General features: G+C 43.2%; 2 protein-coding genes and 1 long non-coding RNA gene across 4 annotated transcripts; 1 reads left to right on the forward strand and 2 right to left on the reverse strand.

The window, feature by feature from the left end:
- Positions 1-13,524: 13,524 nt before the first annotated feature.
- LOC110503325 (sortilin-related receptor) lies at positions 13,525-87,649 on the reverse strand. Of its 2 annotated transcripts, none has more exons than XM_036961905.2 (48): positions 87,180-87,649; positions 73,307-73,423; positions 71,716-71,850; positions 68,481-68,642; positions 67,944-68,011; positions 66,804-66,984; positions 51,493-51,594; positions 50,937-51,106; positions 49,517-49,709; positions 48,260-48,377; positions 43,003-43,076; positions 42,437-42,525; positions 41,762-41,940; positions 41,317-41,503; positions 40,486-40,614; positions 39,120-39,205; positions 37,673-37,845; positions 37,321-37,452; positions 33,339-33,430; positions 32,841-33,087; positions 32,162-32,300; positions 31,750-31,923; positions 30,837-30,950; positions 30,384-30,506; positions 30,044-30,163; positions 29,775-29,900; positions 29,445-29,555; positions 29,078-29,209; positions 28,654-28,785; positions 28,397-28,531; positions 27,126-27,278; positions 26,650-26,820; positions 26,186-26,314; positions 25,664-25,790; positions 24,659-24,828; positions 23,808-23,920; positions 23,402-23,503; positions 23,203-23,269; positions 21,143-21,225; positions 20,961-21,051; positions 20,617-20,807; positions 19,982-20,101; positions 19,576-19,740; positions 18,376-18,550; positions 17,902-18,008; positions 17,573-17,765; positions 17,039-17,251; positions 13,525-16,364 (listed from the first exon to the last, which is right to left on the reverse strand). In XM_036961905.2, the coding sequence occupies exons 1-48, from the start codon at positions 87,561-87,563 to the stop codon at positions 16,297-16,299; spliced, it is 6,762 nt and encodes a 2,253-aa protein (XP_036817800.2). In that variant the 5' UTR covers positions 87,564-87,649; the 3' UTR covers positions 13,525-16,296. The 2 variants fall into 2 exon arrangements, with proteins under 2 accessions (XP_036817800.2, XP_036817799.2); XM_036961904.2 differs by having other exon boundaries at positions 26,650-26,823.
- Positions 87,650-92,856: 5,207 nt separating this feature from the next.
- LOC110503764 (uncharacterized) lies at positions 92,857-93,774 on the forward strand. Its single transcript, XR_016491325.1, has 3 exons — positions 92,857-92,983; positions 93,353-93,450; positions 93,663-93,774. It is a non-coding gene; the product is annotated as an uncharacterized LOC110503764 (long non-coding RNA).
- A 384-nt stretch (positions 93,775-94,158) lies between these two features.
- Positions 94,159-102,046, reverse strand: LOC110503763 (carotenoid-cleaving dioxygenase, mitochondrial). The gene is made up of 13 exons (XM_036961925.2): positions 101,928-102,046; positions 101,471-101,672; positions 101,138-101,349; positions 100,904-101,019; positions 99,251-99,353; positions 98,933-99,070; positions 98,532-98,692; positions 98,196-98,363; positions 96,424-96,561; positions 95,864-96,046; positions 95,613-95,723; positions 95,389-95,513; positions 94,159-94,447 (listed from the first exon to the last, which is right to left on the reverse strand). Exons 1-13 carry the CDS (start codon positions 101,947-101,949, stop codon positions 94,363-94,365), a joined length of 1,764 nt encoding a protein of 587 aa, XP_036817820.2. The 5' UTR covers positions 101,950-102,046; the 3' UTR covers positions 94,159-94,362.
- Between the last annotated feature and the right edge of the window lie 12,213 nt (positions 102,047-114,259).

Below are 114,259 nucleotides of genomic sequence, written 5' to 3' on the forward strand. Positions count from 1 at the left end.
CATTAGGGAGACGGCAGCTTGTCTCCAGTCCCCCCTCCTCCCTCCCAACTGCTGCCCCATCAGAGTACAGCAATAACACACACACAACGTTGACATATATCGTTCATGGTTGCACTGACCTATCGTGTTGTTTTCAGATTTCTCACTGTCTGTAGCCTATAAGGGACATCCTGGCACATCAATATAAAAAAACGGACAACCCATTTCCTACTTGCCACTTCCTGCTGTTCCGAAACTTCGGAGTGAGCGACAAATGGACTCCGGAGGTTGTGTCATTTCGATGATCTCCTTATCAGAATGGCTACTGCTGAAGAGGATCAGGGGCAGCAGAACCTCTATCTGATCATGGCTGTGTCCAAAATGGCTCCCTATTCCTAATATAGTGCGCTACTTTTAACCAGAGCCCTATTAAAAAGGGAATAGGATGCCATTTGGGGCATAGTCCTTGACGGGTATAAAGCCTCCAACTCCTGCAGCTGGGAAAGTCTAGGAGAGCAATGGGGGCTTACGCCTGCCTGCAGGGGGTTCAGAGAGGGTGTAGGTGTGTGTACAGTATGTATGTGTACTGCTGAGGAATGCACATCTTTCAGACCACCTGACCCACTAGTCTCTGGGGTCTGTATAATTTAACCCAGGCTCAGAATAGAGCTGTCGCAAATACACTAGGTCCAGTTGCTTAACTTATTTTTAGACGCTTGCATTTTCTATTATCAGAGTACTCGGACAGGGTCAACAAAAATGGGTTGTTTATTTTCCTGGTCTAGAATGTAAAGAACTGTCATTCTTCTTTGGGTTGGCTATCAATAATGTGTTGATGTCAGCATTGGTCAGACGGACCTATACAGTTCAGGTTATACTCGATACACATGATTAGATTGATTTCAATCCTCTAAAAAAATTAATCTGGGCAGAAAATGTACATGGAGGTTGACATTCCTCCTCACATGCTACTGCCACCTATCTCATTCAGTTGCTGTAGTCTATAATGTGATATTTTTGTACACATGACATGATGGACGGGATTCCATTCAATCAGAGAATCTTTCAGTCCTGAAGGTATTTACTTTACACTTTGAATTCAACTTTTTATTAGGATCTACATTTGCTGACACAATAATGTCAGCTACTCTTCCTGGGGTCCAACACAGAACTATAAATACATTACAAACAATACATTTACATTAAGACATTACAAACATTTAACAAGTAGACAGAATAGTAATTGTTTTTGAAAACAAAGCTCTTTTTCAAAACCAGCAAGCCAAAAACACTTGGAGACACAACCCAGGGCAGTAAAACGTATGTGTGAACGAACGGGTAAGAATTCAGAGGTATTCAAAAAGAGGCACGCAAACATTTCCTAATATGAATGTGGGATTCTCTGTGTTAGGATTTCATGATCGTTCAATGGTCTTCCATTGATCTTGTGTAAAATGTTTTGCTGCGCCTCTCTTCCCTGTCAAGTAGTCACAAGTAGCCATCTGAATGCACATACTGTACTTCCAGCCAATGCCATGCCAATGTGGGAGGTTTGCTCCGCTCAACAGGCAGCCACAGACTATCCATTCAAATGTCACTGCAATAGCCAACAGATGGTTTCCATCTATATCACAAAGTGACCACACATGTCAGTTCTCTCTCTCTCTCTCTCTCTCTCTCTCTCTCTCTCTCACGTACAAATGCGCACGCGCACACTAACACACACTCCTGGCTTGACATGGGACTGGGGGCCCCAGTTTTCCTCCTTTTCACCAGTAATGACATGTGAAAGAAGCTGGCACGGCCTAATGTGGCACCGTGTCCAGACCAGAGAGACATTTTCTCCCAGGATGCCCGTTGCCCCAGCCACATCCCCAGACGCTGTTTGGTAATGGCCTCAGTGATTGAATGGTAGCGGAGGGCTGGGAAGGGGGGGGGGGGGGGGGTCGGGAGAGAACATTTTGTGTTTTTATTAACTTGGGAAGTTGGCAGATTGGGGCAGAGTGTCAGAAATGAACCTGATGAGGACGGAGGAGTCATCAAGGTGATGGGGTGAAGGTTTAAACGGTCAACCGTTTCCCTATTACAGTGCACTATTTTTTATTTAATAGACAACCTATCCCCTACAAAGTGTGTTGGTCAAAATTTGTGCACTTTATTGGCAATAGGTCATTTCAAACGCATCCTATTATGAGGGGGCCAATTACGTGTATTTTTGGTTCACACTCAAGTCATCTTTCATCTTTGGCCGTTTCAATGCCTCTCTGCAATCTTGCTAGTCCCAACTTCCCATCTTAGATGGAGAGAGCCTTACCCTACATGGTAGCATTAGCTTTAGGTATTGTGGATGAGACTGACTAAAAAAGGGCTTGAATGGCAGCTGCTCTGCTGTGTTCACCCCAGAGAGCAAGGGAGGGAGAGAGACGTGGACTCACTGCAGCCATCCCACACTGCAGAGCACGATGCCCATCAATCACCCTACTGTCCCACACAGCCTCCCATTGTTGGGGTTCCTGAGAATCAAGAAACACGTTGGCAACCTCTGTTTGTTTTTTGTTCTCAGAAGGGCCCTGCAATAACCATCCCTTTGTCCGAGTCGTATTGATGGAATCTGGAGAATAAGCAGATTTGCAACGGATATTAATGTGCCAGAACAATAAGTGATCAGCGGTGCAACACAGGTCAAACAACAAGCGTGGCTTTTATGTTGCCAGGATACTGTGTGCTTGGGGGTTATTCACTCACAGGAGGAAATGATCATATCTACACTGGGCCTGTCTGTAGTCACCCAGGTCCAGGCGCCGCCCTTGACAGATGGACGGACAGACAATCACTCTTGAAGACCAGAGAACCCTCACAACGACTGAAGGAACAAGAGTTCACAGGAAAAGAACATCAAATGCACATGCAAGCAAAGCATCGACTCGGTAGGTTGTGCCTGTGCCGTTAACGTCTTCATTTCAAACTCGTACCCTCCTCAGAGATGCCTATGGGGCTTACTATAACCCTCTCGCCACATGGAAGGGATTGTATTGGTTTAAGCCACAGGGAGTCTCTGTAGCTACAGAACACCTCCAGCCTTGTTCAATGCTGGGGAGATGTCTAACATTGGAGACCAAAAAATAAGAACTCACAAGGCTCACATTTTAGGCTATGCAAAATTTTAAAAAGCACCAAGGACATTAAGGAAGAGACATTTACATTTACAATGAGCAATATGCGTAAAATGATTTATACGTACATGCATATATATGGTTTGTGCTTAGTAGGCCACCGTACGTAAGGGAGTCTGTGATTTTGGCAAACAAGTATGTACTTAGACACAGTGTTAAAGAGGTGAAAATGATTCAGTAGAGTGCCAACAGCCTTCTTCAAATATTTACAAATCATTTTAAAAATCTGTATTAATGTGTTAAAACATGGCCAGGGCAGGGCAAGTGGCCAAAACTGTGGAAGTGGGAGGAAGCTGAATTAAACTTAAACCGGCATCTAGGAAAAGGACTAAATGCAGCTCATGAATTTGTTTGATGGGGGGACAGCAGGAATATCAGGACACTGGGATTGCTCAAGAATTTTCTCACAAGAGGTCATGTTTGAGCCAGAGGGTTTAAAAGTCAAATTGGTCTTTCTCACACTTCACAGTTGTCATTAAGTTGCCATTACGTTTGTGTGTGCGCACATCCATGTGTGTGTGTGTGTGTGTGTGTTTGTGCGTGCGTGTTTGTGCGTGCGTGTTTGTGCGTGCGTATGTTGAGCTGAGGGTTGACTCCTGAGCTTGATGCTGAAACAGCAGAAGGGCTAGGAGGGGGTAAGCCTTCTCAACCTTGTCCACTCTGTGAGGAGATAGGCAGCTAGCCCCAGTCCTGATGGAGACTCACTGAAACCTTGCTAAACATAGCAACCTGACCAGGCCCGCTATTATTAGGAAGTATGCACTGAAAAGGGTCAGCAGTCGCCATGGAGAGAATATGATAGTGGCCACTGTCCGGAGTGGTAGCACACCTCGAATCAGTCTGAAATGGTATTCTATGCCCTATAAAGTGCACTGTTTTAGACCAGGACCCATAGGGCTCTGGTTAGAAGTCATGCATTATAGGTATATAGGGGATATGGTGCCATTTGGGAGTTGGAGGAAGAGTCTAAGACAGAAATGGATTTGTCATTATTGCAGCGATATAAATAAGATGTTCTGTCTCTTGATTTATCTCACAATATGACTGCACTGCAGACTATGGTTTCATCTACCCGTCTCTTTCTTTGACTTGGAAGATTTGACTTAATTTCTCTATTCTAATTCAAGTCCTCTCCTTTGTATCAATGATAAAGGCTTTTAAAGAAATTACAGAAAATGAATTGTACATGAGATTTTAGTTTCACTCAAGTCAAAGAAAAGACTGGTAAAATGATGCATCTTGTGACACTCACACCAAGTAAGGACCTGTGTACTCTAGTCTACTGTTATTTATACTGTGGCCAGAGGCAGCTTCACAATTTGTGGACGGCTACGGTATGTTTGATGACATAAAACCGTCAACGATAACAAGAATGAAAGACAGATGGAGTGAAAGGAGAAAGAAAGAAAACATTTCTTCTGGGTGTCAGTTAGCTAGCAGCACAGCACAGCTAGGGAGTCTTGTTGCTAGGAGAGGAACAGCACCAATCTCTCCAATTGGCTAGAAAGACCTGCATGATCCTCCAATAAAACCCCACACAGCACCAGGACAGTGCTAGCCATCGTGACAATTAATATGGTAGCCGAGTTCGGGGCTGAAGTGGATTGAAAGGTATATTTATTGGAAAGGTCAAGATTGGACTGATTTTGTGTGTGTGTGTGTGTGTGTGTGTGTGATGGTAGTAAATGGGAGTTATTAGAAATGTTGAGAATGCAAGGTGCTATTTTCCTGATTTGTATTCTCTGAAACCATAGTCATCACACATGCTACACACTAAAGAGTGGTTCCACACTAAAGAGGGGTTCCACACTAAAGAGTGGTTCCACACTAAGGAGTGGCTACACACTAAATAATGGTTCCACACTAAGGAGTGGCTCCACACTAAAGAATGGCTCCACACTAAGGAGTGGTTCCACACTAAGGAGTGGTTCCACACTAAGGAGTGGTTCCACACTAAGGAGTGGTTCCACAATAAGGAGTGGTACCACACTAAGGAGTGGTTCCACACTAAGGAGTGGTTCCACAATAAGGAGTGGTACCACACTAAGGAGTGGTTCCACACTAAGGAGTGGTTCCACACTAAGGAGTGGTTCCACAATAAGGAGTGGTACCACACTAAGGAGTGGTTCCACACTAAGGAGTGGTTCCACAATAAGGAGTGGTACCACACTAAGGAGTGGTTCCACACTAAGGAGTGGTTCCACAATAAGGAGTGGTACCACACTAAGGAGTGGTTCCACACTAAGGAGTGGTTCCACACTAAGGAGTGGTACCACACTAAGGAGTGGTTCCACACTAAGGAGTGGTTCCACAATAAGGAGTGGTACCACACTAAGGAGTGGTTCCACACTAAGGAGTGTTTAACTCCCAATATTTGGATAATTAGAACCAGTATTGCATGACAATAAAAGTCCCAGCTGTGTCCCATCGGTTTCTCTGACGAGGTCAACCTACACGTCTCCCAAAGCAGAGGGAAGTGATGGGAAGTGATTGAAAGTTTGAACTTGGCTTTCGGCACCCTATCCTGCTAGACATTCCCAGCAGTCATTTGCTTTTAATACTAATGTAAATGTTCACCCAACACTTTACCCAGTGGGCAGAACTGGTTGTTCACCCAACACTTTACCCAGTGGGCAGAACTGGTTGTTCACCCAACACTTTACCCAGTGGGCAGAACTGGTTGTTCACCCAACACTTTACCCAGTGGGCAGAACTGGTTGTTCACCCAACACTTTACCCAGTGGGTAGAACTGGTTGTTCACCCAACACTTTACCCAGTGGGCAGAACTGGTTGTTCACCCAACACTTTACCCAGTGGGCAGAACTGGTTGTTCACCCAACACTTTACCCAGTGGGCAGAACTGGTTGTTCACCCAACACTTTACCCAGTGGGCAGAACTGGTTGTTCACCCAACACTTTACCCAGTGGGCAGAACTGGTTGTTCACCCAACACTTTACCCAGTGGGCAGAACTGGTTGTTCACCCAACACTTTACCCAGTGGGCAGAACTGGTTGTTCACCCAACACTTTACCCAGTGGGTAGAACTGGTTGTTCACCCAACACTTTACCCAGTGGGCAGAACTGGTTGTTCACCCAACACTTTACCCAGTGGGCAGAACTGGTTGTTCACCCAACACTTTACCCAGTGGGCAGAACTGGTTGTTCACCCAACACTTTACCCAGTGGGCAGAACTGGTTGTTCACCCAACACTTTACCCAGTGGGCAGAACTGGTTTTTCACCCAACACTATACCCAGTGGGCAGAACTGGTTGTTCACCCAACACTTTACCCAGTGGGCAGAACTGGTTGCAATGACGTAAGGCGGATGTTTTTTGTTGTTGTGTGATATCATGGTACTGACGTTTACAAAGAAATGACATCTTTCAATTGTAGTCCTTTAGCTCGTATCCAGAGCGACTTACAAATAAACATCATTATGACTTCCTGTGCCAAATGTTGCCCACTTGGTAGGGTACACAGACAATCGATTTCTTAGCTAAAAACTTATTGCAAGTTGAGCATCATTCACCTTCAGAGAAATGTCACCTTCTTACTGAGCCAGGTTAGTCAATAATCATGTTTCCATCCAACCCTTTTTATGCAAGTAAAAAGTAGGCTGCCTGTCGGATAAAAAAAACTCAGGCCAGGCCTGTTGGAAAAAGCAATTGTCGGTAAACTTTCCTAAATGTTGACAAAACCAAAATACGTTTGAAAGGGTGGATCCTTATTTTGTCTGGGAAATAGATAATGCCACAAATGGCAGTGAATTTTTGTTTTGCACATCTTTTGATAGAATAGCCATCATGTCGCAGTAAATGTGCAGTCACATGATGCTATGTTGTGTGGTCCTATGACAAAGTGCTTTTCTTTACACTGCGTAATCATGCACAGCTTTTTATTTACACTACGTAATCATGCACAGCTTTTTATTTACACTACGTAATCATGCACAGCTTTGTATTTACACTACGTAATCATGCACAGCTTTGTATTTACACTACGTAATCATGCACAGCTTTTTATTTACACTACGTAATCATGCACAGCTTTTTATTTACACTACGTAATCATGCACAGCTTTGTATTTACACTGCGTAATCATGCACAGCTTTTTATTTACACTACGTAATCATGCACAGCTTTTTATTTACACTACGTAATCATGCACAGCTTTGTATTTACACTACGTAATCATGCACAGCTTTGTATTTACACTACGTAATCATGCACAGCTTTTTATTTACACTACGTAATCATGCACAGCTTTGTATTTACACTGCGTAATCATGCACAGCTTTGTATTTACACTACGTAATCATGCACAGCTTTTTATTTACACTACGTAATCATGCACAGCTTTGTATTTACACTACGTAATCATGCACAGCTTTGTATTTACACTACGTAATCATGCACAGCTTTTTATTTACACTACGTAATCATGCACAGCTTTGTATTTACACTACGTTACACTAGCCAATTTGATGGAAACACACCGCTGCCTGAAAATGTGCATCTCTTTTTGTGTGAATATTAAAATATCCACCTGAAAATCTTTCGACAAATGGATGGAAACCTAAAGTAGCTATTGAGACAGACGTTTTCATATAAAAAAAACAATACCAAGGCACCCTTATGATGCAAGTTAAAATGTCATTATCTTGACATGTCCACAAGGATAACTCTTTCAACCTGGACATCCAAAGATTTCTCGGAGGGAAAGTGCCTTTTGAGTTCCCCCTAACAGTGGTCACAATAGACCACAATGGCTGTGGCTTGCTGTCCACAACGGCCTGCCTTCTCTATCGCAAGCCTGTCCTTGACCTTGACCAGCCATCAGTTTCCAGCCTAATGACCTTTCAGCTCCCAACCAATCAGTGGGTCAGGTACCTCTTGACCCCTGGGAAGTGGTAAAGGTGGACTCTCTTCCTCTGGTCAAGTGGCTGTAGAAACTACACACCACACACGTGCACCCACACTGTTCACTGCCCGTCGCTGACCTTCAACCTCCTACTGAGTTGTACTGAGGAGCCTCCATGGTCCTCTGATTGGATTGGCCATGATAGAGCCCACTGTGTGACGTGTCTAACGGTCTGATAATGGTAGGAACACTCAAGGAGAGTGCCCTTCCTTCCTTATGAAGGAAGGGCATGGTATCATATAGATTGCGGTGTCATATAGATGATGACTCAGTGTGTGTGGTCATGGGGATGTATAGCCGCGCAGCGTATAAACATGTTATCATCGACATACATGAGAGGCTCACTCGTCCCGCCAATTGGATTGTCGGCGTAATGCTATCATAACGCGCTTAGCATAGCTTCCTCCATTTGCTGGAGGTTTCCCTCCCTTTTTCCTCGACTGATCTTTCACAGCTAAACTAACACAGTCAAACTGAGAAAACGCCAGCAGTAACTCTGATGTTGTCATGTTTCCATCTTATGAATTTAACTCAGATGTCTTCTTGTTAGCCTAGATTTGTAGTTTTACATTCAGTAACTACCAGTGGCAGTTTTGTTTTAATATTTAGGTCGATAATGGTATTGATGTGTATGATATTGACATCTTAACATAAAGACTGCAAATTTGACTTTGATTATGGTAATTTTGTCTCATGTGCAATTATGCCATGAATGTTATTGTCTCACAGTTTTGTGTTATGTTCAATGTATAAAATATATCCACACTACTTTGTTTTTCACCCCCTTTTTCTCCCCAATTTCGGGATTACGATCTCGTCTCATTGCTGCAACTCCTCGGGAGAGGCGAAGGTTGAGTCAAGCGTCCTCCGAAACATGACCCCTCAAACCACGCTTCTTAACAACTGCTCGCTTAACCCGGAAGCCAGCTGCAACAATGTGTTGGAAGGAAACACTGTTCAACTGACGACCGAGGTCAGCCTGCAGGCACCCGGCCCGCCACAAGGAGTCACTAGAGTGCGATGAGCCAAGTAGACCCCCCCGGCCAAACTCTCCCCTAACCTGGACGACGCTGGGCCAATTGTGCGCTGCCCTATGGGACTTCTGGTCACAGCCGGTAATGACACAGCCTGGGATCAAACCCCTGCAATGCAGTGCCTTAGACCGCTGCACCACTCGGGAGGCCCCTATTTTGTATAATTCAAATGAAGTGAAAAACGTTGGTAACGTCTAAGTTCTGTACAATACAGGCTAATATAGCTTGTATTATACATTTTTAAAAAACAAATTATTACTAAGCAGGAGATCTCCCTTCTCTCTCTCGAGGTAGCCTAGTGGTTAGAGTGACAGGTAGCCTAGTGGTTAGAGAGGCAGGTAGCCTAGTGGTTAGAGCGGCAGGTAGCCTAGTGGTTAGAGCGGCAGGTAGCCTAGTGGTTAGAGAGGCAGGTAGCCTAGTGGTTAGAGCGGCAGGTAGCCTAGTGGTTAGAGAGGCAGGTAGCCTAGTGGTTAGAGAGGCAGGTAGCCTAGTGGTTAGAGAGGCAGGTAGCCTAGTGGTTAGAGAGGCAGGTAGCCTAGTGGTTAGAGAGGCAGGTAGCCTAGTGGTTAGAGCGGCAGGTAGCCTAGTGGTTAGAGAGGCAGGTAGCCTAGTGGTTAGAGAGGCAGGTAGCCTAGCGGTTAGAGAGGCAGGTAGCCTAGTGGTTAGAGTGGCAGGTAGCCTAGTGGTTAGAGAGGCAGGTAGCCTAGTGGTTAGAGAGGCAGGTAGCCTAGTGGTTAGAGAGGCAGGTAGCCTAGTGGTTAGAGAGGCAGGTAGCCTAGCGGTTAGAGAGGCAGGTAGCCTAGCGGTTAGAGAGGCAGGTAGCCTAGCGGTTAGAGAGGCAGGTAGCCTAGTGGTTAGAGAGGCAGGTAGCCTAGCGGTTAGAGAGGCAGGTAGCCTAGCGGTTAGAGAGGCAGGTAGCCTAGTGGTTAGAGAGGCAGGTAGCCTAGTGGTTAGAGAGGCAGGTAGCCTAGTGGTTAGAGCGTTGGACTAGTAACTGAAAGGTCGCAGGATCGAATTCCTGGGCTGACAAGGTAAAAATCTGTTGTTCTGCTCCTGAACAAGGCAGTTAACCCACTGTTCCTAGGCCGTCATCAAAAATAAGAATTTGTTCTTAACTGACTTGCCTAGTTAAATAAAAGGTAAAAATATATCTTAAGTCCCAGCATCCAGGACACAATCATGTTCTCTTTGATTTTGAGGTCATTCACCTCTCTATACAAGAGGGTTCGACAAAGTAGTTGACTAATGATGTTTATCAGTTTGATTGGGTCTTGGAACACTGTAATGTGGCAGTAATAAATGTCTTGTTGAGGAGGCAACACAGATGGTGTTATATCAAGCATGCCCTCTGCTGGAGGAGATTCCAGGCTGAGAAATAAACACTTGTTCAAGTTTCCTCCTCCCAAATCTCTGGCCAGTGAGAATCCTTAGCAATCTGAGGCCCACTAGAGGGGTACTGTAGGCTACAGGACTATGTAACAGGGTTGTTTGAGTACTTACCAAAAGCAATGTAGGAGTCTGAGAACCATGGTGTCGGAAAATTACTATATATGGGGCTGACAATTGTTAAATCGGAAGACGTTCATCCGAAACTGTGACATGCACACATTTGTGAACTGGGTAACCTATTGGTTTAAAAATACCTTGGGATGTGTGTGTGTTCTGCACTGTCCAGTCTGTGCTGTGTACGGTGAACGCTGCCTGGCCATGACAATACGGGCTGTTTATCCAGACTACCCCTCTCACCCCCCTCCTCCCCAGCATCTGCTCATCGTCCTCCCAAGGCCCGGGCCTTTTCCTGGCTGCAGTACACACTGGAGCCCACTGTTGCGTCTGCTGGGGCTGATAAGAGGCACCGACCTCAATGCTGCTCCCTCCGATGCACTGACAGGTCACCAACAGAACAACTGGCTGTTGTATAGGGGGGAGTGGGAGGGAGAGACAAATCTGTGACTGACATGAAATTACACCAGTTGAAGGGAGGGTCAGGGCCTGGCCGCTTATGTTTGGGGTCATTTCTTAAGCACTGTTTAGCAAATCATTGTTGTCTACAAAGGTCGATAGTGATACCATGATGTGGAATATTCCATTCAAAATCTAGAACTGATGGTCTCAAATCTTGAACAATGTACTTTTCTCAGTGCACTGGCATCCGTTACTCACATAAACAGTGATTGTGATTTGGAAAGAGATGAATAACTTTGACTTGAAAAGAGAAACAGGGAGGAATTAACTTCTTCAACAAGCAGGTCTTTCTCCGACAGCTCTGAAACCGAACACGTGAGACCTCTAGTGGTAGCCTTGAGAACAACGAAGCAATTCCACAAAAGAAGAAGAGCTTGTCTGGATCCCAAATGGAGCCCTACACTCTAAAAAGGCAAACAAAAAAAGCCAAAGACAAGAGCATCCCTGGTATGACGGCACAGTTACTGTGAACAGTTGAGCCGAGGAAGGAGCTTTTCTGACTGCAGGTCTGTGTTTTCTGAACAACAGTGGGGGCTAAATGCATCACAGCGTCAGATAAATCCTGACACTCTGTGGTGTCAGTGCTCTCTGTCTGAGCTGACCTCAGAATCTGATGGACAGATGAGAATGGAGAGGTGAGGAGAGAGGAGTACCGCAACTCAATTTAGAACGTTGTAAGAGTGGAGTGCTTTCTTTTTGGAGCAGAGAAAGAAAGAAAGAAAGGAGAGCAGTCTGTTACAGTACTTCGTCATTGAGCTTTTAAAAGAATCTGTAGCCTACACAACAAATATACTTGGATTCATCCGAGCACAGCATGTCTGGGTCCGCTGTCTGTGGTTGACCAGGACGAGTCAGATCTGAAAATAAATACAGCCAGACGAGTTTAGTCAGAGAAATAACAGAGAGGAGACAGTTGAGAAGGAGCAAATATTTCTAATAGCGGTTCCCGACAGGGTATTTTTGCTGAGGGAGACTGCCCAGTTGGTTACTCTTTGGGCAATATATGATAATGTCCCTTTCAGGATTTAATTCCCTGTACTATAACAGTGTTGTTTGAAGTCATGTTTGAAGTTCAAGATTATTAACTATGTTTGGGAGCGTTTCTTTCGGCAATGTCAGAGGGTTCTTTTCAGGTGGAACACAACAATGAGCTGGCGCAAAGGAATGAGAGATTAAAGAAGAGGTCATACAGAACTTTTGCCCCTGGGGATGCTCTTGAGAAAAAAGGGCTAAGTGGACAAATATATCAAGAAGTGCACCTTGTTATGATAAACATATTGTGTGTGATAATGTGCTGTATATGAACCATACAGCAAACATTCAAGTCAACATTTAGCAAACAATTAGGGAACGGGGATACCTAGTCAGTTGTACAACTGAATGCATTCAACCAAAATGTGTCTTCCGCATTTAACTCAACCCCTTGTAATCAGAGAGCAATTCAACTTCCATATTCAACTTCCAACGTTCGTCTTTAAGTATTATAGTATTTATTTGATGAAGTTTGAACTGCTGTTGATATACTGAAAGCATGACATACAGTATAGAAGTGTGAAGAGCGTCTTGCTAATGACCTTGTTAAACTTAGCGCTGTTCATGATTTTACTATTTAAGTACACAATTATCCCCCCCCCCAAAAAAATAAAATAAATATGTACACTTGATTAAGGTAGCACTTCAAAACTTTGATTAAAAACACAAAAGATATTACTCTCTTTTGCGGTTGTGTTGTTCTGTTTTCTCATTTCATGGATGTCTATTCCATTGATTACTGTACTGTGTACCTTCAAAGCACCTAGCCTGACAGTCTCAGAAGCACACCTGCCTCTTTACTTAATCATAGAGCTGTCTGGGGAATTGTGCAGCCTGCATTAAAGCTGGAATGACCTCACTGTTTGTTTCTAGCCCTCTGTCTCTTTCTCAGAAGTTCCCCTGAGAGCATGGACAATGCCCTTCACTCAACAGTCATAAAAGCCTTATGAGCGTCAGTGGAGCTGTGGTCGTTCTGCGTGACTGGAGGAACGAGAGAGAATGAAAAGACCAGGAGATGAGACGCGAGTCAAAAACCACAGTGAGAGTGGCCTGATTAAGGACTGACCCCAGTTCATCTCCAGGACGTCCGTACTCTAGAACCTCTACACACACACACATACTCTACATGCACTCCTTCCTGTTTCACGCTGCCAAATACTGAAGGACTTACTCATAGCATTGTGGTTAACCAAGGCTGAGTTCGTCGTTGCTTTGTTAAGGGTCTTTGAGGAGACTCGATAGGGGATTTGTTTATTTCTATCAAAAGCATTTGGAAGTTGGAAGGACATTGACTAAAGACAGTAAATTAAACAAAAAATAATTAAATCATTTTAGAAAGCAGAGATCTTCAGTGTTGTTTTTGTCTATCCATCCATCCATCCATCCTCTGTGAAAAAAGAGAAAAATGAGGCTTCGGCACATTTCCAGTGAGTTTATTTCAGTAGAAGTGGTTTTTAAAACACTTCACACTGTACCTCAAACATCTCATTTCCTTGAGACCCCCATAAGCAAGCAAGATCAACATATTCAAATATGGCGGTGTCCAATATCATTATATTCTGTGCAAAAACATTTTTAAGCATACTATTTTACAGAAGAAAAAATTAAAAATCTACATTTTGGAAGGGTTGGGGGTTGAAACGGTCACACAATCAAGATGTATATTTTGTACAATTGTCAAAACTTGGGACTACATGAGATAAAATCCATCAGGTGGCTGTAGATATGTGCCTTGTTTAAAACAGCCAAAGCAGGCAGGAGTAGTGACCTGTATAGAACAACAACAAACAACTTCTACTGCTCTCTCTTCAGTACAGATCATTCTCTTTAGCAATTGTGTAAGGGTACTGAGTGTGTGTGTGTGTGTGTGCACTCGTGTCGTCATAAATACAGTACATACATACATACAAACTCAATGTGTTCTAATAAGGCATATGTGGCAAATCAAAGTCCACAGAAAATAAACAGTCCCATCAGTAACTTGACAGCACTATTTAAGGCCTGGAAAACAGAAAAGGGGGAGATAAAATCACAAGTACCTTAAGGAAAGAATGTCAAAACAATGTATTGAAAGCAGCCCTGCAGTGGCCGGGGGCCGGAGAGTGCGATGGGGGAGGGGGGGGCTGCTGTGACGTCACCCCCACAGTGGGATGGGGACGTGGTCCTGGAGTCTGGGGGTGCGATGCCTGCCCTGAACCAGTCTACAGTCAGACACTATCAAAACTCATTATCAGGTCTCTCTTCCAAGAGTATAGGGGTGAACCCTTCAAAGTAGAGTTCTTGGCTATACAAAGTGAGAGGACTGCGAGTGTATCCATTTCACATGAGAGGTGGGAGGGAGAGGGGGGGGGGGAGGACCACATTGCCTCGTAGCCATAAAATCACAGATATAAAATACATTCATGAACAAAACCCCAAAACAGGTCAATGAATAAAAGCATACCTCACATCAATTGAAATGGCTCTTTAGCATAGAGGAAAAAACACGTTTCAGTTCATGACTACACAATAGGTTGAGATGGGGAAGAGTAAAAACAAAAACATTTCTTGGCGCATCAAACTGACATGAAGCGTTTTGCTAAACAGGGAAAGAGAGCCGGACACACAGTCCACTTCACTGTGACCTAAACATCATATTGTTATCCCAGCAAGCAAAAGTGGTTTCAATGACATCGTTATGATGTCTACTATTAAATTATGATCAGGTTGTAGATTAGACGTGTCCTTTTTTTTAAAACAAAAAAAACAAACAGCAACCACAAAATGCAATAATCTGGTTATCTGACCAGATGACAACCAAAATATGACATCTTTCCCCATGACATCTTGCGCTCGTCATGAAAAATATATCTTGCTGTAACAGAGACCAGTTCCTTGTCATCTGGTTTTATATTTTCAACCAGAAAACCAGCTTACAACAACATTACGTCATGCTCCAAATGCTGTCTCTAGGGTTACGATAGTACCTCAGTAAGGGTTCTGGCGAAAGACTCAGATGATGGTACCACGCCAGTGTCAGACCAGACAAAGACCCAGTTCCCTGAGAACATCAGAGACAAAGGTTCCAAACACTACAAACTAACGGCAGCAGATTGGGCGTAATAATATTTGAATAACAAGAATATTTACATTGTGGTGGTCCTGAAAAAAACCCAACTAAAATCAAACTAGTTTTCCTATTGATGCAGCATTGGGGGTAGAGAAACACAACAGAATGATCGAGCTGACTTTTTGGAGTTAATAAATGTGAACAACTCCTCTTGTGTTATTGTTACTGCTGAGTAGACTACAGCAACTGTGCTGGTGGTAGGAGGTACATGGATCTATATGACACTGTATGACACTGTCTGGTGCCATCGATTTCATCTAATCGCTACTCATTGGTTGGTTACGCGGACGCCGAAATGCTGTGTTCAGGGCAACGGACAGTTTCAAATCAAATATCAACAGATTAAAGTGATCTCATTCGAACAGACAGCAACATATTCAGATCGATTTCAGTATGGACACTAAACAACGTACCATGGGCAAATAGTATACTCTTTAAAGTGACATAAATCCTGAATAAATACCATAAAGACTGTTCATTTATGCTGTGTCAAGAGCTTGTTTTCCTCACTCCCTTCAAGAAGCTTTTATTGGTAACTTTTGAACAATATTTTTTTTACATACAGTATATTGATTATATTTTCTTTCCTTAGGTGTGTTTTTTTCTGCATTGGATATTCCAGTTGCTAGGTACTTATTTTGGTTTCAAGCAACAAACTGCTCTTTATGGAGTTAGTTTGTAGTTGGGTCTATTCTCCCAGAGCGACTAACACACGACTCGACTCGCCTGACAGACTCCTAATCCTTCACAGTTAGCATCAGTTCCCGACCAATAGTCCTTTGACCGATATATATATATTATGTATAAAAAAATAAGTTATTGCGCATCCCAAAAAAGTGCATCGTTTTTTTCTTTTAAAAAATATCTCTCGTTGCGTTTCACTTTTTCTTCCTTTGATCCGGAATCGTATTAAGACTGTTTTCTCGGAGGGTGTTGGTTGACGAAAGTGTTGGCGCACCTTCTTTCTTGACCTCTGACCTTTTGTCGTACCACGTGGGCACGGGCGCGTAGGTGACGGGTTGGGACAGGCAGGGCAGAGTGTATAGTAGAGGGATAGAGGATGAGGAGGGGTGGTTCCTGCTACGCAATCACCATGGGAACGTCGTCTGAGAAGCCGCTGATCATGGGGGTGTCTTCGTCATCGTCACCTTTAATGAGGACGGGTAAACAAGAGAACAATGACATGATAGTTGCATTCAGAACGGCTCATGCTAAAATGTGGTTTATGATCCTGGTCATACCCATGAGAAATGAGTGGGGCCAGGAGTTTCTCCGGACAATGGGACCTGACAAGGACAAACTACGGTCTTTAATTGGGGGCCAGAGTTTTCCTGGTCAGGTCACACCATCAGGAGAAACTCCGGGCCCTACAAGTGATTTTCATTCGATTTTTTTACCTTTATTTAACTAGGCAAGTCAGTTAAGAACAAATTCTTATTTTCAATGACAGCCTAGGAACAGTGGATTAACTGCCTGTTCAGGGGCATAATGACAGATTTGTACCTTGTCAGCTCGGGGATTTGAACTTGCAACCTTTCGGTTACTAGTCCAACACTCTAACCACTAGGCTACCCTGCCGCCCCAAAAAACCATGCCAATCAGATGGACGCAGAGCGGGATACCCGATGGGTGTTAGTTCACAAATAAAGACAACGTGGTTCAAGTCCAACACAGTGTAGACTGATAACATTAAGGCTCCTTAGCAGCCATCACACGCAGGCAAAGTCAACGGTAACACCAAGAGTCAACACAAAACAAGGGAGCGACGCAATTACGGACGTATGTGGCTACTTCGATATAGAACTTAACCAAGGAGTCTTACCCAGCTCGTCCCCCGAGGAGAAGATGGCCGAGCCCAGGCGGGAGTTGTAGTGGCTGTTGGAGAAGGCGGTGAAGTTGTTCTGCAGGCGGCGGTGCCTCAGGTACAGGACCACCAGGACCCCACACAGCCCCAGCAGCAGCAGGAACAGCACCGGCACCACCACTACCGCCATGTCCCCTGACTGACCCGAGCTCCGCACCGCATCACTGGGACCTGCAGGGAGGTGGGGGGAGGAGTTACACCTGGTGAGTGACATTCACTGACTGACGTGGTTGACATTGCATATACAGCACATGAAGGAGCCATTATGAGAGATTCTTTATATACTTTTATCTCACAAAGTTGATTGATGAAGTAAGATGAACATGGAAAACAATCATCATATCCATCATATCAGTATCCTACCTCGTATACCTCTGTTGTATGAATGTCACCACACATTGTTACTGAAACCGACGTTGAGGATTTATGGATGTTGGTAGTAAATCTGTCCCGTAACTTCCCATCCTCCCCAGTGTACCCTCCCCGCCTCACCTTGTCCCAGCTGGTCGTAGAGCAGCAGGGCGGGCTCGCCACACAGCTGTCCGTTGAACAGGCAGCGGGCCTGGACGGAGAAGGTGTAGTTGTGGCCCGCCAGCAGGCTGCTGATCCGGAAGAAGGTCTCTGTGGTGTTACCCAGGAGCACGGTGGAGTTGGACAGGCTGTCGTACACGTGCACCTCGTAGCCCTGCGGAGAGACACCGAGCACAGATGTGCAGACAGACACAGACAGACATAGACAGTGATGGTGAATATCAGAGGAACTAAAATACAATGGGGTAGATCTGTCGTCACAGGGAGAGACAGCTGTGTGTGTCCCTCACCCTGCTCTCATTGAAGCTCCTCTCCTTCACGGCCAAACTCTTCCAGAAGAGGAACACATGGTCTTTCTCCGTCAGGATCTTCAGAGCCTCTGGAGCAGGCAGGGGCACTATGTCCACACAGAGTAGAAGGAAAACGTTTTAACAACATCAATTCATACAACTATGTTCATGTAAGAACACTAGGTTTTGAATGTGGTCTCCCCAGAGCTGTTGGTGCTCTAGCTTGAACTCCTTTAATATTCAAGAAACCTTGACTATCCCCCAGCCACTATATAACACACTGTGGGCGCGTTCCAGGTCGTCTATCTATATTGCAGTTGGGCTGCACATGCCAGAAGATCGCTACATTACATTAACATGACCCCTGAGATGTTTTAACTCTTTCCCGGGGGATTGTGGGAAAAAGAAAAAGCTGATCGTCGGCTGCAATAAAGATGACCTGGAACGCGCCCGTCTCAAGGACATAAGCCGTACTTGTGTTGAGCGTGTAGCTGGCCTCCTTGCTCATGTTGCGCAGGCGGACGGAGACGCTGTAGTGTCCGCCGGGCTCCAGGCCCTTGAGGCAGTACTCCACCGTGTTGTTCTGGGTGGTCAGCTTGTAGCTGCTCTCGGTCTTACGCACCACGTCCTTCAGGTGCACCGCGTATGTCTGCACGGGACGGACACATCCAAATCAAACTTTATTGAAGGTGCATTTAACAATCTCAACAGAGTTTACAGTAATATAATACAACACAAGAACAATGAATGACAGGCGTGTTGGCATCCAAAATGGCACCCGACTGACCAGAGCCCTGGTCAAAAGTAGTGAGGGACAACTGTTCATGGTACTACACTGAACAAAAATATAAACACAACATGTGTTGGTTCCATGCTTCATGAGCTGAAATAAAAGGTAGACATTTTCCATACGCTCAAAAAGCTTATTTCAAATTTGTGCACAAATTTGTTTCCATCCCTGTTAGTGTGCATTTCTCCTTTGCCAAGATAATCCATCCACCTGACAGGTGTGGTATATTAAGAAGCTGATTAAACAGCACGATCATTACACAGGTGCACCTTGTGCTGGGGACAATAAAAGGCCACTCTGAAATGTGCACTTTTGTCACACAACACAATGCCACTGATGACACAAGTTGAGGGAGTGTGCAATTGGTATGCTGACGTCAGGAATGTCCAACAGAACTGTTGCCAGTTTCTCTACCATAAGCCGCCTCCAACGTTGTTTTGGAGAATTTGGCAGTACGTCCAACAGGCCTCACATCCGCAGAACACATTTATGGTATCGTGTGGGCGAGCAGTTTGCTGATGTCAACGTTGTGAAAAGAATGCCCCATGGCGGCAGTGGGGTTATGGTATGGGTAGGCATAAGCAAACGGACAACGAACACAACTGCATTTTATCGATGGCAATTTGAATGCACAACAATTCCGTGACCAGATCCTGAGGCCCAATGTGAGGGCCATTTTTTAAGGTATCTGTGACCAACAGATGCATATCTGTACTCCCAGTCATGTTTCAAACAATGTATCCTTACACTGAAAGTGTAACTAGGAGAGACTGCAATCCAGACTTTGGGTCTGTTTTGAAGTTTAAGCTTCAACTTACTTAAAAAAAAAGTTACCCATCACATTAACTGTATCTGAAAGAGCTGACACTTGAGGTTGGCCGTACCAGAGGGGCGCTGGGGGAGTCGTAGGGAGGCTGCCACTTCAACGTAGCCTGGGTTTTCTCAACTCGCACCTTGTGCAGGTTACGAGGAGGAAGCCGCTCGTTGGGAATCATCTTAACCACCGCATACTCCGAGGGAGGGCCCAGGTAGGGAGAGATGGCCCGCACCTGTCACACACACGTGAACAAGCACACACACATTGAGATATTGTTCTTCAGAAACCAAAATGTACACATTGGTTAACTGTGAGCGGATTTTCTGCAGTCGATCATTTTACAGTTCAGTCCAATTGGGACCAAAATGGAATCAGTGGCGACAACGAAAAATCGTGTTGCACGTCTAATAAATTTGTCGGATTCTGTATCTGAGAGAGGAATCAGGGTGAAGAGGAATAGGGGGTGAACTCACGAGGAACAGGTACTGCTCATCACTGTCCACAGTGACGGTCCGGCTACTAGCGCTGGTGTTCACACTGTGAGGGCTGCGGTACAGGTCCAAGAAGGAGGTGGCAAAGAAGATGCCATACACCTGTACAGACAGACAACAACCACGCAGTACATCACTGGCTGCACAGGGAGCCAGAATACTCCAGCAGGGTGCTTCACAGTAGCGGTGGATGAGGAGAGTTCCCCCCTTACTATGGATAGAGCTTTGAGCATCTAGAAAACACATCCAATCAGTTATGACTCATTTATGTAATTCCTTATTATATTTTGTTTGTGGGGACTCGCTTTATTGCTCTTGCGTAATGGAAGCAATGAAACAGTGCAAACCCCGCCCATCGGGCACTCGAGACAGGCTTAATCAAATGCTTTAAGCATTTGAAATGATACTACAGATACTACTTAAACCCAGGGTCATGTTCATTAGGCACCAAATAGAAGAAAACAGACTTGGGTAGGGACTACCCGAACTTGTCCAAGAAGAAGCGCTCATTTTCGTTTTCGGGTCAAAAAAACGTTGTATGATGTTTTCCGTTGCGTGACCAAATGAACATGTCCCATGTCTGTAATACAGTAGCTGTCATGCTGTACCCGTGTTACCTGTGCTGGGGATCCGGTTACAGTCCAGCTGCAGTCCACAGAGCTCTGGTTGAGGGCCCGGGCCTTGAGGAGGGGAGGCTCCGGCTGAGTGCCTGTGGTCTGCTGGCGGGATAGGGCTGTGGGGCTGTCTCCTACACTGGTCTGGGCCCACACAGCCACCTCGTAGATGGTACCCGTGGTCAGGTTGGCAGCTGCAAGTGTACAGGTAGATACAGACAGAGTTGGATTAGGATATTGAAAACACTTAAGTGTGTGTTTGTGATGCATAACACAAAGTTATGTTTGAAAAACACTTGTTTTGTTGTCTGAAAATGTGTGGACACTAGTGGCAGACAGGGGCCTACCTTTCAGTACGCTGCCTCGCACAGTGTAGTTCCTGCTCTCCTTCACGTGAGCATCAAACACCCAGGACAGCACCACCACATACTGCCTCACCTGCACACACCCACGGAACAACGGTAGAATTATAGGGCAAGTTAGAATACATAGACAAGCACTAAGTCACTCAGAGACGCCACCAACTGACCTCATATTGGGAGTTAAAGCTGAAAGACAGGCTCATGGAGTCTTCTGTGATGCTGTCGGTGATAACTGAGGGAGGTGGTAGAGCTGAGAGAGAGGGAGAGACACAATAAGCATCAGCTCCAATACATTAGGCACAGCACACAGTGGTGGCCAGCAGAGGGCGATAAAACACTGTACATCTCCACAACGCAACCAGTGGAGGAAGAGCACTGAAGGATGACAGCTCGAGACCCATATAAGTAATGTGCCATCCTCCGGTGACCCAAACTAAAAGGAAATACAGTGCCTTGCGAAAGTATTCGGCCCCCTTGAACTTTGCGACCTTTTGCCACATTTCAGGCTTCAAACATAAAGATATAAAACTGTGTTTTTTTGTGAAGAATCAACAACAAGTGGGACACAATCATGAAGTGGAACGACATTTCTTGGATATTTCAAACTTTTTTAACAAATCAAAAACTGAAAAATTGGGCGTGCAAAATTATTCAGCCCCCTTAAGTTAATACTTTGTAGCGCCACCTTTTGCTGCGATTACAGCTGTAAGTCGCTTGGGGTATGTCTCTATCAGTTTTGCACATCGAGAGACTGAAATTTTTTCCCATTCCTCCTTGCAAAACAGCTCGAGCTCAGTGAGGTTGGATGGAGAGCATTTGTGAACAGCAGTTTTCAGTTCTTTCCACAGATTCTCGATTGGATTCAGGTCTGGACTTTGACTTGGCCATTCTAACACCTGGATATGTTAATTTTTGAACCATTCCATTGTAGATTTTGCTTTATGTTTTGGATCATTGTCTTGTTGGAAGACAAATCTCCGTCCCAGTCTCAGGTCTTTTGCAGACTCCATCAGGTTTTCTTCCAGAATGATCCTGTATTTGGCTCCATCCATATTCCCATCAATTTTAACCATCTTCCCTGTCCCTGCTGAAGAAAAGCAGGCCCAAACCATGATGCTGCCACCACCATGTTTGACAGTGGGGATGGTGTGTTCATGGTGATGAGCTGTGTTGCTTTTACGCCAAACATAACGTTTTGCATTGTTGCCAAAAAGTTCCATTTTGGTTTCATCTGACCAGAGCACCTTCTTCCACATGTTTGGTGTGTCTCCCAGGTGGCTTGTGGCAAACTTTAAACAACACTTTTTATGGATATCTTAAGAAATGGCTTTCTTCTTGCCACTCTTCCATAAAGGCCAGATTTGTGCAATATACGACTGATTGTTGTCCTATGGACAGAGTCTCCCACCTCAGTTGTAGATCTCTGCAGTTCATCCAGAGTGATCATGGGCCTCTTGGCTGCATCTCTGATCAGTCTTCTCCTTGTATGAGCTGAAAGTTTAGAGGGACGGCCAGGTCTTGGTAGATTTGCAGTGGTCTGATACTCCTTCCATTTCAATATTATCGCTTGCACAGTGCTCCTTGGGATGTTTAAAGCTTGGGAAATCTTTTTGTATCCAAATCCGGCTTTAAACTTCTTCACAACAGTATCTCGGACCTGCCTGGTGTGTTCCTTGTTCTTCATGATGCTCTCTGCACTTTTAACGGACCTCTGAGACTATCACAGTGCAGGTGCATTTATACGGAGACTTGATTACACACAGGTGGATTGTATTTATCATTATTAGTCATTTAGGTCAACATTGGATCATTCAGAGATCCTCACTGAACTTCTGGAGAGAGTTTGCTGCACTGAAAGTAAAGGGGCTGAATAATTTTGCACGCCCAATTTTTCAGTTTTTGATTTGTTAAAAAAGTTTGAAATATCCAATAAATGTCGTTCCACTTCATGATTGTGTCCCACTTGTTGTTGATTCTTCACAAAAAAATACAGTTTTATATCTTTATGTTTGAAGCCTGAAATGTGGCAAAAGGTCGCAAAGTTCAAGGGGGCCGAATACTTTCGCAAGGCACTGTAGCGTGTGATTACAGATACATTCTTCTAACTTGCGACCCACCTCTCACATACTTTAACAAACCCTGGATTAGTGAATTGGTCAAATTTATCAAACTATCACATTGCCAAATTATATATTGTCAGGGCAATGATCATGAGAGATTGTCATACCTTTCTTGGGCATGATGGATTTAACCTCAGTCCAGTTCCCCATACCTCGACCCGTCACTGCTGCCACCTGAAAACACACAGGTTTACAACTCATCAGACAGGCTCACAACTCAACAATTCTAAGAGCTCATGTTACCTTGCTCTAATGCTAAGGACCCAAATGTCATTATGAAGCTGCTCTGAAAGACAGGTCTCTTACTCTAAACTTGTACAGAGTGCTGGGCTGTAGGTTTTTGACCTCCACACTGTTGCCGGTGCTTCGCTGAGAGAACCACTCCACACCTTTTTCACTGTACTCCACCTGTCTCACACACACACACACACACACACACACACACACACACACACACACACACACACGCACACACACAGTCAGAGAAACAAAACAGGAAAGACAGGGTTGAAACTCTTTTCATGTTCAAAGTCTTTCATATTTTTCTGGTGAACATTTACTTTGATATCCAGCACCCGCTCAAAGCCAACGGTTGTGCGTATGTTTCTATCTCTTCTTATAGCCCTACTGCTCAGGACATGACACTAACGGAGAGGCGGTTAATAGGTTTACCAGAGGAAACGACATTGAGTATCTGGGCAGGCTAACTCACAATGTACTCCCGGATCAGGCCGTGGGCTTTGTCCGGAGCGCTCCACGAGGCCTCCACCGTGCCGTCCTCTCCGTGGTCACACGACAGCTGCAGGTTTCTGGGGGGGTCGGGCACTGCAACAAACATTACATAACAGTACTGTCGATCCACCATAATATTCCATTCGAAAACACTGTTAGCGGGCAGGCCACAAACTTCAAAAGTAACATAACAGTGATATAAACACTAAAGAGGTATTTCCAAGACCCTTTCAATGGAGATTCTCCACTGAGCATCAGTCCAGGGGCTTAATCTGGGTCCAGAAAAACCTTCCTGTATTCCTTCTGTTACTCATTTTGCCTGTCAGTTAGCCGCGCACTTTACAAGTAGTGCATTCAACTAGGGTGAGCATTCAACTGCTGTGAATAAACACAGTAAAATGATCGTGTGTCTTGCTCCCTCTCCCTTTCACTCCCCCTCATCGCTCCCCTTCCCCTCTACCCTCTCCATTTTAAGAACAGTGATCAGCAATAGCCAATGAGAGCTCGCCACGAGCAATGTCGTTCAACTCAAAAATGGATTGAGCAGGTATTTCAACTCTGTACGGCAAGTCTGACTAGCCACAGCTAACGTTAACAATCGAATCACATCATTGTTTTCGCGAGACAGCGTGGTGTCGAGATCATCGCGGGCAAGTGAAGAATCTTGTAGTGTGCGACCCCCCCCCCCCCCCGTTGGGGGTCACATCGTTCAGCGAGCGCACCACTACGTCGGAAAGACAAACCCCTACAGGAGAGACGGTGGTTTAACGAGAGGCTCAGCGATCTTAGGATTTGGAAAGTCGTGTAGTCTACACACGAGACAGTACTCACATCCCTCGGGCGTTCTCAGGGTCAACACATCGTTGGTCTTGTGCTGCTTGCTGAGACACTGGGTCAGAACCTTCACCTGGTACGTGGTGTCTGGCTTCAGCACCGACAGGGTGTAGCTGCTCTTGTTGCTGTGTGTGTCCATAGAGGTCCACTGTTGGGTGCCCACCAGCCTAGCACACAGAGACAGACATACATACACAGTCAGACACACACAGTCAGACCCATACAGTCAGACACATACACGCAAACACGACATAAGCGGTTGCTTAGAGGCCCCGGCTGCTAGGGGCCCCCAAGCCCTAAAAACTCAAACTTTTTATTTTTGGGGGTCTCAACTTACTATTGAGAGTAAGAATATTAGAATACACCAGGTGTAATTTGAATTGGTTGTGCGTCATTCGACAGTTTCTCTCATTATGTCACAGACAGTCACTCAATTAGCCATGTCAGCTGACAATTTTCAGATTGGTAGTTAGCTAGCTAGCTAGCTATCTAAACTTGTAGTAATCATGGCTGAATATTGAGCGGGCACGCAGGACATGTGACCAGGGCCCTGACATCCAGGGGGCCCCCCATTTATTTTGTTAGTCATCCTCACGCAGACATCATATTAATATGGCATAACTCATGGGGAAATGTGAATAATACTACAGGAATTTAGCTTTAAAACTACATCTCCAACCCATGGAAAAATGAGTAGAATTGCAATGTGTTATAAAAATGTTATACAATTTTTACAATTACAGAAAACTTGCTTTAAAACTGCAAAATGTTTCTATGCCCCATGGCAAAATGTGTAGAATTGCAGGAAATTAACTAAAAATTATTCTCTACGCTGTCAAGAGAGGAGCCACTAAAAATGTTTGCAGCAAGGTTGGGGGGGGACCAAAACTTGCTTAGGGCCCCCAAAAGGCTAGAGCTGGCCCTGGAGACTCACTCACTCACTCACTCACTCACTCACTCACTCACGACACTAACACAGACAGACAGAACACACAGACTGACCTGAAGTAGATGAGGAAGTAGCAAGAGGTCAGGGGCAGGTTCTTAGGTCTGGACCAGGTGAGGGTGATGGCGCCAGAGAAGTCTGCCGTCCACCGCAGGTTCTGGATCTTGTAGACCAGAGAGTCGGCTACACAGGTCAGAAACCCACCCCCAGTACAAACGTTAGAGAGGAGAGATACTACGCCATCACCCTCACCTGGATGACTGAAGACTCTGCTTATGTACATTGATTGGGGCTGTGACATGAGTTTCTTTGAAAGTAGACTCAGCAATGTGACATTGTAATACACAGCAGGGCCACTTCCTGAATACAGAAATAAACAACAACAATAACATTAGAATTGGCCAGGACTGCCTCTATTAGCTCGGTGTGGGTCTGTTTCAGGCAGTCTTTCTTGGGCAGATTTTAATTCTGTTGTTGTTGACGTCTGTAAAGCAGGAAGTTGCCCGCAACGTGTGATGGTTGTACATTCCCTAGTCTCCATTTTAAGTGCGGAAGAAGCCTGACTACTGAAGACTCACTGGTGCAGTTGTCCTCGTCGCTGTGGTCGGAGCAGTCCATGAAGCCGTCACATTTCTCACCGTCCAGCACGCAGGCCTCCCCGTCAGCGCAGCGCGTGCCGTTCGCACACGTCAGAGGCCCTCGCGTGGCTACCAGACAGAGAGAGCGAGAGAAAGAAGACAGGGGGAGGAAGGGAAAGAGAGAAAAGGAGAAGAGAAGTGTGAGAACCACATCCCCTTTCAAGGTTTACTTGGCACGCAGACTGAGACGTCAACACTCCAGTGTCTTAGTCATTTTTTTTTTGTGGTACTGACTCAAGATGGAACTGTGTTTTGTGCATTTTATGAATGAACACCGTTACTGGGTTGGCTATGTGTATCAGACGCACCTTTTTGGCCAGTTTGAAAGTTTCCACTCAAGTCTGTACTGACTGGCTGGATGAATGGGGAGCATAGGTCCTTCACACTCTGTGTGTAACACTTACGACAGTGGGCTTCGTCCGAACCGTCCAGGCAGTGTTGGTGGCCGTCGCAGCGCTGCCAGTCAGAGATGCAGGTGGGGGGCTTCCGGCAGAGGAACTGGCCCCTGCTGCAGTGGCCAGGGGGCAGGGGAGGGGCTTGGGTGAGCCACGGAGCCTGTGTCGCCGTGCCATTGGCTGCTGCCATGGAAACAGAACATAACCACACGTCTGAAACAGTCTCACAGAAGAGAGCGTCTGAGCGAGCAAAAAAAGCCCTCCTCTGTCTTACCGTACCCTGCCTAATGTTGAGATTCCACCATCAGTATTTTCCAATCGCGGCAGATGAATGAAAGGAGACAAGTAGCTCCAAAGTGTTTTCTGGCCAAGTCACATGGTCAGGAATAACCACCTGGCCCTACCTACATACAGCTATATAACTAGTCCTGAGCTGTGTAGCCAAGGTGACAAGCCCTTTGGTGTAGATGGAGACGGTGGTTCACCTGTGGGACAGCCCAGCTCATCACTGCCATCGGGACAGTCAGCGTAGCCGTCACACACCCAGGAGTTGACTATACAGGCTCCCGAGCCACAGTGGAAGCGGTTAGGGGCGCAGGACGACGGGCCTGGGGCAGGGGTGTGGGGCGTGACTCCTCCTAAGAAAACAGAGAGGAAGAGGTGTAGATACATATAGCACTTCAAATGGTTTGGTAAGAGAGATCTGGCAGGAGTGACAGAGTAAGAGAGAGAGAAAATGAGAGAGAGAGTCAGAGAGAGAGAGTCAGAGAGAAAGAGCGAGAGAGTCAGAGAGAGCAAGAGAGGCAGAGGCAGAGAGAGTCAGAGCGAGAGGCAGCGAGAGGCAGAGCGAGAGAGGCAGCGAGAGAGAGAGCGAGAGAGACAGCGAGAGAGAGAGCGAGAGAGACAGCGAGAGAGACAGCGAGAGAGGCAAAGAGAGCGAGAAAGGCAGAGAGGCAGAGAAGGAGAGTCAGAGCGAGAGAGGCAGCGAAAGGCAGAGCGAGAGAGGCAGCGAGAGAGAGAGCGAGAGAGACAGCGAGAGAGAGAGAGAGAGCGAGAGAGGCAGCGAGAGAGGCAGCGAGAGAGGCAGAGAAAAAGACAGCGAGCGAGACGGACACAAAGCGAGCGAGGCGGACACAGAGCGAGACAGACGGACACAGAGCGAGCAAAACAGACGGACACAGAGCGAGCGAGACAGACGGACACAGAGCGAGGGAGACAGACGGACACAGAGCGAGGGAGACAGACGGACACAGAGCGAGCGAGCGAGACAGACGGACACAGAGCGAGCGAGCGAGACAGACGGACACAGAGCGAGCGAGCGAGACAGACGGACACAGAGCGAGCGAGCGAGACAGACGGACACAGAGCGAGCGAGCGAGACAGACGGACACAGAGCGAGCGAGCGAGACAGACGGACACAGAGCGAGCGAGCGAGACAGACGGACACAGAGCGAGCGAGCGAGACAGACGGACACAGAGCGAGCGAGCGAGACAGACGTACACAGAGCGAGCGAGACAGACGGACACAGAGCGAGCGAGACAGACGGACACAGAGCGAGCGAGACATACGGACACAGAGCGAGCGAGACATATGGACACAGAACGAGGGAGACAGACGGACACAGAGCGAGCGAGACATACGGACACAGAACGAGGGAGACAGACGGACACAGAGCGAGCGAGACATACGGACACAGAACGAGGGAGACAGACGGACACAGAGCGAGCGAGATGGACACAGAGAGAGAGGGTGTACCAGAGCACTGAGCCTCGTCAGACCAGTCTCCACAGTCATTCTCTCCGTCACACTTCCACCAGGAGGGCACACAGCGCCCGTTACGACACTCGTATTGGAAGTCCCGCGTGCAGCCTGGCCCCTCAGTGGGGGAGCCTGAAACATACACACACTCAGGAATAATCTAATTTCTAGATACAAACACTTCCTTTATAAAGCGCTGCAGTGAACACAACTGATGCATGTGACACGCAAACACACACAATGTGTGTACTCACCACAGTTGGCCTCGTCAGAGTAGTCCCCGCAGTCGTTCATGCCGTCACACTTCCACCCCAGGCTCACACACAACCCGTTGGCACACTGGAAGTTGTAGGGGTCACACGTCTTCTCAAACTCCGGGTGAGTGGCTAGAGGGAGAGATGTTTCAATGCCTTTCTAGGACCGGCAGATTCATTTAGTTTTTCCTGACCCGGCCAAAACATGTTCCTGGTTCACGGAGAAAACGGAGTGAAACCAAATAAGGAATGCTTGTTTCTTTTCCGTTGCACGTTTTTAAATGTTTCCCTCTGGATTTTTCCTTTTGAACATGACCCAGGTTCGGTCACATGCACAGGAAAATATATATGTATTTAGTGACTGTAGATATCAGCAACGTTGTAGTGTTTTCTGTGACGGTGGGGTTAGAGGAGAAGGACTCACAGCAGCCGGCGTAGGCCACGTCCTCATCGGATCCGTCCTCGCAGTGTTTGGTGCCGTCACACACCAGAGACTGGAACAGGCACTGGGCTCGGTTCTGACACACAAAATCCATGTAGCGCGTACACAGGGGATCTGCAAGGAGGACACACACACACACACAGAGTACTACTATATTACAATGGGATATACGTCTCAACAAACGTTTCATTTTAACTCTTTTCTACGACAATAACCCTCAAATGTTTCCGTTTTTCAAAAGACCAAAGTGCATCTGGGGTAGCAGGCGAAAAACAACACTGACGATACACATACACAATGTCTGCAGCGTAGAAATAGATTCTAGTTCGACTTTCAGTTGGTCACTCACCACAGTGTTGCTCGTCGGCGCCCCCTGGGCAGTCCTGTACTCCGTTGCAGTGGGCGCTGGCAGGCAGACAGGTGCCGTTGGAACACAGGAAGCCATTACAGCGATCCCCCACTGTCAACAACAACACAGCATGTGTTAGTGCCAAACCCTCCTATCAAAGGCTGGGCATAGAAATCTGGGTAACACTTTGCTTGAACTGTCCTTCATAAATGCTACCGGACACTGTCATAGTATTGTCATAACAATGACATAACATCATGGGTGTTGTGGTCAAGCAGAGAGAGGGCTGTGTCTGTGCGTGTGTGAGTTTGTGTGTGTGTGTCCCCTCACCGCAGTGTGCTTGCTCCTCATCAGAGCTGTCCTGACAGTCGTCATCACCGTCACACACCCAGCGCTTAGGGATACAGTGGCCCGTAAGACACTGGAAACTACTGGCCTCACAGGTGTGGTGACCCACTGAGACCGGGAGGGAGGGAGGGAGGGAGGGAGGGAGGGAGGGAGGGAGGGAGGGAGGGAGGGAGAGTAAGAGAGAGAGAGTAAGAGAGAGACTTGTGCAACGTTCCACAGTGGATTCTTTTTGAACATGTTCCTGATCTCACCTGTACAGTTGGCTTCGTCTGACCAGTCCCTGCAGTCATTGTCTCCATCACATCGCCAGGCCTCGCGGATACACACGCCCCGCGCACACGAGAACTCCCCTGATCCACACTGGTGACTCTCTGGGACACACACACACACACACACACACACACACGGTCAGTAATCAGAGGAAGCATCACATAGGCTATATACGATCTCAAAAGTCATACAGGCTAGAGCACACGTTGTCAGGAAAAAAAAACATGCTTGGAAGTGCATGCACACGCACACACACACACACACACACACACGACTGAATGGATGGATACAAAAAACACACACACACTCTCGTCCTCGTACCACAGTGTTCCTCGTCACTGTTGTCCCCACAGTCGTCCTCGTGGTCACACTTGAAGGCCAGCGGGATGCAGGAGCCGGACGCCACACAGCGATACTGGATGGACGGGTCACAGGAGGTGGTGGCTGGAGGGGGACGGACAGGGGGCAGAGGGACAGACAGAATGACAGGGTGTTGACATTGAGGCCAGAAGGACAGAGAGAGAACAGCAGCAGAGTGTATTGTGACAGTGACAGCAACAAACTCTAGTCCGGCTCTATTGAACATTATCTGTTGGATCCATTTGATTCACTATGTACACAAACAAGAACTCAGCACACAATCATTTTTTACCACAATAATAATAAACAAAATAATCTGAGTGAGTTGTCCATTGTCTAGCTGTGTGTCTGAAATGGTCTGACCCAAAGTAGTGCACTATATGGGAAATAGGGTGCCATTTTGGCTTCACTCACGGCACTCCTGCTCGTCGCTCATGTCGCCGCAGTCGTTGTCGCTGTCGCACTTCCAGATGCTGCTGATACACTTGCCGTTGGCGCAGCGGTACTGGTTGGGCAGGCACGTGTGTTCTGGGGGAGTTTAATTTCATTCCATTTTGGATTGCAAATAAAACGCACATCATCAAGAAGTGTATCTGAATCCTGAAGGACAGCAACTGAAAGTGTCAATGAAAACACTTCTTTCCAAAGTGGTCCTTGCAGAACAACCACCAGTCACACAGCCAGTCAGGAAGAGAGGGGGAGGAGGGCAGTGGTTCTCTACATTCACTGAGGCAGGGATCTTCAATCCCGAATCCTGGCGATGGTCCCACCCGCAGGCTCTGCAGGCTTTTGGTCCAGCCCAGTACTAAAACGCCTGATTACAACTCATCGCTTGGCGATGAGTTGAATTAGGTGGCACAGGTGTTAGTGCTAGGTGGGAACAAAAGCCTGCACCTTTGTGGATCTGTAGTAGTGTGATAGGGTCGCCTGAAGGACTGTCGAGAACCTCAATACTTTATCATGCATTTGTCATTTTACCCCTCTATACATGCACATATATAGCCTCGTTATTGTTATTTTAATTGGGTTACTATTTTTTCTTTAGTTTAGCTACAACATTTTTCTTACCTACTTTTTTCAAACTGCATTGTAGGTTAATCGTATGGCATGAATTAGTTAAGTGCTCATAAAGAACCATTTCACAGTAAGGTCTACTACACCTACAAAATGTGAGATTTGATCAGTAGTATTTTGTGCCCACAGAGGCCATTGTGTGTGTGTGTGTGTGTGTGTGTGTGTGTGTGTGTGTGTGTGTGTGTGTGCGCGCTTGTTTGTCTGTCAGAGAGCCGATGCGCACGTATGTTAGTGTGTGTGTGCCAGGCCTCACCTGTCTTGACGCAGGTGTTGTTGTGGAGCTGGTAGCCGGTGGGACACTGGCACTGGAGCTGTCCGTCGGGTCGGGTGGTGGTGGGCGTGCCGTCGGGGCAGACACAGGTGTGGCGGTGCCCGGGCTGGGGCAGACACAGTAGGCTGCAGGGTTGGTCTGCACAGGCATTATGGCCTGGAAGAGTGGAGACACACACGGGTTTGTCATGAGCAGACAGTTACACTTAGATCCAATCATGCCACTCATCTAACTCTGCTGAAGTAGTGTGGCTGTCCAAACAAAGCTTCCAGTATTGTCCCTTCCAGAGCAGCATTCTGATAATATCTATTTAATGCTGACAATTGAAGTTCTTGGAAGGTGTACTTACAATGGGCATTGATTTTTAAATATGATTTCGCTGCTTGTCTCTCACCTCTAGTCTTGCCTTTGTAGAAGATTTTGAGGTCCATGACCCCGGTTAGTCTACCCACTATGAGTTCATTGTCCTGGGAGCCTGCTTTGGGAGCCTTGAAGATGCCCCTCCTTGACCAGTCATCCCAGTACAGGTCATTCTGAAAACACACACAGGCCAATGAGGATTTGCCCAGTAACTGTGAGATTATGAAAACAAACCTGGATATATTTTACAGTGGGACTGTACTACAGTGTGTGCCAGACTTATCCCCAGTGTTACACACTCAACACTGGGGATATGACATCATCATACCCAGTTTGCCAACGTTTTGCTTCCAGCCATCAATAACATTCTTATTTGCCAAGACTGCCTCTATTGGCTAATTCCAATGTGGACATGCCTCAAGGGAGGGGGCACATTTGGAAAAAGTCAATAGGGACAGTTCTGGGCAGATTTTAAATCTGTTGTTGTTGACATCTGCAAGAAGGAAGTTGACAGGCTGTGTACGACGATGTCCTACTGAGTCTACATCAAAAGACGTTAAGACAAATTAACTAAGCTTGTAAAGGCATTTATAAGTGATATTCTTCAAGAATCAACGGGTTTACATTCATTTAAATAATCAAAAACGGCTATGAATATCACAGTGGGCCTGAATAGTCCAGTCCATAAGCACACATCAACTGTTCTAAAGTACCTTGAAAACAGCAATGGCATAGGGGTGAGGCAGGCCCTCCATGACCACGCTGCGCTGACCGCCGGCGAAGTCGGCCCGCTCGATGCGGTCGCCGTAGGCCTCGGTCCAGTACAGCCAGTTGTCGTCAGCCGTGATGCCGTTGGGCCAACGGACGCCCTCGGACACGATGCGAGACACGTTGGAGCCGTCCATGTAGCCACGGTACACGCCGGCTGCACGGTCGCCCCAATCTGTCCAGAACATCAGGCTGGTAGGAGACGCATCACAGATTAAGGAAGTATATCAGACAGATATTAGCATTGATGTTATTTACGGTAAAGGGGCAATCTGCAGTTCAAACAAAAACAAAGCGATACAGTCCAAGATGTATGTAGCGATCACAGATTGCCCCTTTACCAGTCGGTCACGAGGGAGACATTTTTTGTGTAAAAAAAGCTTTCTAAATGTATTTGATTGAAAAATGTATGGTAGTTATTCAAGGTTATTAGACTGTGTTACCTCTCTCCTGGCATGAGGACCAGAGCTCTGGGATGCTCCAGCACTGAGGAGTTGAGTAGAGTGTGACGTAGGTCCCCATCAGGGTTAGACACCTACACAACAACACATGGAGTGGGTCACCATCAGGGTTAGACACCTACACAACAACACATGGAGTGGGTCACCATCAGGGTTAAACACCTACACAACACATACACAAGGAGTGGGTCACCATCAGGTTTAGACACCTACACAACACAAGGAGTGGGTCACCATCAGGGTTAGACACCTAAACAACACAACACAAGGAGTGGGTCACCATGAGAGTTAGACACCTACACAACACATACACAAGGAGTAGGTCACCATCAGGTTTAGACACCTACACAACCCATACACAAGGAGTGGGTCACCATCAGGGTTAGACACCTACACAACACATACACAAGGAGTGGGTCACCATCTGGTTTAGACACCTACACAACCCATACACAAGGAGTGGGTCACCATCAGGGTTAGACACCTACACAACACAACACATGGAGGGGGTCACCATCAGGGTTAAACACCTACACAACACATACACATGGAGGGGGTCACCATCAGGGTTAAACACATACACAACACAACACATGGAGGGGGTCACCATCAGGGTTAAACACCTACACAACACATACACAAGGAGTGGGTCACCATCAGGGTTAGACACCTACACAACACAACACAACACATGGAGGGGGTCACCATCAGGGTTAAACACCTACACAACACAACACATGGAGGGGGTCACCATCAGGGTTAAACACCTACACAACAACACATGGAGTGGGTCAACATCAGGGTTAAACACCTACACAACACAACACATGGAGTGGGTCAACATCAGGGTTAAACACCTACACAACACAACACATGGAGTGGGTCAACATCAGGGTTAAACACCTACACAACACAACACATGGAGGGGGTCAACATCAGGGTTAAACACCTACACAACACAACACATGGAGGGGGTCACCATCAGGGTTAAACACCTACACAACACAACACATGGAGGGGGTCACCATCAGGGTTAAACACCTACACAACACAACACATGGAGGGGGTCAACATCATCACACACTGTATTGCCTGACACTATTTATCAGGTGAGGAAATAAATCTAAATCAAAAATATTAAATATTTAAGCAATAAGGCCCGAGGGGGTGTGGTATTTGACCAATATATCCAGGCTGTACCCCATCCGGCCGTGATTGGGAGTCCCATAGGGTGGCGCACAATTGGCCCAGCGTCGTCCGGGTTTGGCCATCATTGTAAATAAAAACAATTTCTTAACTGACTTGCCTAGTTAAAAAAAAGGTTAAATAAATAAATACACTGCTCAAAAAAATAAAGGGAACACTAAAATAACATCCTAGATCTGAATGAATGAAATATTCTTATTAAATACTTTTTCTTTACATAGTTGAATGTGTTGACAACAAAATCACACAAAAATTATCAATGGAAATCTAATTTATCAACCCATGGAGGTCTGGATTTGGAGTCACACTCAAAATTAAAGTGGAAAACCACACTACAGGCTGATCCAACTTTGATTTAATGTCCTTAAAACAAGTCAAAATGAGGCTCAGTAGTGTGTGTGGCCTCCACGTGCCTGTATGACCTCCCTACAACGCCTGGGCATGCTCCTGATGAGGTGACGGATGGTCTCCTGAGGGATCTCCTCCCAGACCTGGACTAAAGCATCCGCCAACTCCTGGACAGTCTGTGGTGCAACGTGGCATTGGTGGATGGAGCGAGACATGATGTCCCAGATGTGCTCAATTGGATTCAGGTCTGGGGAACGGACGGGCCAGTCCATAGCATCAATGCCTTCCTCTTGCAGGAACTGCTGACACTCCAGCCACATGAGGTCTAGCATTGTCTGGCATTAGGAGGTACACAGGGCCAACCGCACCAGCATATGGTCTCACAAGGGGTCTGAGGATCTCATCTCGGTACCTAATGGCAGTCAGGCTACCTCTGGTGAGCACATGGAGGGCTGTGCGGCCCCCCAAAGAAATGCCACCCCACACCATGACTGACCCACCGCCAAACCGTCATGCTGGAGGATGTTGCAGGCAGCAGAACGTTCTCCACGGCGTCTCCAGACTCTGTCACGTCTGTCACGTGCTCAGTGTGAACCTGCTTTCATCTGTGAAGAGCACAGGGCGCCAGTGGCGAATTTGCCAATCTTGGTGTTCTCTGGCAAATGCCAAACGTCCTGCACGGTGTTGGGCTGTAAGCACAACCCCCACCTGTGGACGTCGGGCCCTCAATACCACCCTCATGGAGTCTGTTTCTGACCGTTTGAGCAGACACATGCACATTTGTGGCCTGCTGGAGGTCATTTTGCAGGGCTCTGGCAGTGCTCCTCCTGCTCCTCCTTGCACAAAGGCGGACGTAGCGGTCCTGCTGCTGGGTTGTTGCCCTCCTACGGCCTCCTCCACGTCTCCTGATGTACTGGCCTGTCTCCTGGTAGCGCCTCCATGCTCTGGACACTACGCTGACAGACACAGCAAACCTTCTTGCCACAGCTCGCATTGATGTGCCATCCTGGATGAGCTGCACTACCTGAGCCACTTGTGTGGGTTGTAGACTCCGTCTCATGCTACCACTAGAGTGAAAGCACCGCCAGCATTCAAAAGTGACCAAAACATCAGGCAGGAAGCATAGGAACTGAGAAGTGGTCTATGGTCACCACCTGCAGAACCACTCCTTTATTGGGGGTGTCTTGCTAATTGCCTTTAATTTCCACCTGTTGTCTATTCCATTTGCACAACAGCATGTGAAATTTCTTGTCAATCAGTGCTGCTTCCTAAGTGGACAGTTTGATTTCACAGAAGTGTGATTGACTTGGAGTTACATTGTGTTGTTTAAGTGTTCCTTTATTTTTTTGAGCAGTGTATAATAATATACACACACACACCACGGCTGAAGGCTGTTCTTAAGCACAACGCAACACGGAGTGCCTGGACACAGCCCGTAGCCATGGTATATTGGCCATATACCACAAACTCCTGAGGTGCCTTATTGCTGTTATTATAAACTGGTTAACAACATAATGAAATGTTTTGTCATACTCATGGTATTCGGTCTGATACACCACAGTGTTTAGCCAATCAGCATTCAGGGCTCGAACCACCCAGTTTAAATATATATATATATAATCTAAATAAATATATATACATATATATGTATAAACACATTTATAAATAAATAAACTAATAAAAACACACACTGAACAAAAATATAATCGCAACATGTGAAGTGTTGGTCCCATTTTTCATGAGCTGAAATAAAAGATACCAGAAATGTTCCATACGCACAAAAAGCTCATTTCTCTAAAATGTTGTGCGCATTTTTTTATACATCCCTGTTAGTGACACATTTCTCCTTTGCCAACATAATCCATCCACCTGACAGGTATGGCATATCAAGAAGCTGATTAAACAGCATGATCATTACACAGGTGCACCTTGTGCTGGGGACAATAAAAGGCCACTCTAAAATGTGCAGTTTTGTCACACAATGCCACAGATGTCTCAAGAATTTGGCAGCAGAGAATTTGGCAGTACTTCCAACCGGCCTGACAACCGCAGACCACGTGTGACTACGCCAGCCCAGGACCTCCACACCCGGCTTCTTCAGCTGCAGGATCCTCTGAGACCAGCCACCCAGACAGCTGATGATACTGAGGAGTATTTCTGTCTGTAATAAAGCACTTTTGTGGGGAACAACTCCTTCTGATTTGCTGGCCCTGGCTCTCCAGTTGCCCCCCAGCCCTGCCCAGTCATGTGAAATCCATAGATTAGGGCCTAATGAACGTATTCAACTGACTGATTTCCTTATATGAACTGTAAACTTAGTAAAATCACTGAAAATGTGATTGCATGTTGTGTTTATATTTTTGCCCAGTATATATAAAATATTGGACAAATCCCTGTTCCTCATGTTTACCTCAATCCTCTGCGCTCCGGCGTCCACCCAGTAGAGAAGCCTGCTGATGGGGTCAAAGGTGAGGGCCTCCACATTCTGCAGGTCCTTCCTAACGATCACTTCCTGTCCCGTACTGCCATTTAGACAAAGCCTCTGGAGGGGGAGAACAGGGAGGGATGTGGTCACTGAAGTGTGTGTATATGGTTTTCACTAATCACAATTCACTATGTACTTTTGGTCACTGAAGTGTGTGTGGGATAGATTCTGTGTCCGAAATAGCATTTAATTCCCTATATAGTACACAAGTAATGTACTATATAGGGAATAGGGTAAGTCATGGTTACAGCTGAGTGCCTTCTGTGAAGGCACTGACCTGTATGGTGTCCAGCGAGATGTCGGCCCAGTAGAGGCAGTTCCTTTCGTAGTCAAAGTCCAGGGCCACGGCCTCGCGGAGACCAGAGAGGGGCAGGACCTGGTCGGTCCCTGTGGCCAGGTCATAGCGATGGATGGAGTTCCTCACAGCGTACAGGATGAACTCATTGCTCTCTGGAGAAGAACAGGAGAAAAAAAAGAACACTTAAAACAATTCATTCTAATCTTCATCCATGTGAAGAGTAACAACTGGTAACAAAATAGCAACAAATAGCCTTTTATTCTGTAACTCGACTAACCGGTGCCCCCGCACGTTGACTCTGTACCGGTACCCCCTGTATATAGCCTCCACATTGACTCTGTACCGGTACCCCCTGTATATAGCCTCCACATTGACTCTGTACCGGTACCCCCTGTATATAGCCTCCACATTGACTCTGTACCGGTACCCCCTGTATATAGCCTCCACATTGACTCTGTACCGGTACCCCCTGTATATAGCCTCCACATTGACTCTGTACCGGTACCCCCTGTATATAGCCGCCACATTGACTCTGTACCGGTACCCGCTGTATATATCCTCCACATGGACTCTGAACCGGTACCCCCTGTATATAGCCTCCACATTGACTCTGTACAGGTACCCCTCTCCTTACCTATGATGAAAATTACAGGCCTCTCTCATCTTTTTAAGTGGGAGAACTTGCACAATTGGTGGCTGACTAAATACTTTTTTGCCCCACTGTATCTATATAGTCTTAATTCATCATTCCTAATTAGATTTGTGTGTACTGGGTATATGTTGAGAAATTGTTAGATATTACTTGTTAGATATTACTGCACTGTTGGAGCTAGAAACACAAGCATTTCGCCACACCCGCAATCACATCTGCTAAACGTGTGTATGTGACCAATAAAATTAGATTTGGATAATTGAGCTATTTGATTTTGAATTTTAGGCCCTTTAGGTAATATTAAAATACTTCATTTGGCCTTTACTACTATAGCCCATAGAAACACAATGAATAACACGTTCATAAATGGCAAAAAAGGAATAAGGTTCTCCCCTTTCCATTGTGGCCTTTCAAAGGGAAAATAATTGTGAACCCAGTATCAAGCGTCTCAGAGTGTCTCTTATTCATTCATTCAGGTATCTCTTATTCATTAATTCAAGTGTCTCTTATTCATTCATTCAGGTATCTCTTATTCATTAATTCAAGTGTCTCTTATTCATTCATTCAGGTGTCTCTTATTCATTGTGATCTAAAAGACTAAACTTATCTTAAATCAGCATACTCCCAGGTGCTTGATACCTACTGTCCATCGTCTGATTGTATGTGGGTAAGTAAGCTGTGCACTAATGATGGCTTCTTTATTGGCCCATCCACCATGATGGCTAGTGGTCCAGCTCGAATGACGGTTACTTAATTGAGAGAGGGGAGGCTTACCTCCTACAGGACAGGGCAGCATCTCTCCATCCAGTCTGGCTTCTACATCCCCTCCACTACAGCTGTCCCCAGACACCTTCCTGTACCTGAGAGAGCGAGAGAGAGAGAGAGACACACACAAACAAACTGCTTAACAATATGGTCAGACAAACACCCACCACCCATAAAGTGTATCTTGTGCGTAGTTGTGTACGAGGAGTACAAACATTTACATGTTCCCCATTTTATACACACCGAGTATACTTAACATTAAGAAAACTTGCCCTTTCCATGACATAGACTAACCAGGTGAAAGCTATGATCCCTTGTTGATGTCACTTGTTCAATCCACTTCAAAATCAGTGTAGATGAAAGGGAGGAGACAGGTTAAAGAAGGATTTTTAATTATTGAGACAATTGAGACATGGATTGTGTACGTGTGCCATTCAGAGGGTCAATGGGCAAGACATAAGATTTAAGTGCCTTTGAATGGGGTATGGTAGTAGGTGCCAGGCACACCGGTTTGTGTCAAGAACTGCAACGCTACTGGGTTTTTCACACTCAACAGTTTCCCGTGTGTATCAAGAATGGTCCACTACCCAAAGGACATCCAGCCAACTTGATACAACTGTGGGAAGCATTGGAGTCAACATGGGCCAGCATCCCTATGGAACACTTTCGACACCTTGTAGAGTCCAGGCCCCGACGAATTGATGCTGTTCTGAAGGCAAAAGGAGGTGCAACTCAATATTAGGAAGGTGTTCTTAATGTTTTGTACACTCAGTGTATGTCAAGATTTTGCTGGGACATTTCTCTCCTTATGACACTAGGTGGGGCTGTTCTCCATGATAAACGAGGGCTATGTAATGGAATGACGTCACTCCTTCCTCTTCCCCACAGCACTAAAAAAGAACAAAGAGAGTTCTACCCTGACAACAAAAGACGCCAATTACATAGAGTGCATATCATATTCATCAATAACCATGCTGATATCGAACTCTCATCTCTTTGTGGCAGTAAAAAACATAGAAGACTGAGGTGAAGACTGGTACGCTAGGTAACGCCATTTGTTTTTGCAAGACATGTCACTGCCAGTCTGCCACCAAGGACAAGTGTATCTCAACATTTGTTTGTACGTCCCAAACGGCACCCTATTCCCTTTATAGTGCACTACTTTTTTTTTTATTACCAAGGCCCATTTGGGACACACTATGAATTCAGTCCAAACCCCTTCAGCTCAGCTAGGTCATATAATCCTGACCCATCCCACATTGCAAGGCCGTAACAGTCACCTTAACAAAAGGGTAAAGCCTATAATTATGAGAAGGGTAAAGCTTGGTTTCTGATGAAGTGACAATATGTTAATACCAAAGGGATATTGACTTACCCCGTACTGCGACGGTAGGTAGTGCCAACGGGGCAGGGCACGGGAGGGGCGTAGAGGTTCCCCGAGAACTCGGGGTCGGGCAGGCACACCTGGAGGGACAGGTCCTCGCTCAGCTTGAAGCCATAGTCACTGAGAGAGAGAGAGAGAGAGAGAGAGAGAGAGAGAGAGAGAGAGAGAGAGAGGAGGGTGAGAGAAAGAGAGAGAGAGAGAGAGAGGAGGGTGAGAGAGACAGAGAGAAACAGAGGGAGAGGAGGGTGAGAGAGAGAGAGAGAGAGGAGAGTGAGAGAGAGAGAGAGGGAGAGAAAGACACACAGAGACAGAGAGCGAGAGAGAGACAGAGAAGGAGAGAGACAGACACAGAAAGGGAGACAGAAACAGAGAAAGATAGACAGAAACAGAAAGAGACACAGAAAGAGAGAAACAGAAAGAGAGACACAGAAACAGAGAGACAGAAACAGAAAGAGAGAAACAGAAAGAGAGAAACAGAGAGACAGAAACAGAAAGAGAGAAACAGAAAGAGAGAAACAGAGAGACCCATTGTTCGCCGACCTAACTATGAAACTATGAACAGATAGAGATGAGTGGAAAAAGACCGTGGCCCAATTCCAATCAACCCCTAGCTCCTACCCTGGAAGGATAACATAGCTGTAAAGTAAGGGAGAAACATTCCACCTAGTCCTAGCTTAACAGAAGGAAACATGGAGCTGTTACCTTTCTAGACAGCAGCTATCCAATCCTTTCAGATCTATATAAGGTGTCTCGGGGTAGATAGAGTATAGGGGTAGAGGCAAAGGGTGGATTTGGGCTTGGCAATGATGCCTCTGGTCTCACCACTCGTAGTCCTGGCGTGTGCAGGAGCAGTTGGATACGGTGACGGGCCGGTCAAAGTCTTCCCCGTTGAAGCAGGTGGCGTGGGGCGTGCGTCGCTTGTACACCATCTCTCTACCCAGAAGGCAGTCGTTGCCGTGCTCGTCTGATGGGGACCAGCGCTTGTAGTCTCCCTCGGCACACGGCACGCCTGAAGAGACACACAAATACTTGATTTGGGATTTGGTGATATTTTATTACCGTAGCATGGGGACAGAAGAGTACATATGCCTGGACAGTGGACACACGCGGACGCACAAACACACACCTCAGTGAGACTGGGTCAGTGGGCGTATGTTTCTCATTTGCGTTGTGAAAATGGAAGACAAACAGACGCAAAAGCACCAGGCTGAGCATACTTCAATCATGACTTCTGCCCAGCGTAGTAATATTATGAGAGTCGCCTCACCGAGCACGTCGCTGGCGTTGACCTGCAGGATGAGCCAGCTGTGTCTCTGGTCGGCGTAGGAGCCGAAGATGGTAAAGATGGTGCTCTTCTCCCCCGGCTCTGTCAGCAGCTGGTAGACATACACCTCCCTGTCAGAGAAACGGAAGTCTGTCCACGTCTCCCCCTCATTGGTACTGAACCTGAGACACAGAGAGACAGTAGGTAGGTAGCCTTGTCCGAGCCAGAATGGCCCGTAGGGAAAATCTCCTAATTCACCATCTGAACAGGATGCTAGTCTATAGATGGGCCGGCAGACAGTACGAAGATCAGAATTAGCATGGTTACAATATGTATACCCTTTTTACACTACTGAGCCAAGCCAAGCTGTAGTGCATTAGCCTGGTTACGTATCCCATGACCTGTAGTAGCTGGAACCATGCTGGAAAGGACAATGTGAAAATAACATTTCAGAGCCAGCACAGTACTGCTTGGGTTGGCAGTGACACAGTGGGTTGAGACGGGTATAATTCACTGAACCTTAAGTTAAGGTAAGCAGACTGAAAGTCAACATCCTAGGGCAGAGTTGCAGTGGGAAGTAGAGGGGTGCAATGAGGAGGGGGTGATACACAGCACACTGTTCTGTTCTAGCAGTGGAGATACAACAGCCCTAAATAAGGCCCCTGCTGTGAGACTCACTTGAGGTGTGTGCTGGAGCCCCCCTGGGCGATGGCCATGAGGACGCCACCGTGGTCACCCCACGTGTAGAAGTGAGGACCGGCCAGCGCCTTGAGAAGGGGAAATGTGAAGAACACCCATTAAAGCCACACTCCATAAGATTGCTGGTCAATTGATATAGTTACCATAATAAGACGAATACAACTGTATTTTTACAAATAATATGACACCATGGTCAGATTAAAAGAATGTAAAACATTTTTTTAAAGTCATTCTGCTCTTGTGGAATGTCACATCGTAGACATCAAGAGCAGGTGAAAATGTTGTGGGTGCTTTTCCGTTGTTTCTGTTTTTGAGGGTTCCCCGTGTGGCTTTGTGGTTGCTTAATAATATGCTGTCAAAGAAAGTGTCCTCCGCTGGCCATTCAGCACTATGGCGAGGCGCTGCACAGAAACCCTTTGGCATATGAAGGGGTGGCATCGGCAGGAAAGAATAACCAACGTCATGATTTACAGCATGCTCATCATGTGCATAGTTACGTTTATGGAGCACACACAAAAACAAGGCGCGCACAGACAGACACTGACCTCTCTCCATCTGGCCCCAGCACTGCTGGACACATACACATTGGGCTTGTTGGCCAGGTTCTTACCCACAGAGCCTGCAGGGGAGACAGACACAGACACAGGATGATCAGTGGAATGGCTGTGAGAGAGGAGGTGATGAATTAAACATTACACACAGAGAGTGATTCAGTAGAATCACTACTGCAGCTTCAGGTGGTCTCCAGTGCCTGCAGTATCCCGGGTCTTGTCCCAAACAGCACCCTATTCCCTACATAGTGGACTACTTTCGACCAAAGCCCCGGTCAAAAGTAGTGCACTACATGCATAGGGAATAGGGTGCGATTTGGGACGCATCCGAGCACAGCCCAGAGCACACAAAGTGACTTGAGACGCAGGCCATGGAGAAAGGGGCTAGTGTAGCATGGCCCTATAGCTGGGTGGCTCTATATAGGGACAGATTCTATCCAGGGTTGTTAAACGGATACTTGAGATCAAGTGATAGACCGATGTTCCCAAAAAGTTCCTATTCTCTCGTGTGCTTTATTGTCAACATTAGATTGCAGTGTCAATACTCTGTCTTTACCATGTGCTGAACATAAAGGCATGAATAATATCAAAATCAGTCTGCAGTCATTCTAGGGGGAAGGCCCTAACGAGTGTAATGAGTCTAATGTCTAACATCATATATCTATTTATCCTAGGTGGATGTAGACTACCATGTTGCACCTAACGGTGTGCGCGTACTGGTACCTGTTGTACAATATGGATCACAGCAGGTATCAAAGCTCTGACTCCAACTCCTTATTGTTTTATGTAGTTGTGTACGGCTCTCTCTCTACGTGACACTCATCCTGAGAGCTGTTTAATGAAGCCACTGTATGTGAATGATGTTCTCCTCCCCTGCGCCACCACTAATGACTGTCGCTCTTGGAGGCCATATTAACGGTGCTTTACAAATTAAGAAATTGTATACAGGTACCAGTCACAAAACAAAACGCTTCGGTGGAAACGCTCCTCCTGATAGGTGGTGTGGGGATGCTGGTCGTGTGTGGCTGGCTGGGTCCACACAAGGAGGGAGACGGTCTGTGTGTGCGTTTGCTTGTACCCGCTGTGTGATGCAGAAGTAATTAGTGCATCTGTGTGTGAGCGATAACATGGACGAGAGGGGCATAGTGTTTCCGCAGCCCTCCCTCCCTGCTCCTCTCTGCACTTCTCCCCGTGGCCATTATCTACTAATAATTTAATTAAGGGTTCTAGCAGCTCGCAGGGTGTAGAGGCTTCTTCCTCCTTCCAGACACAGCTACAAAGGAAATCAATGTACTCGGCCAAGCAGGCAGAAGCGCGACGAGGTAGAGACAGAGAGACAATTTTAGTGGATGAAACACAATGGATGTGTCCAACTGCTCCTCGTGTAACTCCAGTCAAAGTCTATTGCTCTGACCTGAGTACACGCAGTTATACATGCACACACACACACACACACACGTTCGCACAAACCATGAACACACGCACTCAGAAAAAAAGCACTCAAAAATGAGCACTCAGAAAAACGTGTGCGTGCGCGCGCACGCACAACCACACACCACTCACACACACACACACAGTGAATAAGAATTTGCTTTCAACTGAATTGCCTGAATAAATAAAGGTTAACCTCTAAGTAAGGTTAAAATATTTTTTTTTTTAAATGAACACAGACGCAGACAAACAAGCAGGAAGGAGAGACTAGGCAGCTTCTCTATGCACATAGTCTCATTTCCTGTGTGATTGACTGATGGAGGAAGTGGTCCTCTCTATCAGATCAGACAACAGCGGAAGTTGCACCACCATAAGGGAAGTCACGTATTCACCATAGAAATGGTAATTAAGTGGCCTGGCGTGTATAGCGGTAATGCCGTAGCAGTATGGGCTCCTTTTAACGCAACCTTCCTCCTTCTTTCCTCACTGTCCTCGTCTCTCTCCATCTTTAAAGATATATAGTACCAGTCAAAGGTTTGGACACACCTACTCATTTAAGGGTTTTTCTTCATTTGTACTATTTTCTACATTGTAGAATAATAGTGAAGACTTCAACTCTATGAAATAACACATAAAAAAAACAAAAAAGTGTTAAAATATCAAAATATATTTTAGATTTTAGATTCTTCAAAGTAGCCACCCTTTGCCTTGATGACAGCTATTTTACACTCTTGGCATTCTCTCAACCAGCTTCACCTGGAATGCTTTTCCAACAGTCATGAATGAGTTCACACATATGCTGAGCACTTGTTGGCTGCTTTTCATTCACTCTGCGGTCCAACTCATCACAAACGGGTTGTGGAGGCCAGGTCATCTGATGCAGCACTACGTTACTCTCCTTGGTCAAATAGCCCTTACACAGCCTGGAGGAGTGTTTTGGGTCATTGTTCTCTTGATAAACAAATGATAGTCCCACTAAGCGCAAACCAGATAGGATGGAGTATTGCTGCAGAATGCTGTGGTAGCCATGCTGGTTAAGTGTGCCTTGAATTCTCTTGATAAACAAATGATAGTCCCACTAAGCGCAAACCAGATGGGATGGCGTATTGCTGCAGAATGCTGTGGAAGCCATGCTGGTTAAGTGTGCCTTGAATTCTAAATAAATCATAGACAGCGTCACCAGAAAAGCACCCCCACACCATCACACCTCCTCCTCCATGCTTCAAGGTGGGAACCACACATGCAGAGATCATCCGTTCACCTACTCTGCGTCTCACAAAGACATGGCGGTTGGAACCAAAAATGTCAAATTTGGACAGATTTCCACCAGTCTAATGTCCATTGCTCGTGTTTCTTGGCTCAAGCAAGTCTCTTCTTATTACTGGTGCCTTTTAGTAGTGGTTACTTTGCAGCAATTTGACCGTGAAGGCCTGATTCACGCAGTCTCCTATGAACAGTTGATGTTGAGATGTGTCTGTTACTTGAACTCTGTGAAACATTTATTTGGGTTGCAATTTCTGAGGCTGGTAACTCTAATGAACGTATCCTCTGCAGCAGAGGTAACTCTGGGTCTTCTTTTCCTCATGAGAGCCAGTTTCATCATTGCGCTTGATGGTTTTGCGACTGAAGAAACTTTCAAAGTTCTTGAAATGTTCTGGATTGACTGACCTTCATGTCTTAAAGTAATGATGGACTGTTGTTTCTCTTTGTTTATTTGAGCTGTTCTTGCCATAATATGCACTTGGACTTTTACCAAATAGGGCTATCTTCTGTATACCACCCCTACCTTGTCACAACACAACTGATTGGCTCAAACGCATTAAGAAGGTAAACAATTCCACAAATTAACTTTTAACAAGGCACACCTGTTGATTGAAATGCATTCCAGGTGACTACCTCATGAAGCTGGTTGAGAGAATACCAAGTGTGTGCAAAGATGTCATCAAGGCAAAGGGTGGCTACTTTGAAGAATCTCAAATACAAAATACAGTGCCTTGCGAAAGTATTCGGCCCCCTTGAACTTTGCGACCTTTTGCCACTTTTCAGGCTTCAAACATAAAGATATAAAACTGTATTTTTTTGTGAAGAATCAACAACAAGTGGGACACAATCATGAAGTGGAACAACATTTATTGGATATTTCAAACTTTTTTAACAAATCAAAAACTGAAAAATTGGGTGTGCAAAATTATTCAGCCCCTTTACTTTCAGTGCAGCAAACTCTCTCCAGAAGTTCAGTGAGGATCTCTGAATGATCCAATGTTGACCTAAATGACTAATGATGATAAATACAATCCACCTGTGTGTAATCAAGTCTCCGTATAAATGCACCTGCACTGTGATAGTCTCAGAGGTCCGTTAAAAGCGCAGAGAGCATCATGAAGAACAAGGAACACACCAGGCAGGTCCGAGATACTGTTGTGAAGAAGTTTAAAGCTGGATTTGGATAAAAAAAGATTTCCCAAGCTTTAAACATCCCAAGGAGCACTGTGCAAGCGATAATATTGAGATGGAAGGAGTATCAGACCACTGCAAATCTACCAAGACCTGGCCGTCCCTCTAAACTTTCAGCTCATACAAGGAGAAGACTGATCAGAGATGCAGCCAAGAGGCCCATGATCACTCTGGATGAACTGCAGAGATCTACAGCTGAGGTGGGAGACTCTGTCCATAGGACAACAATCAGTCGTATATTGCACAAATCTGGCCTTTATGGAAGAGTGGCAAGAAAGCCATTTCTTAAAGATATCCATAAAAAGTGTTGTTTAAAGTTTGCCACAAGCCACCTGGGAGACACACCAAACATGTGGAAGAAGGTGCTCTGGTCAGATGAAACCAAAATTGAACTTTTTGGCAACAATGCAAAACGTTATGTTTGGCGTAAAAGCAACACAGCTGAACACACCATCCCCACTGTCAAACATGGTGGTGGCAGCATCATGGTTTGGGCCTGCTTTTCTTCAGCAGGGACAGGGAAGATGGTTAAAATTGATGGGAAGATGGATGGAGCCAAATACAGGACCATTCTGGAAGAAAACCTGATGGAGTCTGCAAAAGACCTGAGACTGGGACGGAGATTTGTCTTCCAACAAGACAATGATCCAAAACATAAAGCAAAATCTACAATGGAATGGTTCAAAAATAAACATATCCAGGTGTTAGAATGGCCAAGTCAAAGTCCAGACCTGAATCCAATCGAGAATCTGTGGAAAGAACTGAAAACTGCTGTTCACAAATGCTCTCCATCCAACCTCACTGAGCTCCAGCTGTTTTGCAAGGAGGAATGGGAAAAAATGTCAGTCTCTCGATGTGTAAAACTGATAGAGACATACCCCAAGCGACTTACAGCTGTAATTGCAGCAAAAGGTGGCGCTACAAATTATTAACTTAAGGGGGCTGAATAATTTTGCACGCTCAATTTTTCCGTTTTTGATTTGTTAAAAAAGTTTGAAATATCCAATAAATGTCATTTCACTTCATGATTGTGTCCCACTTGTTGTTGATTCTTCACAAAAAAATACAGTTTTATATCTTTATGTTTGAAGCCTGAAATGTGGCAAAAGGTCGCAAAGTTCAAGGGGGCCGAATACTTTCGCAAGGCACTGTATATAACACTTTTTTGGTTACTACATGATTCCATATGTGTTATTTCATAGTTGTTTTGATGTCTTCACTATTATTTTACAATGTAGAAAATAGTCAAATTAAAAATAAATAAAAACTTGAATGAGTAGGTGTGTCCAAACGTTTGACTGGTACTGTACGTATTTTAAAATAAATAGTCATTGTAGTGGTATGATGCTAGTCTAAGCCTCCCCACCTGTGGCCATGATGAGCCCTGGTGCTGACTCCTTGGACAGTATGGGCATCCTGCGCAGTTGAATGTTGAGAAGCTGGCTCCAGCGCTGGGCCAGGTGGAGGGAGCAGCCCTTGGAGAGCTACAGAGAGGGAGGGACAGGATGGGGGGGATAGAGAGGTACCGAGAGGGTGTCGAAGAGGGATGGAGGGGAGGGAGGGAGGGATAGAGAGGAGAGAGATATAGAAAGAAAAAATGGAGGGATAGATAGGAAAGGTGAAGGGAGATCGAGTAGGGGGGAAGGGAGGGATGGAGAGGCGTTGTGGAGGGAGAGGGGAGAGATGGAGAGAGAAGTGTTAGGTCAATGGAGACAACAATCTGGCAAAACCAAAAATAAATAAATACAAATATAAACTATTTTCTCAGAAGTGAAGCTACATTTACATCATAGTAAATTTAGCTGACACTCTTATCCAAAGCGGGTTATAGTAGTGAGTGCATACATTTTAGTACAAGGGACACAACCACTTTCTAAAACCAGACAGAACACACCTGTTTGCATGCAAACTTACTTCCCCTTTAGAATGCAAACACACCTTGTGGCCTCACGGCTGTTGTTCCTAACCACTAATGTAGGTTCATATTAACCCACCCCCAATTCCTACCTCAAAGGACTCATAGACTCAACACTTTGACAGTGTTACACACAACGAGGCAACTTCCTGCTCACAGACATCAACAAGAAAATAATTACATTCTGCCAAGACTGTCACTTTAATGTCTCTTCCCAATTTTTGCCCTCCCTTCAGGCATGCCTACATTAACAAGAGCCAACAGTGGGAGACTTGGGCAGATCTTAATTAGGGCTGGGATGATAATAGTATCGCGACACACGCTAGTATCGTGGAAAGGAAACAAAACCCGAAGCGGATATAACTTATTTAGGAAAACAGCCCTAATGTTGGAAACAAACATTACGTTGTCATCCAGACTCACATTTATTTATTTTCCAAGCTATAGCACACAATATTTTACATGCAGCAGGTTATTAAAGGAAAAAAGAGAATGGTCTGCTTCGTGTAATCCTGTTGTTGTCGACCCGATGTGTATGATGTCACATTGCTGAAGCTGCCAGCAATGGTCTGTCAGGCAGCTATAACCTAGAGTCTGTGTTTCAGTATCCTGTATCAGTGGTTAGGGGAAACCCACCAGGGAGTAGGTGAACGCTTTCTCTAACCACTGATACAGGGTCAGGTGTTACTGTAACAGCTAGCTAGCTACCTGGCAGTCCAGTGTTCCTCCCAGGCTGTCGGCGGAGGGGGCCTGCAGCAGTTCCCAGGTGCCCCCCTTGTCGAAGGTGATCACGGAGCGCATGTTGTCCTTGCTGAGTGAGCCGTTGATGAGCGTGGCCACGAAGACGCCACGCAGACCCTCCACACGGTGCAGGTCAGCAAAGGGCTCATTGGTAAAGTACCTGGGATGAAACACACACAGTGGCACACACACACACACACACACAGGCGTAGGTACACAAACACAGACAGATGCACATATACACACAGACATGATTAGCATCAACAACAATACAGGATCACGTTCAGTGTATCTTGTGGCTATGTTGGTTAAAGGAAACACGTGTTCTGCTCCTGTCGTGAGGTCGCCTCACTATCAAGAAGCAATCAAGCTGCTCTCACAACACAACAACTCCAGGTAGCTGGTCCTAGTCATTTGACTAATTATAGGCGCTGGACGCATTACGCTACACTGCAGCGCCGTGACGCCATGGACTCAGCAAACATCCAACATCCTGGTCCCTGGGATTTAAACATGTGAACACATGCAAAGGCCCTGCTGTTGTTGACCAACTCTGAGGAGAAAACGCGCACACACACACACACTGACTCATCGTCGTCACTAGGAATGCACCCCAGGAGGTCCCCCAGTGCTGCAATGATCAGACGTAGAACAGCCTCCTCTCTCCAAAATAAATAAAGTTGGGTGGGTGCGTTTGATCAAGGTGGGTCTAATTGATCCAAGGGTGTGTGTACTTGATCAAGGTGAGTTCTGTTACTTTGTTCCTAGCAAGACACTACAGATCTCATAGTGTTTCCTACTAATTAGGCTGCCTTAACTGTGAGTCACATCAGAATATTGCAGACTTCAAATAGTACTTGTTTTCTTTGAAAGGCATTGGGTGATTGATTGAGCCTGCCTGGAGTGTCAGACGGGAAGGGCTTGCACTTTTGGGACTTTTCTTTTGATTCTGTTGTGTCAGGTAAGCTCAATCAAGGGCAGCTTAAGTATTTGAAAGATACCAATACTAATTGAACCCAGATCTCAGATCCATTGTTGCTTAGTAGAATACTGCAGTGTTTCCAAATCTGTTCCTGGGGGGGGATACACCAAAGGTGGCGCACATTTTGGTCCTACCCCAGCACTAACAAGCCACTAATCACAGTGATAAGCAGATTAGCTGAATATAATGGGTTAGTGCTGGGATGGAACAAAAATGTGCAACCTGCGATTAGTTAATAGATCAAATCAGGTGGGTTAGTGCTGGGCCGGCCTGAAACAAAAATGAGCAACCCGAGATTGGTTGATTAGGTCATATAGAGGAAACAGGTGTGTAAGTGCTGGCCTGGAGCAGAGTTGTGCAACCCCCCAGTAGAGAATTGAGAAGCACTAGGAATATTGTACCTACCTGATGAGGGTGTTGCTGCCTGAACCCTCTGGGGTGTAGTATAGCACATTCTCCAGGGACAGGGAGAAGGACAGGCCCTGCGTGTCTGAGATGTACAGGTGGGTGACGTTGTTGAGGTGGTTGACGCAAACAAACACCTGGTCCTCCGAGGCGTCAGCGATGTAGTACTCCTGCAGGAGAAGAAAAGAGACGTTGAGCAGTTTTCCATATTTGTGAAGGGCATGGTGTGATTCTCTCACAACTAAAAGCTGATGATTGTAATTAAACTTTTATTACACAAAAACAGGTTCATTTTTAAGATAAATAATGTAATGGAATTAAAATCTTTCTACTGTGAGTGGAGTGTAACGCCTTACAGCATTGTTCTTGTGATTTCTGGCTCATGTTGAGCTGTCAACTACATACTAGCTACATAGTATAGTTATAGCATTTCCTTACAAACACATTTTCCCAATTTCATCAACGATACAGTGACAGGTTTGTTCTCTAGACTAGGAATCAACTAGGAGCCACAGAGAGGATGTTCTGGTGTGGCGAAGCAGGCCTGGAGACTCACTGTGATTGGGTGGCGGGTCATGAACTGTGCGGCTTTCATTGGCTGGCGGTTGTAGGACACCCACAGCTGGACGGAGGATGGTTCATGGCTCCCCAACAAAGTCTGGAACCAACAGATGTACAATTAATAAATCAATCAATAAGAAACACAAAGAGCCATGGAGACAGCTTAATGACCACCTCTTAATTATGACCAATGTGACAAAATTATTATAGAATCTGCTATTATTAAAAGGACCCCCCAGAGAAAGTTGACAAAACTACATCAACGTAATTTCCTGTCCTATAGACAGGAAAGGCACGTTTAGGTTCCACCTTCGAAGATTTACTACTTATTCATATTCACAAATTGGGTGTGGGATTTTCCACGTGGCGTTTATAAACATCAGCAAATAGGGCACTGGCAGCTGGCAGTGTAGCTAGCTAGCATGCTAACCTTATCTAGCTGGCTAATGTTCTGTCATTTATTTTTTACTAGGCCTATACTAATTTCAAAATGTTAGCCAGTAATGGCTGGTTCTGGATGTGTCATGAGCATTGATTTAGGGAAAACCATCTCAAAGATGGAAACCACTGGCCTATCTTTGACTTCACCATCTATTGTGATCTCCAAAGTTTTCGCATCTTCCAAAAAATGATGACCGCGAATCCACCATCGAAAGGCTTATAAAGAACAAGATGAAGCTCCGGTAATATGGATAAGTATTGAAAGATTGCTGATATGCGTTTTTCTACATTTTAATGGACAACCTTTGGTAGTAAGTAGGCTGCTGGCAGGCTTTGGCTGCGGTACATGGTTCTCACAGGGGAAGTGAAATGATAGGCTACAATGGCTTTGCTCATGATCATCCAAGCAGCAAATGACATGTTACTATAATTTCCTTGAACTTTTTTCACGAGTGCCGTTTCCTTATCTGGATAGACAGTTGTGGTGTCTAGGTAATGTTAGACCAACCAAAGCAGTGGGGTGTGTAGTGAGGCAAAACGTTAGTGGTCAAAATAATCCATCTTGGGGCGACGGGGGATTGCAAAATAATATCACATCAAGCAACTATAACATTTATATACAGTACCAGTCAAAAGTTTGGACACACCTACTCAAAGGTTTTACTTTATTTTTTACTATTTTCTACATTGTAGAATAATCGTAGAGACATCAAACTATGAAATAACACATATGGAATCATGTAGCAACCAAAAAAGTGTTAAACAAATCAAAATTATATTTTATATTTGAGATCCTTCAAAGTAGCCACCCTTTGCCTTGATGACAGCTTTGCACACTCTTGGCATTCTCTCAACCAGCTTCATGAAAAATGCTTTTCCAACAAGAAGGAGTTCACACATATGCTGAGCACTTGTTGGCTGCTTTTCATTCACTCTGCGGTCCAACTCATCACAAACTGGTTGTGGAGGCCAGGTCATCTGATGCAGCACTACATTACTCTCCTTGGTCAAATAGCCCTTACACAGCCTGGAGGAGTGTTTTGGGTCATTGTTCTCTTGATAAACAAATGATAGTCCCACTAAGCGCAAACCAGATGGGATGGAGTATTGCTGCAGAATGCTGTGGTAGCCATGCTGGTTAAGTGTGCCTTGAATTATCTTGATAAACAAATGATAGTCCCACTAAGCGCAAACCAGATGGGATGGCATATTGCTGCAGCATGCTGTGGTAGCCATGCTGGTTAAGTGTGCCTTGAATTCTAAATAAATCACAGACAGTGTCACCAGCAAAGCACCCCCACACCATCACACCTCCTCTTCCATGATTCAAGGTGGGAACCACACATTCAGAGATCAACCGTTCACCTACTCTGCGTCTCACAAAGACATGGCAGTTGGAAGCAAAAATCTCGAATTTGGATTCATCAGACCAAAGGAGAGATTTCCACCGGTCTAATGTCCATTGCTCGTGTTTCTTGGCCCAAGTAGTCTCTTCTTCTTATTGGAGTCCTTTAGTAGTGGTTTCTTTGCAGCAATTTGACCATGAAGGCCTAACTCACGTAGTGTCCTCCGAACAGTTGATGTTGAGATGTGTCTGTTACTTGAACTCTGTGAAGCATTTATTTGGGCTGCAATCTGAGGTGCAGTTAACTCTAATGAACTTATCCTCTGCAGCGAAGGTAACTCTGGGTCTTCCTTTCCTGTGACGGTCCTCATGAGAGCCAGTTTCATCATTGCCCTTGATGGATTTTGCGACTGCACTTGAAGAAACTTTCAAAGTTCTTGAAATTGATATACCACCCCTACCTTGTCACAACACAACTGATTGGCTCAAACACATTAAGAATTTAAATACATTCCAGGTGACAACCTCATGAAGCAGGTTGAGAGAATGCCAAGAGTGTGCAAAGATGTAATCAAGTCAAAGGGTGGCTAATATAAAATATATTTTTATTTGGTTAACACTTTTTTGGTTACTACATGATTCCATATGTGTTATTTCATATTTTGATGTTTTCACTATTATTCTACAACGTAGAAAATAGTAAAAAGAAAAGAAAAAACCTTGAATGAGTAGGTATATACATGAGTGCTGAGTATACATTTTTAATACAGACTAGCTCCAAAATAAGGTGGAAAAACAAATTTGCACCGCGTTTTAATTTCCTCCATTGCTCAGGCGGCCAAGTGAACACAAGGTTATTTGGCTCATCTCAGTCACGAAGAGGAGCAACTTTGCAGCTATTTCTGAACAATAAACAACACTGCTGGTGGGTGGTAACATTCAAATAAACCCCAGCCCTGAAACTAATGGTAGGCTGAAAATAATTTGTATGTCATATCATAGGAAAAGATACCGCACTCACAAGGATTTGCACAAAGTGGAAACTATGACTTACTGACTTAAATAATTGTGAAAAATCATGGGTAAGCTCTGGCCATGGTCTTATAGGGCATTTAAAGACTCAAGTGATGAATCTATCTGTACTGTTGGGCGGATTGTAAGCTCAGTGGGCCAATGAGAACAATCAAAGGCCAAATCTCATTGTTATGTCAGCGAGACCACTTTGTTCAAGAGAGGGGAAAGGGGCTGTACTCTAATGAATTACAAGCAGGAAGACCAAAGCGCCGAGTCTCGCCGCCCTCCGGATCCCCAGAGAGACCTGAGACGCTATTTGCATCCCAAATGGCACCCTATTCCCTACAAAATGCACTACTTTAGACCAGAGACTAATGGAGCCTGGTCAAAAGTAGTGCACTGTATAGGGTGCCATTTGAGACACAGCCAGTGATGTGTCTCCTCTTACGTGTCAGTCTGGCAACACCGACACCATGTGATCTGCCTCCCAGGGATTGGCTAAGCTAGGCTCACATCAGCAGGATGGGACCACTAACAGCCTGTCTGGCCTTCCACCCTCCATTAACAACTAACAGAAATATTATCTTCATTAAAAGCTGCAGGTAATAAATGTCAAGCGAGTACACTTTATTAGGGAGGCCAAATACACAGTTTAATATGATTATATTTGTAGTTATTGAGGCACGCACGCACACGCAATACACACACACACACCGATTAATACAAGTATCTTTACCGAGCTGGGACAAAACAATGTTATAAAATATCACTACAAAGGTCAGTGTTAACATCATAGAGCAGCCAACAGTTTGTGGAAAAGAGATGTGTCACACAGACATGGAAATCCCACGATGATGCTAACAATGAAGAGGACAGATGGCTTCAGTAATGCACTGAAATAATACTTCAGTCTGACGGGCCACACAGACAAACACACACACACGCAAAACACAGCTACACTAGTGGTGCACAGTTGGAAAGCAGGCAGCAAATAAGAGCCACTGAACATCACAGAATTATTCACCGCATAGGACAGCAATCAGGTTCATGACATCATCTTGGATTAGCAGAGAGCGCCCTCAAGGCAGCCAAGATGATCAATAAAAACAAAACATGCGCGCGCTCACTGAGAGCTTTCCCAGTTCCCCCACTGATGACTGATGGATCTAGGCAAGCATTCATGTCATGTAGTCTGTCTTTTATCTGATGACCCAGCAGGCGCAACAAAGTGACTCCCTGTTCCCTGAGACACAATGTGCCTGCCTGCGTGTGAGTCTGTCTGTCTGCCTGCCTGCAAGTCTGTCCGCAAGTCTGGGTCCCCACAGTGCTTTTCAACCTATTGATTTATCTACTGTTGCTGTTAACGTTCCGTCCCCGCGACAGAGTCTGCCGTGTTCTGAAAGCCAAGCAGCCACAACAACACAATGTGGGCATGGAGAATACCAAGGGGAGAGAAACCTAGTCACGGGAAAAGACTACTGCTTCAATGCTTCAATGACAGCAGGCCAGGGGGGTCATTTCAACCACAGTAGCTTGACTGGCTTCCATGACAGAAGAGAGGTCTGACGATCTGTGGAAAATGGATTCTATCCACCAGGGATTCATATCAAACCTTGCTTTAGCAAATGTACGGTGTCTTAATAATAATTTCATGATAGTTGGATGGATGGTTAAGTCATTATGAAGCGTCATTATGTTAATATAAATACCAGGAACAGATACTGAGCACCATGCATTCTTATTGAATTGATTCACCTGTACATATTCATAGCAAGAATATACCTTCAGCAGTCTAACTTCTGCTCAGAACAGAAGCACTGTGCTTCCAATGCAAATTATGATATTTGGATAACCCCCCTGCCTTTTCACATTCTATATCTAAATCAATAAACTAGAAGAATAGTAGTGGGGGGGGGCACATGAAACCCTGTCCTCTCCAGTCCTCCTGCAGAGCCGAGCCTATGGGAGCTGTCGTTGTGGTTTGTTTATCCAGCCAGAAGGTAACTGTTAATCTGAGGGACATAGAGCCATTACCCAGACCTCCCATTGCTTTTAAGTGGCATGTTTATCTCCGCCCTCCTTCTCTCACACTGGACATGTCGCATTGTTTTTTACAGCGAAGTGCCCTGTTGTTTGTGTGTGTGTGTGTGTGTGTGTGTGTGTGTGTGTGTGTGTGTGTGTGTGTGTGTGTGTGTGTGTGTGTGTGTGTGTGTGTGTGTGTGTGTGTGTGTGTGAGATGAGTCACACATTGCAGTGGGAGCTGGGGAAATGTGGGGTTTGGCATCACACGTTAAGGAAGAAAGTAAAAGGCCACTACAACGTTAAGGGCCATTGCGACCAATATGCCTGCCCAAAGGAATAAAGCTAGGTCTTGTTCTCTGGGTGTCACAACACTTAAATCTATTTTCCAGGGGAAACAAAAAAGTCCAAACAGCAGCATTGCAATCTCCTGTTCAATGTGGTTGTTGGTCTGCTCTATGCCGTTATGGCTACATTAAACACATTGGAGGTATTGACGCATCAGGGAAAGCACAGGCAACCATTCGAAAAGGAAGTCCTTGATCTTGTTACACTCCCCCTCCTCTCGTCGCCACTGAGACACCTTGCAAATAACAAGGAAATGTGTTAAAAACAAAACCTAAGAAACCTCTTATTGACGTCCATTTATATTAATTAAGCCAGTTATCTTCCGGAGGACTATGGAAAGGAGTAGAGGTCTTAAGGTCTGATTATCAATCATTACTCAGGGATCTATATTGTCAGGCCTGGGATAAAAACTCTGCGTTTCTGGGGCTTTTAATTGGCCTAAGAAGCTTGGTGCTGCCAAAAGCTCGTGATATTCATTACGGTAATCCTATTAGCTCTAGCCGAAGATATTAGTAGGGGCTGGGTAGTGGGTATGACTAGAGACGGATGAGAGTGAGTGAAAGTGACGAGTTAGCGTTGACACGGTGTTGCTAATGCTCTGCGACTGGGCTGCGTCACTGAGCATTTCACATGCTCACTGCTCAACCGTATTTGGGAGGGGGGGGGGGCTGTGCTGTAGGTTGGGTCAGGCTGTGGGGTCACAGACTGTAGTAGTTTTATTTAATTAACTGAGTGCTTAAGCTAATGATGCAAAGATATGACATCAGAGGCTCTTAGATAGGAACTAACATAGCTTTATATTTATTAATTTAACCACATTCACTGAGTGTACAAAACATAAGGAACACTTGCTCTTTCCATGTCATAGACTGACCAGGTGAATCCAGGTGAAAGCTATGATCCCTAATTGATGTCACTTGTTAAACCCACTTCAATGAAGGGGAGGAGACAGGTTAAAGAAGGATTTTTAAGCCTTGAGACAATTGAGACATGGATTGTGTATGTGTGCCATTCTGAGGGTGAATGGGCAAGACAAAATATTTAAGTGCCTTTGAATCGGGTATGGTAGAAGGTGCCAGGCGCACCGGTTTGAGTGTGTCAAGAACTGCAACTCTGCTGGGTTTTTCATGCTCAACAGTTTCCTGTGTGTATCAAGAATGGTCCACCACCCAAAGGACATCCAGCCAACTTGACACAACTCTGGGAAGCATTGGAGTCAAAATGGGCCAGCATCCCTGTGAAATGCTTTTGACACCTTGTAGAGTCCATACCCCAATGAATTGAGGTTGTTCTGAGGGCAAAAGGGAGTGCAACTCAATATTAGGAAGGTGTTCCTAATGTTTTCTACACTCAGTGTAGTTTTCCATATTGTTTTTTAATTTGCCTATTTTGGATTCATGTGAATGATGTTGGTGATTAACATAATCTACATTCCAACCATTCGTTTGTGTTTAGCCTTTTGTATTTAGTCTCATTACCATCTATAAAAACAATCCAAATCTACAATGGAAGTGGGAATATCACTTTCTACGAGTGGAAGTGTGAAATGATATAGCTTGGGATACAATTCTAGCCAGAAAAAAAACACACACCATACTATCCTTTGGCTATGGAACAAATCAGCCCATTGGGAATAGCAACAGTACTTGAGACTGCAGCACACGGCAGCACTGGGCAACAGAACCCTGATGAGGGTGTGCATGAGTGGTTAGTGACACCAAGCAACCAAACCACAACATCACATAGATCGGTCATGTCTGACAAGTTGCACTCTCTAGCCCCGACCAACAGGAGTGCTGCTGGCCAACATGTTGGTTGGGTATGCAGACGAGACACAACATAAGCCATTTCGCTGTTCTGACAATCTGAGCGACCCACCTTAGCATACACATTCGCATACATTCGCCTCTATGGAGACCGTCATAGTAGCGCATTCTGTCACATGCAAATGTGTTGTTAAAGTCTGCTAGCCTTACCCAAAGAGAGTTTCGACCAGAGGTGTGGACTCGAGTCACATGACTTGGACTCGAGTAAGACTCGAGTCACAAATATGATGACTTGCAACTCGACTTTTGACTTTAACACCAATGACTCGTTACTTGACTTGGACTTGAGCCTTTTGACTCGAACTGATTTGATACCCTCCCCAAGCCTCCCCAACCCTCCCCAAGCCCAAATATTACAAATGATGCTATGAAAAAAAAGTGTGCAGCATTAACTCTTCATTTAACGGATTACAGTTTGAATTGGACAGCAGCCAATCAAATTGTGTGTGGCAGTGTAGAGTAACGTCGGCAGGTGAATTCAGACGGAGCCCTTGGAAAGATGATACACAAAACGATTTATTTTCGGATATAAAGACGATGCTATATCAACAAAAAACGGATTGCAACTTGCAAAATATGCGGCAAGAAAATGACAGACGGAGGCGCAACCATTTCCAACTTTGTTCAACATTTGAAGCTGCACAAAGAACGGTAAGTCGTGGCTGATAGAGCCGACAGCTATCCATCACACGAGGCTGTGTGTTTATGAGTGTGTGTAACTTGTTTGTTTCATGGTTGTTGTTTTTTGCCTGGCTTGTGATGTCTGGAGCCTGTATTGTTATGTGTGCTCCTCACTGCTTGTGATGTCTGGAGCCTGTATTGTTATGTGCGCTCCTCACTGCTTGTGATGTCTGGAGCCTGTATTGTTATGTGCGCTCCTCACTGCTTGTGATGTCTGGAGCCTGTATTGTTGTGTGCTCCTCACTGCTTGTGATGTCTGGAGTCTGTATTGTTATGTGTGCTCCTCACTGCTTGTGATGTCTGGAGCCTGTATTGTTATGTGCGCTCCTCACTGCTTGTGATGTCTGGAGCCTGTATTGTTATGTGCGCTCCTCACTGCTTGTGATGTCTGGAGTCTGTATTGTTATGTGCGCTCCTCACTGCTTGTGATGTCTGGAGCCTGCATTGTTATGTGTGCTCCTCACTGCTTGCCTAGATTAGATTTGCAGATTGACTCGCCACCACGCTGTTTGGAGCTGGAATAGATCAAATGAGCACATTTGTGGCAGAGTGCCTCCTAGAATGGTTGTGTACTCTTCCTAACCTGCTGATTACAGTGAGTGCTTGAACCTCTGGTTGGGTTTATGCTTCACACATCCCACCATCCCTGTCTCTGCTGTCCTCCGCAGTTTTGAGCTTTCTCCATTGATAATGAATGAAGAATGGCAGCTTATTTCATCTGAGGCATCGCATTCAGATACAGTCTTACAGATAGAAATGCAATACATAGATCTGTACTGCAATACATAGATCTGTACTCGATTGTCTATTCTACACTAAATGTATTTCTATGTGAATTGCCATGTTGGATGGCCAGCAGATTCTCTGCTGCTTAACTCATCTACAGGAGAGCAACCACCCCACACGACCCAGCCTACCACTCCTCTCCCGCTGTCACAGAGGGGGGGGGGGGTCTTTCTCATGGCTACCCATGTATTTCCATGGTAATATAAAATGTATTTTCAAAGTAATAAATATATAGATATTTTTAAAAGCATTCATGATTTGCGTAAATGTAATATACTAACTATTACTCTTGTTAAAAACATGAAATGGTATTACATTTGGTGAAGAGCATGTTATGACTTGTTTAGGACTTGAGACTTGTCTCACTTGCCTGTCTTGACTTGGAACTTGACTCGGGACTTGAGTGCTAAGACTTGAGACTTGTCTCACTTGCCTGTCTTGACTTGGAACTTGACTCGGGACTTGAGTGCTAAGACTTGAGACTTACGTGTGACTTGTAAAACAATGACTTGGTCCCACCTCTGATAGGGACGACATTATGAAGTATGCTTGTAGCTGTGAATGTTGAGTCAATTGATTTGTAAGAGACTGATATGAATAAAGATATGGTAGTTACAACGTACAAACATTCACAATACACAATGTGCATATTTATAGGGGTTTAAGAATGCATATTTCTTCAAGGTTGCACAAGCTAAGCAGCAGCGCAGAACCTCAGCTCTCCATTCAGTTTCTTTACAGAAACACCACTTCCTCATAGTGAAAATGCCCCAAACAACAATCATCTGCAATTGTACTTTCAGTCTCTCTCTTTCCCCTTTCCGCTACATGTTTGTGTGTGTGTGTGTGTGTGTGTGTGTGTGTGGTAATGCCAGGATTCAGATACGTGTGTTTGGCCATGGCTGTTTAACAACACAGCGTTGACTGCAGTGAGTCTGCGTGGTTATTCAGGGCTAGGACTGAGTTTGCACAGACAGAAATCATTACCCGTAATTGGCTCAGAATAGACATGTGTGCTATCAAATGCAAACTAATATTTCAGCCTAGTTTTGATGGGATCGGTATGTATCAGACCACATTAACCCCAGTGTTCCACAGTACATGACATGGCCCGTCTCTCCAGTCCACATTGTGTACACAACAAAAGATATTCCTCTTTTCATGGAGGAGTCAATCATTTATTGGACTGCATGCGCCCAGGCAAAGCACGCTGGATATTTGTGACGCAGATTCACAGCCAAGGAAGGAACCTGGGATCAAACCGTCCCCATCTGTTTCAAAAAGCAGCAGTCATGTGCCTGTGGTTTCCATATGCCAAACAACGTGCGACTTTATCGCAGACAGACACTGCTGGGGTTATAGGAGGCCAAATACTTTAGCTAGGGATAAGAGATACTACCTTTCGAACGATTCTATGCATGTGGTGGACTTATCAGGTATTTAAGCATACCAGTTCAATATGATGGGTTTGACTAATGACTTACAGTCCTTCAGAAAGTATTCATACCCCTTAAATTATTCTACATATTGTCACGTCACAGCTGGAATAAAAAATGTCTCACCCATCTACAAACAATACCCCATAATGGCAAAGTGAAAACATGTTCGTAGACATTGTTGCACAATTTTTGAAAAATAAATACTGAAATATCAAATTTACATAAGTATTCACACCCCTGAATCAATACATGTTAAGATCACCTTTTGCTGCGATTACAGCTGTGAGTCTTTCTGGGTAAGTCTCTAAGAGCTTTGCACACCTGGATTGTACAATATTTGCACATCATTATTTTTATTTTATTCTTCAAGCTCTGTCAAGTTGGTTGTTGATCATTGCTAGACAGCCATTTTCAAGTTTTGCCATAGATTTCTAAGACAATTTAAGTCAAACTTTAACTAGGCCACTTAGGAACATTCTGTTGTCTTGGTAAGCAACCAGGGTGTATATTTGGCCTTGTGTTTTAGGTTTTTGTCCTGGTGAATGGTGAATTTTTTTCCCAGTGTCTGTTGGAAAGCAGACAACCAGGTTTTACTCTATGATTTTGCCTCTGCTTAGCTCTTCTCCCTAGTCCTTGCCAACGACAAGCATACCATAACATGATGCAGCCATCACCATGCTTGAAAATATAAAGAGTGGTACTCAGTGATGTGTTGTGTTTGCCCCAAATATAACACTTTGCTTTCAGGACAAAGTTAATTTCTTTGCTACATTTTTTGTAGTTTTACTTTAGTGCCTTGTTGCAAACAGGATGTATGTTTTGGAATATTTTTATTCTGTACAGGCTGCCTTCTTTTCACTCTGCCAATTAGGTTAGTATTGTGGAGTAACTACAATGTTGTAGATCAAACCTCAGTTTTCTCCTACCACAGCCATTAAACTGTGCCTCACCCAGGAGAGTCATGACACAAAGGCCTCAGATCAGCTTGGTAAATAGCTGACAACAACCAGACCCTCTTACCCACAGAAGAGGGGAAGGGGGGGTGGCCCGGTTTTGACACCTTAACACTCGGTCGTAAATTAGGCAGGAGGAGAATCTCTCCCTTTGCTCCTCAGTATTGGGAAAGAAATGTGCTTTGTCTCCAGAAGACTTTTGCCGACAAAACCTTTTTGCCCAGAAAGTGAACATTGGAACATCTGAAAGTTTAGAATGATCAGTGGAGACTTAAAGAATATTATTGTCATATTGTTTATTTTGATGTCATTAAGGATGATATCAAGAAATAACTCTGAAAGTGTCAAGTTTACATCTAAATGTTATACAAAATATATGATTAAGTATGAGAGTTTTTTTGTTAAGATAGGAATGTGATTTTAGTCTTCTAATGAGATAATTGTTTTTCATATAAACTTTTGCCCAGTCAGTAGCCACGCCCCAAGTGAGCACAGACATCGTGTCGGCGTGATTGAATGACCCCTTTTTCCCTGAGGATAAAAAGCCTTGGTAACAAAATTTACAACAGACCCGAACATTGCCGGGTTGCTACTGGCATGTAAAGTGGTCGGGAGCTGAACCCTGAATAATCAATCTTGAGACCAGCAGACGTGAAGCATGAGCTAAATGTTACAAACGGTTGGAAACTCAAAACGAGGTGAAGAAGATAAAAACTAGGCATTAAAATCTCCAGTCTGCAGCTGGGCATGTAAAAGTGGTCCTAGAACTTTGACTAAAGACACGAGGTGGGAAAGAATAAAATTCCATCTCAGACAATCACTGAGTATCTGTTCTGAAGAAACACTCCACTCCAAGCCAGGACAAGGACATTGCGACTTCTGGTGAAAAATAAGAGCCTTACATTATCGAGCCATTCCCCATAAAAGGATTGATTGGTTTCAACAGAGACACAACAAACAAGGACATCTACACATCAATACACTTCTTACCCAAACGGGTGGCAGTTCGTGTGCAAGGTATAGGATTAATGTGACAACAGTCCTAGAATGTATCCACGATAAATTTCCCTTTCTCCCTCTCTCTCTATTTTCCCCACCCCCTTCTCCATCTCTGTGTAACAAGCTGTCATACACTGAAGCAGCAAACTTTGTGAAAATGAATATTTGTGTCATTCTCAAAACATTTGGCCACGACTGTATGTGTATTCGGTATTACTATTTAGTTAGTTATTAAATAAACAATTAAATACATTTGTTTAGTACTGAATAGTCAGAAAAGGATGGGGTTCTTGCGGATTCAAGAAGTCTGCGACGTTCCAAATGAGACTGATATGAGGTAATGATTAATAAGTGATTGTTATCGATATACAACTTATATATATCTAGAGTTTAATTCAGGAGATGGTAAATTCCTAATGAGTTTGTTACATGACTCATTTAAATGGGGTAACAATTAAACATAGCTAGTGGATTGAATAAATAACAGTCATCAGATTAATGAAGGTCACGTCACGACATCTGTAACTGTTTTAATAACTTCTTCGAGATAGGGGGCGCTCTTTTAATTTTTGGATAAAAAACGTTCCCGTTTTAAACAAGATATTTTGTCAAGAAAAGATGCTCGACTATGCATGTAATTGACAGCTTTGGAAAGAAAAAGCTCTGACGTTTCCAAAACTGCAAAGATATTATCTGTGAGTGCCCCAGAACTAATGCTACAGGCGAAACCAAGATGAAGTTTCATACAGGAAATGCCCCAGATTCTGAAGGCGCTGTGTTCCAATGTCTCCTTATATGGCTGTGAATGCGCCAGGAATGAGCCTGCCTTTTCTGTCGTTTCTCCAAGGTGTCTGCAGCATTGTGACGTATTTGTAGGCATATCATTGGAAGATTGACCATAAGAGACTGCATTTACCAGGTGTCCGCCCGGTGTCCTGTGTCGAAATTATTGCGTAATCTCTAGGTCCATGCGCGTTCCATTTCTTCAGAAGAAAGTCAACTGCCATGAAGGATTTATCATCGATAGATATGTGAAAAACACCTTGAGGAATGATTCTAAACATCGTTTGCCATGTTTCTGTCGATATTATGGAGTTAATTTGGAAAAAAGTTTGCGTTTTAATGACTTAAATTTTTTTTTTTTTTAAATGTCTTACCCAAACGTGATGAAGAAAACGGAGCAATTTGTCCTAAACAAATAATCTTTCAGGAAAAACTGAACATTTGCTATCTAACTGAGAGTCTCCTCATTGAAAACATCCGAAGTTCTTCAAAGGTAAATGATTTTATTTGAATGCTTTTCTGGTTTTTGTGAAAATGTTGCCTGCTGAATGCTAACGCTAAATGCTACGCTAAATGCTACGCTAGCTATCAATACTGTTACACAAATGCTTGTTTTGCTATGGTTGAGAAGCATATTTTGAAAATCTGAGATGACAGTGTTGTTAACAAAAGGCTAAGCTTGAGAGCTAGCATATTGATTTCATTTCATTTGCGATTTTCATGAATAGTTAACGTTGCGTTATGGTAATGAGCTTGAGGCTGTAGTCACGATCCCGGATCCGGGATGGCTCGACGCAAGAAGTTAAAGTCACCATTGGTGAAATCCCTGAGCGGTTTCCTTCCTCAAAATCCCTGAGCGGTTTCCTTCCTTAACCTCTTAGAGCTCTAGGGGCGCTATTTCATTTTTGGATAAAAAACGTTCCCGTTTTAAGCGCGATATTTTGTCACGAAAAGATGCTCGACTATGCATATTCTTGACAGTTTTGGAAAGAAAACACTCTGAAGTTTCAGAATCTGCAAAGATTTTGTCTGTAAGTGCCCCAGAACTCATTCTACAGGCGAAACCAAGATGATGCATCACCCAGGAATTAGCAGAATTTCTGAAGCTCTGTTTTCCATTCTCTCCTTATATGGCTGTGATTGCGCAAGGAATGAGCCTACACTTTCTGTCGTTCGCCCAAGGTCTTAGCAGCATTGTGACGTATTTGTAGGCATATCATTGGAAGATTGGCCATAAGAGACTACATTTTCCAGAGGTCCGCCCGGTGTCCTTTGTCTAAATTTGTGCGTAATCTTCAGGTGCAGGCATTTTCTCCTGGGATTCAGGAGAGAAAGCATGTTTCCAAGAACGATGTATCAATGAAGAGATATGTGAAAAACACCTTGAGGATTGATTCTAAACAACGTTTGCCATGTTTTCAGTCGATATTATGGAGTTAATTTGGAAAAAAGTTTGCGTTTTGAGGACTGAATTTATGGATTTTTTTTGGTAGCCAAATGTGATGTATAAAACGGAGCTATTTCTAATACACAAGGAATCTTTTTGGAAAAACTGAGCATCTGCTATCTAACTGAGAGTATCCTCATTGAAAACATCAGAAGTTCTTCAAAGGTAAATGATTTTATTTGAAGGCTTTTATGTTTTTGTTAATGTTGCGTGCTGGATGCTAACGCTAATGCTAACGCTAAATGCTAACGCAAAATGCTAACTCTAGCTAGCTACTTTTACACAAATGATTGTTTTCCTATGGTTGAGAAGCATATTTTGAAAATCTGAGATGACAGTGTTGTTTACAAAAGGCTAAGCTTGAGAGATGGCATATTTATTTCATTTCATTTGCGATTTTCATAAATAGTTAACGTTGTGTTATGCTAATGAGCTTGCTGATAGATTTACACAATCCTGGATACAGGGGTTTTTTCATAGCTAAACGTGACGCAGAAAACGGAGCGATTTGTCCTAAACAAATAATCTTTCAGGAAAAACTGAACATTTGCTATCTGAGAGTCTCCTCAATGAAAACATCTGAAGTTCTTCAAAGGTAAATGATTTTTTTGAATGCTTTTCTGTTTTTTTGTGTAAATGTTGCCAGCTGAATGCTAATGCTAAATGCTACGTTAGCCATCAATACTGTTACACAAATGATTGTTTTGCAATGGTTGAGAAGCATATTTTGAAAATCTGAGATGACAGTGTTGTTAACAAAAGGCTAAGCTTGAGAGCTAGCATATTTATTTCATTTCATTTGCGATTTTCATGAATAGTTAACGTTGCGTTATGGTAATGAGCTTGAGTCTGTATTCACGAACCCGGATCCGGGATGGGGAGATCAGAAAGGTTAAATTCACTGCTCGACTGAGGGTCCTTAAAGATAACTGTATGTGTACAGGGATGAGGTAGTCCTAAATAAACATGCTAAACACTATTATTGCACTATTTAATCGATTTTCACTTCAGGTTTTAACAACAAAATGTGGAAGAAGTCAAGGGTGTGAATACTTTCTGAAGGCACTGTAATAGAACATAGTTAAGGTAAGACCACCCACTTTTTGTGTTTTTAAAATAATCAATGTGGGCATTCCTCTCCATATTAACATGAGCATTCTCAACACTGCAAAAGCAACAGAATGCCTGTCATGTATAATTCCCCCTGCAAATCAACCTCACTTACTGTGGAAGTGGTGGCGAACATGTACTTGTCCCGGAGCTGGAAGTTGTCCACTCTCTCTAGGACGACTCGGCGGTTCTGCTCACTCTGGAAGAAGTCGGTGCTGCTGAGGATGCTGGACACCCCCTGGGGCTCGTGCCTCTGGACCAGCACCGTGGTGGGGGAGTCGTACGGCTCCACACCCCTGGAAAGATGCAGAAAACGGCCGCAAGTGGGACATAGGTAGGGCCAAAAGTTTTTCTTTGTTGACCATGTGAACTGAACTGGAAGAATTTATTGGCCAAGGGCCTTGGAATTCTTCCCATTCAGATAGCATGGTCTGGACGTCTAACCCTAGCTAACCCTCCACATCCACGCCTTTAAATCATTAACAGATCGGTCAAATCCTTCCAAAGCAGGGCTTTATCTTTTATGGATGGGGAAATATGAAAGGAAAGGAAAATATGTTTTATGTTTGAATGTGCCACTCTCCTGCCTAGGCCTACTACTTGAGGTGAGAGACACATGGCACTGAAAGTGTCGCAATCATCATCGTTATCAGGTTGTTTTAAGCAAGTTTGTTGTTTTTGATGTGCTTGATAGACCTTTTCTCTGCAAACTCTGCACTTCTGGCACTCCAGGCAGGCTCAAGCAAACGTTCAAAGTATTTGAAAGATTTAAAACACAATTTGAACCCAGATCTGATTGATAGCAGGGTTCAAAATCATTTTGGTGTTACCAGAGTCATTAAGCCATTCACACATAGTGAGGCCCAAATAAAAATCTTGTAATCAGTCTCTCTCTTCCTCAGGGATCATAGTGGCATTTTCTTTGCATTGTCATTCAATTACAAGGGCCAATCTAATCCATATATTTAACTTGGAGAGGCAGGGGGTTAGCTGGCGAGCTGCATGCTTGGTAAGCAGACAGCAATCGGAAGACATTAAGGTCTAGTGAGGGCCAGATGATGGAGGAGGCAAGCAGTCACAGAAAAACAGGAAGTAAACAGGAAATGAAGACACACACGCACATCCCACCCATCCCTCTCACAGACCGATGCTTTAATGTTTTGCAGACAGTCTGGTACTCAACATCGACAAATGGTTATACTGATGACTGTACGTTCTGCCTCTCCTCACACAATCACAGAGGCATTGATCTTACCAGAAATAGGCCTTCACGTGCTCTTGGATCAACACCCATGTCTCTCCAAAATCGTCAGATTTCCATAGCTGCAAAAATAACAGAGGCGGGGGGTGGGGAGTAAATGTAGGTCAGGGGCTCATTTGCACATGTTGACTCCAGGCTGCATAGAACTGGCAGAATGTTTGAGAGTTAACCGTTTTCCATCATTTCTGTTAAGCTGAAACGTGAATAAGTAGTTCGGAAAAATTCCACAAAATGTATTGTGTTTTTCAGAGAGACAGTTTAGTATATGCAGCTGTGACATTTAATTACTATTTGCATTAAGAAATATTGGCTGTGTTTCTCTAGAACACTGTATTATACACCAAATGCTGTGGGCTATAGTATGGCAATCCAGCGTATGGAGTAGAGCCATTAGTCCACATAGGCATCTAACCCCAAACCAAAATGGTGGCCACAGAGCTACAGGCAAAGCACTGATCATCATAATAGACACCTCCTGCACAAAGATCTCCATTTCTATAGCAGTCAGTTCTATAGCAGTCAGTTGAGTACCTGTTTGTTGGGGTGGGAGCTGTCATAGCCCAGGACCAGGTTGGCCCTCTTGCTGTGCAGCAGCAGGTCTGTGGGCTTGAAGGGGATGGAGAACCCCTGGATGGTCTTGCAGAAGTCAAAGGAGTTCCAGAGGTAGCTGTTGGTGCTGTCTGCAAAGAGGTACTGGAACAAGAGAAGGACAAGACAGGCCAAGGTTAGGCTAAATACCCACTGGGGTCTGTTTAGGAGTGTTAAGGAATGTTAAGATAGAAATATATTGTGTAGAAGAGATAGGACATTCTTTCCTGTAGAACAGGGAATCATTCTTGCTCTATACATAGCATTTGTATTTGTACCTGCAACTTTCTAAGCTGAATAAACCTGCTAAAACGTCAAGTCTGACTGATTTCAACAAACTAGAATAGCAAGAACCGGCCTAATATCTCACCTCCAAATATCTCTCGTATAGCTATTTCAAAAGACTGTTTGCAAACAACCCCCCAAAAATAATGAGAAATTCAAAATAAATATTCAGAGATATTTCATTTGAAATGCCTAATTGCAAATTCAGATTACGTAATTATACAGGAGCTATAATCCCATTTTGTCGGCCCTTCCTTTGATCTATTGTTTAACTGCCTTCCCAATAACTCCTATATTCTCAACAGCCTCCACTTGGAAACGGGACAAATACATTTTTACAAATTAGAAAAAAATGACAACAAAACAAGTATTCAACCCCTTTGTTACGGCAAGCCTAAATAAGTTCAGGAGTAAAAATGCGCTGAACAAGTCATAAATTGCATGGACTCACTCTGTGTGCAATAATAGTGTATGACATGATATTTGAATGACTACCTCATCTCTGTATTCCACACATACAGATCATTTTAAGGTCCCGCAGTCGATTAAGGAATTTCAAACAGATCTATACAAAAATACCAGAGGTTTTCCAATGCCTCACAAAAACCTATTGGTAGATGGGTAAAAAAAAAAGCAGACATTGAATATCCCTTTTGAGCATGGTGAAGTTGTTAATTACACTTTGGATGGTGTATCAACACACCCAGTCACTACAAAGATACAGGCATCCTTCCTAAATCAGTTGCCGGAGAGAAAGGAAACCACTCATGGATTCCACCATGAGGCCAATGGTGACTTTAATGGCTGTGATAGGAGAAAACTGAGGATGGAACAACAACATTGTAGTTACTCCACAATACTAACCTAAATGACAAAGGAGGAAGCCTGTACAGAATACATTTTCCAAAAGATTGCCTCCTGTTTGCAATAAGGCACTAAAGTAAAACTCAAAAACATGTGGCAAAGAAATTAACTTTATGTCCTAAATACAAAGCGTTATGTTTGGGGTAAATCCAACACAACACGTCACTGAGTACTGCTCTTCATATTTTCAAGCATGGTGGTGGTTGCATAATGTTATGGGTATGCTTGCCATTAGCAAGGACGATTGATTATTTTTTAGGATAAAAATCTAATTAATAGGACAAAGCACAGGCTAGAGGAAAACCTGGTTCAGTGTGCTTTCCAGACACTGGAAGACAAATTCACCTTTTAGGAGGACAACAACCTAACTCACAAGACCAAATATACACTTGAAGAGGACATTGCATGTTCATGAGTGGTCAAGTTACAGCTTTGACTTAAAATCGGCTTGAAAATATGTGGCAAGACTTGAAAATGGCTGTCTAGCTATGATCAACAACCAACTTGACAGAGCTTGAAGAATAAAATAAAAAGAATAATTTGCAAATACTGAACAATCTAGGTGTGCAAAGCTCTTAGAGACTTACCCAGAAAGACTGAAAGCTGTAATCGATGCCAGAGGTGATTGTAACATGTATTGACTCGGTGAGTGTGAATACTTATACACATGGAAACATGAAATGACCCTGGGAATAGAACATCAGTCAGAGATGCAAAAAAAAAAAAAATAATAATAATCAAAATGGGTGAATCTTTCTTTTAAATAGGCATATCCGTAACCAGTCAGACCTAAGTGGTATTATGGACAGAGAGGAACTGATCCTAGATCTGTACTCCTACTCTGAGAAGCTTGCTAAATACGGGCCCTGAATTCAAAAGGGAAAGCTCACAGCTCAATGTGCAGATGAGAAGAAACCACTCATTTCCCATCGTAACCATCTCCATGATGTTGGGAACATGTTGCAGACTGAGAGGGTGGAGTCCTCCAGCTGTTGTACCAGGCCGCCCTGCCTCGCTCTCTGGAGTCCACCTGTCTGCAGACTGATGGCCCAAGCCTGCAGGGCTCACAAGGCAGGCCACACGCGAATGACTGCCTGCCTGCTAATGGAACAAACTGCGTTTCCCATGCACCCTTACACCTTGCAATAACCTCCACTGGGCTGAGTGCCAGGGGGAACGGCTGGGGGCGGGGCCAGGGCTATGACTCACTGGCACACAATGAGACATAATCGAACACGGCACCGCACCAAACCTCAAGGCACTGCATCGAACAATCTCGAGCTCATGACTGATAACTACGCATGTACACAAGCACACACACACACTATACAGGTAAATCAACCCTAATAAACCACAAGCTCAATAATGTTATGTGCCTTGCGCTGGTTGTGCGGAGATGGGAAAACAAACGAAAAAGAGCTATACACTCAAACTTAGAAAACATAATAAAACTCCTATCAGGGCAGTCTTCGATATAGAGAAAGGTCTTAATACAGTGTGTCTTATCATACTATACACGGAGTAGACAAAACATGACAGCTTTCACCTGGTCAGTCTATGAAGTTAAATCCACTTCAATCAGTGTAGATGAAGGGGAGGAGACAGGTTAAAGAAGGATTTTAAGCCTTGAAACAATTGAGACATGGATTGTGTATGTGAGCCATTCAGAAGGTGAATGGGCAAGACTAAACATTTAAGGGCCTTTAAACGGGGTATGGTAGTAGGTGCCAGGCGCACCGGTTTGAGTGTGCCGAGAACTGCAACACTGCTGGGTTTTTCATGATCAACAGTTTCCTGTGTGTATCAAGAATGGTCCTCCACCCAAAGGACATCCAGCCAAATTTACAATTGTGGGAAGCATTGGAGACAACATGGGCCAGCATCCCTGTGGAACACTTCCGACACCTGACCATGTCTGACAAATTGAGGTTGTTCTGAGGGCCAAAGGGGATGTGACTCAATATTATGAAGGTGTTCCTAATGCTTCGTACACTCAGTGTACGTACCTCTATGGTCTTCAGCCACTTACCCTCTTATTGTCAGCAGGGCTGTGGTAGAACTGGGAGATGACCTGCTTGTTCCCCTCTTTCTCCTTCTCCCCACTCAGCTGAAACCTCTCTGAGATGGGGGTGAAGCTGGTTCCATAGTCATAAGACACGTACACCTACCATGTGACAGAGGAGAGAGGAACGAGGTGAGAACATGGAAGTCACAGTGCATGGTGAACAAATGAAATCCACTATCGCTGTTCTATTTGTTGTGATGCTTTTTGGACAGGAAAAATGATTTTTGATGAAGGACATTTCTTGTAGAGGACAACATCATTTTAGAATGGGTGTATTGGGAGGGAGGCCATTAACTGACTCAGTAAAAGGAATCAAAGCATTTAGGCAGTAGCTAGACTTTCCAGCTACAGACTTTATCTACAGAGAGAAACACAATACTTGGGAAAAAGCTTTGTCCATGTTAAGTGACAAGAGAGTTTAGTGTTCCGTTCTGTTCCCTCCTGTCCTGCAGATTCTACCAAAGACAATACACGAGTGAGGTCAGAGCTCTCAGATTCCCGTCAGAGTGCCAGAGACCAAGGATCTCAGACCACAGAGAACAGCACACAAAGACCACTGAATCCACAATGCTGGCTGGAAGTTATATCGAGGAGCGTACTGAACTGGGAGCGGAGAGAGACACAAAACTAACAATTCTTGAACAAATAAACTGTCCTTCACCAGTGGCATCTCTGCGGTTTAGTATCAAACACTTTTTTTTGCAAATGGCATTACATGTAAAGTTAATTTCATTAACCCCTTGAGGAGCGCAGGAGGTCCTTCTTACACTGTGCACAAAAGCAGTGGGAGGTGCTTGGGTTACTGTAAGCTGAGTGTGAGTAACAGGCAGGACAGGGAGCTGATAACATCAAAAGAAGACAGAGTAGAGAGAGAACTATTTTGGTGGTGTAACAGACGGAGGGATTCATCCGTGGCTCAGTGAATCTGATCAGTGAGAGGAGAGGAAGCACACGGCCGGCTGGCAGGCCACGGCGCCATCTCCTTGGCACAGGAGAACAGGTCCGGGCCCCGCAGCACTGACAACACGTGGCCTGTCACTGTCACTGACCAGATGGGCGCCCGCGCACACAACGCACATGCATGCACGCACACAAACACACATGGATACACAAAGACAACATGACACAGTCAAACTGTGGTTAACATGGCGCTACCATTTCTGCCATGGTAACTCGAACAAAGGAGTCTACATTTGAAATGGCAGAATCCTATGTGTGTTATCTGAATAGAGGGAAATGTGAATTGAGAGGGAAGAAGATTCAAAAGTGGTTCAAAACAACATGTAGGCATCAGGCTATGTGGTGGTGGATAGGTTCATGGATGTTATTTTTGTGCAATTGTGGATCACCATCCAACACAGAAGGTATGTTCCTGTACTTACAGGAAATGTAGGCTACTACATTAGTGTGCTCACGGGAAGTGTACTACTGTACTCGCAGGAAGTGTTCTACTGTAGTCACAGGTAGTGTATTCCGGTACACAGAGGAAGTGTACTACTGTACTTACAGAAAGTGTACTACTGTATGCGCAGGAAGTGTACTACTGTGTACTCACCGAGCTAGTCTTGGGACCTGCGGCTCCGACACTGTCTCTGGCCAGTGCCACAATGACATTGCTCTTCTCCCCGGCCCAGTGCACCACCATCTGGTTGTGGGAATCGTTCAGGTTGGCCTGCAAAGAAAAGAACATTCAACTGACCTGTTCTATTTTTGTTCTGTTTGGTCAAAATGCAGCTCAACTCAGAGTCCAATGAATTAAGCGACTATCTGATCAATTACAGAGGCTTTTATATCTGATAAACATCCTTGGAGCATATCAAATGTGTTATGAAATGCTATTATCAGCTAGACATTGTAATGATTTTGCTGGGTTCGCAGCACCTGCTTAGCTGGTAGAAATCAGTGAAAGGTTGCTGTACCTTGCCTGACTGTGTCTGGTGTATTGAACAGGGCTGTTGTGCTTTTCTTTATTCATCCTTTTAACCAGTTAAGCTCACTGGCGCACGTTACTATGGCAACGGACTCCGTGGTCTTATTGTTATGACCTTGTGAGGAGCACCTGGCTAAAGGCTCCTATCTGTGTGTGTGTGTGTGTGAGTGAGAGAGACAGTGAGCGAGAGAACAAGCAGTGAGCAGCTTTACCTCACATCGCCCACTTTCAGAGGCCTTCACGGTGTCCATTGAAACAACACAATGCTGCTATACTAAGTGCTTGTGGTAGATGTAGTAGTGTAAAAGCAGAAGGCACAGGTCAAACAAACGCCAACGCTCCATTGGTGCAGCTCTGACATTAAGATCTGTGAAGTGTGAGTCCACAAACAAGTATGTCATTTTAATTCCCACTGCCTTTGCCTCTCATCTGAGCGCTCCTCTCTCTCACTCTTCATTTATCATTCTGCAGGGGGCTGTGGCTCTTTGAAAAGCTCGGTTTTCTCCCTTTACTACAGTATTTCTACAGACTTGCACTGTTGACAACACAAAGACTGTAATTTCTGTCTAAATGATGAACAGACGTTCCTCTTCTTTCAGTGGTAACTTTACACCCACTATTGGTACTACGGCTTGTAGACTTAGTAATGGAATGTGATTTCTGCCGCAAATTGCTACAAAACAGCCTGCAAGGGTTTGTTGTGTGTGTATAAGCATGATTTCAGCAGGAACATTGTAATACGGTAACCCATTCCATGTAATAACATTCTAATTCGCTGAGATCAGAGTTCCAAAATAGTAGAAGAACATTTCTACTAACGGGACTTGTCAAATAAGAAACGCTCATTCAGAACGTGTTAAAATATTTTCACTACGGTGGGCCCTACTGAACACATCCCAGGAGGTCAGCTGAGTCAAAGGCAAGGCCGTCTTCGAGGCTGAGATGACTCTGCGGTAAATCTCAGAGCCGTTTAAGCCTCGTTGCCGGCGGACCATGTAAAAGGGTGCCGGTGTGGTCCTCCTGACACCGCTGAATCGGGAGAGTGATGGCACTGGTAAACTGCTGCAAATGGCATCATGAGACACAATCTATTAATCTCGCCGCGCTCGATAACAAATCAACCATTAACAGGTAATGACGTGAGCGTCACTCAAACCCTCTCCAGCTACGTGAAGCATTGGACTATGCTTGGGGTTAGGTCCTCATAAACTCACTGTTGTCCGTTTGGTCCCAAAAGGTCTGGCTAACATTCGCTAAATCTCACAACACAGCTTTTAGGGTAGATGGGACTGACTGTAACTGCCTTCTATTTAGGTTTGTGATGAATTAATAATAGGTCTAATCATTGTGTCTTTAAAGTCTTTGTGTGTAGACATTTTGGGCTACCTCGAGCACAATGGCATCTCCTATTGCTTGTGGTCTTGCAAGTGATTGACGTTATTACCAAAGACAGTGCAGCATGAAGAGGCTATAACTGCTTCTCCAAAATAAATCCCTGATCACACTTGTAGGCGATGTCATGGCGACGTTGGCGAGCAAAGCTCATGCTTAGAAACACGTAATCGGGGTCGAATGGTCGTCTCGTGCCAAACTGAGCATGTGCAGGCCCTCAAATCAAAGGCACTCCTTCGATTTAGAGTTGTTTTTGACAAAAATTAAAACGTGTCAGTTTGTCACTTTCATAAGGTTGGAATAATAACATTTAACTACTTAAGACATTGGCTCGGATCTAAGTTTTGCCTTTAGATTGAGAAAATGAACAAGTAAGGAAGAAATTTTCACTTCGGTCATTGACTTCTCAAACCCCAAATACCAGCCTGGTCTGTTTGGTCTATTTCGAAAGCGTTCCCGGAAGTCTCTGATGTCACAGAGGCCTTGAAGTAAATGTTGGGCCCGAAAATGTGCCTAACTTTGATAATAGCGTCCTGTTTAACACTGCCAAATGATTTTTAGCATAGACAGTCATGATTGCTAGTATGCTAGTTAGAGGATAGAAAGTTGCAAAGAAAGAAGTGACCCTGTACATAAAAAAGACAACCAGCAGTCTTCACCAAGCAAGTCCCAGGGATTCTATCAATACAAATTCCTTTGCATTAGTGCATTGACGTAAGCTCTGGTATCACCATACAAGCCCAAAATTATTCAACACCAAGTCAGGAAGAACGCAGGCCCATTTCTTCTTTATTTATTTACTTATTTTTTATAGACTTGGCCAAACCTTGAAGGAACAGTAAATTAATCTGTCCATAGCTCAAGGCTCATGCTCCTTTTGCACTAACCGGGCGAAGCTAGATTAATATCAGTTGCAAAACATAATCAGAATGGAAAAGGAAGTATGCAAACCATGCTTTACAAAAGCCAGGAGACACTTTCGAGGTACCAAAAACAACATTCTCTCCTTTTCTCTTCTCATGCACCCTCCTTTCTTTGAGAAGCATGGTTGTGTTCAGTGGAGAGAAATTGATTTGAAACGAGTGAAACAGGGAGGTTGGCTAATACCTGAACTTGTCCAAGAAACGCTCCTTTTCTTTTACCGTGGCAAAACGGTTTTGTGCCCTACTAAACGACCCTGGCGCTACGACGTCAAATCAGTTTCCTCAACAACAACAAGCAAAGAACAAAATCCAGTCAAATAGGGTGAGTATACATCTCCCCCATCGTGTTTTCCTTCATTATTCAAGAGAGCATAATGAACCACGGCTGAAAGAGTGTCACTGTTGGAGTGGCGCTGAACCGCCGATGATAAATTTGCATTTTCAAACTACCAGTGTGTATTTTTGGCTGGATGCAGCACAATCGAGCCACTGTCCTCTGTGACAGTCATGCCACACATTATTTAATATATATACATACATACACACACACACACACACACTGGATGATGGCCAGCTAGCTGCGACAGGACCTGATGTAAATCTGTTATAGGCTAGATGTTTATCTCCCCATGGTGTAGTCTGGGATCGGCTATGTTATATAAAAGGGCTGCCCTGCTCTGTGGAATCTCTGAAGTGGGCTCCTTGACAGAGACTAGAGAGTCCTTCTTCACAAGGCTGAATGATAAGTGGGTTAACATGGCAGATCATGGTGAATGTCTCAATGCTGTTGCCAGCTGAAGAGTAGCCAGCCAGCAAAACATTAGTGAGTGCCTGGCACATTCTTTTGGGGTAAAATGTGAGAAACAAGCTTGAAGTGAGACTTGAAGTGAACTTGGTGTGTGTGCGTACACATTTTACTATACTTGTGAGTACCAGAAGTATTCACCTTAGTAAACCAACACAAATTCAGAGAAGTGAGGAACATTTTGCAGAGCCACAATTTTAGGCATAGGGGTTATGTTTAGGGTTAGAGTTTGGGTTAGGGGTTAAGGTTAGGATAGGATTTTGAATGGGAATCAATTGTTGGTGCACAAAAAGATATACAGTACCAGTCAAAAGTTTGGACACACCTACTCATTCAAAGGTTTTTCTTTATTTTACTATTTTCTACATTGTAGAATAATAGTGAAGAAATCAAAACTAATGAAATAGCACATATGGAATCATGTAGTAACCCCCAAAAAAGTGTTAAACAAATAAAAACATATTTCATATTTGAGAATTTTCAAAGTAGCCACCCTTTGCCTTGACGACCGCTTTGCACACTCTTGTCATTCTCTCAACCATCTTCACGAGGTAGACACCTGGAATGCATTTCAATTAAAAGGTGTGCCTTGGAAAGAAATTCCAGAAATGTACTTTTAACAACTTAATGAGTTTGAGCCAATCAGTTGTAACAAAGTAGGGGTGTGGGTGGTGTACAGAAGATGGTCTTTTACCAAATAGGACTATGTCCACATTATGGCAAGAACAGCTCATATAAGCAAAGAGAAAGAACAGTCCACCATTAAATCAAGACATGAAGGTCATTCAATTCAGAAAATGTCAAAACTTTGAAAGTTTCTTCGAGTGCAGTCACAAAATCCATCAAGCGCTATGTTGAAACTGGCTCTCATGATGACCGACACAGGAAAGGAAGACCCAGGGTTACCTCTGCTGCAGAAGTTCATTAGAGTTAACTGCACCTCAGATTGCAGCCCAAATAAATGACAGTGTTCAAGTAACAGACACATCTCAACATCAAAATGTTCAGAGGAGGATGTGTGAATCAGGCCTTCACGGTCAAATTGCTGCAAAGAAACCACTACTAAAGGACACCAATAAGAATAAAAAACTTGCTTGGGCCAAGAAACACGAGCAATGAACATTAGACCAGTGGAAATCTGTAATTTGGTCTGATGAGTCCAAAATGGAGATTTTTGGTTCCAACTGCCGTGTCATTGTGAGACGCAGAGTAGGTGAACGGATGATCTCTGCACGTGTGGTTCCCACCGCGAAGCATGGAGGAGGTGTGATGGTGTGCATTCTGCAGCAATACGCCACCCCATCTGGTTTGCGCATAGTGGGACTGTTTTTCAACAGGCCAGTGACCCCAAACCCACCACCAGGCAGTGTAAGGGCTATTTGACCAAAGAAAGTACTGATGGAGTGCAGTATCAGATGACCTGGCCTCCACAATCACCCAACCTCAACCCAATAAGATGGTTTGGGATGAGTTGGACCGCAGAGTGAACGAAAAGCAGCCAAAAAGTGCTCAGCATACGTGGGAACTCCTTCAAGACTGTTGGAAAAGCATTCCTCATTAAGCTGGTTGAGAGAATGCCAAGAGTATAAAAAGCTGTCATGAAGGCAAAGGGTGGCTACTTTGAAGAATCCAAAATATATTTTGATTTGTTTAACACCTTTTTGGTTACCACATGATTCCATGTGTTATTTCATAGTTGTGATGTCTTCACTGTTATTCTAAAATTTAGAAAACAGTAAAAACAAAAGAAAAACTCTGGAATGAGTAGGCGTGTCCAAACTTTGGACTTGTAGTGTAGCTGTGTGTGTGGTGTGTTCGTTCCTTGGAAGGTTAAGCTGGTTCAGCTCGAAGTCGAAAGTTTACATACACTTAGGTTGGAGTCATTAAAACTCGTTTTTCAACCACTCCACAAATTTCTTGTTAACAAACTATAGTTTTGGCAAGTCAGTTAGGACATCTACTTTGTGCATGACACAAGTCATTTTTACAACAATTGTTTACAGACAGATTATTTCACTTATAATTCACTGTATCACAATTCCACTGGGTCAGAAGTTTACATACACTAAGTTGACTGTGCCTTTAAACAGCTTGGAAAATTCCAGAATATGATGTCATGGCTTTAGAAGCCTCTGACAGGTTAATTGACATTATTTGAGTGTACATGTGGATGTATTTCAAGGCCTACCTTCAAACTCACTGCCTCTTTGGGAAAATGGGAAGGAAAATCAGCCAAGACCTCAGAATAAAAATTGTACACCTCCACAAGTCTGGTTCATCCTTGGGAGCAATTTCCAAATGCCTAAAGGTACCACGTTCATCTGTACAAACAATAGCAGGCAAGTATAAACACCATGAGACCACGCAGCCGTCATACTGCTCAGGAAGGAGAAGCGTTCTGCCTCCTAGAGATGAACGTACTTTGGTGCGAAAAGTGCAAATCAATCCCAGAACAGCAACAAAAGGACCCTGTGAAGATGCTGGAGGAAACAGGTACAAAAGTATCTACATCCACAGTAAAACAAGTCCTATATCAACATAATCTGAAAGGCCACTCAGCAAGGAGGAAGCCAGTGCTCCAAAACCACCATAAAAAAAAGCCAGACTATGGATTGCAACTGCATATGGGAGCAAAGATAGTACTTTTTGGAGAAAATGTCCTCTGGTCTGATGAAACAAAAATATAACTGTTTGGTCATAATGACCCTCATTATGTTTGGAGGGAAAAGTGAGAGCTTGCAAGAAGAAGAACACCATCCCAACCATGAAGCACGGTGGTGACAGCTTCATGCTTTGGGAGTGCTTTGTTGCAGGAGGGACTGGTGCACTTCACAAAATAGATGGCATCATGAAGATGGAAAAGTATGTGGATATATTGAAGCAACATCTCAAGATATCAGTTCAAGCTTGGTCGCAAATGGTTCTTCCAAATGGACAATGACCCAAGCATACTTCCAAAGTTGTGACAAAATGGCTTAAGGACAACAAAGTCAAGGTATTGGAGTGGCCATCACAAAGCCCTGACCTCAATCCCTTAGAAAACTTGTGGGCTGAACTGAAAAAGCGTGTGCGAGCAAGGAGGCATACAAACCTGACTCAGTTACACCAGCTCTGTCAGGAGGAATGGGCCAAAATTCACCCAACTTATTGCGGGAAGCTTTTGGAAGGCTACCTGAAACATTTGACCCAAGTTAAACAATTAAAGGCAATGCTACCAAATACTAATTGAGTGCATGTAAAATTCTGACCCACAGAGAATGTGATGAAAGAAATAAAAGCTGAAATAAATCACTCTCTCTACTATTATTCTGACATTTCACATTCTTAAAAGAAAGTGGTGATCCTAACTGACCTAAAACAGGGAATATTTACTGTCAGGAATTTAATGTCAGGAATTGTGAAAAACTGAGTTTAAATGTATTTGGCTAAGGTGTATGTAAACTTCCGACTTAATCTGGCCTTGACAGACTAGTGAGCTGAAATACAGCGCACACACACACACACACACACACGAGCATTGAAAATGCCCTTTTTGACATACCTTTTCCACATCTGTATTGTCTACCTTCTTTACTGCAAATTGCAGTGAATTCACACCAACTCCTAACTGTAAGTGAGTGTTAAGGGTCAAAAACTAGTCTATGGTTTTCGTCCTGAACGGATCTGTCAGACTGTAGTGAATGATATACAAACACAAAAGAAACCAATGAAATGGCTGGTATAGCTTGCCAATGCTTGTTCTCTCGCTCGCTGTCTCTCACACACACACACACCGATAGGCCGAAATAGTGAATGAGCAACAAGGTGTCTAATACAACTGCAGATATTCAACCATAATTTCTTCATTACGATCAAAGATGATCAGGATTGTTCAGGATTGTATACCAGAGCACTTGTTTTTCACCGGCACTCACTTCATTGCAGTTAGCAAACAGTAATTGTTCTACTACATTAGGCCTGATCTCTTGAAACTCAACACATAACTGCAAACATATGTATCCTCCTTGCTCACACAGGCTCATAGACGTAGGCTCATAGACGTAGGCTAGATGACATGCATCAGAACGAGTCCAGGCACCAGACAAGTCTAGTCAAATGTATTAATCAAGGCTCCTTACGTGTGACATGATGACCACTATTTAATGAGGAAAATGAGTAGAGCCAAGCATTCCCCAAGCCAGACCAAACATCACCATGGCACTGAAATAGTGTTCTTATGCACAAACCCTGTTTGATATGTTGACTGTGTGTCCTGTGGCAGGGAACCAGATCCTGCTTGCAGTACACCTTCAGAGTGTGTCATGTTATTTCCCTGGAGATGTTTGTGAACTGTGGGAAACCATTTACTGGATAGATTGAGCAACTTCAGGGGCGTGTTCAGTAAGGCGCGCCCTAGCAAAACAAAATCACTATTGGACAAGTTCAGGTATGACTTCCGCATTTCGCTCTGTTTCAAGACGTTCTGTCTCGGCTGAACACAACCGAGACACTAGACTAGAGGCTTGGCTCGCTTGTTTGTTTTGAGTGAGAATCTCAACTGGCAGATGCTCGAGACAGGTTTCAGTCACACTTCGCACTTGAATTTCACAATCCAGCCCCCTCGAATGCTGCCTACACCGCAAGTCAAATCAAATTGTATTTTTCACATGTGCCAAATACAACAGGTGTAGACCTTAACATGAAATGCTTACTTACAAGCCCTTAACCAACAATGCAGTTAAGAAAATAAAGTAAAGAAATGTTTTACTAAATAAACTAAAGTATAATTTTCAAAGTTGTTTTAAGTAACAATAAAATAACTATAATGAGGCTATATACAGGGGGTACCGGTACTGAGTCAATGTGCGGGGGTATAGGTTAGTCGAGGTAATTTGTACATGTAGGTAGGGGTAAAGTGACTATGCATTGATAATAAAACAGCAAGTAGCAGCAGTGTAAAAACAAAGAGGGGGGTAATCAATGCAAATAGTCCAGGTGGCCATTTGATTAATTGTTCAACAGTCTTATGGCTTGGGGGTAGAAGCTGTTAAGAAGCCTTTTGGACCTAGACTTGGCACTCCGGTACTGCTTGCCATGCGGTAGCAGAGAGAACAGTCTATGACTTGTTTAAAGGTCTTACTCACATCGGCTACGGAGTGTGACGACACAGTCATCCAGAACAGCTGGTGCTCTCATGCATGCTTCAGTATTGCTTTCCTCAAAGCAAGCGTAAAAAGGTATTTAGCCCATCTCGTACGCTCGCATCTCTGGGCAGCTTGCAGCTGGGTTGTCCTTTGAGGTCCGTAATAGTTTGCAACCACATCCGACGAGCATCAAAGCCTGTGTAGTAGCGTTCAATCTTAGTCCTGTATTGACGCTTTGACTTTGATGGTTCGTCTGAAAGCATAGCGGGATTTCTTAGAAGCGTCCGGATTAGTGTCCCGCTCCTTGAAAGCGGCAGCTCTATCCTTTAGCTGGGTGCAGATATTGCCTGTAATCCAAGGCTTCTGGTTGGGATTAGAGGTTGACCGATTATGATTTTTCAACGCCGATACCGATACCGATTATTGGAGGACCAAAAAAAAAAAAAACGATACCGATTAATCGGCCGATTTTTTTATTGTTTTTGTAATGACAATTACAACAATACTGACTTAATATAATACATCAATAAAATATATTTAGCCTCAAATAAATAATGAAACATGTTCAATTTGGTTTAAATAATGCAAAAACAAAGGTGTTGGAGAAAGTAAAAGTGCAATATTTTCCATGTAAGAAAGCTAAAGTTTAAGTTCCTTTCTCAGAACATGAGAACATATGAAAGCTGGTGGTTCATTTTAACGAGTCTTCAATATTCCCAGGTATGAAGTTTTAGGTTGTAGTTATTATAGGAATTATAGGACTATTACTCTCTATACCATTTATATTACATTAACCTTTGACAATTGGATGTTCTTATAGGCACTTTAATATTGCCAGTGTAACAGTATAGCTTCCGTCCCTCTCCTCGCTCCTCCCTGGGCTCGAACCAGGAACACAACAACAACATCCACCCTCGAAGCAGCTTTACCCGTGCAGAGCAAGGGAAACAACCACTCCAAGGCTCAGAGCGAGCGAGTGACGTTTGAAACGCTATTAGCGCGCGCTAACTAGCCTGCCATTTCACTTCAGTTACACCAGCCTCATCTCGGGAGTTGATAGGCTTGAAGTCAGAAACAGCGCAATGCTTGACGCACAACGAAGAGCTGCTGGCAAAACGCACGAAAGTGCTGTTTGAAGGAATGTTTACGCGCCTGCTTCTGCCTACCACCGCTCAGTCAGATACTTAGATACTTGTATGCTTGTATGCTCAGTCAGATTATACGCAACTCATGACACGCAAGATAATATCTAGTAATATCATCAACCATGTGTAGTTAACTAGTGATTATGATTGATTGATTGATTTTTATAAGATAAGTTTAATGCTAGCTAGCAACTTACCTTGGTTTACTGCATTCGCGTAACAGGCAGTCTCCTTGCGGAATGCAACAAGAGGCAGGTCGTTATTGCGTTGGACTAGTTAACTGTAAGGTTGCAAGATTGGATCCCCCGAGCTGACAAGGTGAAAATCTATCGTTCTGCCCCTGAACGAGGCAGTTAACCCACCGTTCCTAGGCCGTAATTGAAAATAAGAATGTGTTCTTAACTGACTTGCGCAGTTAAATAAAGATTAAATAAAGATGTAGTAAAAATAAATAAATAGAATAAATCGGCAAATTCGGTGTCCAAAATACTGATTTCCGATTGTTATGAAAACTTGAAATCGGCCCTAAATAATCGCCCATTCCGATTAATCGATTGACCTCTAGTTGGGATATGTACGCACGGTCACTGTGGGGACAACGTCGTTGATGTACTTATTGATGAAGCAGTGACTGAGGTGGTATACTCCTCAATGCCATTGGATGAATCCCGGAACATATTCCAGTCTGTGCTAGCAAAACAATCCTGTTGCGTAGCATCCGTGTCATCTAACCACTTCAGTATTGAGCGAGTCACTAGTACTTCCTGCTTTAGTTTTTGCTTGTAAGCAGGAATCAGAAGGATATAATTATGGTCAAATTTTCCAAATGGAGGGCGAGGGAGAGCTTTGTACACGTCTCTGTGAGTAAAGTAAAGGTGGTCTAGAGTTTTTTTTTCTCCTCTGGTTGCATGTGACATGCTGGTAGAAATGAGGTAAAACTAATTTAAGTTTGCCTGCATTAAAGTCCTCAGCCACTAGGAGCACCACTTCTGGATGAGCATTTTCTTGTTTGTTTATGGCCTTATTTAGCTCGTTGAGTGTGGTCTTAGTGCCAGCGTCGGTTTGTGGTGGTATATAGACAGCTACGAAAAATATAAATGAAAACTCTCTTGGTAGTGTGGTCTAACCAAATCAAACTTTATTTGCCATATGCCCCGAATACAACAAGTGTAGACTTTACAGTGAAATGCTTACTTACAAGCCCTTAACCAACAGTGTAGTTCAAGAAGAAGAAAGTCTACAGCTTATCAAGAGGTACTCTACCTCAGGCAAGCCGTACCTCGAAACTACCTTAATATTAGACATTGTGCACCAGCTGTTATTGACAAAACGACACACACCCCCACCACTGGTCTTACTGGACGTAACTGTTCTGTCCTTTCAATGCACGGAAAACCCAGCCAACTGTATATTATCTGTCTCGTCATTCTGCCACGACTCGTTGAAACATAAGATATTACAGTTTTAAATGTCCCATTGGTAGGATAGTCTCGAACAGAGCTCATCCAGTTTATTCTCCAGTGATTGCACGTTGGCAAATATAATGGATGGTAGAGGCGGGTTACCCACTCGCAGACGAATTCTCACAAGGCACCATGATCTTCGCCCCCTTTATTTCCTTTTTTTTTTCTTCATGTGAATGATGGGGATTTGGTCCTCATCTGGAAGCAGCATTATATCCTCGCTTCAGACTCATTAATGAAATTATCTTCATCCAGTTATTAGGTGAGTAATCTCTGTTCTGATATTCAGAAGCTCTTTTCGGTCATAAAAGACAGTAGCATCAACATTATGTACAAAATAAGTTAAAAACAATGCGAAAAAACACCAAATAGCACAATTGGTTAGGAGACCGTAAAATGGCAGCCATCCCCTTGGGTGCCATTCTTTGTCTCAGAGATTGTTTTTTCTACTTCCTTTGCTCATTCTTTTGAGCTCATTATCAGGAATGAACTTTAAACCAACATTCCACATTCCTTACTTAAACTTAGAAACTGATTAATTGTATCCACATTTCACACACACTGACAACATCCGATACAGATTTGTACAATCATTAAATTTAAAGGAAGAATTATATCTATATAGGATATATCTCTATAGGTTAGCATTTCGCTACACTCACATTAACATCTGCTAACCATGTGTATGTGACCAATAACATTGGATTTGTTTTGATATGGCTAGGGATGGGGGACTGAAAGCTTACTTAAACTTAAATGCCAAAATAACAGCCATTCAGTTTCTACAAATAGCCTAGCTTATTTATGTTTAAACAAATAAAGTACCTTTTTGTGCATTTTTGGCAAACAATTTGTGCATTTTCGCTGCAGCACCTTTAGAAACATCTAGGCTGAATCCCATGAGTGCCCTGTCTAGTGAACAAAGCTATTTAATCCCTGAAGATATTGGCTTTCCTCTGTCACAGAAGAGACACCGACTGTCCAGAACAAACCATGACATCTGACCAGCAGAGGAATTATTTCCAAAGTTGATCACATAAGCAACCCTGTCTGTTCCAATTCGAGGTTGTGTGGAATGCGGTGCAACCACCAATGACTTTTAGTTTCATTTTAAGGAATACTGAAGAGCTGACTACCTTAACAAATAAGAAATCACATTATGGAGCTACTCAGCAGTGTGACCTGACTCTTACAGACTTGATATCATTGGCCACTTTAATAAATGGAACACTAGTCACATTAATAACACCATTTTAAGAATGTTTACATATCTCGCATTACTCATCTCATATGTATATACTGTATACTACACTATCCATTATCTATTGCATCTTAGCCGCTCTGTCACTGCTCATCCATATATTTTTATATTTATATATTCTAATCCCATTCCTTCACTAGATTGTGTGTATTAGGTTTTGTGGTGGAATTGTTGATATCACCTGTTAGATACTGCTGCACTGTCGGATCTAGAAGCATAAGCATTTCACTACACTCGCAATCACATCTGCTAACCATGTGTATGTGACCAATTCAATTTGATTTGATTCATCATACACAACAGCCCCAACATCTTACAGAAATAACAAAAATGTAATATACAAAGACTGCCATTATTGGCTCTTCGCAATATTTCCACCATCCAATATGGCAAGCATGTCCACATGGGGAAGACTATAGTGGCAGTCTTGGCTAATTAAAATTGTGTTGTTGTTCACTGTCATCAACTGTGTGATTGTGGTGACATGCTGTGATCACAGGGTTTCTGAAAAACTGGTCAAATAAAAATACTGCATTAGTTTGGTCAAGAAGATAATTCAAAGACTTCGTGCAATACATGTGTGTGTAACAGTCTGTTGGTAGACAGTAAAACGGAGGGTTTGTTTACTAGATGGACTGACGTCATTGAATAGGCAGTGCTTTCTTTATGCCAGTGCTTTCTATGGTAGCTCGAGCCTTACATCGGGGAGAAAAGCGCCCGCCATGGCATCGTATGCTGAAAGGGGACAGTCTGTGTTAAAAAGTCGAGTAGCTATCTCGCTACAGTGGTACTGATAATCACACACTGACTACTGACTTCGAAAGCCTGGCTTTGGCTATTTGCTCTTCACCTCTCCTCGTCAAGGGTCGTGCATGAAATGAGAGCCATACAGCAGGGTTCCCCAACTGGCGGCCAGCGGGCCGAATTTGGCCCACGGGTGGTTTTATTTGGCCCAATTATTATGATATTTTTTTTAATTAAATGCTCCAAGTGATTTTTATTTAAGAAATCTGTCCTCAAGTATTCACACATATAATAGAGATACACTTGATCGTATACAAACGTAAGCCAGGTTTGAAATTATGTTTTAGTCAAACATTATATATGTTGTGGCTTCTTGCGGTCAATTTGCAGTTTACAAATAATTTGTAATTATGTTCAGGTCCCCGACCATCCACACAAGAAAAAAATCGTCCCGCAGCTGAATATAGTTGACGATCGCTGACATTGAGGTTTCTGAGTTCCGTTACTAAACTAGCTAGGTAGTTAACGTTAGCTGCTAAACCTAACTAGCTACTGTAGCTAACTGTAGATAGCCTGACGAGAGATCAGCTAGCTAGCTGCTTTCAGTAGAATTTTAGTTACACTGGAAAAGTAATGCATTACCTGTCCATACACCTTTGGCACGGGTGGTTGGACTGCACTCCGCCGAATGCGATGCTGATACATGCCCGAAACTCTGTCTTCCCTTGCATTACGTGCAGCTCGTCGTTTCGCATCGGCGCCTATTCCATGGATACATTCTTCATTTGCGTTCACCGTAGAAAAACCCCTGTCCTGCAGTAGCAATAACCGCTGGTCTCGATGAAGACGAAGGGTGGAGGAAAATGTACCAGGAGCGAAGAAAAATAACAAATATATTGTAAACCTAAGAGGGGACAGCATCTTGACTGTCTGTCTTGTCGCCATGTTTGTGTATGTTTCGTTTGGGTAACTAGAAGTGCTCCTTCGAGAGGCGATTGGAGTAAGCGTAGGAGGCACCCCCATCATCCCCCTCTCCTAAGCAAAGTATGCTAGTTGCATTGGGCAAGTTCGTTTTGCATGTCTCGATGCGTCGTGTGGGTGGAGATTTCACTTAAGGACCAATGGAATGTCTAAAATGTATAAACTCCGGACATCACGGGCACCGGGCAATGGAAAATGAATTCGCCCGTTGTTAGCGACTTTTGGTATATTGAATGAGTTTACAGTTGTGGATGCACTTGAAAAATATGATATACAACATGATATACAACAAATTATATATATCTAAATAATTCTATACAACACTACATGGCAAATCCTTACACATGTACCAACCCCCAAAAATCGAATGACAAAAATCTAAAAAGTCTGAAGGACAACGTTCAAACGGTCCAAAATAAACTAACGAGAAGTATAGGCCTACTCAAGCTCAGCCGTAGGACGCACATTGGTCTTAGTCTTGTTGTACATGAAATAACTTGCCCCCAGTTACCTGTCTTGTTATTTTAATTTCATTAGAGACTCTCACAGCCATCACACCAGAGCCAGTGATGTTAGGTTATAGCCTTTTTATAAAATTTATTAAATTGTTTTCCCCCTCATAAATCTACACATTATGCCCATAATGACAAAGCTCTGTCAGGTTCTGTCAGGTTGGATGGGGAGTGTTGCTGCACAGCTATTTTCAGGTCTCTCCAGAGATGTTCGATCGGGATCAAGTCCGGGCTCTGGCTGGGTCACTGAAGGACATTCAGAGACTTGTCCCAAGCCACTCCTGCATTGTCTTAGCTGTGTGCTTAGGGTTGTTGTCCTGCTGGAAGGTGAACTTTCTCCCCAGTCTGAGGTCCTGAGAGCTCTGGAGCAGGTTTTCATCAAGGATCTCTGTACTTTGCTCCATTCATATTTGCCTCGATCCTGACTAGTCTCCCAGTTGTTGCTGCTGAACAACATCCCCACAGCATGATGCTGTCAACACCATGCCTCACCATAGGGATGGTGCAAGGTTTCCTCCAGACGTAACACTTGGCATTCAGGCCAAAGAGTTGATCTTGTTTTCAACAGACAGAGAATCTTTTCTCCTGGTTTGAGAGTCTTTAGGTGTCTTTCGCAAACTCCAAGTAGGCTGTCATGTGCCTTTACTGAGGAGTGGCTTCCGTCTTGCCACTCTACCTTAAAGGCGTGATTGGTGGAGTACTGCAGAGATGGTTGTCCTTCTGGAAGGTTCTCCCATCTCCACAAAGGAACTCTAGAGCTCTGTCAGAGTGACCATCGGGTTCTTGGTCACCTCCCTGACCAAGGCCCTTCTCCCCCGATTGCTCAGTGTGGCCGTGCGGCCAGCTCTAGGAAGAATTTAGGTGGTTCCAAGATTCTCCCTCTTTCAGAGATCACCGTTTACAGGGAATGTTTGACTGGAACACTCTAGAAAGAATTTTGGTGATTCCAACTGTGCCTCGACACAATCTTGTCTTGGACAATTCCTTTGACCTCATGACTTGGTTTTTGCTCTGACATGCACTGTCAACTGTGGAACCTTATATAGACAGGTGTGTGTCATTCCAAATAACGTCCACTCAATTAATTTACCACAGGTGGACTCCAATCAAGTTGTAGAAAAATCTCAAGGATGATAAATGTTAACAGGATGCACCTGAGCTGAATTGCGTGTGTCTCATAGCAAAGGGTCTGAATACTTATGCCAATGAGGTCTTTTTTAAATATATTTTTCTATAAATTTGCAAACGTTTTTAAAAACCTGTTTCTGCTTTGTCATTATGGGGTAGATTTATGAGGATTTTTTAAAATTTCATCCATTTTAGAATAAGGCTGTAATATAATGAAATGTGTAAAAGGTCAAGGGGTCTGATTACTTTCTGAAAGCACTGTATGTCAAATATTATTATAACTAGCTCTGGCTGGGTTTTTATATTTGTATTTATTAAGGATCCCCTTTACACACTCTTCCTGGGGTCCAGCAACATTAAGGCAGTTATGTCCAATTAAAAATATTACTTGACATTACATTTCATAACACTTTACCCAAAACATTTAGTGTGTTCCCTCAGGCCACTACTCCACTATCACATATTTACAATACAACATCCTTGTGTACATATGCATAGAGTGCGTGTCTTATCATGTGTATGTGTGTCTGTGCCTGTGTGTGTGTCTCTTCACAGTCCCCGCTGTTCAATTAAGGTGTATTTTTATCCTTTTTTAAAATCTGATTCTACTGCTTGCATCAGTTACTCCATGTGGAATACAGTTTCATGTAGCCATGGCTCTATGTGGTACTGTGCGCCTCCCATAGTCTGTTCTTGACTTGGGGATTGTGAAGAGATCCTTGGTGGCATGTCTCGTGGGGTATGCATGGGTGTCTGAGCTGTGAGCTAGTAGTTTAACAAACACCTCGGTGCATTCAGCATGTCAACACAAGTAGTGATGAAATCAATCTCTCCTCCACTTTGAACCATGAGAGATTTACATGCATATTATTATATGTGCTGCATTGTTCTGAACCAATTGTAATTTTCTGAGGTTTCTTTTTGTGGCACCTGACCACACGACTGAACAGTATTCAGGTGAGACAAAACTAGAGCCTGTAGGACCTGCCTTGTTGATAATGTTGTTAAGAAGGTAGAGCAGCGCTTTATTATGGACATACTTCTCCTCATCTTAGCTACTGTTTCATCAATATGTTTTGACCATGACAGTTTACAATCCAGGGTTACTCCAAGCAGTTTAGTCACCTCAACTTGCTCAATTTCCACATTATTTTTTACAAGATTTAGTTGAGGTTTAGTGAATGCTTTTAGTTTTTGAAATATTTAGGACTAACTTATTCCTTGCCACCCATTCTGAAACTAACTGCAGCTCTTTGTAATGTGTTTCATTGATTTCACTCACTGTACTAGCTGACGTGTCTAGTGTTGAGTCATACGCATACATAGACACGCTGGCTTTACTCAAGGCCAGTGGCATGTCATTAGTAAAGATTGAAAAATGTAAGGGGCCTAGACAGCTGCCCAGGGAAATTCCTGATTCTAACTGGATTATGTTGAAGAGGCTTCCTTTAAAGAACACCCTCTGTGTTTTGTTAGACAGGTAGCTCTTTATCCACAATTTAGCAGGGGGTGTAAAGCCATCAGCAGACTATGATCGATAATGTCAAAAGCCTCACTGAAGTCTAACAAAACAGTCCCCACAATCTTTTTATCATCAATTTCTCTCAGCCAATCATCAGTCATTTGTGTAAGTGCCGTGCTTGTTGAATGTCCTTCCTTTAAGCGTGCTGAATGCCTGCTGTCAATTTGTGTAGAGTAAAATAACATTGCATCTGGTCAAACACAATTTTTCCCAAAAGTTTACTAAGGGTTGGTAATAGGCTGATTGGTTGGCTATTTGAGCCAGTAAAGGGGGCTTTACTATTCTTGGGTAGTGGAATTACTTTTGCTTCCCTCCAGGTCTGAGGGCACACACTTTCTAGTTGACTTAGATTGAAGATATGGCAAATAGGCGTGACAATATCGTCCGCTATTGTGCTCAGTAATTTTACATCCAAGTTGTCAGACCCCGGTGGCTTGTCATCGTTGATAGTAAACAATAATTTCACTTCTTTACGGAATTCAAAATGTGAATGCTTGTCTTTCATCATTTGATCAGTTATACTTTGATGTGTCGTGTCAGCGTTTGTTGCTGGCATGTCATGCCTAAGTTTTCTAATCTTGTCTAAGTTATTGGCAACATCAGTGGGTTATGTGATGAATGAGCCATCTGATTCAATAGTGCTGTGTTTGTCTTTTTGTCCCACATTTCTTTAAAGGTTCTCCAAAACTTTTTCCGATCATTCTTTATGTCGTTTATATTTGTTTCATAGTATAGTTTCTTATTCTTTTTATTCAGTTTAGTCACATGGTTTCTCAATTTGCAGTACGTTTGCCAATCGGTTGTGCAGCCAGACTTATTTGCCATTCCTTTTGCCTCATCCCTCTCAACCATACAATTTTTCAATTCCTCATCCATCCACGGGGATTTAAACGTTTTTACTGTCATTTTCTTAATGGGTGCATGCTTATTAGTAACTGGAATAAGCAATTTCATAAATGTGTCAAGTTCAGTGTCTGGTTGCTCCTCATTACACACCACAGACCAACAAATATTATTTACATCCACAACATAGGAATCACTACAAAACATATTGTATGACCTCTTATACACTATATTAGGTCCAGCCTTTGGAACTGTGGAACTTCTTAGATATGCTTACTACTGTATATTCTGATCACTACAGCCAATGGATTTGGATAGTGCTTTAAACCAAATTCCTGCAGCATTAGTAAAGATGTGATCAATACATGTTGATGATTTTATTTCTGTGCTGTTTGTAACTACCCTGGTAGGTTGACTGATAACCTGAACCTGGTTGCAGGCACTAGTTGCAGTTTTAAGCTTTTCTTGAGTGAGCAGCTTGATGAAACCCAGTCAATATTTAATTCACCCAAATATACCTCTCTGTTGATATCACATACATTATCAAGCATTTCACATGTTATCCAGATACTGACTGTTAACACTTGGTGGTCTATAGCAGCTTCTACAGTAGCAGGTTGTTCTATCTATGGTTATGTGTCATTGAGAGTGCTTGGAGGTGCAGCTACCCTATACCAATAGTGCTGACCAGACAGGTTTTTTTTGGAAACAGTGATCAAAAGGATCGTCATTGTGTTCATACAGCAGACACACATTTTAAAGGCAATTCGTTTTCACATATAAAAAAACACTTATCTTCAAAAACAGAGGTAGTTAAATCAATTCACAGCTAACATAAGGGAATTTTGGGCTCCGGAGTGGTGCAGTGGTCTAAGACACTGCATCGCAGTGTAATTGTTTTATTATTTTATTTATTTCACCTTTTTTTAACCAGGTAGGCCAGTTGAGAACAAGTTCTCATTTACAACTGCGTAAGAGATATGTGTCACTGCAGTACCTGGTTCGAATCCAGGCTGCATCACATTTGGTCGTGATTGAGAGTCCCATAGGACAGGTTTGGCTTGGGTAGGCCTTCATTGTAAATAAGAATTTGCTCCAAACTGACTTGCCTAGTTGAATAAAATAAAAATCAGACTTCCTTTATTATAGACAAGACAGCCAGGCAGCACATGGACTGACAACACACAAGTATAAACATCATGCAATTCAGGACTTGCTGAACATAAAGTACCAGAGGTTCGTTGCATAATCAGACATTGCCATCAAGAGATTGGATTGTTTTGGGATATTGGATTTGGTCCAAAAATGTATGTCATATTTTTTCGCTGTCTAGAGACAGTAGGTGGCGGTAGATCACGATAGTGTGAACTGTAGCACGTCGTGAAATTGATGGAACGTTCTGATTGGCTCGCGCAAAACACTCGGAATTCGAATTTGGCAAACCAAACGGATACGCAAAAGTAAGTATACTTTTCAAATGTTTTAGGTAGCTAGCTAATCAATTTATCATAACATCATTTTTGTTAATTACCTCGATAGATTACCTTGAAATAAATTAAGGATGTGTTTAAGTTAAACATGTTAGCTAACTAGTGATAAGGCCCTGCCAGCTACCGTTGGTTAACCAAACTTTAGCTAGCTAGTTAGCAGTGTTTGTTAGTTGAGGTCAGCTGTGCTGATTCTGCAGCTGGTAGAATGTTGTTAGTTATCTGCAATTGTTCAGTTAGACAGGCGCATAAACATTACCCAACGTTAACATGTTACAGTGTTAAAATGTAGTCTCTCATCAGCCATTGTAGCTAACCACACCTCTCCACGTAACTTTTTAGAAAGCAGTGAGGAACTTAAGTGACCATTGCCAGGCAGAGTGATGCCACCGACAGGGAGGGGAATGGACAACAAAGGCCCCAAAAAAATGGCACAAGAGGTCAGAAAATGCTGCAGTTTTGATGTTATCTGCTGGAAAAGTACTCCCTGGGGCCATCAGAAAAACATGTCTTCCATCTACAATTGGGATAGCTAATTTACCTATTTCAATCTGTTCTCAACTCAGCCATATCAATTTTATATTAGCTAGTCCCTGCAAATCCATATTGATTGTAGTCATTGAGAGTTGTCTTTTCTCTTTCATTGCAATAGGTTGAACAAACATCTGCATATTGTGACAGTTCTCCAGCAAAAAATAAAAAAACACACAGTAGTAAAACACCAGCTTCAATCTCTTCAGATTTGTTTGAGGGTGCACTTGCAGGTATGCACATATTTGCATTGGGAATAATATTTCTCTGTTTCATAGATCAGAATGATAAATGTTTGGCTCAATTGATACCATCACTTATAGCTAATAATAGAATGTAGCTCAAGTGGTAGGGCATGGCGCTTGCAACGCCAGGATAGTGGGTTCAATTCCTGGAATCAGCCTTTCATAAGTTAATTCACTTGCTATGGGTAAAAGTGTCTGGTAAATGGCATGTATTATATATATTTTTTTTAAATGTGTTTGCTACAGAGAAATTGACATTGCTGCTCTTCATTTTCCTTCAAATGATAGGTGCAAATAGAGAGGTCAACATGCTATTTTCCAAATACTCTGAAGTGTTGAGGTAGGTACAACAAATGTAACGTGACAAACGTGTTGAACAGGTTTTCATTCCATTCTTTGTAATGTCAGACCACATGAGTTTAAATTTCAGTGCTTTGCCCACATCACATATAATGTTAAGTACCCAGGCAATTTTACTGCATACACATTTTTTATTATGATTAACAAGCATTAAGTGAATATGCTTTTCTTGAAATCTGTACACACCATGTCGATCATACATAGTGCCTTTGTTTCCTACAGTGAGAGGGCTGCAATAGATGCTTCACAAGTTAGGGAGTTGGAAGACATATTGATGGAGGCCAGAAACTTGGAGTCACACCTGAAAGAGAAGAAAGATCACTTGAGGCGTACCTTGGCTCTAATTTCTGACAAACTGCAGGGATAGACTTGCTACATGGGCCTATGTGCTACAGACATTTGTAAATATTTCTTCACTGATCTCAATAAGTAACATGTCAGTACTTTTATTTTGACCTCTATGTATGCTTTTTAGGTTTACTGTCCTCACTCTTTATCCCACACTGGCAAACACAACGTGAGTGTGATTGTGGTTCATTTCTTTATAAATGACCTATTTATATTGAAGCATTGGGAATACTGTAGATCTAGGCCTATGTAGCCTACTGTAAACAATAAATAGGTTAAAAATATTGACGTTTCAGTGTCTGCAATATCCAAAGTTAAGCACTCATTTTTTAAAATGTATAAAATCAATGATTTTTACTTGAGACGGTGAAATATAGCCTAACCATTACCAAACAGGAAACTAACTTTTAGGTAGTAACTGTGTTGTGAGTGACCACAAGACGGTCACAAGAGTCAATGGAGTCAGTTCAGGCTGTAGGACTAATTAATCTGTGTATCACATGGAATATTGCGTGGTGTTATCATAGCCTATATTTCACTTTTTCCAATAGTATTTTTGAAATATTTATTACAAGCTTTTCGTTGGTGAGTGAACCAAATTATAAAAAATTTGCCCATGGCTTTTCTTAATACATCTTTTTTATTATAAGTTGTTTATATAGAGGTTTGATATATTCACAAAACAGGAGTGGATGTAAATCTTACACTTATTTAAGAACATTAAACATTTTATTTGTTTGCATGGAACTAACAAGTTTTTCACAGTGCTTTGAAAGTAAACTTCACAATAAGGTGTTTTGATGGTTATCCAGTCAATCAGAAAGGATACTTGGCAAGAAATGAAAGATGAACACAGTACTCTAATGTGCCTCCAATTTTCTTTCTAATAGATACCTTCTATGAGTCATAGTGGAGTTGAATGTCCCATGGAAACCATAGGGAATGTTCACAGGCACCTCCGCTCTGCCCAACTCTTTGAATGTCTTGGCATCCAAAACCAACAGGAATGTGCTCTTGTCCTGGAGAAAGGGAACATGCTTACATTAGGAGGCCAACATTGGGAGTTAGGAGAGCAACAATTGTTAACAAACAGGCAAAGGTGTTTAAGGGGGACTGACCTTATTTGGAGTGATGACCACAGACATAATGACACCGTCATCCTCTTCTGTAGCGCCAGGCAAGGGTACAAAGACAGGCTCTGAAGGGTACAGTCCAGGATGCTCCCACACCTTAAAGAACAGCAGTGTGAAGGTCAGCATTGAATTTCCTATTCCTATTACATAGGCCTACATCACGCATCGCAATAGAGTACTGTGTTACTGATGCAGATATTCTTGAGTTTAAAAAAAAGGAATGAATGACATCCAACCTTCATTTTTTTGCCTTGGAGGTCCATCTTGATGAGAGTGTCTCCTACTAGATGTCTGAAACCACAACCGTAGAAGTAGCGATATGGTTTGGTGTTGTACTTGGCATAGTTGATTTGTGGGAACTCAAGACCACCATACGTATGGAGTTCCTCATCGTGCAGATCCTCATGTGTACAGAACACCTGCAGAGAGCGAGTTAATAAGGCTCTGATAGTGAATATTCACATAATGAGGGTAATCACAACCTTTTGTTTACTGAACTTGGACATTTTTAAAAATGTAACTAGCTAAGTCAGTTAAGAACATTCTTATTTTACAATGACAGCCTACCCCGGCCAAATCCTCCCCTAAGCCGGACCACGCTGGGCCAATTGTGCTATGGGACTCCCGCTCACGGCCGGTTGTGATACAGCCTGGGATCGAACCAGGGTTTGTAGTGACGCCTCTAGCACTGAGAGGCAGTGCCTTAGACCGCTGCCCCACTCGGGAGCTTAGCTTAGTGATGTATTTCAGCAGTGATGTATAACAGAAGACTTGTGCATGATTATTATTCACACACCTTGTCCTTAGCAGTCTTGGTGGCAGTGGCGGTACTGTCAGGGCGTGTGTTCAGATTTTGCCCACAGGGTGTCTCCTTGTCTACGTTGAGAGGCAAAACAAATCGCCGGGGAAACACTCTGCACATAGTGTTGTATACCTAATTTGAACAAATAAACATATTTTCAACCTCAAGCAGTTCACATGTAGGATTCCTGATCCTACACTTACAGTGCATTCGGAAAGTATTCAGACCCCTTCACTTTTTCCACATTTTGTTAGGTTACAGCCTTATTCTAAAATGTATTTCAATTTTTTTTTTCTCAATCTACCTAAAAAAAAACAATGACAAAGCAAAAACAGTTGTATTTATTTTTATTTACATAAGTATTCAGACCCTTTACTCAGTGCTTTGTTGAAGCATATTTGGCATCGATTACAGCCTTGAGTCTTCTTGGGTATGACGCTACAAGCTTGGCACACCTGTATTTGGGTAGTTTCTCCCATTCTTCTCTGCAGATCCTCTCAAGCTCTGTCAGGTTGGATGGGGAGCGTTGCTGCACAGCTATTTTCACGTCTCTTCAAAGATGTTCGGTCGGATTCAAGTCTGGGCTCTGGCTGGGCCACTCAAGGACATTCGGAGACTTGTCCCAAAGCCACTCCTGCGTTGTCTTAGCTGTGTGCTTAGGGTCATTGTCCTGTTGGAAGTGAGCCTTTACCCCATGCTTCACCATAGGGATGGTGTCAAGTTTCCTCCAGAAGTGACACTTGACATTAATCCAAATGATTTAATCTTGGTTTCATCAAACCAGAGAATCTTGTTTCTCATGGTCTGAGATTCTTAAGGTGCCTTTTGGCAAAGTCATCCAAAGGGGCTGTCGTGTGCCTTTACTGAGGAGTGGTTTCCGTCTGGTTACTTTACCATAAAGGCCTGATTGGTGGAGCGTGGCAGAGACGGTTGTCCTTATGGAAGGATCTCTAGGAACTGTAGAGCTCTGTCAGTGGCCATTGGGTTCTTGGTCACCTCCCTGACCCAAGGCCCGTCTCCCCCAATTGCTCAGTTTGGCCAGGCGGCCAGCTCAAGAAAGAGTCTTGGTGGTTACAAACTTCTTCCATTTAATAATTATGGAGGCCACTGTGTTCTTGGGGACCTTCAATGCTGCAGAAACATTTTGATACTCTTCCCCAGATCTGTGCCTCGACACAATCCTGTCTCGGGCCTCTACGGACAATTCCTTTGACCTCATGGCTTGGTTTTTGCTCTGCCATCTGCCACCTGTGGGACCTTATATAGACAGGTGTGTGCCATTCCAAATCATGTCCAATCATTTGAAATTTACCACAGGTGGACTCCAAGTTGTAGAAACATCTCACGGATGATCAATGGAAACGGGATGCACCTGAGCTCAATTTTGAGTCTCATAGCAAACAATCTGAATACTTATGTAAATAAGGTATTTCTGTAAAACTGTTTTCGCTTTGTCATTATGGGGTATTTTGTGTAGATTGCTGAGAAATTATTTTTATTTAATACATTTTAGAATAAGGCTGTAACAATGTTTTAAAATTCAAGGGGTCTGAATACTTTCCGAAGGCACTGTATAACTAATGAACAAGCCATTATTAATGCTTTATAAGTTATACAAAAAAATATATATTCTTCTGAATTCTAATGCATATAACTGTTTACAAATAATGGAATATGTATTTGTAGTTAGTAATAGTATTTGTAAATAGTTTATTAATGATTATTCATTGAAGTGGTTATACCCTTCAGTTTAGACTTATACTGACCTCGTCCAGAGCCTCTCCTGACTTGCGCATGTTCTGAACAATGTAGTTGTTGATGGCTTTGCCATCATCTGCGGCACAGAGGTCCATAACCAGGAAGCCATCCTCCTCCCAGGCGTTGATCTGGTGGAATGTGGACAGCGCTTTGGCATGATACTTGACTGAGTTGAGCTGGAAGAGAATAAAGGATGTCAGTCATCAGAAATAATGTATAACTTAAAAGCAATTACTGTAGGCTTAGTATCCTTTGTCTCGTTCATAGCTTGTCATTTACCAAAACTTTCAACACGAATTGAGAGACTCCCAACAATTCAAGGGCGTTCTAGACCAAGGTCTTACCTTGCCTGTCTGCTTGTTAATCAAATGAAAGATGGTCTCAAGTTTAGGGTCCCAGTAGATCCCATCGCTGATACCCTTTCCTCTCAGCTTGCCTGTCACAATCTTCAAGAGGTCCATTTTGATAGGCTGCTCAATAAACACCACGTAATTCTCTGACATTGCTGAAATTGAATGAGCAGTAAATCAATTGCCACTCTTTTGGAGTTGAGTCAGATCATATCAGTATTGATAGATCATTGCTGTGCATTCTGATTAACAAAAGGATGAAACATGACCATTTTGCTTTGAAGATGGTTTGTGGAGTGAGCCATCTACTGGTGAGAGGGTTTACATGAGAGGCTGTTTACATTAAATGTGTCATTGGCTATGGAGCCTCTGGAGGCTTTGTGTGGTCTGCTCACCAAAGCTGTGGTAGTATGAAGGTCTTGCCTTGTCCACTGAAGGAATAGAACAGACCACTGTAGCTCCCTCCAGGGTTTCCTCTGGGTTTTCTGGCATTGTCCTTGTCGGAGGCACACGGATGATATTGTAAATTGCACCTGAAAAAAAACACTGGTGGTTTTAGTTTTATTTGGAACCTGGAAAACTGACCTTTGACCAATTTTTGCAGGCAGATTTCAGGTTTAAGAGGTTTGTGTTTTGTCATTCTTAATCTGCAATTCTTTAGACTTAAGTGAAGGTGGTTAGTGAATTGGCAGGGTCTGATTCCTTTAACTTACCTTTAGCAGAGTAAGAATTCCCCATGTTGTATGTTGTACCATCAGGGTCTGTGTGGGGGTGGGCAGTGGCTCCATTGACCGCAATGAATTTGCTCCAGTCCACCTGTTAAGAGCATCAACAAAAATGAAATGTCCTGATAGGCCTTCAATCATCCAATCCTAAACTTGGCACACAAAAAAACATCCTTACTGTCAGCTGTGTTTATTTTCAGCAAACCTAACAAGATTCAACAACTGCGACCTAAACTGAACAAGTTCCACAGACATGTGACTAACAGAAATTGAATGTGTCCCTGAACAAGGGGGGGGGGGGGGTATCTGGTGTGGTCACCAGCTGCATTAAGTACTGCAAGTGCATCTCCTCCTTATGGACTGCACCAGATTTGCCAGTACTTGCTGTGAGATCCGGGCTCTTCGCTGGCCATGGCAGAACACTGACATTCCTGTCTTGCAGGAAATCATGCACAGAATGAGCAGTATGGCTGGTGGCATTGTCATGCTGGAGGGTCATGTCAGGATGAGCCTGCAGGAAGGGTACCACATGAGTGAGGAGGATGTCTTCCCTGTAACACACAGCATTGAGATTGCCTGCAATGACAACAAGCTCAGTCCGATGATGCTGTGACACACCGCCCCAGACCATGATGGACCCTCCACCCCCAAATCAATCCCGCTCAAGAGTACAGGCCTCGGTGTAACGCTCATTCCTTCAACGATAAACTCAAATCTGACCATCACCCCTGGTGAGACAAAACCGCGACTCGCCTGTGAAGAGCACTTTTTGCCAGTCCTGTCTGGTCCAGCGACGGTGGGTTTGTGCCCATAGGCGACGTTGTTGCCGGGGATGTCTGGTGAGGACTTGCCTTACAACAGGCCTACAAGCCCTCAGTCCAGCCTCTCTCAGCCTATTGCGGACAGTCTGAGCACTGATGGAGGGATTGTGCGTTTCTGGTGTAACTCGGGCAGTTGTTGTTGCCATCCTATACCTGTCCCGCAGGTGTGATGTTCGGATGTACCGATCCTGTGCAGGTGTTTGTTACACGTGGTCTGCCACTGCAAGGACGATCAGCTGTCCGTCCTGTCTCCCTGTAGCGCTGTCTTAGGTGTTTCACAGTACGGACATTGCAACTCATTGCCCTGGCCACATCTGTAGTCCTTATGTCTCCTTGCAGCATGCCTAAGGCACGTTCACGCAGATGAGCAGGGACCCTGGGCATCTTTCTTTTGGTGTCAGTAGAAAGGCCTCTTTAGTGTCCTTAGTTTTCATAACTGTGACCTTAATTGCCTACCGTCTGTAAGCTGTTAGTGTCTTAACGACCGTTCCACAGGTGCATATTCATTAATTGTTTATGGTATATGCATGGGAAACAGTGTTTAAACCCTTTACAATGAAGATCTGTGAAGTTATTTTGATTTTTCGAATTATCTTTGAAAGACATGGTCCTGAAAAAGGGACGTTTCTTTTTTTGCTGAGTTTATAATGTAATAGGTCTCTTATTAAATATTTCAACGAAATCATTTGGTTATTTGTTTATACTTAATGGAACCCTTTGTACTGTATGAGGCTACTGTAGGTAGTGTTTGTGTAGATCTTTAAAAGGAAAAGCTACACACTAGTAGATCCGATGCAATATTTTATTAGCCAAGGCCTACCTTTTCCTTTGTCTCAAGTGTCTCAGGGTCCACCTTGTGCATGAAGTTTGTCTCCGTGCTCACATAGTAATCACCCTTGTACGTCACAAAGCTCACATTGTCATTATCTGACGCTTCTGTGGACCAAAGACAGTTTTCATGTGATTAGTACAACGTAAATCAATTCTCCGTCTCATATATTCTCCACTCTTTGACCTCAAACTCTTGAATTGCAGACTTGAACTGTAAACTCACTTGGCAGTTCGAACCGGGACAGAAAGCGTTGGAAGAAGTTCTTGCAGGGGTCTGGCATGGCCACAGTCCCGAATTCAGACACAACGATGCGGCTGTTCTCACTGTTAGCTGTGTAGCAGTCACTGCCCAGGAAGCGGCTCTTGTAGGTCACCTGACCTCCAGCGATTTTGAATTGATGCAGGAGGGCCATTCCATCAAACCAGTGGTTGAATCTGAGAAGCAGAAGAAATAGTTAATATAGTACAGTAATTCATTTCATATATGCAGCAAGTCATTTTTCTCCTCATTTGATTCTGGTTAAACATATATATAGCTTGTTTAAAATATACTCACTTGTTATTACCAATCTCAAACTTTCCTGGTCCGTTTCTGAGGAAATTGCCACTAATCCACTCTGGGATAGTTCCACTGATATTAGTGCTGATGGACTCTGGGGTCTCATCCACAGAAGCCACGATCTTCTCAATGCATGGCAGGCCGTGCACGTCTGTGTAATGATGATTCTTATTCTTCTTTGACTTAGTCTTTTTCAGGTCTGCAAGGGGAAACAGACAATATTATTACTCAAAAACACCTGAAGACCTACAACAAAAAAACAGCAGATGGATATCAAAGCAGAACTATAAATTATATTAAAGGAGCTTGTGAGGATTAATAGGCCTAAAATAAGTTACTCTCGAGAATCTTTTTTACAAACTGAATAATTATGTTTTAAAGATGAGATGAAAGGTCATTAGGCAATGTATGACTGCAAAAATGCTTTAACCCTCATTGGAGAACATCAACTTACCTGTAGAGCTTGGAGGTGACATTGCTGTCAGGATTGAGAATGTCTGTGGCTGTCTTGCTTGAAGGGAGTGCAAGTGATAGGACTCTTCTCATGTGAAGCTCCTGTGTGCCGCTTAGTGTAACGGGCTGAACTTTTATACGGTCGCTGTAGCGCAACCCTTTAGACCACGTGGTGGTTCTTACATAAGTCTTTGCAGAACAGAAGTTCTGTAAGCATAGCCGGGGGAGGTAGGGGTACTGAGGGTGCAGGAGCACCCCCTCAAATGTGCATTTTAAAAATATATATTAATAACGCAAAGTAGTGCACTGGGCATTTACTAGTCCTGTATTTCCCTGTCAGTGAAAGAATCACAGCATCCCCACCCCCAAACATCTTCCTGCGGTCAAAAAAGGACCCATGATTGATAACCCAATCATGGGGATAATATCTAGATAGTTTACAACTTCTGGAACCCATCACAGCAGTAACTACACTATACAGGACATTATATTTTGGACCAGGTTCATTAGCTATCTGTGTACATTATTTGTTACTTTACCTTTTACTGAAGTGGGCTAAATCAAGGTCACACAGAGTGTTAAGGTAGTCTTAAACAAATATACTTTGAAACAAAAGTATACACCCCACACACATGGTTGTGGGCTTAGAAAAAAGACACCTGTACCATGTCAGTTGAATGTATTCAATTTTGAGTTTGCATCCTAGTATTACATTTTATAAACATCATAGAAGACTGAAATATAACAAAACCGTTTGTCATATACCCCTTTAAGACATGGAATGTGGCCCCTTGGCTATGGTATGTTTGTTTGTCTGAAAGGGTACATGCACTATGGCTTTTTAAATGTCGCCACGAAACCTTCTCAGGAGATAGTTTTTAAGCTCCACTGAAGGTTTATTTAACATGTCTGTAAAGGAATGTCCATTCTGAAGCTGGACTAACTTCTATCTCCAGGCAACCAGAACTGCCAATCAAATGACCTCGAGCTGCCTACGTGCACCCTGCCTGGTGCCTGCTTGCAGACCACTCTCTCCTAGGAAAAGTATTTTGAAGTTCGTTAAATACAATGGCGTACCAATACATTTAGTAGAAAACACAACACTTCGATCTACCCTACCATTTTAAAAACAGCAGAAAAAGAACACAACAGCACATCAATCAGCAACGTTTGTTGTCAGGGAAACAATGCTGAACATTCTAAGCAGGAGCAGAATTCTACTGTCTGAAAAGGTACAGATGCTTCTGATGCGGCACTATTATTTTCTGGAAGGGTTTCAATTGTCGCTATCAACCTGTTACTGTAGCCGTGTCCTATGTATGAAAAATATATACTTAAAAATTTTTTTTTTTAATATTAGGAAAAATATGAATAACATGCCACTAGGCCAGGAAAGTCCAACAGAATAAACCATCCAGTCATGATATTTGACACGCTCCAGCTCTGTATCCTTAGGCTGTTTTATTAATAAAACACAAGCTATTTGTGTCGGGATTTTCAGAGATATAAGCTTATTTACAGACAATGAATGTGGATAAAAATTAAAAATAAATGTTTATGCATACTTTATGTGAACTGATATCCATCTTGGACATCATGTTCCTCACCTTTAAGTTTCATCCAGTTTTCTAAGATGCTTCAGGGACCTTAAAGTTGATCCTATTTTTTTTTGCGTTATAATTCTTTATTTCTAGGGACAAACATGGCCATATTTGGTAGAACAATTTACTGTATCTAACCCTTTGAAACATTGTCAAGGCAAGAGTAATACCAAAGAGATTGGTGTAATATGTGCCAGGGTGTTTTAAGAGTTGACCTCAATTGCACAGTGCTGAAGTTCGAGACTAGGGTGTACGTTTACAGTCATGAACAGTAAATGTTAACTTACAAGAACTGCTATTGTATGATAACTGACCCCTGAGTAGTGCATCACCTAAATGTGTCCCTCAGTTAACCTCAGGAAGCACGTCACACAGCTGCTATTAAGCTTTTATCATTATTACATGTCATGTTACAGCTCAAACACATCCTCACTGGACAGATGTATGAAAAGGTAGAGATTAACAAAAGATTTGTGATTTCACTTTATTTGGTTAAACTAACTAAAAGTAATTCAGTAATTACAAAAAAAGTTACATTATGGGATGCTTGGAACCTTAGACTCTAGCCAGGCAATAACTTAACTGCAATGGACATTGTACCATCTCATAAAGATGTGTCATATAAAAGGTGATACTGAAGGACAGCAGTTTGTATGTAGGCTACTCAAACATCCAAATATGTGGATTCACCTGACACATTGGCTAAGGTTGTGGTTATTAACCAACTCTAAGTTGGGCATATTGATTTGCTTTGGCATAAGGTTTGTTTGTTGTCTGATTGTGTTTCACTTTGTCTCGGGTTTAACAACACCTTTGACAATATATCCTATAAAAGCCGCTCACTAGGCACAAACTGGTTGAATCAATGTTTGTTTTAATTTAAATCCTATTTGACATTGTTCCTTCTGATGACATTGAATCAACGTGGAAAACCTATTGGATTTGCAAAGAGTCATCAACATAAAGGAATTTGATTTCCTGTCATTTGTCTTTACTCAACTTTTAACCTAAATCCATTGACCTGGTAAAAATGTTTGTTTATTTCACTTTGAATTCACATTAGCTGACAAAAATGTATGTTGAACTGACGTCTGTTCCCAGTGGGTGGCTTCTCTGGCATCATCACGTACATGACGATTTACTGTTACTTTCTCTGCAGTACACTGTGAATTTACTGCGTTATATTCCCCCCATTAGATCTTATTACAATCTGGAAGTTGTTAACCAACTCAGTCGATAGAGCATGTGTTTTTGTTATTATTATCTCTATCTGTCACAACATTTGAAAATTCAATAATTGGTTAAATCAGCTGATTTCAGTACAGGAAATTCCCACCACAAAAATCCTCCATGCACTCATAATATTAAACATACCTTCCAGCTCTGTACACTGAATTTGGTGAATGAGGCTGTATTAAAAGCAGAACTCCAGCGGTCTGCCTTGATTATAGGGAATTTCCTGAGATGTGTTTGTCGCCATTGTCCATGTCTCCATAATTATTAGTGTGTGTGATTGTTTTAACTTGGGAGCTTGGAATGTTTGGTCTCACTCTCAACTTTCCTCATTTAGCCAATAAGACATTCCTATGTACAGCATTTAAACATACTCTTTCAGTCTTCCAAGATTGGATGGTCACTGAAAAAGCTCATCCCTGTTAATCTTATCATACTTGATAAATGTATACTAAACAAAAATTATTTGTTTGCTGAGTTAGTCCATATAAGGAAATAATCGATGGATTTCACATGACTGGGTAGGGACGCAGAAATGGGTGGGCCTGGGAGGGCATAGGCCCACCCACTGGGGAGCCACGCCCAGCCAATCAGAATGAGATTTTCCCCAATAAAGATTACAGACAGAAATACTCATCAGTTTCATCAGCTGTCTGGGTGGCTGGTCTCAAATGATTCCGCAGGTGAAGAATCCGGATGTGGAGGTCCTGGGCTGGTGTATTTACGTGGTCTGTGGTTGTGAGGCTGGTTGGACATACTGCCAAATTCTCAACAACATTGGAGGTGGCTTATGGTAGAGAAATGTGGGTTATGCCCAACCAAAGAATTTCTGCATAAACTGTCAAAAACCATCTCAGGGAAGCTCATCTGCATGCTCGTCATCCTCACCCAGGTCTTGATCTGACTGCAGTTCGGCGTCGTAACTGACTTCAGTGGTCAAATGCTCACCTTCAATGGCCACTGGCACGTTGGAGAAATGTGCTCTTCACGGATGAATAGCGGTTTCAACTGTAACGAGCAGATGGAAGACGGTGGCGTGTATGGGTTTGCGTGGGCGAGCGGTTTGCTGAAGTCAAAGTTGTGAACAGAGTGCCCTATGGTAGGGTTATGGTATGGGCAGGCATAACCTATGGACAACACACCAATTTGCATTTTTATCGATAGCAATTTCAATGCACTGAGATCCTGAGGCCCATTGTTGTGCCTTTCATCTGCTGTGTCACCTCATGTTTCAGCATGATGATGCACAGCCCCATGTCTCAAGGATCTGTGCATAATTCCTGGAAGCTGAAAATGTCCCAGTTCTTACATGGCCTGCATACTCACCAGACATGTCACCCATTGAGCATGTTTGGGATGCTTTGGATCAACTCTATGCGAAGGAGAAGTTTTGCTGCGTGAGGCAAATGGTGCTCACACCAGTTACTGACTACTTTCCTGATCCACGCCCCTACCTTTTTCTTTAAGGTATGTGACCAACAGATGCATATCTGTATTCCCAGTCATGTCAAATCCATACATAAGGGCCTAATGAATTTATTTCAATTGACTGATTTCCTTATATGAACTGCAACTCCGTACAACCTTTGGAATTGTTGAATGTTGCGTTTATTGTTGTTCAGTGTATTTATCAGAGTTATTGACAATAAGCCTGATTTAATTAACTTGCATTGTGGTGCTGAAACTTGAAGACGCAGCACAATCAATCAGAAATAGGCAGCTCATGGTGCTGAAAGTAGGCAAATTCGAGCAGGCATAATTCAGTTTGTCTACATGAGATGAACACAGGCATATCTCTGCTCATTCCTGTAATTTCAATCATGTGTGTGTGGTATTGTAAAATTACTAGAATTGCATGATTTAAAAAAATAAAAGGCACTTTCTCAGATCTTAAAGGAGATCTTTCCATCTCTACTCTTGTCCATGGTGGTCTGTGAACACACAACTTTCTGTCCCCACACCCCTATCAAAATTCCTGCCTACAAAGACAGAACAGTTTCTAAAACAGTATATCTAAGGCTCTGGTCTGTCCAAGAAGTTATAGGGGAGGGGCTTTTTTTTATTTCCCCCAAACGTTCGTTGAGGGTTTAGATAATGTATATTTTGCAGAAGGGAGGGCCATCCATTTTCATTTCAGAGGTCCGATTTTTCTCCATATTATAAACGCTCACACCTGCAATATTAACTGGTTATAGGTAGATGAACACTATCCCCTCGTCACCCCATCGCTGACTTTATGATCGCTGACATACAGTACAGACAAAGAGGAAGGAAAACCGTATAATCTTTGGTGTAAATCATTAAGATTCTGCTCTGAACATTTTTTATGCAATAGTTGCATTTGAAAAGTCAATAATTGGTTAAATCAGCTGATTTCAGTACAGGAAATTCCCACAACACAAAAATCATCCATGCACTCATAATATTGAACATCCCCTCCAGCTCTGTACACTGAAATTTGAGAATAAGGCTGTTTTTAAAAGCGGAAACTCCAGCTGTCTTTGCCAGTATTATAGGGAATTTCCTGAGATGTGTTTGTCTGTCGCCATTGTCCATGTCTCCATAATTATTAGTGTGTATGATGGTTTGACTTGATGTCATGGTCCTCATCTTCCCTGCCGAGCCGGGTCAGCGGTGGTCAACTTCACTGAACCGTTCTTCACTTGCAGTTGAGCTACGTTCTATCTGCTTGGAACGCTTGGTCTCACTGGCAACTTTCCTCATTTAGCCAATAAGACAGTCATGTTTTTATTTATTTCACCTTTATTTAATTAACCAGGTAGGCAAGTTGAGAACAAGTTCTAATTTACAATTGCGACCTGGCCAAGATAAAGCAAAGCAGTTCGACACATACAACAGAGTACACATGGAGTAAAACAAACACTGTCAATAATACAGTCGAAAAGTCTATATACACAATGTGAGCAAGTGAGGTGAAATAAGGGAGGTAAAGGCAAAAAAAAGGCCATGGTGGCAAAGTAAATACAATATAGCAAGTAAAACACTGGAATAGTAGATTTGCAGTGGAAGAATGTGCAAAGTAGAGAGAAATAATGGTGTGCAAAGAAGCAAAATAAATACAGTAGGGAAAGAGGTAGTTGTTTGGGCTAAATTATAGATGGGCTATGTACAGGGGCTATGTACAGGTGCAGTAATCTGTGAGCTGCTCTGACAGCTGGTGCTTAAAGCTAGTTATGGAGCTAAGTGTTTCCAGTTTGAGATTTTTGTAATTCGTTCCAGTCATTGGCAGCAGAGAACTGGAAGGAGAGGCGGCAAAAGGAATAATTGGTTTTGGGGGTGGAGCACGTGCTACAGGTGGGTGCTGCTATGGTGACCAGCGAGCTGAGATAAGGGGGGACTTTACCTAGCAGGGTCTTGTAGATGACCTGGAGCCAGTGGGTTTGGCGACGAGTATGAAGCGAGGGCCAGCCAACGAGAGCATACAGGTCGCAGTGGTGGGTAGTATATGGGGCTTTGGTGACAAAACGGATGACACTGTGATAGACTGCATCCAATTTATTGAATAGGGTATTGGAGGCTATTTTGTAAATAACAACGTCTAAGTCGAGGATTGGTAGGATGGTCAGTTTTACAAGGGTATGTTTGGCAGCATGAATGAAGGATGCTTTGTTGCGAAATAGGAAGCCAATTCTAGATTTAACTTTGGATTGGAGATGTTTGATGTGAGTCTGGAAGGAGAGTTTACAGTCTAACCAGACGCCTAGGTATTTGTAGTTGTCCACATATTCTAAGTCAGAGCCGTCCAGAGTAGTGATGTTGGACAGGCGTTCAGGTGCAGGCAGCTATGTACAGCATTTAAACATACTCTTTCAGTGTTCCAAGATTGGATGGTCACTTAAAAAGCTAATTTAATCCTTGTTCATTTGATCATTCCTGATAAATGTAATTTATCACAGTGTAGAGAACACACGATATAGTTATATTGACCTGTTCATGATAGTCAAGCCTAAACCAACTGGAAGATGACAATATACATGATAGGCGCTATCTGACACTGAAACTGTCTGAATTGGCACAGTCCCTTTGACGTAACTACTGTACATTAGTAGCCTATAGATGGAACGATAAACGGGGGCTGTAAAAGGGGCTGAGCTGGACCCAAGGAAAGAAACAAATATCCCAAAATACCCCTAAACTAGACTACTTCCTTACAGCCAACTAACTAACCAAAAATACAGTGGGGGTCTGCCCAGTTCTACCTAGTGTTCTTAGACAAAGTAGTCCTACAGGTAGTGTATGCCCAGGGGCAACTTGTCTTAGTTCCCCCTTTTCCCACCGTCAAACACCATAACAAAAACAATACTCACAGGTGGGGACAAAGTGATATGGAGGTGCTCAATCCAGAGAAAGAGAGAGAGATTGCAAGAGATTGAAACACAAAGAGATCAAGCTACAGAGGAAACAACTGAATGGGTTTTTTAACCAAGGTAAAGGGGATGTGATTGGGTAATGTAAACAGGAGGAGGTGTGTCTTCTGATTAGCGACTGATTGATGACTGATTGGGGAATGATGATTGCCACCTGTGAGGAGGGGAGAAGGAGGGAAAAGAAATACACACACAGGATACCTGTATCTGTAACATAAGGTATCTTTACTTTTACTCAAGTATGACAATTGGGTACTTTTTTCTACCACTTTATGTGCGGTGGCATCACTCATAGGCAACGCTTAGGCTCTCGGGTACCCAAGGATGTTAATCAAAATCCTAAAGATGCAAAGCTGCAGATGCAGAGCTCAGTCGACTTGCATTCTGTGACCACAATGTCTTTGTGGTAGTGTCACAGTGAGGCCATAGCCAGTGGTGACCTGTCATTCAGGGCAGGTCCCCATGTTTTGAGCCCCACATTTTTTGCTAAAAAACACTTATTTTGGCATTCATACGTGTCATATCAATGAGTTAATAAAACCGCACACAAACATGGTCTATTTTTGGTTTTCTTGAGTAAGGCAGCTTGAAAATGCAGGTGTTTCAGCCCAGTTCAGTGCTTTCTGTGGTGGTGGGGCAAGCCAGCAGAAAATATGGAGCGTTGCGCTGTGATTGGCTCAGTGTTCTGTCACTCATGGGGAAACTACGTCACCGCGAAGTCTAAGGGGAGGCTTAACATTTTTTAGCCCTTTGGGTATTGACATAGAGATACATTAGAAATGCCCATCCAAGAAGGCTCAAGGTCATTGGCCACAGATAAAATGACATCAAATCACGTTATAGTAGCATTGATTGGACTGATCATGTCAACATCATACTTTCAAAATCTTAGCTAGCAGTCATCATCATGAATCAAGTCGACAATCTACTGGCAAATCCTTTTCAATCCTTCATATAAATAATGTGAATATAAATAATGAAGAGAAATTATAGATAAAACGTGTCGGTGCTCATCGGCCATTGGACATTAATAACATTACACAACAAGTTGGAAATCTCAAATTCAACAATGAGTGGTTTGGAAGGAACAAGGTGAGTCCAAAAATCTCTAGTATGCTGCTGCATAAATTATGTAATATGCCAGGGAGATACGTATAATGTAGCTAAGAAAGTAACACTAAGTAAGTGTATGTTGTGTTGAATATTGAATATTGTAAGAGCTTTCATTTTCTCCTCATATCCCCCTGTTATTTATCCTACGGTTGATGGTCAATTATATGATGTGTACTGCACAGTGAGAGTTTTGATTAATACATGTTCACAATATAGCAAACCCTCTATTTAGCATGTAAGAAATATTTAAAAGTTACAAACCAACTGACATTTTGGTCAATACTACAGACATGACTGTTAGATCTTTGTCCATTTACACAGTATGGTGTTTATGCATTACTAAATCAACAGCCTTGAGACTACAGATTTGAGTTGATCAGCTATGCTAATTATGTCCCTCACTAAAAAACGAAATATGGAATAAAGTTTCCTTTTGTATCCATGGCCATTATCCTAACAGGAAACATCTTGATGATAACCTCAATCTGTTTCATTTCAAATAGGTTACAAATTACACCATGCTTTCAAAATAAATGTGCCTTGTTTAGTGTGTATATAGATAGACATATTTTCATTATGTGTATACATACTACCGTTCAAAAGTTTGGGGTCACTTAGAAATGTCCTTGTTTTTTAAATCAACTTTTTTTGTCCTTTTAAAATAACATCAAATTGATCAGAAATACAGTGTAGACATTGTTAATGTTGTAAATGACTATTGTAGCTGGAGGAACTCTGCCTAGAAGGTCAGCATCCCAGAGTCGCCTCTTCACTGTTGACGTTAAGACTGGTGTTTTGTGCGTACTAATTAATGAAGCTGCCAGTTGAGGACTTGTGGAGGTGTCTATTTATCAAACTAGACACACTAATGTACTTGTCCTCTTGCTCAGTTGTGCACCGGGGCCTCCCACTCTTTCTATTCTGGTTAGAGTCAGTTTGCGCTGTTCTGTGAAGGGAATAGTACACAGCGTTGTACGAGATCTTCAGTTTCTTGGCAATTTCTCGCATGGAATACCCATCCTTTCTGAGAACAAGACTAGACTGACGAGTTTCAGAAGAAAGTTATTTGTTTCTGGCTATTTTGAGCCCGTCATCGAACCCACAAATGCTGATGCTACAGATACTCAACTCGTCTAAAGAAGGCCAGTTTTATTGCTTCTTTGAATCAGCACAGTTTTCAGCTGTGCTAACAATTGCAAAATGGTTTTCTAACGATCAATTAGCCTTTTAAAATGATAAACTTGGATTAGTTAACACAACGTGCCATTGGAACACAGGAGTGATGGTTGTTGATAATGGGCCTCTGTACGCCTAAGTAGATATTCCATAAAAAATCTGCCTTTTCCAGCTACAATAGTCATTTACAACATTAACAATGTCTACACTGTATTTCTGATCAATTTGATGTTATTTTAAAGGACAAAAGTTTTTCTTTCAAAACAAGGACATTTTAAGTGACACCAAACTTTTGAACGGTACTGTACATATAATATTAGCAATTTGTAGGAACATTGTGTATTTCAAAATATTTTTCTCTAAACAAGGCACATTTGTTTTGAAAGTGTGGTGTAACTTGTACCCAATTCCTTATAATGAATTAGTTGATTCTAAAGGTAAGACATGTAAATATCCATTTCGTTGCCATATTATTGTTTTAGAGTTTATAAAACAATCAAATGTCATTTCGATCTTGTCTCACATTCTTGTGCGACCTAATTTGTAGGAAAATACACATTTGTGTGACTTCATTTATAGGAAAAAAACATTTTTGGGGGGCAAACTTCAGAACAATCTTTTGAACGTTATTGGAGCAATGCATTTTAGGCAAGGGTGTTCTACATTGGCTTTTTTGTGTACCACATTTATTTATATTCAAAAAATGTTAACAACCCAATATTATTAATCAACCAGGTTGTCACCGAAATACTTATAATATTATAGTAGCCTTATATTTTTATTAATGCCAATGCTGTCTTCTATGCTTGTTTTTGCACATTTCTGCACATTTACAAACATCCTGTTTTTTAAAGTGGTGTTCTGTTGTTACGGAAGCTTGTATATCAAATAACCTGACAATGATCCGCATCATATCGGTAGACAAATAATGTGTGTTACGCAGCAAAACACAACTATCCTTTTTTTAGGATGCAAACCAGTAACATGAATCACTGTTGATCCACCCTGTTCTGATCTAATGAGATGGATGTAGGATTTCCTTGGGCCTAGAATCAAGGCCTTTCCCAGTCATGAAGGACAAAGCTAGGCCCCTCTTGGTTCTCATTGGCAAAGACTGAACTGAAGTTAGGGGTTATATGTCAGACTCTCCGATACCACTTTTCCCAACATGTTATACCCCAGAGGTTGTAAATAAACCTTTTAAAAGCTGATATAACTTGTATCATTGTTATAGGGCTGTGAAACCCATAGCTGAATGGCTTCAGACTGAGTATTTCTCACCATTTATTTACAGAGAGCAATTTCTGTTTTATACAGGTAGTGCCCATTTATTTACAGTAGTGTTGATTTAATTGTTGCTCTCTTCAGTGGAAATACAGAATATATATAAAAGTGCCAAATATACCAAAAGCTAAATCAGCAGACATTTCCGACTGTTTAATCATTACTGAAACTACAAACATTTAACCAGTTAAAGATAATAAATACTTGACGACAAATAATTCATACATAAGTCATGAGTATAATAAAGTGAGTGTGTGTAAGTGTATTATGGTGTGTATTATAATTTCCCATCATAAAAATAATCATAACCATCATAAAATGTATCCCCCATTACCAATCCAAATACCTTCAATCTGGCAACCCTCATAAAATTCGAAGTAGCCTTGTACAAACTGCATTATGTAAGAAATGGTGTAATGCACACAAAAAAAGTGGAGCCTTGTATTAAATGCATTACGAAGAAAATTGTGTAAGGTAGGCTCCATGAAATACCTTATGAAGAATATCATGTAGGCCTACTGTTGCCTACACGAAATAGGGCCTTTATGACTACAAGTGCACCAGTATCCCAACGTATTAAGGGAAAACAAGCATAGAAATCAGTTTTGGCATTAATAAAATAAAGTCTACTATTGTATTATTTCGTGGACAACCTGGTTGATAAATAATATTGGGCTGTCAACATGTTTTTTATATACAGTACCAGTCAAAAGTTTGGACACAGCTACTCATTTATGTGTATTCAAAATTATCTAAATGCTCAAGTTCTTTAGCCTATTCAATGTTTAATTTAGGCCAATCCAAATAAAAAATAGGCGTTCAATTTGTAGGCATTGCAATTCCGGCTATCATTTTGGGTACTGGTGTCTTGCGGAATCATTTTAGAACTCCATTTGTGTTTTATAACTTTTTAACATAGGGCTCCCCTTGAAAAGAGACCCGAGCTCACAGGACTCTAAATATATCCTCTAAATAAATGTTAAACAAAATAGTTGAAGAAGCACATGCAGTGGCTGATAGGGAAAACAGATCTGGCAGTAAGAATAGCCTATAGATAGTCTTGACCATTTGGGACCCCTTGGCTATTTCACTCAGGACAGGTTATAGCCAAGACTTAATCAATATTTTGTGTTGTCTCATATATTGATATAGCCTCTGCATGATGGGGTTGTGCAATGCAAATTGCTATAAGAGTGGAATTCAGTAATACAACAGTCAAAATGAGAAATATAAGACCTGCAGTCCGTGCTCTCAAATATTGGGAAAAGGTGTGATTCATTAGGTTACATGATGTGCAGAGTAGCCCCATGCGGTTATAAAAATAAATTATGCAATTATAAGGCCATTAAATAACACGCAACAGCATGGCATATTTAGATAGCGGAATATGCCTAGCCTAAATCACATTTACTTTCTATTTTTCAGCTCAAGTGTTTATTCTAGACAAGGCTCTTCTGTGTCTTTATTGTATCATTCTCACACAAGTCCTTTGCTGAAGGCCCAAGCCTATACTACGCCATCTACTGGTATAACATTGT

The sequence above is a fragment of the Oncorhynchus mykiss genome, chromosome 24 (assembly GCF_057628025.1).
Source record: "Oncorhynchus mykiss isolate SJ-2025 chromosome 24, ASM5762802v1, whole genome shotgun sequence".
NCBI lineage: Eukaryota > Metazoa > Chordata > Actinopteri > Salmoniformes > Salmonidae > Oncorhynchus > Oncorhynchus mykiss.

Excerpts from the sequence above, each read along its gene's own strand:
- LOC110503325 (XM_036961904.2), bottom strand. The coding sequence starts at position 87,563 with ATGATGGGGGTGCCTCCTACGCTTACTCCAATCGCCTCTCGAAGGAGC. Across the intron at positions 28,786-29,077 it reads CGTGGCCTACGCCGGCTGCT|CCACTCACCCGGAGTTTGAG; the intron begins GTGAGTCCTTCT and ends CTCTCCCTCTAG. Across the intron at positions 21,052-21,142 it reads GCTTTAACTCCCAATATGAG|GTGAGGCAGTATGTGGTGGT; the intron begins GTCAGTTGGTGG and ends GGGTGTGTGCAG.
- LOC110503763 (XM_036961925.2), bottom strand. The coding sequence starts at position 101,949 with ATGTCACCTCCAAGCTCTACAG. Across the intron at positions 101,673-101,927 it reads GTCACCTCCAAGCTCTACAG|ACCTGAAAAAGACTAAGTCA; the intron begins GTAAGTTGATGT and ends TTCCCCTTGCAG. Across the intron at positions 95,514-95,612 it reads TGGTCATCACTCCAAATAAG|GACAAGAGCACATTCCTGTT; the intron begins GTCAGTCCCCCT and ends CCCTTTCTCCAG.